Below are 116,724 nucleotides of genomic sequence, written 5' to 3' on the forward strand. Positions count from 1 at the left end.
GTTATATCGAACTTTGCAAAGATATGTAATAACTAATAACCTTATTGATAAAAGTGTGAAAATGTTCGATTTAGATTTATGATGATGAGTTTGACAAATATTAATGGGTTAGGAAATTGCTTACTGCGCCTTTCCCCTATTTAGGAAACAATGACAAGTTGCTTGTTCAATCCAAACGTCATCTTCTCGTTTCTAATTATGAAGAATAAGTCCACAGCAAAAGCATTCGACGATATCTTCTACTATGACATTTTTAAAAAAAATTTAAAAGTAAAAATTTTTTATAGGTCTATAAATTTACCGATTGTTCAATGAGAATGAAAATTACAATAATTATTTTAAAAACATCATTGTAAAGAAACCATCAAATTTCTAGCTTTGCGTGACTTCTGTATACAAAATATTATTTTAAATTGTAATTTGTGCCTGTTGATATGCCTCGTGCCTCTGTATGTTAAAATCTATTGACTATAATTTATAATCAAAAAGTACACAATCAACAGCCGTGAAGGTTGTGGTCATTAAATATAGACCTTTCGAAGCAAATACGCCGAAAGTGGTGAAATGTTATGGATGTGAGTGCAAATAAATAAAATATATAGGTATCAGATATTATCTACATATATTATTATATAATAATGTTTCAACTCTTAAGACAACATGCCATATGCGTGGAAAATACAAGTCAAATATGTTTTTGAAACAACTTGGTGAAAATTTTCGATCCATAACGTTAGGTTAGGACTAAAAAGTCAATTTAAGATAGATCCTTTTACATGACGTGTTTACAAACGTCAAACTCAAATTATTAAATACATCATTAACGAACATCAAAAGATTATTTGAATTATATGTTATGTATTCAATGGCCATTGAACAATGTGCACGTAATCAGTTTAATGAATTCACCACCATGCTGTAAAATATAAAATATGCCCTGCTTCCTTTTAAATAGACATTAGATAATAATATGTATGAGATAAATGATGTTATTTAACAGCGTTTTAATGTATCCGAATAAAAATAAAATAAAATACTTGTTTTAAATATTTGTATAGTTATATTATATTGTATCTATAGATAATAATTTAGAATCTGAGAGGAGTAAAGAACACACTGATTTTACAATGATGTATTTGATGTATATTGTATTGTTTCTTTTTATTTTGATCTATCGTAACGTTTTATAATTAAAAATTTACTTCAACATTAAACTTTGAATGTGAATTTTGGAAAAAAATATCTTCTTAAGTAGTTTATTTATCAGTTAAAAAATATCTAAAATAGAATTGAGCAGTTGAATTAAATTTGAAGTCATAGCAATTTGAAATGTTTGGATTTTGTACATTTGTTTTCTATTATGACCGTTGTTCAGTTACAGGGGAATACTCAAGGGGGGGGGGAGGTCGTGGGGTTTGAACCTCCCCCATGACCTCACTAACCTATGTAGTCTTGTGCGTGCGTGCTTATTTATAATAATATAACTCACAGGAGCAATTTTCTAAAAAAATAAATTTTTTTAAGGGAAAAAATAAACAAAATATATCTATTTTAAATTATATGTCAACGTGCAATATACAACGATTGCATGCATTAACTGTTAAGAACTGTAAGATTAGATAGGTAAGTAAGATAAGTAAGATTAGATCTCTATCAAACATCAATGTTGATAATCTATGAAAATTTTTAAAAAGAAGGTGACAAAGTCCCAGTGATAAAAACAAAATGTTCAACAACCCCCAATGAAAACTCCTGAGTACGCCTATGTTCAGTTGTTGTAATAATACTCAATAATCTCGTTCATTACTAATTATTAAGAATTAAAATAATATGCGATATGATTCCGTATAAAGTATGACTTGAATCTTAGAAAAATCTGCATAGAAAAATCACATCAGAAATCAAAAGTGATATCAAAAATAATATCAAAATCAAATACTTTTTAATGATTTTTAAAATTTATATTGTGAAGTTGTTAATTTATAATAAAATAATAATCGTTGAATAATTAATTTTTATAAGATTTGATTTAAAGTTCGACAATAGCTGATAGTTCGATAATTTTGTTCATATAACATTATGTAGGTAATAATAAATAACTAATATATCGTTTTATTAGGCTTGTTAGACCAGTGGTGGTTTTTCCGGGAAGTAAGGGAGTCACTACCTCCCTTAAAATTAAAAGAAACTTTAGAATTATTTAAATTATAAAATATTTTTTGTTTATAATTTCAAGTATAGACACTTTAATAAAAGGGAAATTAATAAAATATAAATTTAAATTATGTATTGAACAGACTATGAACCGTGCCCAGTTTCGATCTTTCAAGACCGTGGTGCACTGGTGCTCATGGATAAGATACTGCCCAGTGCCCGCGAGACGTACTGCACAGCCACCTGCGAAATAACCAAATATAATATTGTATATAATTATAGTAATATACTAATAATATGATAATATACTGTATTTCTGTAATTGTCGACGGTCTCCCACATTCTCAAGAGGCAACCGCTGCCACAGTTATCGATATGTTACAATATGTGCACACAAATTTACACAAACAAACGCACATAAAATATACTAAAAGCGCATACGCGATTCTCCGTGGAGATTGCACAATAGGGTTGCCTCCGTCCGAAAACGTCATAAGCTGTGACTCACAGAAGCTGACCGATAATTATTATTCTAATTTTTAGGTACAAAGTTTAGGCGCTCTACATGCACAAGTTATATTATTCTTTAAATCATATTATTATTGTTTAATCCCTACTTAATTGCACGTTATCACTAAATAAGTTATTACCAATAGCAAAATTGAATAATTGAAATAATTCATAATAGATAATACTTTATTATTTTAAATTATAACGTTTTATAATATAAAAGATTATAATCTTTAAATTGTATTGTTATAAAAATTGTATTAAAGCAAAATTAATTAATTTAATTCTTAAGTGTTGTGTGATTCTAGTTTATCTAAATAATAAAATAACTAGACATATGTCATGTAGTATAAACTTGTGAGTTTGTGACTTTGTAATATTGTAGTAAGCGACTTATAAGCAGTCACTTATATGCCAAATTCACCTTCGTAATAAAATGATTGTACATGAAATTTACGTTATTTGAAAATGTGCATTATTTTGAACATGAACCAATCATAATTATTTGTATGGATTTTAAATACCTTCGTACTCGTGTATAAATAACTACATTTTAGTACACGTGTATAAGTAAGTACTTTATAAATGTTCACAATTAAACAAATTTGAGAAAATGATACTCATGGGTAAAAATGATAGCTAAAGAAAAAAAAATAATTTACCAAACTGTGAATATTAAGATAGGTACCTATTTAAACATTATAACAATAAGTAGATACCCATATTATTTTTACAGTTCACACTATAATTGTTACCAAGTGTTTTAATGTCAAAATAAGAACATTATATAAGATATAACACAATGACGTTTATTTATATTGGCTATATTGGCTTATTCTAAATTTTAAGCATATAATTTCTGTTATTCAATGATGCACATTACTTCTGTAATTTTTTTTTTCGTTATGTCCAGGAGTAAGCACAAAGGCCTAGTTCGGACGCCTATTTGGCAGAGTTTCTATTGTATAAATAGGTACTACCTCTGTAATATGTCTGTAGATTGTTTTATTGGCAGAAAGTATTATTAAGTAGACAAGAAATTATACAAACTATATAGTTGTACCAATTTCTTATTAAATATGCGTCATACACGACATCTAGAAAAAGTCTCTAGTTATGTCCTAAATCCTAATGGGTATAAATTTATAATTAAATAAAGTACCTACCTATGTAAGACTATATTTAATTATATTTGCGCATTGTGTATTATTACTTTTATTGCAATAATCATATCCATCATCGGGTTTTGTCCAGCTCCGGAGTTGAAAAAACATTTTCTATTGCCTCCAGTAAATTAAAACTCACTTAAAAAAGATAATGATCTACTCAAAACTAACAAATATTGCAATACTTTCAGTCGAAAAATAAATTCAAAAAACTTCAAATGACATTGTGAATACAGATTTTTTGCCTCACATAGTAATCGCAAAATTGTATTGATTTAAAAAATAAATACATCATTTATATAAACTTATATATTATTATAATTTCCAATGTCTGTTTCATACAAACTACAAGTTATAAAAATAAGCATTTAAAAATTTGGTTTGCTCTCCCGAAGTACCTATAAATTTTCTTTAAAACACGCCGCACCTTACGGAAAATATTTTGCACAATGCTAAAATAAAACATACATTAATAATCATTTTTGATTAGTTATAATTTATTATTAAATTTACTTAGTATAGATGGTATAATTTCGTTAAAACGTATTGTTGGTATATTCGCTATACATAATATAAATAAAATGTCTTGTAGCGTATTGGCAACTATATAGGTATACACGAGTATCACATTTGTGTATATTATACCTATAAAATCGTACGTGCCAGTAAATCGTTTTGTGTTTTTTCGCTACCCGAAATCCAATATATATTTTTAAGAGCTCGCACGACGGATGTTTTACGCAAAAATTGAATTTATATGTTCTCCGTCGCATATTTTATGAACATTGATTGAACATTTTAACGTGTTTTCTTGGCTCGTAGGGCGTCCCATTTAAATTTATAAACTTACCTAAATGAACATGTAACACTTTTGGGTTCTTTTTATTTATTTACAAGCAACGTACAAAGGTGAAACTACCACGTAAGTACTACAACATTATTCAGTACCTATTGTCGTATTTACACGTTTTACGTCTGAAGCTAAATGTTTTTGAATTTCAAACGTAGGTTATTTACAATGAAATATATTCATTTTGAAGTTTTTAAACAAGCAACTACCACAGTACAGTAGAACATCGATTAACCGTCACTGTCGGGACCGGGGCTATGGCGGTTAATCGAATAGACGGTTAACGGAAATTTTTAAATGCACGTGGTTTTTTAGATTTTCCAATCACCAGCAAAGGTAGCCTATGATTGCCGGTTACATTTGCACAAACCATTACAGTGATCCGATCTTTTTGGAAGTTAAAACCTGGAGCTGTTTTTTCCGAAAATGATGTGAGTGTTTTTTGTGGTAAGGCTTTCCAATTGAGTCCAGTTTCATCACAATTATAAACTTGTTCTCTAACGAGTTTAAGATCACATTGTATTTTCAATTTAAATTGTTCCTTGAATTCAGCAATGATTGCACTATTCGCACTAAGTTTCTCTCCTCTTATGTCTAGTTGACGAATTCCGTGACGAAATTTAAACTTATCAAGCCATCCCGTGCTTGCTTATTGAAGATTGGATCGCCATCTAGTTTTTTATTAATTTCACCTGCCTTGGTCGTAATAATAGGATCAGAAAGTGGAATTCCTTGACTTCGGGCTTGAATAAACCACTGATACATAACGTTGTCAAGTTGTTCATATTTTGCCGATTTCATGGTTTTACGACTTCTGACATCTCCATCGTTGCTTTGCATTTGCGACACATGATGCTCAATTTTTTCAACATCCCGTTTTATATCATTCACTGTTGTTCTCCCCACACCATAAATCTGAGCAATATTTGTAACAGTTTCACCTTTCTTCAAACGTTTATTAATTTCAAGTTTTTGATTGAATCCTAATACAACACGTTTCCTCTTTTCTGCCATTTTCGAAAGACGACACATAAACTACGAAAACACTAATACACACGGTACACACTTACACGTAGGCTGTTCGTCGTCGGTCACTGATTAAATTACAATACATACATTGTAACGGAGTTCCTATCTCTACATAAATCGGTCCTTTTCAGGACCACCAATCGAGCAAACACACAAGAGTGTCAATATAATGTAACACATTTACCCAACGTGACACACGGAAAAAGATAGGTTTTCATCGAGTAGGTTTCACCAATATGACGGGTGAAAACCACATGGATGGAATAGAAACCAACGGATCGAGGTGTGGTTGTTGCTTGGTGAAACAACCATCCTCGACCAATCAGAGAAGAGAATAACACAATATAGAGTATATATACCGGTGCATTTTACCGGATTATCATCAGTCTTCAATTCATCTTCCACCAGTCAACAACTAAAACAGTTTGGAAGAATAGAAGACCCCGAAGACCACCGCCAACGAATCAGCCGACTGCGACAATCCTCGACGACAACAGAACTCGACGAAGCCGATCTAGACTTACCAGACGGTAGTCACGAACAGATTGACGTTAGCGAATCAAACTAATCGGCCGGGACCTACGAGCACATAAACGTAGTCAACCGTGCAACAACAACGGTATCAAGATAAATCAACGGCCGACCTCTCAGCGCGGTCAAATAAATCGGTTCTTTTCAGAACCAAACACCACGTCCCACCCTTGGTGCACCTGCTTAGGTGTCACTGCGAGAAAGTACCGCGCAGAGGCACGACTTGCTTGAGTCCGTGAACGAGCGAACTTAACTCAATCCATTTATTATCATATAATTATTCACAATAATCAATAAACCCAATACCTGTAAGTATTTCGCACCTCTACAGGTTAGGTTGCGACCCGCTTCCATAAGCCAGCCGCGCGACCTTGGGGTACTCTGTCCCATTTATATATAATATAATTATTTGTACTGTATATAATTATACAATAAAAGGCATTATTAGTATACCAATCGTACATTCATTTACGGTTACGATACGTCGAGTAATGACGGTCCGTAACAGCTTGCGCCCAACTCGAGTCTCGAGTCTCGACAAACGACCAACCAGAAGAGGATAGAGACAGATAACAGATTATTCAGACGATACGGTAGAAACATATATTCATTAGCAATCAATACGATTATTCAATCGTTTACTAGTCGGTACTGTGGAGTTGTATACCCGTCAATAGCTAAACCATTATTCAAACTTTTTACTAGTCGGTACGACGGAACTATATCAGAACAAAACATCTACTATTAGGTACGGTGGGAACATATACCCGTCAATACTCAACAATATCAGAAATACTATCAATCAGCGCAAGACAGAAACGGTACCAGGTCACGTCTGGAGGAGACACACAACTCTTGGAAAAAAAATCGACCATTAGAGGAGAAAAAATAGGAACACTAGAAGATACCATGCAACAACTAAGCTGAAAACCAGAGTCTATAGAAAATCAATATGAAGCGCTAAGACAACTTATTAATGATACAGATACCAAAATATTAGTAACAGCAGCACGACAAGACAAAGATATACAGAAACTACAGATCGATATGAACACACTACAAAACACAAAAAATGACGGTATATTTGTAAACACCAATGCTAGGTCAACGGTGGATATTACAGCCCCAACTTTTAGCGGAGAGAGCAAGACGGAACATCCAAATCAATTTCTGAAGGAAATACATACATACTTAGAACACAAACAAATTACCACCAGAAAAGAAAAAATGATAGTCATAGAAGATAACCTTCGCGGAAAAGCAGCAAAATGGTACACAATGATCAAAGACGCAGCACTAGATGAAGTAACTTTCAATGAATTGTTCATCAAGCATTTTTTCTCCGAAAATCATCAATGGGATATTTTCATCAAATGCACGGAAGCGGGGAAAAAACCGATCAAAAAGGACTTTCAAGAACACTTTCACCATTGGATGGCGGAATTGAAACACCTTGATTCACCTAAAATGAATGAAGAACAAGCAATTAATTTGATTACAAAACATTTTCCAATAGCCATTCAGGCGTACATACAAACGACAAAAAAAAAAAATTTCTACCAATATGGGAAAAGTTAGGTGAGTTGGAAAATAACATAAAGCAAGAAGAGGATCCAGTTAAATTTAATGAAAACACTACAAAACAAATAAATACCAGACAAAGAAATTCATACAACAGTACGACATACCCGACAAACAACCAAAATTATAAATATACTTCAGACGTACGAAAACCATACACACAGAGACAAGTACAACACTATGGAGGTAACCAAAATCCCAACATCAGACAATTGACTATGTATCAACCAGAACTTGATGCTGACCCAATAATCATCGATAGGGAAGAAACGATTGAAATCGATGATAGGACAAAAAACTGGGAACAGGGGACTGTGGAGATAGATCAACTTCAGTCATAAACACCCTTGATCTAAAGCACATTACAAAGACAACGATTAAGAAAAAGCACCCACCAGACAAATCATTAAATTTATTAAAATCCGAAGATCTCACAAAAGATGAAGACTTCGACGTTACATTTACTAAAACACAACAATTGGGTTGTCCATACATACAAACATTTATAAACAATCGAGGATATGACATGTTAGTAGATTCAGGAGCCGAAATATGTGCAAAATCGAGGAATATTACGACAACATAATACAAGATGATTCAAAGATACCAATAATACCATTAACCGGACTTAGCATACATAACGCGATGGGCAACAAACCAACAAAAGTAACCAAGCAAATTTTGTTACCGATAGAAATAGAAAAAGAGCAAATACATACACCATTCATTGTAATAAACAATTTGAATGAAAAAGGGATGATAGGCAGTGAACTTATGTTTTTGTAATACTTTGGTTATTATTATTATTATTATATCTGATAACGTTAAATGTTTTCGTTTTTCATTATTCTTTTAGTTTGTTCAATTATTGTCAATGCTATTATTTATTTTATGAAAGTAGCTATTTTATTTTAGGAATATGTCAATTACACCAGAAATCACAGGTAAAGAAAAAAAAGTTGGGATTCAAAAAGGTAATACATCAACTGTGCCGGATGATATTGAGGTCCAAATATGTAATGTATAATATCCGGTGATAATGGGCTGCAGTACGAATAATCGTTATGATATCTATATTGATATTTTATAATTGTTAACATATTATTCTATAATGATATGTATTATAATATTTTACGATTTTGTATTCTATATTTTGATTAGTATTTTTACAGTTTTTGCTAGTGATTTATAATGTCAACGTATACACGTCTTATTAAACTTTATGAAAATAATATATCTAATATTTCTGTATTCCTGGTTTAATCGATGTACACCTAATTAATTTGTGATCAATTTACTGGTGCAAAATATAAATACCTTTATAGGTTGGGATAAATCCACCGGTGCACATAATTTATATATTTCAGGTAGTCTATAAAAATCGGCTCAATTGACAAATACCGTTTATTTTTCCATTCTTTATAACAGATACAGTGAAATTGCATACCAATATGTTAAACAAACACTGATCATATCATATCAGGTTCCAATATTAATTAATTTTCAATGTTTTATATCATTCCCTAACCGTTTTCTTATTTTCATACTATTGATACCTGCAGTGTTGTAACTGAACTTCTGGAGTACTGTATGCAAACAAATATCTATTGTGATCCTTTATTTTTGAAAATTCAAAATCTAAGTCTGACCACCAAAATAATATTGATTTAAATGTGAATTTGATCATCAAAAACATACAAGTTTCAATAAAATTTATATTACCTAATTATAATAATCAATATTCAAATACAAACTTTATATTATTAATAATATACGGTTAGGTATACCATACCCATTTGCAGCCCGGCTCAAGGACTAGAGACCGGTTTTCAGGGGCGCCGCCTAAGTTTTAACATATTCGATATAGTATTAGGGGCGCAAACTAATTGCCTCCCGAAGAAAAAATGTCAATAATTTTTATACGAATTGCCTCCCGATCTTATACGAGTTGCTTCCAGATATACCCTAAATATTATCGTGAACGTAAAAGGTATAGTAGTATAGTACTAGTTGCCTCCCAATAGGTAGGTAATAAATTTATAAGTGGTTCCAAACATTTTCAAATAGCATGTATCAAAATAAGTTAGTAATTTCAAAGTCGTAATTTATGACTTTGTGCATTGATATTTGATACGATTCTCTCTCTCTCTCTCTCTCTCTCTCGGCCCATTACCGCAACACAAATTTGCTTCCACCTGTCTCTATCTTGAGCTACTGCTTCCATATCTTGTATTCCAAATTCTTCCAAAGTCTTTTTTACTTTCTCTATCCATCTTTGTTTTGATCTGCCTAGTGATCTTTTCCCAAGGGGTTTCCATTTTAATACCGCTTTCATTAGGCTATTTATATAAAAGAACTGGTCTGATAATTACTTTGTATAGTGTAATTTTTTATTTAATTGATACTTGTTTTAATTTAAATATGCTCGTTAACCCATAATAGCATTTTTGCTGCAGTAGTTCTTATATTAATTTCTTCGTTATTATTATTTTTGATATTTATTGTAACACCCAGATATTTAAAACTATGTACCCTTCCAAACTTAAAATTCTCAACTTCTATAATATATTCTCCATGATTTTCTCGTCTTGATATTACCATATATTTAGTCTTCGATTCGTTGATTTGTAGTCCGATGTATTTACTGTTTTTTATTAGTTCCTTAGTGCCCATTATTATTTCTTGTTTATTTGATCCTAATATGATAATATCATCTGAGTGCGCTAAAATTCCACATTTTCTTATGTTTTCTTCCGAGTTTAACCCATCATACTTGCTTTTCGTTTTCTTTACTTCCGTTTCTAGAGCTATATTAAAGAGTACTGGGGATAATGTATCTCTCCCTGTCGGAGTCCATTCTTAAATTCATATCCATCTGACATATTATGTTGGTTGAATTTAATTTTACATTTTTATTTTTATTTTACTCGTTTAATCCATGAATAGTTTAATCATTTTCATTGTTTTGGACAGTATTCCGAAAGTTATGAGTGCATTCCATAACACTTCTCTATTGACTGAGTCGTATGCTTGTTTATAGTCAACAAACAATAAATGTAAGTCCATGTCATAATGTTTCTCAACTAGTTGTTTAACCGTGAAAATGTGGTCTATGGTGGATTTTCCTCTCATAAAACCACTCTTGTAGTCCCCAATGATGTCTTTTGTATACGGCGTAATCCTGTTTAATATGATACCTGATAATATTTTATACGTTGTGGTCAACAGTGATATGATACGATTATATCTGTATAACTTAACATTAAGATAATCAAATGTAAAATAAAAATAAAAATCTGATTTATCTTGATTATCTTATTGATTAATTATTGTGTTAACACCAGTTTTTTTTTATAGACTTATTAGAATAGGTATTATTTTTAAAAGTTATATATTATTTGTATAAATGTAAATGTATAATATTTATAATATATATGCCTATTAATGTATATTCTTTCATTATAAATAATTAAATTAAATTTACATATTTACGAGATGTTTCATAATGAAGTTTATGAACCACTACTTGATTCAATACAGAAGCAACTAGTGTGAAAATTTTGGGGGCAACTCGTATATAATTATAAACTACCTGGTCATCGGAGGCAACTATAGTGTATAATAACCTTTTTATTTACGATAAGGCTGGGAGGAAATTCGTATATTTTGGGAGGCAACTAGTATGCCCTAGCTGAGTATTAGAATATAAAAGGTGCGTGGCAAAAATTAAGTTTCCTTAATAAAATATAATAGGTATTTAACGGTGATAATTTTAGCGGAAAGGCCTATAATAAAATTGTTTTTGACGATAACTTTTCGATCTGTCTAATTTATTATTCGTATCATCGGCAGTTTGTCGAAAGTTTCTTATTAATCAGGGTCGTAGCCAAGCACTGGCAAGAGGGCATTTGCCAAGGGAGCAATTTTACGATCATCGCGAGTGGCACAAATTTGGTTTTCTGTCAGGAATGCTACTGGTTCTTGCTGCGGTCCTATTGTTAATTGCAACAATTTTCGTTCATTTTAAGTAGAAATTGTGAAAATGCTCAAAAACCTTAAAAAAATTCACTAAAATTGTCTTTAATCCCTTAAAAATGCATTCAAAGTAAATTTTGTCAAAAAATACAAACAAAAAAAATCACTTTAAAATAATTAATATCACCCAAAACACATTTAATAATTACAGCCTAGCGTTAGGTTCCTTGGATAGTGATAGTTATCACTATCCAGTTTATCATTCTGCTACGCTTGACATGTAGATTATTATGTATTAAAATGTTAAGTTATATATTGTATGTATATATATATATATATATATATTTATACTAGCTGACCCCGTGCACTTAGTTTCCCTTAAAAAATGGCAATATGTGACAATCAGATTTGATGTATGCTTGGAAAACAGTTGTTTTAATAATTTCAAATAAAAAACAAATAAATTACATTACTAAATCGTTTATTATTGTAAATATACATGAGTTTACGACAATATAGCCATATTTATAATTTTTATGAGTATACAATTATTTACATAAACATTTATTATGGTTCTGCTTGCTGTCCCGCCCGGCGTTGCTCATACAGTAGGTAAATACTTACTAAGTAACAGTTATGTGATATATTATAATGTTCAACACTTAAAAAATTTGATCGGCTTTCTTGATATTATATTCATTTCAATTGTTTAAAACTTCTCTGTATACTATATAGCTGACTCGGCAAACGTTTTATTGCCATATTAATTATAGCATCCGCCCGTAACTTCGTTTGCGTAGAATTTGAATTGTATATCATAAATATCATTAAATCATATTGAAAATAATCATTGTTTGTGTCCCGATTAATTGTAACCGCCTTGTTAGCTCAGTAAAATGCAGTGTTGGTTAAACTGGGCTATGACGTTTCCTCCACTTCCTCTTGATCTAGCTGGGACGGCGGCCCAGTGGCCGCGATGCGTGTGGTGTGTGTGTGTGTGTGTGTGTGTGTGTGTGTGTGTGTGTGTGTGTGTGTGTGTGTGTGTGTGTGTGTGTGTGTGTGTGTGTGTGTGTGTGTGTGTGTGTGTGTGTGTGTGTGTGTGTGTGTGTGTGTGTGTGTGTGTGTGTGTGTGTGTGTGTGTGTGTGTGTGTGTGTGTGTGTGTGTGTGTGTGTGTGTGTGTTTACATATTATATCTAACGAGGTCAAAGTACGCATAATATGAAATTAACAGCTCGTTAGCATTTTTCGTGATATTTAATAAAATAACAGCTCGTTAACGTTAGAGCTTCTAACACCCGTTCTCCTTTTGAAAATCTATCGTTTTTCATCATCGTTGGTGAATAAATGTTTATGTGCAGTTCGCCTTCAACGACATCCAACTCGGACAAGACCTCGTGGTTCCTCTTCTGTTCAATATCAGCAGCTCAGCGTCTCCAGTTTTCCCTCCTAGATTATTAATTGTATTGAGCAATTGCGCATTTATTAATATTATCGAATATTGATACTTTGTTTTTTTATTATAATTCATATATTAATATTGTTTGATTCTTGTACCTATAATACTTGTGTTTAAAATATATGTTCAACACTGTAATATACTTTTATATGAAAAAATTTATATTATCACTGTCATTGGTTAGTTAATCCTCCAATTTAGGTACAAGTCGCAGGGGCCCACCTCTCAGTAGGAGCGGTTGCGGCGTAAACATTCATATTGAAAATAAATAAACATTAAATTTAATTGGGTTAGAGCTTTTCTGTAAACGATGTTTGATGTTGTTTATTTTGTGGCATCAAAATAAATGGCTTATCAGCAGATCCAACTCGTGATAGGCCCACCCTACAGTTGGCCATGAGTAAAACATTCCTTTCGTTGGTCGATCCCTAATAATTCGAAGGTTTGGCCATGGGACTAGTCATCGCGAAAAATATAACCACCGAATATTGAAGCTGTTTAAACGGGATTGGTTGATCAGTTGGGATCATCGGTATCCTCGGAATATGAGCTTGCTGACTAGCTGCTGGGCCGGTAATAATGGTTGCTATATCCTTTAATTCTTTAATAAGCAGTATTGTTCCATTGCACATACTCGAGGGCTTAAATTTCTCAGAAGTATGATTGGAATTCCGATTTTTAATGTCAATTCATGTGGTGGTAATCCAGAAGGATTCAGCGAATTAAAAAATTCCTGTGGATAATGCACTGCGTTTTCGATGTTCGTGTCAGTGTCGATCGATTTGTAGTTTTTATTTGGTCAGGAACTTTTTGTAAAATTAAATTGTTTGTTTCGTTGACGTATTGCTATCTTCCCTGATTGTCTTATCTTCGCAACTATCAAATTTGGAAAGGAATGTTTTTCCAGTGCCATCCGAGGCATCCAAGAACAAAATTTTTCCCTTGTTAGTATTCACGCTATCGACTATAGTCTCAAAAGTATGTTTTTGGTCTGGAATTAATTTTGTCAGGTTTTCATTGACAAAAAAGGTCAAATTATTTGTATTATATTGATGTGCTATTGTATATGTTGCATTGTTTTTTGTATGAACTAGGGAAGGTAATCCAAAATGACTTAGACTTTTATCATTCAATTGCAATAATTTTCGTTAATTTAATTTTATTGCAATTATGTTTGACCGCAACGATAGCTGATTTGCGTCTAAAATGAAATAAATCTGCGAGATTTGTGGATTTTGGCCTAATGGTGGCAAAAGACTACCGATAAAATGATAAATTTCGCCCTCTATTTTAAAAATGGGGATAAAATGTTATTCTCTAATTTCTTTCGTACCAAACGAAGTCATTTGAAATAGGCTATTGTACCTAGTGGTATGTTGGTTAGAAAATGTCTAAATAATGAATGATTATTTGTCAAAAGACTTTTTATTGGCTGGGCGGCTCCTGAATATTAGGAGACTGACTTTTCTTGAAGCACAGCTCAAACCATTAGGTTAATCGGCCCATTTTTTGGCAGATAATTAAGAGTAGATCTTATTCATGGCTCCGATTTTTACGGGAGACTGTTGAGCATAATCAATCTGTGGATCGTTTCTGAAAGCCGATCTGTTACTGTGAGCTAAAACTCGATTGCGAACTTTACTCGTGTACGTCTATTGTCTTTCTCTATGATTCTGAAGGCGTTCGGAACGCTCAGAGCTCGATTCTCTAGCGCGAGCTTGTACATTTCTAATATTTTGTGCTTCAAGTCGCTGCGAACGCTCGATACTTGACTCTTTTGCACGCGATTGCGATGCGTATTCTCTCTGACTTTTAAAACGATTTTCTGTTTTTGATGGAGAGATAACGTGAGATTCTCCATCACGACGTATTTTTATAACCCTAGCCTGTGAACTATTAATAGAAATTTGAGATCTTGATCTTTTGGGCATTTTAAAATAATAAAAAAAGTAGAAAAATATTCGTAGTCACACACAACCTCTGCATAAAGGTCGCCACACACTGCAGCATTAGCTTCGGCGGTGGATGTGGTGGTGGTGGTGGTGGTGGTGGTGGTGGTGATGGTGGTGGTGGCGGTGACGGTGGCGGTTACGGCAAAATGAAGCCAGACTCAATTTTACCGCCACCGCTACAGTGTGTGGCGACTGGCGACCTTAACGAGCCGACCGCGCAAGTGAGCCATGGTTTTAATTTCTTGACATTGACCTGACCAAAACGACGTTTGTTGGAAATTCCAAGTGTAAGGTATTGTTTGTGTGTGTGCGCCGACACTAATAATAAATATAAATTGTCGCCACGACGCCGATAACAGTCGTACAATCAATTGTATATATATATATTTATTATTACATAGTTTCAGCGCACCCATGGCAACGCTGTGTGGGTACTATCCACTATTTCAGCCCATTACAGCCCCTTACAGCCTTTTTTAGTATTAAAAAGTATCCTATATTTTTTCTCAGTGTCTAAGCTATTTATGTACCAAATTTCATTTAAATCGGTTAAGTAGTTTCGGAGCCTATTAAATACAAACAATAAAAAATCATTTTGAAATTAGCAGGCTCAAGACGTATTTCATGCAATCAGTCGAAATTAAAACTAAAATATACTTTGATGAGATGATCTGAAATATTCCTAAAATAGTCTAAAAAAAAATTGCACCTAACGTTATCAGCTTACTGCTATATTACTATTTAATGCATCATTTGTTGAGAGTAGTCATTGTATACGTGGCACAGCAATAAATATAAAATATAACATGTAAATTATGATCATATATTTTGATATTTAAACCATGGATTATGGATATCGAATATATAAAGAATCTAATGTATATAGAATATTGATGTTGAATTTCATGCTTTATATTTAAAAATGAGGATAAATAAATGATTTAAACAGCTGCAGCTACTCACAAACTGGAAAATTAAAATGATATTAAAAAACATTTTCATTATTACTTAGATACTTAGATAATCCAACATAACATAGCATTCGATAATAATTTTCAATTAACTGAAATTCTACATATTATGTGTAATATGTAAAAATAAATTGTATTATACATTGAAACTTTATGCTAACCTAACTTTAATTACGATTCGTGAATAAAAATCATTAAATCAATTTTAACTATTTATGGAACAATTTATCAAATTAAATTTAAATGTTCCCAAATTTTAATCGAATCGTATAAATATTGTCAATTGAAATGATAAATAAAATATTAAGTTAATAAATATGAGTATAATATGTTTAAAACACTCATAGTACCTACCTACATTATTTTAAATATGGTCATTACATAATACACAAATAATAGAATAGAATAGAATAGAATAATGGAATAAAAAATTTTAATTATCTAATTACCATCAAAAATGATTATTTAGGTAGTATTTATTATTATTTTTTTTTTACAATACAAACAAGAGCTACTATGATTATGTTATGAATAACAACAATGACTGTTTAGACAGTATGCCGAAACCGTTGTTGCATAAAAGAGGGTAAACCGCCCAGAAGTGTCTTCTTTTGTTATACCAGTAGGGGTGGTGGTAAAATATTATAGGCACATACACTAGATGGATAATAGGCGTTTAAATTATCATCATTGTATGTTGTTATTGGCTGTTTCAGACTTTAAGGCCCTAAAAACATCTATCACAAATACTAGGGTTGACTGTTATTTTTTTAGCTTAACGATGAATGAAATAGATGCAACTTATTATTTTTTTATGGTAAAGAGCAGTGGATGACACTCTGCTGTACATTGGGGAACCTACCTAAGTCCTAAAGAGTCACTGCAATGGATGCGTTATATTTGATTTTAATGTTACACAATTATTAGCCTATATCATTTTATTTCAAAGTATATTTTTTGCTATTATTGTGATCAAATTAATTAATATAATAATAAGTAATTTTTTTTCATCTTTATTATAAATCAGCAACCAAGAACCATTATAGCCACAGTGTCTTAATTACTAATCACAATTATATAAAAGTATATATTATACAAATATTAAAATTATAAATATAAAAATATTTGTGTATACAATATATTATATATTGTCAATTATATTTGTTATCTTTAAAAATGTATGGATTTTATTGTTTTGTTCAAGGTTGGGTCCAAGAGAGACGTTGAATGTTCCGAACATGTCGAGGTTTAATCACTCATATTCAATGTACGTTGTTCATGTCATATTTCATTGGATATGTTTTACTGCGAGTTTTGTACTCACAAGCTTTACATATTATAGCAAGTTCTTTATTTAGCATAAGAAATTTACGAGTTAACCTGAAGTGACCGATTCTTAGTCTATTTATAATATTTTCATCCTTTCAAGTGAGATTACTGAGATTTGAGTTTTCCCATCTGAAGGCTGTTCTCTTAATTTCTTAATTTCTAATACGATTTTGTGTTCAGTAGTTATTCTAGAATATTTTTCATTTTTTCTTATGTGTTAATAAATTTTTGAATTCGTCATAAGCTATTAGGTTTAGGTCCAGACATAAGTGAATATTAGAGTTGGGATATTATCCTGGTATACATATGAATAATATTATTTTTATTTTTTTATTTTTTTTTTATTTTAGCTTTATCTAGTTTATTTTGAATGAAGACTACGATTTCACTTGAATTAGTTGTTAATTTATTCAATGGTATAAAGCCGATGATTTACAATATATTTATATGTTATATGAGGTAACGACCGCTGGTATACGTACCTATATTACTATATTAGTCAATAGTATCATTGATATTCTTATTTCCTAGATAAAAGATGGAGCGTTTGTTATCGGAAGCTATAAATATTAAATACAGAACTCGTGATACGCAATACTCGTAACTCGTAAGATACTCCTTGTACCTATGAGCGGTGTCTAGATGAATACTGTACAATTTGGTCAATATTTATTGTAAACTATGAATACTTATCGATAATATTTGTAATTTGTCTAACCATCGACAAAGTTATGTCAATCAAATTCATTTTTTTCTTTAGTGTCTTACAAAATCTTATTATAAATAAAATAGCGGGTAAGTCGTGGATGTCGCTCTGCTGTACAGTAGGTTACTGTAATGGATGGGATTAAATTTGAATGCAATGATAGGTATCATTGTATACGAAAAACGATTCTGAACGGAGATGATTTGTCAGTCTAGGATATATTATATTTAAATATTGTCATATATTCTATTTTGAAACAAATATTTTATTTTTCAATTAAGTCGCATTTTGCATAAGGCACGGTTAATCAATTAGTGTAGTTATCATATAGTTATCATAATTCATAATACCTTATATTATCATAGATATACGAATACCTGGTTTGAGGATAAATCGTTATCATTACGCGATTTCATAAAAATTTAAAACTCAAACGCTCAAAACATTTTTCCTATAATGACACTTCAAATTTTCTCTATAGCTATTTGAAGCAAAACTTATGGAAAACTTGGTGTTGAATTGTATAACCTTAGATATAAATACAAACAATATTATGCATTTTGAACTACAAAATAATTTGCAAATATTCATGGTTTTGACGAATTTTTGTCAATATTTGAAATTCAAATGCTAATAAAAATTTAATTTGAATTTCCGGTGGATATTTTTTTTGTGATAAAGATTGAAAAACTTGTAAGGAGCCTTGTATTAAATTTTCAAATCTTAGGTATAAAAAGAAAATTTTTTATGAATTTCTAGAATAAAATAATTTACGAATTTTTGTGATTTTTACATATGTTGTCAAAATTAAAATTTGAATACATGTAAAAAAAACATTGTGGCTCTACGTTTATTTTATTTTTCAACTGCTATTGTAAAAATATATTATGAGCCTTGTATTAAATTCTCAAATCTTAGAATTAAAAAGAAAAACTTTTATGAATTTCGATCTAAGATAATTTGAAAATTGCCGTAATTTTTACGTATTAAGCCAATATTTGAACTTCAAATACTAATAAAAAAAAATTGTGCCTATGTATTCTTATAATTTTTTAATCACTATAATAATAACTTATGAGGAACTTTGTATTAAATTTTCAAGTATTTTGATAGGGCCAAAAAAATTTTATCGACACTTCAAAAAAAAATTTTCAGACAAATTGAAAATTTCAGTCGTCTATAAATATCTCTAAAAAAGTCAAAATATTTTGAAAATTAAATCATGTAAAGAAAATGCCAATCACAATAACTGGTAAAATTTTCAAGTATCTAGGACTTATACTTTTTGAATAATAACAAATATTTAAAATCGTTTCAGGTTAAATCGTAATCGTTACGCTATTGCGTAAAAATTTAAAATTCAAACGCACTTAAAATTTTTCCTACAATGATGCTTCGAGTTTTCTCTATAACTACTTGAAGGAAAACTTAGTGTTGTATTTTTAATCCTTAGTTATAAACGCAAAAAATTTTATGATTTTTCAACTTCAAAATTACTTGCAAATTTTCGCATTTCGACAGATTTCGTAAAAATTTGAACTATAAACGCTTATTAAAAAAATCGTGACTTACGATTTTTAATTTTTTTTAGCTACAATAAGAACAACTCATAAGGAACCTTGTATTAAATTTTCAAGTTTTTTTGGTCGTCCAACTTTTTTTTACCGACACTTCAAAAAAAAATTCTCAAAAAAGTCGAAAATTTCAATGGTCTATAAATAACTCAAAAAAAGTCACATCGGAAACCACCCCCAAAGTTTGAAATCGAAGCATTATTTTGACTAGTTATGCTGTACACAGACACAAAAAAAAAAAACACACATCATTGTAAAATCAATACATTCATCACTTCGTTCAGAATCTAAAAGGACTACTAAATTTAAATCTATCCAATCTTTCTTAGTATACAACTTACAGTGGGTACATTTGGAACTTAATGATAATCTTACATAATAAACATAAATACCTGAATAATAAATTAAATAAAAAATATACGTGTATATCGTAGGTACAATATGTATACTTTGCGGTGTCCCAGTCACCATCAAATACATCCTCGCCAAGTATAGAATATTTCACGCCAGAACTAATCATACTCTACCCGAATCACTTGCAGAAATTCTTCCAATCACCCCCACTTATTAGCCAACATCATCCGATTAATCACAGCCACCAACCTTGAGACTAAAATTTAAAGTTAATTTTTAGAATAAGCTTAATTTATATTATGTAATAATATAAATTTTTATGTAAGCCCCTTGACCCATGTTGCCAAGATCCTAATATATTTAAATATATGTAATTCATTACTTGAGTTTTATTTTGTATTTATTTTTTTATTATTATTTACTGGTGTCTTTAATAGTATGTTATACAATATACATATACCTGTAGGAATAGAATAATAATATATAATATGATTACCTACAACTAGAGATGTTACGAACTGTTCGATTTTCGAACCGAACCGAACCGAACCTGGGTGTTCGGTTCCGTTCGAAAACCGAACTGGAAATTCCAAATAATCGAACCGAACCAAATATCTAATAGTTCGGTTCGGTAATCGAACCAGAGAAATAAAAATAGAAGTCGATGGAGTAACGGCTAAAATTATAAATTATTATTAAATAATTAATAATTAATATTTATTAGGTATTTATAAGTTATTACTATTGTTATTGTTAGTTGCGTGTTTCAACCGGCTGCCTCACACCTTTCCTACCACCCATAGCCAATGACCATTCAGCGCATTATCCGAGACTGTCTAGATAGTTGATACTCCGTGCGGTGGGGAAGGGGGACCTCGTTATGAAAACCCTCGATACAAAAATAGATTGTTATTAGTTCTTTAATATATTTTGCTTGTTTTAAATATTGATGTTTTTCGCTTTTTCCCATCAGTTATCATCAAATTAATAATTAAAAATTAAAAATCTCATGCATAATTATTAACTATTAATGTATTTAAGTAAATAGTAGTAAAATCTTTATTCAATAATTCTGAGGTATGGTGGCTAAATGATAAATAAATAAATATTAAATATTAAATAAAATAATATCAAATTTAACTTTTAATGTTCGGTTCGAGTTCGATAAAATATTTGAAGAGTTCGGTTCGGTTCGGGTTCGATTAAAAGTGTGTAGGTTCGGATCTGTTCGAGTTCGTTAATTTCAATAAAAGTTCGGTTCGGGTTCGGTTCGACCTTAAATATTATGGTTCGTAACATCTCTACCTATAACAATTGTTTGTGTATAGAATTTTACATATTATTATTGTTGCAATAGGCCGATTTTAGTAATATCATATGAAGAAATTGAATAATTAAAAACTGTTAATTAATAATTTACAATAATAAAATAAAAAGAGTTTAAAAAGTCTGAGAAGTAAATGAGTGTAACCCAGGGGTTAAAGTGGGGGGGACGCAGGAGGACTCAGTCCCCTTAACTCTGACGGCGGTTAAAAAGCGTCCCCTTTAACAAATTAGGATTTTATACATTAGACATTATACATAAAATTATATATGGAACGCTTAAAACTTTTTGGAAACATTAGTCCCCTCTGGAATTTTTTCCCACATTAACCTCTGGTGTAACCTAATGAGTCTAAAAAAGTAGGTCAACATTTCGGAGGTGGATTTTTGTCCATCGTCCCTTCGGTCCTCGGACAGGATAGTATAATTTTACTATATTTGATTTGAATTTAATGATTGCATTCCATAAAAAACGATTCTGAGCGAACGAGAGAATCTTTTTTATTTAATTTTATTCGTTTCTATGATAATAAACAAAGCGTTTTAAGAACAGTTTAAGAATGATTTATATAAATATGTAATTTATATAATATTGATTATAATTTATAATTAGGAAATATCGAAAAATGAAAAAGAAAAAGCTCAAAAGTCGCTCAAATGTTTTGAAAATTTTAATTAGGTAACAACCCAAATTTCAAGTTTTTATGAATGTTTTTAACCGAATTAAAACAAATAAACTCCCAAAATTAAAATGTCTATAAATAACTAAAAAATGGCTAAATTTTTCCGAACTTTAAACCGCAAGGAACAAATTCCAAAATACAAAAAAAAATGATCTCTTGTAATTTTTCATTTGAAGCAAAATATTTCTGGTAGAAAACGTCGTCCGTAATTATATTTAATATTATAAAATCGTGAAATCGTGAAATCGTACGTTTTTTCTCCTTTAACCGCTTTTATTTCGAATACTGTTTCGAAAATTGAAAAATAAGTGATTTAGGGTACCAGCTCAAGAACATTACCTTTCAGAAAAGATGCTACACTTGATACTTTTGAGAAAGTTTAGAGGGAGAAAAGTGTTTACAGAATAAAAAAGAAAAAGAAATAAACATCATTGTAAAACCAATACATTCCTCGCACCACTCAGAATCTAAAATTAGGTACTCTTTGTAAAAAAAGGTATATTTTTGAAACTGATTTATAGGTACTATGTATACTACTAGAGGTACAGGTACTTATGGAATAAATACTATTAAATATTCACGTTTATTGTACATCGAATGGTACAGAAATTAAATGTATAAATATTAAATGTGTGATAAAAATAGGTACGTACGTATATTTTATGAGCATAATATGATTATGACATGTTTGTACGTCAAAACATACGATTTTACCATTTTACAATTCATAATCAATAAAATGGATGCTACTAATATTTTAAATTTAACATATTATTGAACACTCAACTGAAAATAAGCAAAAATTAAAAGATTTTCATTGGTTAAAATTAGTTACAATCTGTATCAGTAGGTACTTATAATACCTATATATATGATATATGGCTTATATTTTATATCATAACGTAAGTAGGTATCGATTTCGTAATACTTATTTAACGTTTAATAATCATATACAATTATTACCGGTTATTTGAGATCCATCTCGGTATTTACACAAACTTAAAAACTTTCTAGTTTCTTTGAAATGGTAAATATAAATATCTATATATATATATATATATATATATATATAACAAAAAAAGTTCTTTCATATCTGAAATTGTTGATTCCCTCGAGTATTGGTCAAGGTAAGTTATCCCATGGGACTTCACGGATATAATAGGCAAAAGGGGTAAAAACAGAGAATTTAATATCTTAGAGTAAGTTTTCCGATCGTGATACTGATGGCGTAGCTTTCAAACTAAATATTACCCACCCTTTAGCTGTACCTTGTCTGGCACTTTTTGTTTTCATCATAAAGAAACGTTTTTATTTCGTGATTGTGAATTTCTATATAGAATGTTGCTATTATTTGTCGGATTTAAGTAATAAACTGAGGACAATTCTCAAGACAGGTACTCTATATTTATTCAATTTGAGATTTTCAGGGAAAAAGATAAATAAAATATAAGTGGACAAGCCACTGACTGCGAAATTTAGTATGCCTCTGCAAATACTCATATTATTTAAGCACATGTCAACATCATTTTATATCATCATTGTTGTATTTAATAACTTAAAAAGTTATAATGAATTATATAAACCCTGACAGCTACAAAACGTTTTAATAGTAATGTAATAACTAACATTTAAACTGTATAAAATATTTGTAAAATTATAAATGGAGTTTTAGTAATTATTACAATTTATTAACAGTTATGGTTTTTTTTTTTTTATTTATTGAAATTAAATCAAGAATCAATTTTCATTACAATTTGAAACATAGAAATTACTAACTTATATTCTAATTTCGCCTAATCCCAAGCCAATTAAAATATATTTTTATAGAAATTGTTTTAATTATGATAAGGTGCATTTCATCATTTTATACATTTACACATGTGAATTGAAATAAGCAACAGAACCATTAACACATTACTTCATCCCTCCCACCATCGTTTGTTGTTTAAAATAAAAACAATACTTAGTAAGTATTGAATACTACAACCACAAGAATTAACACTATACAAGTTATAGAAACAAAATAATAGATACCTTCACGTCATATTTAATTATATATATATATTATATGTTTTAATTATAAAAATAGGTATACAAAATAATATGAGTTATGGCCGTTATGGGTGAAGGTTTATTGTATCTCTAATCTCTATTTACTAATATAAAAATACAAGTGAATTTTTTTAAACTTTTTTCATTATGTTACAGAATATAAATAAATAAATTGTAAATTGCGTGTTTTTGTCAAATTATAGGTTTGAGAGTAGCGAATAAATATAGTGTATTTAAAATTAAATACATTTTTTACTGACATCAACATTAGGGATAATAAAAATGCTTTGATTTTGAACATCAGTATCTTCAATATATTTTCTGACTGAAAAGTGAATGAAGTTGGTGTATTCAAAATTGAAAATTCCCAGTTAAAATAAAAAGAGTATAAAATATTCTTATTTTAATTTTGAAAGCTTTAAAAATATGGTGTCTATTTTACTGCTTCCAAAAATTATAAATATTCCTAGCATAGGATAATAAAGTATATTGCGGGGGGAGGGGGGTAAGGGCTGGAGCCTCATTGTAAATGAAATTACAGTGTCACTTTATTTAAAAATTTCAATGTTTCACGTGACTCTTTTACTAAATGAATTTTAAATTTCAAAGATTTTATTTTTCCATTTATATTTGGAATTTCTAATTTTTAAGAATGTATGCGATGGTCAAATTAAAAAATATAACTTTTTTCATATTTTAAATTTTAAAGATGTATTATATTATTAATATTTGAATGAGCCATCACCATAGTGTAGATCAAACTGTAAAAGGGGGAATTTTACGTAATTAAAAATATATTAACCCAAAAAATATTATAGCTTAGTTATATATATTTTTTAAATAATTAAAAAAAAATAATTGTTTATGGCATTTTGTATTTAATAAACTAAATTAAATCACAAAATAAACATTTTACAACGGCACGTATACCACGCGTATGTACGAATCGTACGATTAATACCTATATTTTTTTAATTTTAAATAAAAAATATTATACATAATAACGTATTGACATTATACAATAAATTTAAATTGACTTTTCGATTGCAAGACTGTCGTCGTCGTTGGAATGAAGATGAAAATTTATTGTATATCGAAAATTATATTACATTTATATATTATTGGTGCATACCTAGGTAGTAGGTATGCTGTTATATTCATCTAAAAAATATTAAACACATACAACACAATTACAATTTATGATGTTTTTAGTTAAAAATAACGTGAAGTTAGATTATCAGTTAAATATTATATTTTAGTTAAACGATAAACATCAACATAATATTCAATAGTTTTTAAATAGTTTTTATTAATACAGGAGGTATAATCACAACATCTTGGAGCTTAATTTAAAGTATAAGTGTGCAAGTTATTAAAAAATATTGATTCAAGCTAGTTAAGTACAATTTTAAAAATGTTACTTAATTGAAATCTAATAAAATTATAAGTTGACTACTAAAAACAATTCATTCAACAATAAAATTGTAACTTTTATAATGGGTTAAAGTTCAGCTAAGTTAAAAATAAGTTATTTAAGTTGATTAATGATTATTTTACTTATTAACAACTAGGTTACATTTGATTATAGTGATTGTTAAACTACGTTGTTTTTTTATATTTTGTAAAAACATCTATATTATTTGATCGAGGAATACAATCATTATCATTATACATAATCAACGTGACCAAACAAATAATTGGCTACCTCTCAATTTACGATCTTTTTACGTTTTTTGAATACCTTTATCTAAAATAAAATGACTGGATATAATACAATTATTAATTTGTGTTGTAGATATTTTAATACCTATTTAAAAAGTAGACCACAATATTTATTGGAAAACCACATTTTTTTTTTTTTTGCTATTCTGTATATTGAGAGTATCAAGAGATCCTAATTTAAAAATATTAAACATCTGCAATTAATTAATGAGTTTGTAACAGTTCAGCATTTGACGAACTCTGACCTCTTAAACGTTTGATCAGTGTTAGGTACTCGTGTTACTGTATTAGAAATATTAAATGAAATCAATTGAATTAAAAACAATTGTTTATAAAGTACGATCGAGACCTATGTTTACACATTACACTTTTATACTAACAGTTAACCTGCATTTTTGGTAGTTTCTTACGTTTAGAAAACTATAAGTACCTATTAATGAACACATACATACTTTAATGCACTACCTCTATAAATAAGATCCATAACGATGCCTTGTGGAAATATTTAGAACAATTTTTATTTAATCCAAAAAAGTGTCCACGGAAGAAGATAATAAAAAAAATCATATTCCAAAATCAATTCATTTCTCGCTAATTTGGCATATAAAATTGATAGCGAAAATAAAAAATAATAAAAATCATACCCAGGGTAGTAATTAAACCAGGATGAGGGAGATAAGAAGGATATATCCCCCTAAACCTTTATAATATATATAATATATTATGTATTTTGGTTAATTATTTGTAACTTGTGAGTTGTGGGGTTTTGTGCTAACATCGTGACAAAATAAATTAAATAGAATTCCTTAATAATATATTGAATACAATGAAAAAATAGGTATGCACATGTTAAAAAAATATCTATCTCCCCCCAGAAAAAATTCCTAATTGCACCACTGATCACATTGTCATCGATACATGCAGTTGCACAAACAGAAGCTCTTGGTTCTCAAGGTAGTAACCGTTGAACTATACTCAATACGTATATAATATTTATACAAAATTTATATTCTTTGCTTTAAACGTCATTCTAAGTGCCTTTAATCTGCTAAAAATAAGATAACGGATGCACATATAATATATATTATTTTACATAATATATTATAACGCGTCCTCTGAATAACAGTACCTAATTGATTTACGTGAGTTCGAAACTTTATTTTTAAACTTCTTTCCTTTTCTTTTTTTCTGAGAAAATTTTAAAAGAAAAAAAAATAATTGAGAATAGTAAATATTTTGCTATAATCTTTTTATTCGTCTAGTATTCCGTTATCATTATAATAGTCCACGGAAGCAATTTTGTATAAAACGGATCTCATTTAAAATGTACGAAGAGTTAAATTACGTTAACAGACATAAATTTCCTACTGAGTCGCTGTCAAGGATGGTGAATTTATGGAGTTAAAAAACCAATGTTTTTTTTAAACCGAATTACAGTCCTCTCCCGTTCCAGAATGGCACGGTGGCAGGTTAAGGGTGTCGGTAGATTATTCTCCGCTTGACTCGGGAGATGGTTATACAATCTACCTATCTGGTATATACCTGTCGGTCGGTTGACTTCCCTCCTCGTTTTATTTTCCGTTGTTGCAGCTATTGCTGCTGCTGTTGTTTTATTTATTATTATTTTTTTTTTAAACACGTTCTTTTTTCCTGTCTTTTTACCTTTCCCCCGATGGTTTGTCATGAGTGACTAATTTATTCACGTGGTTAAAAAGAAGTTCATTTGTTCATCTTCCTCCTTCTTCTCCGCTTCTTCCTACTTCTTCCACTCTCAATCTCGCTGTACACCGTTTATACCCGATAACCTTCCACAATTTAAAAGACAAATCCCTCAGGCTACATTAATTGTTCAAGTACAATTTTTTCTCTCCAAAAGGCCCCATAATTCTTTATTTCCTGGTCTGTAAATTATGTGTTTGACCTTAATAATTTTCTCCTCTGCTTACGTATATATATATATATATATACTTTCTATATCAAACAAAATACCTTTTTCTTCATCCTCTTAAAGGTGGTGAACGCTATTTTCTATTATTTTCCATCGAGTCTGAAGTACAGAAGTAACTAATAAACTGAAAGAAACAATAAAAATCTAAAAATATGGAAAATCATAAATACATTATAAAATTTGTAAAAGTAAATGGTAGGTATATGTGGTATACTTACAGCGAAATCTTATTTTTTTTGTATTTTTTTATTATTTCGAAATTGTGTTTATTAAAAATATAATATAATATAGGTATAATATTTTTAACATTTTTATTTAGTTAAAAAATAGAATGTCATAGATTTTATTGACTATTTAATACATCTTATATTTGTATAAACTAGTACAGATAAGGAGTAGATTATATATAGGTGTGCCGTGTATCTATTCATATTATACATTTATGCCCATTAAATTGGCACTATAACATATATGGCTAAAACTTTACAATACTAATATCAAAACATTCGTAGAAATGTAGTAGATTCTGATAGGTAATTTTTGGAATTTAATATATTTTGGTTTTTAAATAAACCCAGAAAATAAAATATGGCTCAGCATCTACACATTTTCAAATTGGCTCAACAATGGTACTTATAGAAAAATTTTAATTATAAAATTTCAATAAATATAATAAAATCCACCTATAGATAAGTTCAATTTAATATAATTATTTTATTTTTGTTTTAGATTCTGATTAATGCAATGAATGACATGATAGTTATAAATGTATACTGCAATTTTTAATTTTTATTGCCTAAGATGGACAATTTAAAACAAGGTTTTTTTAATCTTTTTATATAAATACAATTTTTTATATATAAGTGTGTGTGTGTGTGTGTGTGTGTTCATCATTATTTTGTTATATATGTATATATATATTTTATTTTGTCAAAACTTAAACATTAAATATTATAAAATAAAATTGGGTGTATTTATTTTTGATAAATTGAAATAAAGTATAACTTGATGGGAAACTTTGATTACATTTTCTAATGTTAGGTATGAAAAGAAAAACTTTGATGAATTTCCAACTAAAAAATTATATTTAAATTTCTCATAGCTATTGATAGTTAATAATAGTCAAAACATTTCTATTAGAAAAAATGCTGATATCGAAAATCGGATAATTATTACTACCTACCCAAGATATTGATGACGAAAAAATAATACACAATATCATTGTAAATACAATACATTCATCCCTACACACAGAATCTAAAATTTGAAATATCTATAAGTACAAAGCTCAAAAAAGCCAAATTATATAATGTCTAAAAAATTATTATTTAAATATTTTCCAAAGATATCTACTCCCTATTGTTATTAATTTTGAATTACAACAGTAAAATACAATTGATTTTGTCAAAAAATGCGGATTTGAGGAATTGACCCTCAAAGTAACAATAATAGATCCAATTTGTTAACAGAAAACACTCCTAATTTATGTAAACGATTGGAGTTTTTTCTGCTCTTAAACGTGGTGATGAATAACAAAACCAATACTACATTGATTGCTCCATTTAGGGTCCAAAATATTATATTGAACATAATTTTTTTTTTTGATAACTCGCGTTGAACATTCTTCAATCGAATACCAAGAATTCGAACATTAATTTTATGTTTTTAGTGAGTACATTACTGATACTTGATTGATCAGAATACAGAATAAAACATTCTGTCTTCATGATTTAAATTTAATATTAAAAGCTATAGACATTGCAAGAAACGCAATTAAGGCCAGATTAAGAGGGACACTAGCTAACAGCAAGTTCCTTTGTGGTGGTGGCCCAATTGAGTCTATCTCTTAACACTGTTCATTAAATTATGCTAAGTGAATTAATAATACTCAGTAAAATCGTTTCCTAAGCTTTATTGTCTTCCGTATCGATATCACATATCAATCTCATATAATTACATGTCTATAAGCTACTTAACTATCCGAGCGTCACAACATCACTTTTATAAAATTGTCGCTTTATTTGGGATTTAATCAATGAAACAATTGATGCTCCCAACTTATTAGAATAACTCAGCATCCGTGTCTTTGGTAATACCTCATTAAAATTATTTCAATTCAAAATATCGTAGGTACCTACCTATCTATAGAGGCTAACTATTATTCTTTATTTAGGTATATCACATTTTACTATCACCATCATATTATTTAATTATAATATTTTATATACATTTTGATTGGCATAAATTATTCAAAGTAAATAAAAAATATATTTGGTCACGTAGGTATAGGTATTTTTATTAAAAATTTGTACTTAGTAGTTGTATCCTAGTGAGTTTAAGCATAGTGCCAAAGCTTAAGCATACTTAATACAAAAAATATGCTTTGAAAATGAATGTACACATTTTTATTCATCAATATGTAAATTTTTTTATTCACATCAATTGGAATTTTCACAAGTCTGTGATAAGTGCCCACCGCCCGAAGCGCGTATCTCAGAACCGACAGACCTCCTCGGCCCCTCATACTAGATCTGGTGCTATATATTTTTGTACCCTGCAGATCGATTGTCATACTAGGTTGTAAAAAATTTTTTTCTTGTTACAAAATTAAATTACATCATTTAAATGTAATATGGTACAAGAATAAATAAGTACAAATACAGCACTTAAAAGTTAATAAAATAAAATGAATTATTTTAAACATTTATTATTTATATCAAAAAACAAAATACAATATATAACTACTTTAAGTTAGAATACGTCTTATTACTCTAATTAGTCACTATCTACAATAGATGCCACTAAGACATATACAGTCATAGTGAGTCATACTCGATTCATACTCGATTCATATGGATACAGATTAAACATCATCGTCATAGTATTATAATTATTAGAGTTATTTTATACATAATAGATTATATTGCTGAATTGTGCAATTTATAATACTAACTACCTTGACAGATGACGTCCCAATTGAGTATTGGCCCTATATTGATCCAACATAATATTATTATTTATTATTATATCGTCTATGCGTGTCTCATTGTATTGCGTTCTGACCACAGCAACATATAGCTAGCACACTCTAGCGTTAAACATAGAAAAACGAAACTCGTTAAAGTTACTCTATTTATAGTTTTCGTTGGCGTTATGGTTATAGGCTTATAACAGTAGTTATAGCCTCCCATGCCTGGTTTCACCATTGACTGTTCTATAGATTTCGGATAAATAATTCCACTGAATGGTGTTAAATTTGAATTCAATCATACAATATCAAAAAGACAAAAACAATTATGTACAAGGTACGAGTATGTTAGCCTATATTTATTTATTAACCTTAATTAATCTTACTATTTAGACATAAAAAGGTTGGATTAATTTTGCAGTAAAAAATTAGCATTTAAGAGAGTCATTGATTGTAAAGAAATGCTTTTGTTTTTGTATATTATTGTAGGTACGTACATATGGGCTATTTCAACAAACTTGGAATATTGTAATAGTAACGATATTATACTCGTACTCGTAGTTGTTATATTGAATGGTTAAATCGGCCTTAATTGGTTTAGATAGTGTTTAGTTAGATATACATTGGTCTATAATAACATTTAAAATGAACTTTACGAATAATTGTGTGTTGTACTTTGCACCGATAGCTTGAAAATGTTATCATAATAAATTAGTTTCCTACCTATCTATTTTTGTTTTCTAAATATTTAACAAAGATTGTTATACTACACATAAAATATTAACATATTATAATACATGTATTAATAATGGTGATTTTAACGTAACGTTTCGCGGCTATGCATTATTTGATATAACATTATATGATTGTATGGATCATTATTTATATCTGTACTCCATTTAACATATACGTACATATATATGTATACGTAAATAAAATAAAATAACAGCTTAATCGACAAATTAAAATTAATTATCGACCAAGCACTTAAACGTATTTTATATTTTTAAACTTGTATATAAAGATAATTCATTACATAATAATTAATAACAGCAATATTACAATACTATATCTACATTCATGTATGAATTTTGTATACAGAAAGATGCATAAACTATACATGATTTGCCAAACAGCAATTGTTTATACATTTATCATAACATAACTATTAATAAGTTATATATTATTATAACTTATAAGTTTATTGCACATCATTTAAATAGATAGGTTATTTTTATTTTTATTTTTCAATGCCTTTTTAAGTGTAATTATTTTAATATACTTATACATTATATTGTATTTACCTTAATTTGATGTTCAAGTGATTCAAGTTAAGAGTGTTTAATATATAAATGCTATAGGTAATACCAAAAGTGGGAGTCCATCAAAATAGTTTATAGGAGGTTAACATTTTCAACATCAATGTGAGCATTTGGGCTTCATTATTGCTTCGATCCTGAACGACCTGAACAACTAATAGATAAGTTATAAGATTTTTGGTTTTCTCTCCCCTACCCAATATCCATCTAAGTATAATACTATAAATGCATACACTTTGTTTTTCTTAAATATTATTGGTAATAATTACACAGAAATTTAGAAACGAATAAAAATCGCTTACCTGGTCTTTCAATGTTCAGATATGAGAAATAGGGATGAAGATTATGCTATTCTTAAATTATTACAATCGCCATAATCTAATTAATTTAAGCCCAGCATATTCAAAAACATGCACATCAAAAGATTCTTTATGTCAAATACACTAAAAAGTAAACTATGTAGTCGTATAACTATGAAATTTATAGATTTAAGCGATGAGCGATCGTTTAAAACATATATTAATATATTATTATTTATTATATAAGCCATACGTACCTACGTACTTTAGGTACTGATACGATCAGCTTGTATTCATGTGCGTGCAGTTCATACGTGTAGCTACTAGATAGTATATAAAATTTATTTCTAATCTGAAAATTGATTTTAAAGTGTTTCTCGTCTAACATTCAGAAATAAAACAATATAATATACCTAATGACGTACAATGCGTTTGTTCGGTCTAAGTCTAAATACCTATAAATAAATATTTTAACAATTATAAAACACAATCCCTACCAAACATGTTACAAAAACTAGTCAAAAAGATTAGTTGCCACATATTGTATCTATTACCTTTATTACTATTAATAATATGTGTATATTTTTTTGGTGGTTCTTGAAACTGTCTAATATGCTGTAGCCTGTAGATATGATGACTTTCAAATATCTTGTCGTGAAAGAGCACCAAATTGTAGGGTAATTTCATAAATGTTATCTAAAGAGAGAGGTTCATATTTTATTGTTTGGTAATTATTAAAGTTGAGATGAATATATTGAATACATTTTCATTAGTCAAATGGTAGCTTGGCTATTTCATTATTCACATTAAGAGGACGCCACACCCGTATGTGTTGTCTCCGTCTTACAAGCGGGACAACTTTACTGTTCTCCCTCAATATTTATAATAGAATTTTCAAAATTTCACAACGCATAGGTAAGAACTTTATCTATGTCGTAGCGTCGTTGTTTTTTTGATAGCACAAACCAATAATTTTAAGTAATTTAATGAAAAAATAAAAGTATTTTCTTAAGCTTATAACTTTAATTATATTTATGTTATCAAAAAAACAACGACGCTACGACACAGATAAAGTTCTTACCTATGCGTTGTGAAATTTTGAAAATTCTATTATAAATATTGAGGGAGAACAGTTGTCCAGCGCTAAACAGATTTTGTTATGTTATACCTACGTTTGTAAGACGTAGACAACACTTGCGGGTGTGGCGTCCTCTTATTAAGTACTACGTTTACCGCCGTTTCGTCTAGCTAGTTTAATATCTGAACTAAAATCTAATGTGTACAAAAATCTACCTATATCACCTGTATTAGAATATTATAGGTAGGTACCTAAAACTTATTATAGTATTGTTTTTCACTGAAAAATACTGCGATAACGATAATATATAATACAAAATATGTACATGTAAGTAATTATAATAAGTCATAGGTATAAAATAATAGCAGATATAGAAAGTTAGCAGTTATACATACTGCGTATGACGAATGAGGATTGAAAAACGACACCTAACGAGAAAGTCGATCCTGATGTGTCATAATTATACCTGTAATAACAATATAATATACATAAAAATATTTTCCCCCCAACCAAGTGTAAAGAATCACGTACGGTTTAGATTTACGAGTGAAAAAATATAATGCATATACCTTAATATATATTATTATAGTGTATTGTATTGTACATAGGCAGGTACGTATTATAATAATAAATTATTGTTTACAGTCGGCTTTGGGTGTTATCTACGATTATACTCCGACGATGACGACAACGTAAAACAACAAGTGGTTCTCGGGCAGCAGCAGGTCGTCGCGGCTAAAGGTTATAATAATATAACACATTTAAATATTTAATACGTACCTTTCTGGCTTCACTATAGGTGATTTTATTATAAATATGTCCGACCAGCTATATAATAATATTATTACCGTAATAAATTTTGAGTACCTACTAAACATTTTTATATTATAAATGATATATGATATTAAACGTAATAATTAATAATTATTGTAGCCTGTAGATTCATTATAACGACCGCGATTGAGGCTTATCTGCTAAATGATAATTGTACGTATTTATTTTATTTTTAAGCATTATACAACTTGTTTTCTACGTTCGGGTTATTATAAACCACGCCGGACGCTTATCTGAATGCCATTTCCCACGTACTAGCAAGTATTAGTCGCTGTTGAGGCGTTGAACCCTTGAACCGCTGCCAAAAGTAACCATTCGTGAGACACGCGTCTGTTTACGAGGGCCAACGTCAAACGAAAACAAAAGTCGGGAAAGTTTCCAAAAACTATTTATTTTTTTTTCAATTTATTTTCGTTGTTGATTCGGTGCCAATTAATTCCTCGTCCCGACTACTATGGGTGGCAAACACTCTAAAATGGATCCCATGGACGTCGAAGTGCCCGAACTTCAAAAACAGCTGGATCGCGATTCCTATTTAAAGCCCTACGAAAGGGAATTCAAACGCAGGTAAATGATATTACTGCAATTGTATTTTAGCCTCATTACCTTTTATGATGATTAAATTAATATAATAACATTTATTTTATTTTTTATTTCAATTTTTGTTTGAGAAAAATATTTTAAGTGTTGGGTGACTATAACATTTATTTACTTACATTGATAAATATATCTATTTCTACTTATGATTACTTTTTTATAGGTATGCGTGCTTTTTGGATTATTTAGATAGAGTAAAAGATGAGTCAAATTTAGAAACGTTTACAACGGGTTACAAAACGTATGGTCTTCATTTCAATAATGATGGGTCTGTGTATTGTTTGGAATGGGCTCCAGGAGCTAAACAGCTCTATCTCACTGGTGACTTCAGTGAGTATCCATTATTTGTATACATATTTACAATGTCATTTTCAATAAAATATAGATTGTAGGCTGTGACTGTAGCCTATGGCCTTTGGCCAGATAGCCTAACAAGGGGGCTCTAATAAAATAATTTCTAGTGTCCTAAAATTAACACCAAAACATTATCATAAATTATTTATAATTGTACAACCTTTGCTCAATGATTTCTTTCAATCTTCATTCTATTTTTTCTATTAATTAAAAATATATATTTAATAGGTACTTTAGTATGAAAATAATTTGTACCCATATGTTTTGAAATTAAATATTTTAAAAATCTTAGTTTTTATTTTTCAATATAATTTAAAATATTAATATTTAATCCAAATTTATTATACCTACAAATATTATATTATAATGAAAGAAAGTTTAAATTTTTACACTAAAATTAAAAATGTTTAGTATGTGATTTTCAGTAGTTTTTTGTGCCTAAGTAGTAAGCACTTAATAAGAGATTTATAATTTTTACATATTTCTCATCATAATTATTATTAATAGATATTCTAATATTCAATTATTGTAATAAACTAATAAAATGTACCTAAATAATCTCAATTAAATAATGTAGGTATAAAAATACAAAATAAATAATTTTTTTTGTATACATGGATTTTTTATTAATATTGTTTGAACTTGAATCTATAGATATATGCCATATACTCCCTAATATACTATTAGTCTTATATTTTCATTGTAAACATACTTTACAAGTTTTTTCCGTTGCCTTTAAACTGTAATTTTATCATAAAGTAGGTCCAACTTAATCTAGGTAATTTGTTCTATACAAATAAATAAGAAATTTTAATTAAAATTTTAAAATGATTATTTGATACTATAAAGATAGCATGTTGTTAGATGTATCAATATATATTGATATAAATTGGACTTTATTATTAACAATCAGATAGTTTAAAAACCAAGGCCATAACAAATAATATTTTTACGTTTTTTAGTTATTACAATATTAATATTGTATTTTATATTTTTATCTACAAATTTCATTATTGATATTATCATTACTTTGAAGAATGCATAAGACATAAGGCTCTTTGAGCTAAAGCCCTGATGTTAGGCATTGTCTTCCGCCCTGGATGTTGCATTAAATGTTAAAATCTAGGTATATTGGTTCTTATTACCTCCAAATTATTATTATTTTTTTTTTAACTAATGGTACATAAATATTCCTATTTTCTAGAATATATTTTTATTTTTCCCAATTATTTTGAAAAGTATTTGATATCTTTTACTTTTGACCCCTACAGCAAGTACTAACTATAGTCTATATTCAGCTTACTACTAGGAGTCCATGAACCATCTTCAAAGTAAAGTAGTTTCTTACAACTCCTCAAATGTGATGTGATTTAAAAGTACACATTATTGTACAACTAATACATTCATTGCTCTACTCGGAGTCTAAGAGCCTTCTAAAGTTAAAAATTATATTATGCCTGTTAAGTACCTACTACCTAGTACCTAGTGTCCTTGTATAATAAATAATTTAGTGAATCATATTTTTTAGAATTAAAATTTCTAGTAATATAGTAAAAAAAATATGAATTTTAATAAATGAACACTAATTTATAATAATATAATTATAGATAATTGGAATAGAGAAAATTATCCCTACAAGAAACTTGAATATGGAAAATGGGAATTAACTATACCACCAAACAGTGATGGAACACCAGTTATTAAACACTTATCAGAAATAAAGGTAGTTTAATGATAATTTATAAAATTTTATTGATTATCTTAATTATTAAACATTTAGTTATCATGATCCTAACCAAACCTATTGCAGATTGTGGTTGAATCTTATCATGGTGAAAAAATGGATCGTCTATCACCCTGGGCAACTTATGTAGTCCAACCGCCCCGTGAAGAAGGAGTGACATTTAAACAAAAAGTTTGGAATCCATCAGATCATGTAAGTGGTTCTAAAGCTTTCAATGTATATTTTAAAAAAATTATAATTATATTTTTATGTAAAATAAAAACAATTTTAAAATAAAATTAACAAATTAAGTACAAAAAGCTTATTGTAAAATTATCAACCTTTAAATTTAAATCAGAATAAAATATTAGTTTTTAAATTGCTTGAAAAGAAAAGTAAAAAATACATAATATATTTACAGATGGACAAGTCTTAAAATAATCAAAATATTTAAGTTATATTATTTTATTATATATATATATATGTAAAATGTACAGCAATAATTAAAAATTTTTTTTATTTACCAGTATAAAACATAATAAACCTATTTTGAATTTTATTATCAATATTATCATGAGTAGGGCTTGGACTTAAATGTTCTTTCAAAAAATGCAATACTAAATAAATTCAAATTATTATTAAAAAGTGAAATTATATTTGCATGATACTGTACAAAAAATATATTAAAAAAATTAATTTAAAATTAAATTTACAATAAAATCGGCTAGTTGGATAAGATCAAAATATTTAAAAATTAAAATAATTTATTTTACGTAGTACTTATATTTCAATAAAGTCAAATTATTTAGTCATAATACGAAAAATAGGTTGTGTCATAAATGATTAAAAATTCCATTAAAAATGTCAAAAATGCCTTAAACAGTATAAAATCTGCTAAAAATGCAAAAAATGTCCCAAAAAATTTTGTGGTTAAAACACAGAGTACTAGAAACATATTTGTAGCTTGGAAAACAACACGTATATTAAGTATATATTAATATGAATGGCATAATACATTACTGATCGAGAGAAATTAAATATGTAATAGGAATATAAGATGGGTTACTAATTAGTAATCAGTAATTATCAATAGATAACATACAAAATTTATTTTGAAAATAATGTTTTTTCTTTTCTAAAATTAGTATACTACATTTTTTTTATTAGCGAGTAATTCAAACAGGCAACAATTTATACACACAAAAAAGTTATGAGCCAAATAGTAAAATATCATTATTATTGTAGTTAATTGATAATTATCGGTTATTGGCATTCAATATACAAATATAAATAACTAAGATTATTTGTTTGTAGTTATTATTTACTAATTTATTAAACATATGTCTCAAGGTATATCAATTTAAATATCCTAAAGTACAAAAACCATCTAGTTTACGAATATATGAATGTCATATTGGGATTGCCACATCAGAATATAAAGTCGGAACTTACCAAGAATTTAAAGATAAGATGTTGGATCGTATTATAGACTTAGGTAAAAACAATTGTATATACTAAATATAATAGCATTTAGAAAACGTTTTTTTGAACTATTAAAGGATATAATGCAATTCAAATAATGGCCATCATGGAACACGCATATTATGCTTCTTTTGGATACCAAGTGACAAGTTTTTATGCAGCTTCAAGGTAATTAAAATAGCGATATATTATTTACCGTAATGCTAATAATCTGGGCTCGTAAGTTCATGCATTAAAAAATGCTCATAAACTTAGTAGAATTAAAAATGTTGTAATTTGATAGATTTTCATACACACATTGTATGGTGAAGAATAGTAGTAGTAACAATAACATTGTTTCCGTGGTAATGTATAAAACTCATAAAAGCAATATAGTCGTACAAAAATAAAAATAAATTGAAACCAATACTATAATTTTGAAAATGAAAAAGTAAATGAGAAATAAAAAGAATTCAAATATTAATTTGTTTAAACATTTTATTTTATGAGATAATATAAGCGCTAATAACTCTAAAAAATCAACTATATGCCAAATATGCTTTAACATCCAAAATATGCAAAAACGTGCACTATTAAACTTCATATTTTTATTACTATTGTTATGAAATGGTTTTGTATCTCAATTAGCATGTGTTTCTGTATTGCAAGAAAAATATGCAAATGCATGAACTTACGAGCCCTGATCATAAGATACTAATTTAGTATCATTGTATTGAAAAATTATGTTATTTTCTATTTAACAAATATTTTATTCCCATTTATAAATTTATTTTAATTTCAGTCGCTTTGGAACACCAGAAGATCTTAAAGAATTGGTTGATGTTGCACATAGTAAAGGTCTATATGTGATGTTAGATGTTGTACACTCCCATGCATCAAAAAATGTATTAGATGGTTTAAATCAGTTCGATGGTACAGATGCTGGTTACTTTCACAGCGGACCTAAGGGAAGTCATCCCCTATGGGATAGCAGACTTTTCAATTATGCTGAGTAAATAAACTTCTATATTTTATCTAGTTCAAGTTAAATAAATGATTATCATTTAAATATAGGTATGAAGTACTCCGATTTCTACTGTCAAATTTGCGATGGTACATTGAAGAATATAATTTTGATGGCTATAGGTAAAAAAATGGTATTCAGTAAATAGCACATAACTGTATAATATTGTATTTCATTTTAGATTTGACGGTGTTACCTCTATGTTATACCATTCTCGAGGTGCTGGTGAAGGGTTCAGTGGACATTATGATGAATATTTTGGTCTTAATGTTGATTCTGACGCATTAGTTTATTTAATGTTGGCAAACTACATTCTCCATAAATTTTACCCCAATTGCATAACTATAGCTGAAGTAAGTCAAATATTTAACATTTTTTAAAGGTATTTATTTTTATTTGTACAAAAATATTTTAAATATAGGATGTGTCTGGAATGCCTTCATCATGCCGACCCGTAAGCGAAGGAGGGCTTGGATTTGATTATCGTTTAGGAATGGCTATACCTGATATGTGGATTAAATTGCTGAAGGAGGTTAAAGATGATGATTGGAATATGGGGAATATTGTTCATACTTTAACAAATCGTAGGTGGATGGAAAAAACAGTTTCCTACGCCGAATCCCATGACCAGGTTAATATCAGATTAGCTATATGTTTTAGATCATTTTAATAAAATAATTTATCATCTTAGATAATTCCTATTAAACTTTTAAGAATTCAATGTAAAGCCATAAAGTGTAGTAGATAAAGTTTAAATATGTTAAATATAACATAATATTAATACGTATTAGTATATATTTTATATATATTATCATAATATTTATCTATTGACTGGGTTTTATTATTTGATTGGATTATATGATTCAAAATTGATAGTTGTTTTTAAATATATTGACTTTTATACAACAGGCGCTTGTTGGAGATAAAACAATAGCATTTTGGTTAATGGATAAAGAAATGTATACACACATGTCAGTCTCTAGTGATCCGTCATTAATTATTGATCGTGGAATAGCATTACACAAAATGATTCGGTTGATCACCAATAGTCTTGGTGGTGAAGCATATTTAAATTTTATTGGTAAGTCTTGTTTAATTGTTGCCGTTAAAATGTTAGTAATAACTTTTTCTGATACAATAGGCAATGAATTTGGTCATCCTGAATGGTTAGATTTCCCTCGTGACGGCAATCAAAGTTCATATCACTATGCCAGACGACAATGGAATTTAGTTGATGATGAATCATTAAAATATAAGTTTTTAAACAATTTTGATAAAAGTATGAATCATTTAGAAAATAAATATGGATGGTTAAACGACAATCCAGTAAGTATTTTATATTATTGTTGTAGTTAGGTGAATACTATTTCAAAATTAAATATTAAATTATTATTTTTTTAACAAGGGGTTTGTGAGTTTAAAGCATGAAGATGATAAAATAATTGCATTTGAAAGAGCTGGTTTATTATTTGTATTCAATTTCCATCCCACCAAGAGTTTTACAGAATACAAAATTGGTTTGAATTTGTCAGGCTCGTTAAAAATAGTTTTAAATAGTGATAATTCAGAATATGGAGGACACAATCGTATTGATAACAATATTACATATCCAACTATCAATGGTGATTGGAATGGTAGACAAAATCACATTTTCGTAAGTAAAAACATTTCAAAGGTTTAATTTGATGATTTACAATAGTACTACCAGCTTAAGAATTTTATTTAATAATTCTAATCTTCCTTCAAAACCTAATATTTTGTTTAATAAATATGCTTGGTAATATTGTTTGTAAGGTTAGGTAAATTATCTCACCTAAGCATCTATTTAAAATAATAAAGGAAAATAATCAATATTTCCAAGTGTAAACAAGTTGTTTTTAATAATAGATTAAAAACTATTACACATTGTTTAATAAACAGTTAAATATTTAAATTATAATACAATAGAAAAAAAAAATTGATATATCATAAACTCACACTATTTTCTAAATGTTACGGAATATCAAAAAATGTATAAGTTTTTATATTGGCAAATGTGTAACTATCATAATATCTACTATTATATTTAACATTAAACTTCCTAAAAAAATGTTTACGTTGATTCATTTATGATTTAGAATAATATATATTTATCTTTTATGGGACGTTATGTTCCTTAAATATATAATTATTCTATTTTAATGTTTAATTGGCACAGGTTTTTAAGGAATATTAAAGTTTTTTTTCAATATTATAAAAGTTCAATAAATATGACGTAATAAATTCTTTTATATATATATATATATATATATATATATTTTAAATCTTTTTACATAACTGTTAGATTATATTAAATAAAAAGAAAAATTTTAAAGCAATAACTATAGATTTATCATAAAAGAATCAAATGTTATTTTTGTACTATTAAAAACAGAAATTCAGTATTCTAAATTCTTAATATTATTTATATGGATTTGATAAGATCAAGTTGATTATTATTTCAATAACTAGATAATTACTTATTATATTTGATTTGCACCTACTTTTAAAAAAGCATCAGTAGTTGATTAATTTTATATTAGATATTTAAACAAATTGGATGTGCCGAATTTTCTATTTAAAATTCAAAAAAAAAAATAAAATAAAATAAATTCTAATAATTTAATATCTAGTAGTTATTAATGTCCATGTTTCTTTCCGTTATTTTAAAAGATATATAAATCACAACACTAGTATATTAATTATTGCTATTTTTATGACAATTAACAATTAACAATTAATTGTTTTATCAAACCTTTTTTATTTTTATTTTACAGCTATATTTACCGACAAGAACTGCACTAGTTTTTTCTTTGTCAAACTGAATCGTTGGAACTATACTTGCCTGATTTATCTTAGAGCAAGTTATGATAAAGTGCTACTCAATTTTTACTGCAACGAATATTAGTTCATATATTTTACATTTTTATTTTGAAAAATTAAATTAAGTCTGATTTTGTTTTAAAGAAAAATTTGTATCAAATCTATATTTGTTTGAAATTATATTTAAAATTCATTTATCATTTTTTGTACTATTTATGTAATAACTAGTAATAAAAAGAAATATCTACTAGATAGTTTCCCAATATTTAGCAATTGTGAATAGTAGTATTTTACTTAAAAGTGGTTATAAAATTACTTATTTTTAAATGAGTATTTATGTCAGAGTAACAACATGATTAAATAATTAACATTATTATTAGATAATTTGGTATGTTTTAAATTAAACTACAACTATTTCTGTTTAAAACAATTTTTTTATAAGTTATATTAATAATAACAAACTTCTAAGTGTCAAATGGTTATTTTATAAAATTATACATAAGTTATTTAGTCTGTCCAGCAAGAGCCAAAGAAAAAATGTTTATTCTACACTTTCACTCATGAAACACTAACACCAAGACCATTTCTACTAAAGTAAGATGTTGGGGATGAGCAGAAGAACCAATTTTCAGTAGACTATAGAGCGTTCTGTTGCTGGACAGAGTATGGTTTAATTTAATTTTGTCAATACAAACAGCTAAACAAGCATTAACAAAAAATGAATTTTAAACAACACTAGAGAATTATTTATCACTATACAATGCATTTATATTGATGAACTATTTAAAATAATAGTACCTAAATATATATATATATATAGACATATAATACAACTATGTAGTAATAATATTTGGAAGATATTAATTTGGAGATTTAATTTTTAATTCATTTTTATGGTAACTTTTCCAAGATATTTGAGTTAAACCCCTTAATACAATAACAGTGATGTTATTTGATAAGCTTAAGGTTTATTATGATATTAGAATGTTAAACATAAAGTGTATAACATTTCATTTTTAAAAAAACATGCCTTAAAATGTAAGACTAACATAAAATCAAATTAACAGAATATGAGCGGTGTACTATATATTTTGATAACAACTATAAAATGCAAGTTGTTATTCTTACATTACATTATCAACCATAATTTTTAGAATATCATTTAGTTTTAAAGCTTGCCTTGAATACCAAGTTATATTAGATGCACAGTCTAGGAACTTTTTGATATTTAATATGCTAAGAAATTATTTTGTTATATTAAATTAATTAAGTACAATTAAAATAAAACTATCATAATAAATAAATTATGAAATAAAATCAATTTCAAATGATTATTTGTTACATTCAATACGAAATATGTAACAGTAAAATATGTGTAAGTTTGAACTTACTATTATTCACTAAAATTTACTACTTATCTATTTTGAGAATACAATTAGTCTTATCAAGCGAACGCATATATAAAAATATAATTTTTATATGAAGTTTATTTCGCTGGGCTGACATTATTATAAATTTTTAAAGTCTAATTTTTTAACATTTCATCTGGCTTATCTATAGGACCAATCTCATTAGATAAAAAACTATTATGCCTAAGTTGAGAGTCTTTTTGATCTTTTTCAGCAGTAGAAGCAGCATTGTCAGCAACTGATGTCTTTTTTATGAATGATATTAGATCCTTTTTTGGTGGTATAATAGGCTTATTAGGTGGTACAGGAGGTGGTGTTCCACGTCCCATAGTTGTTATTTGTTTCTTAATTAATCCAGGAATATTACTTTCAGTTGCATTGGGAACAGACATGTTACGTTGAATACCAAACAATGATTTTTTGACAGTGCTTGTTGGACCGGACTCAGACTGCATGCGATGACCAAATGAAATAGGTTGTTTTTTAATGGTGTCTAAAGGTGTAGAACAATCTTCATCGTATTGAGATTTATCAACCTAAAATATACAGTTTTAATGTTTTAAAATGTATAAAATGTCGCATTCAACAAATTAAATGTGTATCTAGTAACCTGTGTATCATTAGTTTTACCACTAATTGGTTTCAAACAACGCAAACTTTGACCAGGATTTACTGATCGAGCAATTCCAGTCACTAAAAACATACATAAAAAAAGAAATCAAATATTATTACTTAACTACAAAATGTAAGTAGGTACATAGGTACATTCAATAATAGTATTAATTAAAAATAAATATGGCATTAAATAGAGATATTTATATTTTAAACTGCCTGAAATAATTCAGTCATATTCTAATAAAAATTAAAGTTAAGAGGACATAATACCCATATGAGTTATCTTCGGATTTAAAGTGCATAACGTACCAAATTTTACGCTCGGAAGATCGCGTTTAGCTTTGTTAGTTTAAAAAATAGAGTGAATTGACCTACTATAAAATTTGAAGGTAAGAATTTTATTTAGATGACACATCATGGGATTTTTACTATATTTTAATTTTGAAGCGAGTTATAAGTATTTTAAGATGTACAAAAAAATTTACAATATAATATAATATTTGAAAATTAAAATTTTGACTGTTGTTTAATTAACACATTTACATATTTTCTACTTAAAATGTTTATAAATAAAAATTTCTTCAACGAACAATTTTCAAAATATTTTTAAAGATCATTTAAAATGATATAAATAAATAACTAGCCAAATATTTAGGTTTCTACTAATGCATAAATATACTGGGCTTAGATTTCTTAATAGAATATTAGTAGTAATAGTATATTATTTATTTTATTGTATTTCATGTATATTTTATTAACATGAATAATTACTAAATTAAATCAAATTAATATACCATATTATTTATCTTTAAGTTAAGCCACAATACAAATGTTATTTCATAATATGTAAAAATTATTTCCTTTTTTTAATGACCCTTGGCAACATAGGCCATTTAATGTGATGAGGGATTACGGTTAGATGAAGAATACATATTCATGTGGGATAAAGACTCATTGTTATAAATCCTTATAAGTCTCTCATCTTTCATCTCGCAAAGCTGGGCAATACTTGGCAGCAGCAGACATGAGAGACTGCAGCCAACCTTTTATTTAATTCTTATTACAATATATGATGATCAAAAAAATTTACTTGGACCAGAAACTCGAACGCTAGATGCAGTTGCTGTAGGTTGAACCACTTTGGCAACACTACTTGTTATTGGATCACTAGGAATCACAGCTGTAACTATAAAATTACCAAATATGCAATTAAAATTGTAAAATATTCACTACTATTAGACATAAAACATCGAAATCAGCATCAACAATATGTTTTAGGCACCCAAGACACCTAAAAATTGTATTTTGGTTAAATTCCAACCATTGTTATTCCACAAGAGGTCTGAGATGCATTCTTGGGTATTAAATTACAAGTCCAAATTGCATTATACAATTAAGTTTTATATTTTCCTTTTAAATTTTATAAACCAAGAGCTGTCATTTATATAAATAAGATTTACATGTACGTTAGTCTACGTTCTAGTTTATCTAGTGTGTATTGAAAACTGGCTTTTTTACATACTATTATTAAGTAAGAGCACATAATATAATTAATATAATTAATAAAAGGCCCCATAGTTCCGAAACAGACAATTTCCATGGAATCAAACATTTATAAATCATGTTAAGCTTTTGTTTTTCACTTAATATTTCTAGTAGAAAAATAGAAATGTTTTGGTAAATGATAAAATAATCAAGTTTATAATTTGGTCATCTAAATAAATCTATTTTTAAATTATTTTCTTGGCAAGGCAATTATTGATGAATATGGTTCTTGTTTTTCTGCTCACAATGATAATTTTTTCCCCACTAATTCATAATTTTGTTGGTTACTCATCCCCATTTGTAACATTGAGTTAGTGTAATGCTTAAAAATGTCCTAGAGAGTTGGCTATTGTGACTTGTGAGTAGTATTCTCATTGTAAAAAATATTTTTTTAGAACTGTTAATGACATACTATTTTTCCCATAAAAATTATACAATATAATATTTATCTCAGTTAAAAAAAATTAAATATGGCAAGCTTAACATAGCTATAATGAGTGTACAATTAGTAAACTACTGATTACTTTTCCTGTCTGTATTTCAAATACTTATACCTATATCGAATTCTCATTTGTCAAGATTATTTCATTTACAAAATTGATATGGTTATAAAATAAATATCAGATTATAAAAATAATTTTAGCACTCATAAAATTAAATTTAACTTTTAAGTTTTTGTCTTCATATTTGTAGTTTACGGTATAACAATCATATGTAACATGAAAGTTGTTAGAAGTTTTTTATATATTATGTTATATTGTTTAATTTAGTGTTCAGTAAGTAAAGTTTGTCTTATGTTTAAATTGAATTCAAATGAAGCACAATATTTTAAAATATTTAAAATAATATTAAATAAAAAGTAAATAATACACAATTTGACTAAAACTAAGAATTATGAAATTCAATTTAGTCCATGCAATGAATAATTTGGACTATGACCATCCAAATTGAGTAGTACCACTTTTCTTGTAACATATCATACATATAGCAAACATTTTTTTTCAATATAGCTATGAAAATTAAACACTAGAAAACCATCATAACAATGTCTAAATCTTAAATCCAAAAATATTTAGATAACAATTGGAAATAAATGGGTAAATGTAATAATTTATTTATATTTTTATTATTTGGATTTTGAATTCAAATTACATTTAAGAAAGAAATAATATTTGGGAAATAAAATGTAAAATCCTGTATCTAAGCTGCATGGATGTTGCAGAGAATTGATATGTTGAACTAGGTAAATACAAAAAAACATGTAATTTCATAAACAATCAAGCCCTAATTTTAACTTTTATGGTAATTTTTTTATTATTTAAATAAAAAGTATTAAATTTATAATTATACATTTACAGAAACTTACTTGCATTTCAAATTCAAATATTTTAAAACTAGTACTCAACTGATAAATTAAATACATAAAATGGTAAAAAACTGAAGTTAAGTATGATTAAATCAATATGATTACCTGAAGACCTATTGAAAGGTTCAATCAAATTATTTTGAAATGCTTCACTTAGTTCTTTTTCTAGTGCAACAATTTCACTTCGACATTTTGCTAATTCAGCTTCTAAAGCATTTGTTCTAGAACGTCAAACAATATTATTAATAAAAGTCTATATAAATCTATTCACAAATTAGATAAGGCTCCCTTTTGCATTTATGTTAGATACCAATAGACTACAGAGGTGGTTTTGAAATTTACTCTTACATGAGATAACCAAATATTAAGAAGGTACAATATTACTCCAATATAGTTACACATGTTTAATATGCTAATGTATTATTTAAATGGTATGTGATAATGTTGGAAAGAGACTAACCAGTGCCCAGTCATAAATAGATTATTAAATGACATTAAGACCATGTAACAGTTACAACAGCTCCCAGCTCTGTGAGTGCAGTCCCCCACCTATTGATTAACGTGGCTGTATACATTGTATCTAAATGAACTAAGTTAAGATACAGTATGTTTTGACTGCCTCAGCTGGCATTTTGTGTATGCACTCTTCACATAAGTTAACATATTTACCAATGTGTTAGTAGACATACCTAACATGTGTAAATAAAGGCAACAGCAGCTACCACCACTGAAAAATAGCAAGCCACTAGTGGTGGTGGCTCTGGATGCAATATTAAATAGCAACAGCTTATAACGTAAGAGTGATCCATTCTCATGTTTCGTAAAGTATGAATAAAAATACTCCACATTTTTTTTTTACCTACAGCATCAAATGTCTAATTATTAGACTCTAATACATACAGTGGAACTTTAATAAGTCAAAATTCAATGGAAATGAAATTGTTTCAACTAATCAAGGTCTCACTCCATGAATTAAATTTTTTAAACTCAACTATACAAATAAAATTCAAAGTGTTAACAAATATCTTTTGATTTCTGAAAATTACAAGTGAAGTGGCGCCCACTCCCAAAACCACCACTGATAGACCATAATTTAATGCAATACTCATCAGTCATTTAATCATAAATCAATAGCAGTACTAAAACCAATACTCTCCAAGTTTTTAAAAACATTAAAACAATTTACTTTTTTTCTTCTAAACTAAGAGCTGCCATCATCTTTTTGCTTTCAGTATCAAATAAAGCCATTTGCTTTTCTAATTCTGCTTCCATCTGTAATGACTTTTTACTTTCTTCTTCCAGCCCTTCAGCCATTGAATCAATTTTGCTTTTTTCTTCACTTAATATCTGAATTAAGAATACACTTACTATAGATTTTACCAAAGGTTTATTGCTTATCAATTTATTATTTTAGTTTTAAAAATTAACTTGTCAATTGATATAAGCAAAATAATTGAATTTAAAAATTTAAAAATGTTCTCAAATAGTTTTAGATTCTGAGCGGAGCGAGGAATGTATAATGATTTTACTATGACGTGTGGTTTTTTTGTTTTGTGTCTATCATTATGCTTTGGGGCAGTAATACTGCTTCAATTTTCAACTTTAGTACCTCGTTCAATCAGAAAGTGAATCTAGTTGGTACTTTTTTTGGGGGGGGAGGGGAGGGGGGTCAAAAGTAAAAAAATTCCCAATATTTTTCTTAATAATTGGGATAAACAAACTAAAAATTAAGGAAAAGACGGGCATTTTTACACACAATAAATTTTTGATAAAATCGATTTTGGTTTTTGATGTAACTTTAAATCAAATGACCATAAATACATGACATTTTCACTGAATGTTTATATGAGTATATTCTATCTAACATGCCATTTTCAAAAAAATGTTCGATCATTATTAGTTTTTTTCAAAATAATATTGATAAAAATGTATTTGTTGAGTAGAAAAGCTTCAAATTTAATACAAGGCTCTTAACATATTGTTACAATAGCAGTTGAAAAATAAAAGAAATTCAGTCACGAAAAAATTTTTTTATAAGCATTCAAATTTGAATTTTGCCAAAATATGTAAAAATCACAAAACTTCGCAAAATATTTTAAGCTAGAAATTCATAAAAGTTTTTCTTTTTAAATCTAAGATTTGAAAATTTAATACAAGGCTAACATATTTTTACAATAGCACTTGAAAAATAAAATAAATATATAGTCACAATTTATTTTTTATGAGTATTCAAAATTTGAATTTTGACAACATACGTAAAAATCACAAAAATTCGCAAATTATTATAAGCTAGAAATTAATAAAAAATGTTTTTTTTAAATCTAAGATTTGAAAATTTTTAATAATCTATAACATATCCTAAACAGATAAACTGTCTCCGCTCAGAATCGTTTTTCGTATACAAAGATATAATATCATTGGATTCAAATTTAATTCCATCCATTACAGTAACATACATCTTGTAACCTACTGTACAGCAGAGCGAAATCCCCAACTTATCCGCTTTTTTTTTTTTAATTTCATTTTGAAATTTGGATTTTACACTAGTTTAAATAAACTTTTATGAAATAAAATATTATGGAATATGACATTTGCAAGGGATATATTTTGCTAACATTCAAAGCATAACAAATTAGAGTTTGATAAAATTGATCTTAAATTACGTGAACTAACAACTCAAAGTGAAATCTATTGAATAAATATTTGCTGCAAGACAGATACAACATATACGGATATTATATTGTCTTAATATCATAGGAGAACTATAGATATTTTAGATTGTATTTATACCAAATTTTTACATATTTGCCAATAATTATTAATACATTTTTTAGTATTAAAACCAATTAAAACAATATTATAAAAACAGAAAATTAATATTTATAATTGTAATGAGAAAAAGGTACATTACTTGTCCGAGATCTTCAGAACGTTTTCTTTCTTCAATATATTTCATTACAATTTTTTTTCTCTCAGCTAGTAAAAAAAATACGATTTGTTTGTGTTTTAATCGTTCTTCTTCAAAAGCATTGTGCAACTTTTTGTATTCATACTGAAGCTGTTGTTTCTTTAATCGCTCCAGATCTAATATCTAAACCAAATACAAAAAAAAAAAAAAAGATTAAATATAAATCATGGACTGGCCCTGTTAATTCAAATCACATCTATGATACAGGGATCTGGTGACAGCACAAACTATAATTACATATATACTGTTACATATAAGAGCACTCTAAGCAGCGAACAAAAGTCTCTCATAACTCACACATGTCTTCAACCACAAGCAGTCTCAGCTACTAGTTGTTCAGGTCCCATGACCAGTCAACAAAAACAACTGCAGTCAAATTGTAGTGACCAACCAAAGAACAATTTGACACTACTAGGTGGGTCTAAATATTGCTCCAAAATTCATTTGTATGCACCAAAGAGGTGTGTTCTTATTTAGAACAGAGTATAAATAATTAAGAAATGTTTGCATTATACAATCAGGCTTTATTAGAGCCTTTATTTTGATTTTATAATGTATGCTGTTTTTAATGTAGAGGGGGTTGGGGAATAAATAATAAAATAGACCTATAATATGGTAAATGTTGATAGTAAAACTTTGTTAATTGAAAATCTAACACATGATTGTTTGTCTTAAATATAAACAAATCAAGATGATGAAATTACAGCAACAATATTAATCAATATACATATAATATATTATAATGTCTTAATTCAACACAAAAAAGTGATAAAAATGATAAGGTTTAATTTTACTTTACCTTTCGATGCATAACTTGATTATCTTTTAAGACATTAGCTATCCTTAAATGAGTTCTTCTTTGTTGTAATACAAGGTTTTCAAGCGATCCTAATTGTTGATATGAAAGACTATCATTATTAGTTTCAAAAGTGGCAAAACAATCACGCTGTAAAGCTGCCAATGGGTCCTTAACAACACGATCACTGCCTCTGTTTCTTAACATACATTTTACTTTTTCACACTATAAAGAAATAGAAACACAATTTATAAGTAAAGGACTTATCATATTTTATGCAACAAATGTATTACCTTTAACGTTGCAATAACAATATCTCTTGCTTGGAGTTCACCCTCTAAATAGCTTAAAAGCTTTAATAAATCAGACTTATTTAAATCCATTTTTGGTATTTTCTAAAAAACATTAATCAGTCATATATATTTTGAGTCATGGGTTTAAATTAAAAATTTAAAGTGTTGGTAGTACCTTTACAGTATTTCTATCACTAATCTGACGTCCTTTGGCTTCATTTTGAGAACTATTACAGTTTGATGAATTTTCATTCTTGGTAGTCATAATGCGGATAAAATATATTGAACATTATCCTAACAAAGATTCAAAAGAAGTTAAAGCTTTTACATTTTAAGTTAAAATATATTAATATAGTAAGTAAATAAAAAGTTATTTATAACATTATCTTTTTCATAATTAATAATATTACGGCATAACAGTACCTTCTAATGACTTTTAAAAATATTAAACAATAATTGAATAAATTACTCTAAATGATAAGCACAGGGGTATGATTCGCACTATTAGAACCAGATCCACGCAATAAAGCGGTGTGCTCTGTGAACACCTATATTATATGAAGGTAATCAAATGTTGTAAACTGGTTACCTACATATTCAACGCAGTGTAGCGTGAACCTGTGGCTTTAAACATTAAAGACTATTTAAATAACCGAACATTAACCAGAACAGTGATCAAAACTTAGAATTAGTAATATAATCGTTGAGCAATAGTGACTTAAAGATTGAACAATGTCTATGTTTGAACTAACGGTTCGGGTGGACCGCACCTCAAGAAACACTGTGCAAACAACCGGTGCAATGATAACACCGGTCTGGTGAAGACTACAGTGTGCAAACTATGTAAACATTAACATTAAAGCAGACGAACAGGCCATCGTACCAGTCGTGTCGGCAGCTATGCAGGCCAGTCGAGACGCCCGGCGTCCCAACAATGCCGGAAGACGATGGACAGAAAATTCGTCGGGATAGCGTACCTGGTGGCGACGCGACGCATGACTACTACGACGGGGCGGAGTACATGTCGCTGCTGAGTGGTCGACGACAGAACGGCAAAACGGCGAGACCGAGCAGAAACGCAATTAACAGGATGAAATAATAAAGAGAACGGATCGGCTAGAACGACCGGATGACTTGTCGCTGGATCCACCGCGGTCCGTGATCTATAAGATCATTAAGATCGTCATTCGTCATTAGCAGTTTTCACATATCTATCTCGCGGTATCAGTATCTAAGGTCGTGGCTCTGACGGGGTGGGGCGGTGGGCTAGCATGGAATTGATTAGACGGCTGTGATATTCGGCTGGCGGACGGCGATGCACAGCGGTGCGGGTCCAAAAAAAAAAAAAACGTAGCAGACGGCCTAGGAGTCTGGGACGAGCGGCTAGTCGGGCTGTCCGTGCCTGGATGGGACGAGATTTTCTAGTTTTCTACGCCTCAAAAACCGAGCAAAATCTGGTGGCGGCACAACGGCCCTGTGTTAGGGGCGAGCTACGGTTGAGTATATTTTGTGAGTTGTGATACTTGTGTCGTCGACGATGCGTGAACGGTTGGCCGCCGCCGACAGGTGTGCCGATCACACGGACCGCGTTTCACCTTGGCGACACACAATGCACGTACAATATTTTATTTATGTATAATATTGGCCCAAAATATTGTACCGTGTCAATACATTATTATTTACGTACACATGTTGTACCTATATTATTTACGTATCGCATGATTATCGAATGGCAAAACGCAAGTACAATGCGCGCTTGTGCGTGCGTACGACATGTAGTACACACAAGCGCACGCAGACGGGCCGCACACTATCGGCACGGCCAACCCGCCCACCACCCACCAACCCGTCTAACCAACCGAGTCTGCCTCTGCCGGTTACGATGTCGCGTCGGTACATAATCTTTACGGTCAGGGTCAACGGAACGAAGCATGTGTTGTGTTGTGTACACTGTACGCGGGCTTTGTGTTAACCGGCCATATTGGAATTGTTGTAGTGATTGCACCACGACTACGGTGGTGACGATGGTGATGTGATTGGTGAAGAACGTTTTAAATCTTCTATCTTTATTGATTAGATTTTCTTCGTGTCGGTTAGAAAAACATAATAAAAGATTAATGAATAATGATAAAGTCTACGGAAAGAAAAAAAATATCCATATAATTGACATATTTGACGATAAATACCAATAAGGAATATCGCAATTAGGAAATAATATTGAAAATTACAATAGGGATTTTCGTTTTTATGAACGGGGCACCGGACGTGATGACGACCGGGGCGGCGGGGCACCGGAAACCAACCACCAACGTGTCGTATCACGCACGATAAAATATAATCGTGAAAATTATTGTACGCGCGCACGTACGGTTTTTTTTTTCTCTCCCCCGGCATCAACGAGCGCGCCATTTACGCACCGAGATATTACATTATTATTATTATTCCATAGTACCGTACTCGGGCCGCCGGATCGTGTAAACACAACGTAACTCGCGTACTACGCACGCCGCCGGTCAGCCGGACAAAACGTCAGGTAATCATAGACACCCTTGTCCGTATACAGTGGATCACAGCAGTACGCCGATTGATAATTATTGTCATTAATGTGCTGCCTATCTCGTGGCGGCATTGGATTACGTCAACGACGACAACAACAACAATAACAACAACAACAACAACAAAGCCGCACTGATAATGATAATGCGACCGCCACTGTCGTTTCAGCCGTCCGAACCGGATTCGACGATTCAGAGTATTCGTAGTTGGTTGTTTTAAACGATCGAAGGACATGTCCCATGCAGTTCGGATTGGATGGTAACTGTACCCACTCTGTGACATGTACCCAGATCCGTCAGGTAATTAACAAATCCATTACACCTATAATAATAGTTATTAATCCTTAACAATAATAAAATTACTATTATCCGTGTCTTTCTATAATTGACGACTGGTGAAATCGATCTAACGTATATCTCTTCTGTCTTGAGTTCTTTTGGCGCTCCAGCTCTTGCAACGCTACTGTCGTGTGCGACACCATCTGCGCAATCAAGTATTGTGTCGTATTACGTAAAATTTAATCCTAAGACGAGTATGTGATGCCAACAATACTTGTTCATGGTGTAGTTGTAGGTTTGATCTCCAGTGTATACCTATGTCATTTGACATATATTTTCTTTAAATCCAAATGATAAATCCGTTTTTAACACTTTCATTACTTACACCATTAAATTTCGGTTTTAAAAATTTGAAATCTACTTGTATAAAGAATTTTTTTGCTTAAGGTCAAGGTCTAACATTATTAACTCAAACTAAACACAACTACCATTGGCACTCATTATTATACTCGTTAATCAAAAATGTTGATAGTAAGCTATACTCAAATTAAGTCTTGAATTAAGTAAATACAAAATTAGGTTAATTAGTACTTAGCTCTTACTTATACGATAAGTACATAGTTTTTTAAACCTCATATCAACACAAAGATAGTGAACTATCTCTAAACCTCTAATTTTACTAATTCTGTACATAGGACACGGATTATGAGTATGTTTCAACATTTTACTAATTGTCTTAGTTTTGGTTTTTTATTTTATATTATTTTAAATTGTAGTAAGTGTTATTAATATTTTGAATTTTTATATTTCATCTCTAATTGATCAAATTTATTGTAATTCATTGAAGTTCCTTATAAATGCTTAAAACTAGATACTGATGAGGTTGATTTTATTGATTTTGTAAACAAGTGTACAGATTTATTTTAATGTAACATACATTTTCTCTAAGTACATACAATTTTTACTCAAATTTGTATGATGCAAATAATTTTCTGGCTGAATGAAAGTCATATTAGTATATAGATATAAAAAAAATCAAAATCTAAAAAATGTAGATAAATCTCTTTGATTGGACTTAAATAAATGCAAAAGGCAAAAATAATCTCTCAATTGTAACATTATTACTAGATATGTTATTAGTGTTAAAAATTACATTTCAATCATGAATAGTTCCAGTTAGCCTTATATGTCTACTTACAGATCTACAGGTCTACTTACCTATCATACTGACTCACTATTTACCATTATACACGCCATTATATTATGTTGGTTTAAACAAATACTCTATCAATAAAAATATCTTTTATATCGGGCTATATTTTTGTATATTAGGGATAAATAATTATTACTTGTGCTATTTAATTAGAATCCTAATGAAGTTTTTGTGAAGTGCTTAAATTTCTTTTAGAATCTAATATTATGTGATTAAATCACCTTTAATACCTATAAATCATTTAAATTTAATGTTGTACACATTTTAATTTGTTTGGTGTTGATAATCTCATAAATAATTTAGTACGTATTTAGAATGATTGTTATAGGTAGATTATTGATTAAAACTTAAGTCATTACTCATTAGTATCCCATATGTTTCCTAAGTAAATTTAAAAGCAATTATCTAGCCATAAAAATGTGATATAAATTTTCTATTAAGTAACTATTTTAATTTTTAACCAGTTAAATCTATGAATTATAATATTAATTTAGATTTAAGTTAATATAGTTGGTTTATTTTGTTATTCTAAATAGGTAATTAATTTTTATTCTTTTCTATTCATTTCAAATAGATTTGAATTAGGTCATCCAGTTCTCTAAGATTTTTGCATAGATTTTTAAACTTAAGGTTCTTGTTTATTATTGTGACTACCAAATAATATGTTAATATTAATTGATTTATCTATTGTATACCTGCCTAAAATATATTTTTTATTTCTTTTATGATGAAACTAAATCCACATATTATATTATTCTTGCAGTTATTTTTTGATGAAGCAATTAATCAATAAATACCAAGACTATTATTTTTTGATTGTTAAAATAGTGAATAAAAAAATTACAAAATAATTAAATGTAATTTACAATAGGTAAATTATTCATTAAATAAATAATTTTGATGTTATTAATAATTAATATAATCAGAAAAATGTATGCCTATTGCTTAGTATTTGTCTACTACTGAAATAAAAGAGTACTTATTAATTTAACAAATATTTCTATTAAAGCTGGTATATTTTGTAAGTACTAATATATTATAGTACTATGGAAAATTTAATATGTGTGTAACAGTATTATAATTTAGTTCACTTAATAGTGTAAAACGTTGAAAACCAATATTTAGTGTTAAATATCCTGTCCACTTATACATCATAATGTAACATAAAATCTAAAATTGTAGTTTGAAAATATCAGTACTCTACTAACTTTTTTTTGTGAATAGTGGATATGTGATAAATAATTTGTAATTTGTATATATTTAATATATACTTAGGTATTAAAGTTTTTTTTTTTTTTTATAACATCACAAAAACTTTTCAATAAAGCACAAATTATTTATATGTACATAAACATAATACAAATGTTTAATATATTATCAATTACTTTTTAAAAGTATTTTGAATACTTTTTTCTAGTGGATTAACTGATTTTTTATTTGATTTCAATAACAAATTTTTTAATTGTTTATAAATGAACATTATAATGATCTTAATAATACCCACCTATCTGGCTATAGTTAAAAATTATATTCAAATTCAGCAGTGGATCTAGGTTCTTTTTTTGGGGGGTTATACATTTATATATAACAGGCATATAGGCCATTATTTTATTACTTACAATAGGGAAATTTTGAAGTCATACAATACCTTATTGTAATCTTTAGTTTGTTGCTATAAAATTGAAAAATAACATTACTGTCCCACTAAAAATAGTAGAAAACAAAATAATATATTACTATAAAATATTTTGTATAGAAATATACAATATTTACAAAAGCAATTTCTCTGGTGGAAAAAGAATGAAATTATTTTTTAAATGTAATTGGACGTTAAAAAAGTTTTCCAAATACTGCGTTCAGAATACTCATAAAAAGTATTCAATATACCGCATTGAATACTTGAAAAAAAGTATTTAAAAAGTAATCTGAATACTTGAAAAAAAGTATTTAAAAAGTAATCTGAATACTTTCCATGTCTGCAATTTATCATCTAAGATTGTAGCACTATTGAAGATAAATTGATAAATGATAAATTTCAAATATTCATACAACTGTAATAGTGAATGTGTCATAATACTATAGATAATACTTTAATTGAAATATTAATACATTGTAAGAAATGTTGATAATTTTATATAGCTGGAGACAATAAACAATTGGACTTAACCTAAAATTAGGTTTATTAAATATGATTTTTAAATTGTCAACCAACATATTGATATAAGATTGAACAGCCTAAATATATATATATATCTGCTACTACAATCATTAATCTATCAGATAGTGTTAGCGTCAAGTTCTAAGTTTATATAATATAGGTATTACCTACATTCATACCAACTAAATAGAACATAACTAATACTATAACATCTTTCAACATGAATTATGTTCAAAATTCAAATTGATACTATTTTAATGATTTATACCACTATTTTGCAATATCATGTACACAAAATAGTATCCATGGCAACATATGTCACAATGGATAAATAAGATACTCTATACTGTATATAGAAACCTAAGACTTGGTACCTAATGGCTAATTGCATGTGGCTATCCACAACTATATAAAATTTGAAATTAGCTTTATATCACCTAGCAAATTTTAGTCTTAATGGTACCTCATAACTTTTAAGTTATGAAAACTTCTCCAAGGTAAACTAATCAATACACTTCACTGTATAGCTTACTATTATTGATTTACTTAATAAAAAATAATATATAAAGGATTCTAACTATATTTAGTAACAAATGACAATGTTATTTTGGTTAAAATGGTTTTTTTTAAATTTATTTGAGTATGGAATTTATTTCTAAAAGCACATTAAGCACCTTGTTAATTATTACGGTTGACAGATTTTAAAAACACCAAACCAGGACATCATATTGAATAACCTTTTTTCCCCGTTTAATTTGTTTATTATCATGTTCTATTGTAATATTGAGGTATCATAGTTTAATACTAGAAGCTAATAAAAATATTAAAAACCTTTTTTTGTATAATTATACAAGAATTAATAATATCCTATATTTTAATTGAAAAATGTATTAATCAATACAATTTTTTACATAAACTACATTTACTGCATTTACATTTATTAATTGTTAGTAATAACCTAATGTTCATACTTTTCAGTTGAATGAATGGTTTTCAATATAGCTGTATTACTTTTAATTTTTAAATAAAATTCATTGCAAATTAAACCCAAATTCTATGTATAATGCTATTCTATGTTTTATTATTAAACAAAATAATATTAATGTTATTTTCTCTTGTCTTCTATAAACCGGGACATGTTGTTAAAACCGAGACTGTCCTGGTCAAACTGGGACGAATGGCAAGCCTATTAATTATTATAATAAATTTAACTGTACCTATTTAATTAAATTATAAAATGTCTGATAGTTTTAACTTATTTGGTCATTATTTATTAATGTATTGTTAATATTTTTATTAAACTGATTTTCTATTCTATAATATTATACATTTTATAGAAAAATTTTTAGTTTCAGTTGTTTATAAAAAAATATATTAATGCCATTTTAGATTCTTATATTATTTCAAATAAGTTACATGAATATGCGTATTGATGTATAAATTCTAAATATCTAAATAAAAGGTTTATGACTTATAGGATTTACATTTTAGTTTGTACTACATGAAAAGCCGGTAAAGTAAACCAGTGGCATATTTTGGGTGATTTCTCGGGGGGTGTCAACATTTATTGAACCTCACAAACAAAATTTTTAGTATTATTTACTAATGTAAAAAGACATTGAATTAATTTTTTAACAAATTAATATGTTAGGAATTGACAAGAAGTTTTACATTTGATAAAAATAGTATACTATAAAATAAGTGACAACACTAATGTCCAATATATTAGGACTTTTTTTTAAATGTCGGGGGGTGTCAAGACATGGAGGACACACCCCCCCCCCCCCCCCCCCCCCAAATACACCACTGAAGTAAACTATACATTTGTTTCATAATTAAAAGAAATTTTATACTAAAATTTGTCAGTGCGTATTTTAGGATGTTAGTATTTCTTTTTCTAATATTTTAACTATTTTGCTATTTATTGTTGATTAATGTATAAATCATTACTAAATCAAAATTATGTTATGAAAAAAAAATACCATTTGCTTGGCAATGATTGTCAAATTTGTAGATAGTCTACACTCCAGAAAAAAATATTCAGGTATTATTCTTTAATTTAATAATCTTTTATCTTAATTGTTTTTTATGGATATCAACAATATCTGTGTATAAGCGGTTCCAACCTTTAATACAAATAATTAAGTTAATATTATTCAACAGTAAGTCCTTGTTCATTTTTATTAGTATTAAAAAATGTATTATTATTTTCTTTGTTCTTTTTTTTATTATTATAGAATAGTATAAAATAATAATTTTTACAAATTTTCCTGTTTGGAAAAAAATGCAAGTAGTAAATTTTTTGTTTTAATTTAATAACTTCAAAGACTTTATTTTATATTATTAATGAGAAAGGGCAATCCCAAAATAGAAACCTAAAACATTAAAATTAACACTTATTTTATACTTGCATATTAAATTGTTAAGTTAAAAACAATAATACTGTTACCAATACTATGTGGACACTGTTAATAATGGCTTTATTTTTGTTATTTATTATTGATCAAATGCAATTTGAACTAGGTACCTAGTTAGTAAATATAAGGTAGGTGTATTTATAATCAGTTAAACTTAATGATTAAATTACTGGAACTAATATTTATTCCATTTTACCTACTGTAAAACCTATTAGTTCTTACTTTCTTATAAATTCAATATTTTTAATTTGTTTTATCAATTCATTTTTTGGCAAATTAAAGTACCCTTCAAAATTAGTTTTTAAACGCTTAACAAATAAAAATAAATAAAGATTCAACAGAAATAAGACTAATAATTTATTGAGAAGATCTCTTTTTGTATATGGTATCTTAAATTGTACATTTAAACATTTAACCTATAAATTCTATTCTATAGTATGTATCTAACTTGTTTGATCGAAAAAAATATATAATATGTCCCTACCTTCTTAGGTAAATATTTTTTTTTTTTTTTTAAATGTGCTAGTAAAACACATCATTTTACATTACTTCTGATATAATTTTTGAAATTTAAAATAAATAATGGCGATTAGATTAACGGATGTATTTATATTATATTCTTCCATACTCTCAAGTTAAAGGCTTTGTTGTCATAAATTGTTGCACTGGGATGAAACGTAAACACCGTTCAATAGGTAACTAAAGGAAGGGACTCATAAAATAAATTGTATACATAATCTAAATGTTAGTATAATATAATACAATTAAAAGTATTTTAAAGTTCGGTATATTTCAAATTATCTTAGTGTTTTCTCTAGAAGCTTAAAAAACTATGCACACTAACTCGTTAACCACAGAGGTATCAACAATATTTTAATCGCCCTGTTCATATAAAAATACGCATATAAGAATAATTTACAATTAAATTTTGGTGTGAAATTTAGTTGAATTGGGTTATTGGTATAAAATATATATTTAAATGTATTTGCATTTTTATATATTAACACTCCTCCACGTAATTAAATACTAATAAGTAATAGAATTTTGATAAAATTGCACTTATTATTAGAAATAAACAAAATATGTCAATCATTTTTTTATAACTATATTTTCTCATGAAATTGTTTTAAACTCGATTTAAAAATAATAAATATTTGTGCACTTATCCTTGTGTTTGAAAGACAAATATTATTACTTTAATAGAAATATTCAAAACTAGATTTGTATTTAAAATTGTTCTTCAAATGTTTTTCTCAATAAATTAAATAAAAATATTTTTATTAGTATTTCATTTATAATAAAATTGAGTGAAATCAGTTTTATATAGGTACGTAGTTATAATTAATTTCATTAAATTTAGAAATCCAAGTATAATTTATTTGTATTATTCATTTAACTGTTTTTGAGTGATTAAAGTATTTGTAAAAAATTTGAAGAAATGATTAATATATAATAATAACATACCTAATTCTAATTTCTATTATTCAAAATAAAATCTAATTAAACGTGAAAAATAATATTTTTTATAGTTACTTAAAGTGTAAGTATAATAATTATAATTTCGAATTTATTTTAAAATGGTTGATCCTACAATAATCTATCGAAAATAATTTATTTTAATTTAAATATACTCCTCGACGTCGAGATCATATCGAGACGTCTGACATTTTACAAAACAATATGTTATAGAACATAAACTTTAATAGTTTAACATTTTTGAATTATATATGAGAATATATAATTCAAATAATATGTTAGGTTAAATACATACAAATCCGTTGTATTGTATTTGAATTTGTTGTGACTTTACCATCACTATGAATGGAACCGCGTGTTTTCGTATTCTCATAAAATATATATTAAAGATTTATTGTTGAGATATTTTAAATTTTAACAAAGCGGCCTAATGGTTGTGTTAATATGTGCCAGATGGTAAGTCTACTGTGTGAATATTCATCCAGGTGGACCAAGATTTACCTGCCTCCTAGGGTGTATGCAGCAACCCTTGTGTGCCTATTCAGTTTTTTTAACAAGACATTCTCCATTTATTATATTTTACACACGCAGTAAAATCTAGTTATTTTTTATTCATTCAACTCTACCCTCTTTTTGGAAGTCGCATCTGCATTCTGAAGGTTATATTTCTTACCGACAAATTATTTAAAAAAATATTTTTTTTTTCTAACGATTAGTTGGCGACAGAAAGATAAAAATAACACGTGTCTATTATCAAAAATTATCACGTAATTACTATAATTACTTAAAAAAATATTTTATTAACTCTATAATATGATAATAAGAAAATATGAATTATACCTATATATTGTATCATAAATATATTAAGTTGTGTATTGTCTATACAACTAATTAATGATTTTGATTATTCTTATTTAGTACAAACTTAAATGTAAGTTTAAAATAAACATATATTTTATTTATTGTTCTCTTGGAACGTTATAAAAATAAATTTTGACTTCTGAATATTTTTTTATATTCCAGAATGACAAGTAACATAAAATCGTTGTTATTACACGGTTCAATTGTATTTTACAATGTTATAATAAAAATAAATGATCATTTTCTAAATAAGAAGGTTTATAACATAAAATGTTAATGTCATTTTATTAAGTAGATGAAAACTAAAAATAAAATATATGTAATTTCAATATTATTATGATATTCTAGATTTTAATAAAATTGTTACGTATATTTATTTACGTAATAGTTACGTAATATTATCATCAAGATTTTTATATTCTTATTAATTGAATATAATAGCTAGGCATGTACTGGCAATTTCAATTAAAATAAACGATAAATTTTTTTTCTTAAAATACATCACACAATCAGATCAAAATTAGACTAATTGATCTCATGTTTTAAGCTTTTACTTAATATCTGTGGGAATACTGTTAATATAATTGATTTACGTCTTAAAATAATAAGTTTGAAAGATGTGGTGTGTTTAAGTGATATAGTTTTAATGTATTGTTAATTTATGATACGTCAAAAATATACCATTATTTACTGTACTAAATCATATATTTTATTATTTTTTTTTCTTATATTTTTTTGTTTGGCTAGTAATATGCTTTATTAAAAACGTGATATTATATTTGTTGAAGCAAATCATTTTATTTGTTCTTTAACTTATCATTGCATTTTTAACATTAGAACAGTGGATTTAATAAAAGTATAATGTGAAAATATTTTCACTATTAATTTTTACGTTTTATTTACATACTATTATATTTACTGTGAATTTATTTTTTCAAAATACCTGAAATATGTTTTGTCATATTTATCTTCATACTATATTTATTATTATTATTAACGTTTATTAAAACAAAATCCTTATCATCAATTTAAAAATAAATATATAGTTACGCGTCAAAATGTGCATATATTTATGTAAAATTAAATTGGAACTTATAGTTTCCTTTAAATCATACCGATTCTTAAACATTTTGTATCCCATTGATGCGTATAGGCACCACTCAGATAAATAATACCTGCATATCGTATACATGTATAAATCCATGCCTACTTAAATTAATTGTTTTACTTTTAAATTAAAAAAAAATCATTTTCATGGAAGGTATACGTATGATTTGTTAAATATATTATGAATATAATATATATGTTGATTTAAACAGCCATTAAAAATAACACTTTAATGGGCTCAATTATTATTATTTCCTAAAATAGGAGGTTAGTTACCTTTATGCTTTATGATAGATAAAACGTTAAATTCTATTAAGACCCGATTATTATTTATTTATAAAATTGAATTCGATAAAATATTATTATTTATCTCTTTTGATTGTTTAATTTTTGTTTTTTCGTCCCATCAAAAATAAAATACGACGTCGTGCATTGCAAAATGACATGTTGTAGAACAATATAATTCATGAAATGTATTGAATACAGTATATAAAGTACTCAATATATGTATAATTTTATTCTACCGTTACCATGGTTACTGTAATACTGCAGAATAATGATATGAAACGTTTCGGGGATGGAATATCGTTAGCTTGAAACCTTTATATATCATGTATTTAGATAAAGTGTGTTATTCAACAGTATATTATGTACCGTACAGTAATCATGCATATACTTACATCATTGGCTGTTAGGAGTGTGAAGTGTGGGCAAGACGAAGATTATGGTGTCGTCAGCGACCACCAATATGCCCATGTTGTGGTATAGTGTGTTTGCGGTAGTGCGTGCGCAACATTGCGCTTGGCCTACTGACCTGTTTGCTCAGGACCTGCCGAGTGCCGACTTCGGTAGTTCAGTCTGATTCTAGTCGCCGAATGTGACACGCGATTTGCGCGTTTTATGTTGTATTGTACTTCTCACCTCCCAGTGATCTAATATCGTATTTAGTTTTTATATTCATAAAATATTATTTATTTTATTTTGATCATTGATAAATTCGCATTTTGATGTAACAATGAGCAGTGAAAAATAATGTCCTCTATAAAACTGCACAGCAGCCTGTCATCGAGTCCGTATAATTTCGAAAATGATGCCGATGAGCTATTCGAACTGTCTTCTCCTGATTCAGTGTGCAGCGTGTACTTAGACACGAACAATACTCGGTACGTTATATTATTCAAATATCATCCGGTACGTAACTTATATCAACTTATACGAATTTTGTTTTTTATAATCTCAATTATAAATAAATATACTACGGATATATTAATAACTGTGTAGTATGATTTAAATTAATAGTGACGTATAACCTCGAAAACAGTATTTGATAACATTCTTTATTTATTTTTATTTTAAAATTATAAAATTAGATGATTTTATGTATACCCAATACCTATACACTATACAGTTCAATCTGTTTACAATTTTGCTACTATATTTTTTATGTATTATTCACAAAATATTATTTATTGTATTATTTATTGTAATATTATTTATTTTTTTAATTTTTTTTATTTTTTATTGATCATTTACGACTTCGGCAACAAAGGCCATTAGTTATTTTATTTTTTACATTACGTTTGCTTACATGTTTAGATTTGGTTATAAATATTGGTTTGCTTGAGGAAGTTAATTAAATCTGCGTTGAGTTGGTGATTGGTTCCAAGGGCTGCATCGAGGTTGTGTGATATCCGGCTGTGTTTGATCCTTTCTTGATTATACTTTATGCAGTCCGATATGATGTGCTTGACAGTGAGATTTGTTCCGTAGGTTGTGCAGATGGGGGGTTCCTCTTTGGCCATGAGGAAACCGCGTGTGATTCTTGTGTGCCCTATCCGTAGTCTATTTATTACTGTTTCTTCTTTTCTTTTGAGTGAAGGGTTATACCATTGGGTAGTGTCACCTTTGATTTCGTTGAGTTTGATATTTTGTTTGGACCAGATGTTTTGCCATTTGTCGTTGATGATTATTTTAATGTATTTTTTTGTGTCATCGTATGATATTTGTTCTATCAAAGAAGTATCTGTATTATTTATTGCGAGTGAAGCTTGTTCGTCTGCTATTTCGTTTCCTCTTATTCCTGCATGTCCGGGTATCCTCATAATGGTTATTTTTTTCCGTGTTCATATGCTTCATTTAGTTTGTTTTGAATTTTTGTTGCAATGTCCCCAGAATTGAAATGGTTTTGGATGCTTTTTATGGTGCTTAGTGAGTCACTAAGGATGCTACAATATTTTGTTGGTATAATAATGTGACATAAGTAAAATAAATAGTTATCTATTTTATCTACAATAAATTTAATATACTATTAATATGCATTAGTATATTGCTATAATGTACACTAACTGCAAGTTGTATAAAATATAAATAGTTTTCGCATTTTATACTCAGTCTCTCAATATAAGTATTAAGTATGTACCTATTTGTATTTATTTTATAATATGGTAATTGCATTTTGAATTCAGAATTAAGATTATTAATTAAACTAGTCCAAATTAAGGTTTATATTATTTATTGTGAAATATAACGTCAGAGTTTTGTTAGCGTTTTTCAGATAAATTATAATAATTATTAGGTACTTATTAAAAAGTAATTGTGAACATTAGATTCACTAACTAATACTATCAATATAGTGAAAAAGGCTTATAATATTTTTAAAAATAGTCGAATATATTGTTTTTCTGCCTAGCCAGCTGCAACGTATCAATACAATACAATATTGTATAATATAACATCTTTAAATGCTTTCTATAAGATCGTTGTCATTTTTCTTATCAATATGGTTTTGTTGTCTTTTTTGGCCATATGATTATGTACTTTGTTTTCAATAGAATTTATTATTGTCAAAATTTTTTCCATGTGTTTGTTTTAAAACTGAAAAAATTGCGTGTGTTGGAGGGTGGGGGTTTTAAAACTGACCTAAAATAAATAATATAAAATCTTTTTTATAATATAAATAAAATTTACTAACAACGAATCTATCAACGCTGTACGGAGAGGCAGGTAAAAACGTTCTCAATCGTGATACGAAAAAAGGTGCGTTCGCAATCGTATATCATCCTTGTTTTATATTGTTAAATATAATTTTAACGGTACAAATGTATTTATTTTTTTTTTACCCATAAGTGATTTTATTAATTTATATTTCAGTGAAATATAACAATGGAATTTTTTTAAACGTTTATTTTTTTAAATATGATGTTTATATATTATATTATTTGATAATTACAGCAAATAATTATATTAACACTATGTACCTACCTACTAGCTTGCAAAATACAAAAAACCCTAATTAAAGCATAATTCTGTATGATATGATTTATTTATTTTGTATACTTTCATAAATTTGTTTGATTCAGTGATATTAAAATTGATGAGAGTAAAATATGTGATGAGTAGTTTGTTAATGACTATTATATTATGTGTGAATTGAACAGAAATGTGAGATTTATGTTACATTAGCGTCTTCTTTTTACATTTCAGTAATTTAACATAAAATAATGTATATTTTACATATTTTATACATTTTTTATTCTTGGAATTTGGTGAGCAAAATTAAAATATAGGTATGCATGTTATATTTACACATCATCATATTTGATATTATTTATTTCATTGATAACACTGTTCAAATACGGTTATAGTGATTAATCTTGTATATTATTATTATTATTTTTTAATTCTCTTATACAAAATAAAACAGAATAAACAATATAAAAATGTTTCAACAATTTAGTGTTGCTAGTTTAGACTACTTAAAAACACGTACATAGGTTTAGAGACTCATAGAATTTATTTAAAAGAGGGTAATTTATTTTGTCATGTAAACAATACGTGTGTTCTTTAAGCTTGTAAATTATTATTTGAATTTTACACTTTTACATTTTTTAAATGTACGTGATCAAAGTGTAAAAATTAAATAGGTAGATACTATTATGCCAACAGTATTGTATTCTGTTTATTTAAACAAAATGTATTGGTTCACCCACAGGTCATTTAGTCATTACTACGAACATTATTATTTATGATCATTAATTGTGTGTTACAAAATAACATTATTGCTTATTTTTTGTTGTATATTGTGGTATAATTGAATATATTTTATATTATGTTGTTCTACCAATATTAAATTATTATATTATTGTTTTTAATATTAAATACAATACGTAATATCTATATTGGAAGATGGTATACTATTATGAATAGGTGGTATCATTGATTATAAATTGAATTAATTATCAATGATAATGTATAATATTTTACGAGGGTACTATATGCCTATAGAATATTCAGAAAAAATCTTTATTTTAATTTAAATTTTATTTTATTCTTGTTACTTGGTATTAATATTTTTTTTTTTTTTTTTGTAGAGTATGAGTATATTGAGTATATATACAGGGTGATTCTTTTAAGTGGGTACACTAATTATCTCGAAAAGAATTTACTTTTTTCAAAATATTTTTAAATATTTTTTTATCCTTATCATTTTTTAAGTTTTTTACTTATTTGAATGACAACATAGAGTTTAATTTCATATTCCAAAGCAGAATATTTTTCTAAGTATTTTGATTCATAAAAATCGAATTTAGGGCTAGTAGTTTTCGAGTTTAAGTATTTAAAGTTTAGATCGACAGAGTGGAGTGGTACGGGGTTACCCCTCAAAATGTTTGTCCACTACTCCGCTTGTCTAAACTTTAAATACATATAACTCATAAACTACTCGTCCTAAATTCGATTTTTATGAATCAAAATACTTAGAAAAATATTCTGCTTTGGAATATGAAATTAAAAATTGATGTTTTCATTCAAAAAAGTAAAATAAATTACAGAATTATAAGGATAAAAAATATTCAAAAATATGATTTTTTAATAAAAATTTTGGTTTTTAACAACTTGAAACCATGTAAAAAAATATTTTGAAAAAAGTAAATACTTTTCGAGATAATTAGTGTAACCACTTGAAAGAATCACCCTGTATATATACTATATATATAACTGTATATACATATATATGAAATTTAATTTTACTTTCAAATAATAAGATAGAACAGTCCCAACGGTTCAAAACTATCTTAAAATCCAATAATCATATTGCCCCAATCGCTGAAAAATTAAAATGATTGATACTAAATCAACATTCATCACATTTTCATTAGGACCAAGTGAACCCTGCCAAACTTTCTAACATAGAAATATATTTTCATAATTTCCCTTCATAAAATTTTCACTGCTTCTTAGTTCATTATAAATAATAATCTCTACAATAATGACTTAAAATTCCAATGCGGCTTACTTAATCAACCAAATCATTTTCCTTTTCATTTCATTCAAAGTTAACCCACATTCTCCCACAATCCCCGATAACCCACAAAAACGCGTCAAACGAACCTGTCCTAGACATTTACTAAGAGTTCGTTTCGAATTCAGTTATTCCCGTCACTTTAAACATTTAATCAAAATTGCTTTTGTACCTTCTTGTTATGTATAGATTTTAATTTTGTATTTTTAATAAAAATAAATAGAATATGGAATTGAAATTGAAATTGAATTTTGTATTGAAATCTTACAAGTGCTTTTAAATTTAGATATGTATATGTTATTTGATTACATTATATACTCGTTACCGTTTTGAATACATTAATCATTCTTCGTTAACTATTTGCAGTTTCAAAAATACGAATTCATAGCATTTTAAATTTATATATGTGTATACAATTATTGAAATATTTAATTATACCTATACGTACCTCTATCACAACAATTTATGAAGATATACTGAAACATTTTCTTTTCGTTTCGGTAGCAAAATGTAATTACGCCAAGAAATTAATGAAATAAAAGTTTTTTCCAATTCCATGATACATTTCTTTGTGAGGTGTTCAAATACCGAAATACTCAATTAAAATTAAAATATACACATAATGATTTTACTTTTTTGTAAAAAATTCACGAAAGACCTGTGATTTTACATTTTTAATAATTTCCAAGAGTATAAAATAATCCCTAAATGAAAACAGTTTTACCGTTATTTTTGCATCATTATTTCGTTAGTAAATATTCTTGTTAACATTATTGCCTCGTTTTTAATATTTGCCGAAATAAGTTAATGTAACCAATTGGAATATTTCTTATAAAAGCTCCTCGTCCAGGTTATTTTAATTGCAGGTAAAGATAATTTGTATTTTTATGGAAATACGAAATTATACTTGTTGTTAAATATTGTATTTACAAAATAAAACATAGTATTTTCAATTTATTAGCGTTTTTGATTTAAAATATTCATTGGCCCAAAATGTTTCTGGAAAATTGTATTCATAATAATTGTAAGACTATCGTTAAAAAAAATAATAATTTAGGTAGGTAGATGGTGGTTACCTATTATAGGTCATGAGGTAATTTATAAAACAAAATGCAGATGTTAGTAAATTAAAAACTAGAACATTTTCGTTAACTTTACTCTATGTGTGTTTCACAATATTGTCCCCTCATATGCGGGTGTGCAAAACGTAGTAAAAAATAAATACAACAAATAATAATGACATGATGTTTAAAAAAAAATTTTAAAATTACTTACAATAAAAAACGTGATTTTGACTTTGGGCGTTAAGCAAAAAACCGGTAGTAGGTACTAAAAAAGAAAACCTCATCTGGAGTGTATATGATTTTATTTTCGAACTTCTGCAATATTTATTATTAGATAGCGTGTTTCATTCGAAATGCCGACATGGCCAAAAATGATTTGATAATTATTAATTAGTAAGCATGGAACAGTATAGGCGCGTTGCAGACATACTTATTATAAATTACACAACGTAAACTGTACGCAGTTGGAAAAAGGGAGAAAAAGAGAGAGAGTAGGTAGACGAGAGACGATTGTAGTGCAAATTGCACGGGGACGTGATATATTTTATTTATCGTTTACGTCGTCAGCCGACCCCGTGTACGGTGCAGAGTTATTATTACCGAAAACAAAAAATGAGCGTTATCAACATTGACACTGACTGTGGACAGTACCGGCCTAAAACGACTGTGGCCGCCTCGAATTTCTGATGAGCGGGATGAGGTGCGACGCGGAGGTCGTGTGCGAATATATTATGTATAGAGCGTTGTGCAGTGCGCACGTTATGCGCTGGCGGCACCGGTCGACCGATGTTCGCGCTCCCGCTACGTCGCGCAGTGGTGATGGTGATGTACCTATACACGTACGTCATATTGTAACGTAATCACAAAGTATGGCCATGTGGTGTGACGGCGGTCGTCGTCGCTCGTCGTTTACACCAACAATGATCATTAATTACATGACCGAAGCGGTGGTGGTGCACGCGCACGCCTTGGATTTCGGGCAAAACCGAAACATGTCGCCGCGTATAATGTAGTTCAAGAGTACATAACACTCACACTCAGTCGCAAATTATGTGCTATCATATCGAACGCGCGCGCGCAGACTTGTTCTGCGATGGCGGATTCCGCGGCTCAGAGTTTTTAATATTTGTATCGTGGTATCTGGCAGGCGGGGAGTAGAACCATATACGTTTAGACTGAACGTGAAGGGCGCAGTGAGCCGGGACCTAGGGTGGGGGGGAGACTCGCGCGCGATAGTGTCATGGACAAATGCTGGGGGGCCCGCCCGCCCCTCTTTTCTCGTTTGCTAGTCGTGTGATGGTACGCGGTGTCTGCAACGTGAACGAATTATGGTGGGGGAGGGGGGGGGGGGGGGGGGTGACAGTGGACGCGAGAAAAAAATTGCGCGATAGAGGGGTGTTGTCGGGCGTAGAAGGGTTGGAAGGTTGGGTTCGTCTCGTACCACTTTTTCCACTCTTGTCCGGTGTGTGATGTGCGTATAAACCACAAGCCATCACCACCACCACGATTGTCTCGGTAGCGTCTAGGTTTTGCGAAAAAAAAAATGCCACTATTGTAATTGTTGAGCTAGATTTATAATAAAAAGCTAATTGAAAAAAAAAAAAAATGCCACTCGTTTGTTGCCTACAGGGTTAACGCGCACGCCCAGACGCGTTGATCGTTCGCATGTTATATTATTATTTTTATTGTGTGCTCCATCATCAAGCACACACACGCGTACACATACTCCAGCCGCGTAATCAATTATCAAAATATCATATAGGTATAAATTATGGTTTTATAATATCCTCACTAATCCACTTGCCTTGGTGACGCGCACCCGCGTAACGTCACGTCGATATTGTATTATATTTATTAGGTCGGATACAATCGTCGTAGTCTATTGATGTGTGTAGCGAGTGTGTGAGTATATCCGAATAAATGTATAATTACGTTTTGTCTTTTCGTTTTCAATCAACCTGTATAAAAACGATCCGCTCTCCCGCATCCTCACGTATGTTAGCCGAGTACGAAGAGAAAATATCGTTCATTGTGTAACGGACGATGCGAGGGGAAAAAATAAAACATTTATTTGCTGATCGTTTTGTACCTACCCATCATATTTTATTACAAATTAATAATTTAGATACCGAATTTTTAAATCATAATTAAGGTTAAGATTGAATATTTTTATGCAGTTCAAATTCACAGAATTATTTTGTACTCTTATTTTTTTTTACCCTATAATATGTTTTTACAAAAAGATTAAAATTTTTCGATATTCAACAATACCTATCTTTTGAAAATTGTTAATTTTTCTTTGATTTATTATTATCTTCAGTATGTTATAGTTTATGTATTAAAACAATAACAACTTAACTAACTTTTTGACGAGTTCTACAAGCCCAAAGTTCTGCCATTCACATTCGTTTTTCAAACTAATAAACTTAATTAACATGTGACATGTTTACTATACAAATGAAAATGTGTGTAATAATTCAAAACAAAATGTGTAATTATATTATTTACTGAATAGTTTTTAATGTGTTCTGGATCCCCTCAGTTCTATATTCAACCTTCTGAATAATTTACCAATTATCTTTGATTCAATATAATATTTTATTTATGTGTACGCGTGATAAAAAAAATGTATCACACTAATATTATAGTTACCATAAATAATGTAGTCTGTAAAATGACTAAAATGTTGGTCATATTTTTGTTACAATTTCATTATATAAGATTTAAATTTCTTTTTTAATATAAATATATACAAACATAAACTTTTTGTTAGTTTTATTGTTCGAGCGATACAAATATTCACAAAAATATATCGTTACGTATGAAATGTTCACATTTAACATTTAAATATGCATTTCATGCAAAATAACATTTCATAATATAATACACATTTGTTGTGAAATGAAATGTCGGGAAACCTTTTACCCAAATCATACTGCACAGCCTCAATAAAAAAAATCATATTTCTGATAAAAATCCCGTCTCTGCCCGATAATATTATTATTATTATCATATAATATTACAAGTTTTGTGTTGTTATGTGAGTTCAGTCTGCCGACGTTTCATCACTGTAATGCGTGTGCCGTTTTGCTTTGCGTTCAATTCCCGGCAGATAGGAGAATAATAGGACTTGTGTCCGCCGCCTAAGATTGAAAAAGATATACTACCTTTTGACTATTGCAAGCCAGCTGCCGCGTGTATTTAACGTTTGCATTTTCCATCGACAATAATCTTCATTATATGATTTGAAGATACAGTGTTTTCAAACACATAGTATGTTTATGCAGTCTCCGCGTGCGTTATTTGCACTATTCTGAGATATTGAATTTTGCTCGAACCAGATTTTTGTATGCATAATGGATGGGGTTGTATTAAAAAGTAGAACATGCTTATATTTTACACATTTGTATTTTAATGTATTGTAAATGATACAAACTATTCCACAATGCCACTCATTCATATTTTTTTGCCTTCAAAACGAATTGAAGTAGTTTTTCTGACTATCGCTACAATACATTGTAATTTATATAATATATATTATGATAATAAACGTTAATATTTTACACATTTTTGGTATCATTAATAATTATGCCATACATTTTCGAATTCTCTCACATAACTAATCTTTATTTAGATTATGAATATGAAAGAAATACTGACATACTGTATAGAATAACGATGAGAGATCTGCGCTGATTATATAATCTGACAATCGTGACTAGTCAAAGTGAAATTTTCGGGTGATGTAAACAAATCAACTCACAGTAATATTGTTTAAAATTGTTGGCTTGTAAGAAATTTATCAGTGTTATTATCGGTAATTTGTAAAGGTACCTACTACGACAAGTCCAATGTTTATTTAATTATTTTAGAAGCAGTGGCCACTATAATATATATAGCTAGTATATTATGTACATTTATCGTTCTATTTTAATAATATTGTGATTATATTAATTGGTAATCATTATTATTTATTTTTACTTATTTGTCCGTTGTATATAGTCATTATTTTTAATCGGTTTAAATTAATAACTTAAATACAAAGTGATTATCTTATCATTGCAATGGTACCATGTTATAAAATAAATTCGATAACCTACAATAATCATGTTTCTATTTTATCAGCTGTATTCATTAAATCTACTATTTTCCTCACAGTTAATAAGACAATATATTTTAGTACTGTTAAACAGAATCATAAATATTTCAAACGAACGTAATTTGTTTTAGAAATGTTCTTTAATGAACTCGAACAAAACATAAATATCAGTATTTAGTTAATTGTTTTTTGGAGTGTTAGTGACCCTTCACCACACAAATTACTCAAAATCGTTATTCTAATCTTAAGTAATATGTTGCGCTCTAACTTTTATGTATAATTTTATTTCTTATTAATATTATAGCAATTAAAAAATCATTTTAGAAAAATTAACTACACAAAGTTAAAAATAATTTCTATACGTCATATTGATACATCGCATATAATATACATGAGCAATTGTACAAAAACGACAATTTAGTTTTATATTTTATTTTACGAATTGCTGAAAAATAAAAACGTTATTGTAAAAAAAAAATCGCTTGTTATATGTGTTATTCGGTTCTTGAAATTAAACCGGAAAACGAACCGAACCGTTGTAAATTTGTTTGAATCCCAGTTCGTAACGGTATCATTTTAAAACACGTATTAATTTAGGACGGAGCCAAGACATTCTCTAGAAACGTGTAATAATTTTTGTCGGAAGAAACAAAATGCATTTACAACACTTTATCTTCTCTCGGTACGCTATTTTCCAGATAACTCTTATCCTGTACTGTGGGTTGTTGACCACACGCACGCATTGGTAAAAACCAAACGTCACTGTAATATTGAACACACACGTATAAAACAGAAATTTATAAACCTTGCAACACAAGTAGCTACCATGTATACGTCGATATTTTGTTATCGGTTATAAATGTATAATGTTCTTTTAATGGTAAAAAATTAAATAATTTCACTTAAACAAACAAGGGCCTGTGTGCTTGATAGCAATTATATTATATTACACTGCACATATGACATACCACTGCTGTTCTTTATATACTAACGATATGCTTATGTAATATTATTTTATTGAATAATGCGTTGGACAGCGGAATATTACACATGTGGATTAAATGTAAAAATTTTATTTCTAAGTACTACAGAAACAGTGGCCCTTTATTTTGAAACAATTTCTTAAAAGTAATAGTATTATGCTGTTTTAATTCTTCTCTTAGAAAATAATTATTGTAACATCGAATAGGGTATTGCCGTATTTGGTACAGGGTTCAAAAAAGTTCAGCGATCCACGTGTAGAAATATATACATTTATAAACATAATATGCATTATTGTGACATTTATGTTCTGTCTTCTTTATTTTAATCTCATACAATGAAATATCCTGTTTACAAAATTTGTCTGCGATGTTAATATTCTGAAATGTTAGATCGCCGTCGTGTTTACCCGTTACCATAGCGTATTTATTCATTTTTCATAGTAATTCGCTTTTAATTCAAAACAAAAATACGTTGTTTTATATTCAGCTATTTAAGTAAAACATGGGTTGATATTGTTGCATGTATATAAATTTGGTGATAAAAAAGTGAACGAATCGCCTGATAATATTATTTGATATAATGATATATTGCCTACTAGTAACAGTATAATTCAAGATCAACATGAATAAATATTAAACATAAAAAAAAATATGAATTTCAAATATCTAATAAAAATGTGTACATAATTTAATTTTCAACCAATGTCATTCGTTCTGATTTTCATTTGTATTTATTTCTTGTTTACGAATAAAACTACCTACACAAAATATGTATTATATTATTATATCATAGTAAACTTTAATATATAGATTAGGATACGTGCTTATAATTTCTGTACTGTTGTATATTTTTTAGCTTACACGTTAAAAAAATATTTTCCTAACGTAAAATTTTTCACAGCTTATACTTTCATTTTATATATTAATGAAGTAGGTATACTAGAACAAAGGTACAATAAAATTAACCATATAATGTCCTAAGCTAAATTATCTTACCAAAGAGGCCATTTAAAATCGATACTACCAAAAAAAATGAACTTTACATAAATTTTATAGTAGTTGGGTAGTAGAAACAAGTTTAAAGGTTGCCTTCATAATAAAGATAATCGATTTATTTCCGAATTTTTGTTATACCTATATATTATAAACGCAAACGATTTTTAATCAGATTTAATATATATATAATGAATATATTCATACATTCATGTGATGTCTCCGCATTACAAAACGTATAACATATAATAGATTTGTGTTTCATTTTGTAGCGTTCATTTTAATATAAGGGTGAATTGACAAATGTATTATCAATTTTAAAAGTAATAATTTTATCTCAGATATCTGGTAGGTTTTTATTGATATTTAAATTTTAAAACGAATTATGAGTATTTCAAGATTATAATGTCTTAGATAGTTATAACTTATAACCCAAGCTTACATATAGTTTAATGTTTAATGGTTACAATTGAGCCTACATTTTCATTACATAAGTGTTTAACAATATAGTTTCATAATATGATAAGATTTCAAGTTTATAAAAACCAGTATATTTTTATGTTTATTTAGTGCAAATATAACTTATAGTCAGGTAACTGACAATTAATATTATAAAAAATAAAATAGATACTAAATAATAGATAACAGAAGGGAGATAGTTTTTTATGGATCGTGGCCAATTTATGTGTAAATTAAATATATTGTGGTCTAAGAATAAAATGGTATTAGCAACATTTTTTTTAAAGTTTGGCATTCGATATGAATTATACTTTGTATTTCTGTGATGCATGACGTGTATAGTAGTAGTCTAGACGTTTGGTTTTAACTTTTAAGGTACTAAGGTGGAGGTGTAACTGCGTATTATATGGTCTTGTGGTATAGATGCAATGTTTTTGTATATGATATTCGGAGGATGTTTCTGCAGGTAGTATGTCACAAGGGAATCATTATAAATCATACATATCTAAAAAAAAACCACCCTCCGTGTCACGTGTCTTTGTCCTCATGGATTATGATTGATTATTAAAATTATGCCGAGACGGCATTGTATAAAAATGCCAACACAACTGATAACATTGTTAAGTGCTACATTGTATAACTTCCCTTTTCTCTGTTGTTTAAATGTTAATTTATTTATCGATCTGCAGACGATTCTGAGCGAGTGACGACCATCGTTACTCTCGCCTTTATGTGTTGGCCTTTATGTAGTGGATGTTCAGTTGAGATAGGAATGTAGTATCCATATGTTTAATATCAACTGTCTGGGGTTTATAAAAAGTGTATATTGTGCGTATATGAATTATAATAATATCTGATCGGTTTGGTGTATATAAAAACCACTGCTAGTGGGGGCATTATTAGAACGCCATGCACACAATAATAATATGTCACATTCTCGTCTACACCGCGCCTATATAGTGCAACGTCGTCGTTGTCAGTTGACTTAGGTCAAGTTCAAACGAGAGAGACCATCTTCCAGCAGCAGTTTCATGTCATATTATATTATGTGTATACTGTATAGTGTTCAACAATAATTATAATAAATATGTAATGTACACGCATGTTATAATATTATATACCTATACTTACAACCGATCGACCCAATCGATACAGCGTTGCGTCTTGCGTTTTGTTTTTTAAATTCGTACTTATTAGTACATAGTCTGGTACCGTGTATTATAGTGCTTGTGGCTAATACTTTACAAACCGGTTTTGAGTCTAAGTTTTTTATTTCAATCGATTTGATTTAATTTTTTTCGTATCACGACTACGACGATAATCCTAGGTCGTGTTTTTGTTTTATATGCATAATAATAAAATATTATTTACGTCACAGACGTAATAGTAGCCAGTCTACTTATTAAATAATAATAATTCTACGTCTGCGTCATGTGCATCCGTATAATGTACTTATCCGCAAAAGTGTACACCTGCTAATGTTGCATATTATTATTATTATTTATTATTGTTATTATTATTACATAATATTATACTGTTATGGTTTATCTCGGCTTATGTTTTGGTCTAGACGTTTTATGATTATCAAAACCGTTCAGCGACGTCGTCTCTATTTATTTATTGAATTATTCTCACGTCGGCGATTTAGTATTTTGAATATCGATGGTAGTACGATCATTACGCATTTCAACGCGTGTACCTACCTATTATTAGTGTTATTGGTTTATTGCGCAACGTACGCGCGTTTTACGTGAGCGCCTTATGCCATGCGTGTGTCATCCTCCGAGGGGAACTCAAAACGCGTTGCGCCGTCCGTTCGAAGCGAGAATCCCAATAAAAAAATATATGACAATCTGCTGTAGCCTAGGAGCTTATCTCTGAATTTCGATTATACGGATTTATCGTCCACTCGCAATGTTTACGTGCTGAGCACTTGAACTACTGACCTAAATTAAACGCACATACGTTATGCGTGGAATTTGAATCGATGATGATGATAATAATTATAATATGATTTTCGGTTTTTAATAACAGTAATTACCGTTTTGTTTGCGTTATATTATATTGTTACTTTTTAATAATAATATTATAAAGAATGGGACAATAACACAACGTTGGCAACTACGGCGTCGGTCGGCGGTTACGGCGGTGGCGGTGTCACAATATAAACAGATAGTAATGTATAATGTCAATTGCCAATGGCGGCGTATTATTGCATAATGTTTTCTCTTAGTGTCTGTCTGTCCCTCTCTTTAAAAAGAACTAAAATATACTTGGCCGCTCTGCGCACTAGGTAGGAGAAACTGTTGCATCGACGTCTACTTTCTTTATTATACAGGGTGATTCGGTTAAATATAGTTTATTATATTTCATAATTATACTATAGTATGTTAACCACCCCCCTCCACCTAGACGTGATTCTTTTCAATGAATAATAATTGTAGAGTAATTTTTAACGAAAACGTACAGTTAAAAATTTGTATCACTCTTCGTCCATGTATACATTAGTTTTTAAATCACGATTCAAAACTTGATTTTTTAACAATTAAACGGTTATCTGTAACAGATACTATACCGTAGATATTTTTACAAAGACGACAATGATAACCGTGTATACCTAGTAATGCATGATAAAATATAATTATTAATATGATGTATATGAATATTTCCCAGTAGACAATTTAAAACAATATATACACGCATAGTGTAATGTATAAAACTGTACATTTTGACTCCTTAGATAATAAATCGCCAGCCAACAAAATAAGAAATCAATGAACTGTATAGTCATGAAACTAATAAAAAATATTTATGTACCACGTAGATATTTGACGTGTAATGTTACCATAAATTATTGGATAGATTCGTAGATATGATACCTTTCATACCGATGACGTTGAAAAATAATTTATTAAAAACCTGTGTTGTATTGGTCTAGGATAAATTTATTTGCTCTAAATATTTCGCCAAAGACTAAATCCAATAATAATAATAATTTTGCGTTATTTAGCTAATTTTATATTATAAAGTCATTGTCACTAACCAAAGTGCAAACCGTTGTGTGTCGAACGTTATCGAAGTAGTGATAGATGATAGATACCTATATTTAATCAATTAAAATATATTTTTGATATCGTTTTTTACATTCGCCATTATCGTGTAATGTAATACTACATCGGATACGCTGTGATTTGGCAACATGGGGTATAGAGGGGGCATTTTTCCTCTCGTTTCCTACGTCAATTTACACATGCCTTTATAATATATTTATATATGTATTTATTATATTTATTGATAAACTGATATTATCGTTCCGCAATGAAACTCGCGTATAGTAAAATATCGGTTTTGGCGAAAATCGGGGGGTGGCTGCGGTATCACTTTTCTCTTCCAACACAATCGTGTCGACGATGGATGATTAATAATAAATAAAATAACACCGCCGAGACGCATCGTGCTCGAGAGTTCGTCACTCGCACAAAAAAATAACCATTACATTATTTAAAACTTGGCAACACTGAATTTAGCGAAACGTTTTTTTTCTGTCTCATCTCACACTACGTATTATCATATTATATATTATATAAGTATATTATATTCATATTATTACGTTCAATATTGACCCCTCCACCACCTCCTCCACTTTATACTATCCCTCCCCGCTTTCCTCTCCACCCGTCGCAACCACCGACGTTGCTGCTCGACGGTCTACCCACATGTCGTCGCCGTTTAAATATTATATTATCATAATAAATTATACGTAATATCATTATTATTACGCACACACTGTTTTATGTTTTATCAGTTGGTCTGCTTGCTGTTTGGTAGCCGAGTGGTGGCGTTTCATATTATAATATATTATATTATTTTCACATCATAATAGTATTATATTCGATGGCTATTATTTCTCTCGCCGTTATAACATTGATAATAATAATATAATAGTATTCCATTTGTGCGTACACGCGTGCGTGTGTGTGTGTGTGACGACCAACGTTTGCGTGTTCTCATCGTGTGCGAGCGACCACGTTTGTTACGCGCTGTCGCTAGAGTGAGAGAGGATCGCGGCCGGTCCGCTGGTAGACGGTAGCGAGCGAGACAGAATGACGGACGGCATAGGCCCCGGTGATCCGCATTGTGTAAACGTATGTGCGGCGGTGCTGGCGTCGATAGTCGGGTGGAGGTGGTGGCGGTGGTCGTGGTCGTCGTCGTCGTCGGGGCCGCCGTCGTAGGAAGTGGGAAAGTAATACGCTGTATACACCGTGCGTGCTGCGCGAGCGTTCGCGAACCTATACGGGAATGACCATGAATCGCCCGTGGCCTCTACGCACCACACCGCGGCGGCGGCGGTGTAACTACGCCAATAATATACTTATAATAACAATATAATATTGTGTAGTTGCTATACCCTCCACCATCATCACCGCCATCACCACCGACTCACCTACGATATTATGATATTTGTGCGTGTGCTGTTGCCACGGTCCGCAACGATTCCACGACGCGTAAAACTGACCCGGCTCTGGCGAATTGTTCGCAGTAATTATATTATGTTCATAAACAATGAAAGAGTTAGAGCTGCGCCGTTAACACGCGTCGCAATAATGAAAAACCGTTTCGAAATGTCGCCGTTGCCATTTCTGTGTCATCGCATTTCACACGCATTTTTTTGACCGCTTGCAATGACTGCCGCGAGAATTCATAGCGGCACCGGCGATACCATTATGATTGGGTTTAAGGATTACACTGTGGCATTTGCACGTTTTCTTGGATATGCAGTTGAATAAATAATACTGCAGTCCCTAAAATATCCAAATGTTCGTACTACACACATACCTAGTCCCAAATCAGTCAAATCTAAATTATACATAGTTCCTATCAATTAATATTAATATGTATTTACAATAAATTATTTTATTTAAATAAAGTAGAACTTCTATTTAATAAATTTAAAGGTTCTTTAAAAAAAAATTTGTAAAATAGAATTTTTGTTGAAAAAAAAATTTTTATGTAAATTATAGTTTATTTTTTATTCTTTGTGGTCGAAGAACTTTCTGATCTCCTGTATTAATATTGTTATTTTAAAATTTTATAGAATATTATTATAAAGGTTTAATGTGAATAACACACTTTTAAATTTCGTACCGCACACTGCGTTTTTCGTACTACACAATGTGTGTCCTACTACATACAATTTTAGGGATTGAATAATAGTATCGAATGGAAATCCTGTTTGATGTGGGGTACAGAGAGAATCTAAAATTTCGTTTTGAAAGCCTATTTCTCTTACTGTACTCTGCAAAAATACCATAGTTCTATAATTGTAATTTAAAACTTTAAACGCTCTTAATTTTATTAGTATTATAGGTCGTAGGTACCAGCATTATGTAAATAATATTTTTGTGTACTTTTCTCTACGATAAACTAAGCTGTATTGAGCGCTCATCACTACCGACGACATGCTGTATTAAATTATATAATCATTTTACCTACTATATTAAACGATCGCAAAAGTAATTTGGAAAATCTGTGTGAATCATGCATAAAATTTAGGTCTATATTTATGTAATTTATTAAATATTCTTGTTATGTGCATTTTTCGTGTAGATGGCTTATCTCAATAAAAAAATAATAATAATATTATGCTATTATAATTTACATGTATAATATCTAACCGTATGCCAGTCAGTCACTAGATTCATTTTATAGAATTTCATTTAAAATAATAAATTAAAATAACGCCACCATTACATACATATTGTCGGCTGACAACAATCCGGGTTCAAAATGTATCGGTTAACGACGAAATTTTCGATAAAAATACGTTCGCCATCTTGTCCCAGATACCATATTCCTGTGTCCGGATGGAAGGATAATAATGAACGGCACAGACGACAGTCGGCGCATTCAGTTTATCGTTTGCAATCGTCGTAGTATAGACAGTAGACAAAAAACCACGTCAACTGAACCGTGTACCGCTGCCGCAACGTTATTATCATTTCGGCAAAACGCGCGCGACCCCATGGACGGGCCCCCTCGACAATGAAATTAATCGCATAGACAGTATGCTTCCCGCGTACACTACTCATTTTTACTTTTTTGTTGTAATGATATATTATAATAGTGTTATAATATTATTATATCATAAACAGTGCCTGATAAACGGATAAACCGCCTGCGCAAACCGGGTGGTGGTGGGGGGAGGGGTCCCTTTGCTTTGAAATATATAGTTGTGGCTTCTGATATTATGGATATCAAATATTCAAATTATCAGAAATGGCGATAAACAAAATACTAGCCAGGATTTTGCTTGTGAGAGTGATGATGATAATTTGTTATATACATATAGGAGAATCTTATGTAACGAATATATTTCATAAATTTGGTTCCACCTATTTCATTTTTAACTTTTGCAGCAATCTTAACAATACAACAGTTGAACAGAGAAACATAATGTATCGCTCACACACAACAACCATGTCCGCATCGTCTATACATAATTTAGACTGATAAAGACGTATTTTTATTGTATATACTATATATTATTATATTGTAATTAGTAATGAGTATGTTTTATGAATTATTACTTTAATGGGGTTTTTCTCAAAGTACATTTAGTCTTAAAGTCTCTGTTGGCTAATAGATACGCACAGATATTTGCGATAATTAATAAGTATTGGGATTAATGTATAATACATCTTCGATGTTTCAGTGTGTCACCTAAATAGTTCGCAATTCTCTTGTCGATGGAAATTTTATTTTGTACCCAAAACCTAGTGAACAAACGTTGATTGTCTTATATTCGGTTTATTCGGAATTCCTAATCGGTAGTATAGAAATCTGCCTATCTAATATTTTATCATCATAATATTACATAGCTTTATCGTTTTTTAATTTCTCTCCATGAACATCGTTTATATCTGACACACGTGTCCGCATAGTTGTTTGGGTGTTATAAATTTTTACCAACAGACATGATAATTGTTTTTTTTTTTTTTTTTTGCCGTCGTGTATACGGTATACACCGGTGCCAACCGACATGAGTTTAGAATTTCGTTTTACTCTTGTAATCAGGAAATTTAAATAATGCACGTGTAGGTAAAAATACGGGTACATTGGTATGTAATAGCCAAAAGCTACTTTTTTCATTCTCGATTGTATCTAATCATAACTTTCATACATAGATAATACAATTCTTGAACCAAAAACCATTACACGATGCTAGTATTTTAATTAAAATAATTTGAACGTCGGAACTGAATTTATGAAATCTATTAAATCTTATTTATTTCACACCCCAGTACTCCACAACAATGTTTATATAATTCTCTTAGATATGTGTTGGATGAATATTATTATATTTCAGAGCCTAATTCTAACTAAAAAATTAATTTACTGTTTTATTTTTCTCTAATATTTTAGCAGTGGTATAAACTGCCAGTCGTTTAGTTTAGACCCTATCACGACCCCTAAAAAATCCCAGAGATGCAAAATAATAATTTTGGGTCCTTAGAAATGTTTTAAAGTTCACGTTTTATTTTCATTACATAATGATTCTTAAATGGCATACACTTTTCTTCATAGTACTTTATCAGTTTTCAACCTCATTGTCATTGATTTACTTTATATAATATATATTCTTATCGTGACTGAAACAACTATTAATATACACTCGCTATATTATTTTATAATTACTGAGTATTTAAAATAAGACAATTAATACTTCCATAACTGAGCATTCGAGGTCTCGTTGTGAGGTAATTGTATTTAGCTGCAAAATGTAAAAATAGTTAAAAGTAAATATTTAAAATCTAATTAATTCTCACTGTATCATTGTTCAATACTGAATACATCTTAAATATATATACTATATTTTATTAAATTAAGGTTAAACAATGATTAGTTTGATAAAAGTTTCATTATTCTTATGACACTGAGTTATCTCGATTATGTACTATAGTAATGCTGATATTTATCATACCGATACATTTAATTAATAATTTAACACAAACTACCCCCTAAACAGTCAGAACCTATTTAAGAAACATTTATTCAGTAAAAAGAGCCAATAGCTGCGTCAATGACCGATTGTGTTTAAATAATATTAGTAGGTAACATCATGTCACAAGTATTTATAGCGTAAATTATACTGATAATGAGAAGTTTTTTTTCTTAACTAGGAAAACTAGTCTGAGACGATGCACATAGAACTTGTTTAGTGACATGAATTGTAATATAGTATTTTCGTTTTATGGCTATGTTTACCGGTACAAGAAATGCTTGAATAGCTCTCAATGTAATCGACATAAATGAACAGTTATATTATAGCATTCCCTGAAAATAATACTGGGGATTAAAATTAATTTTTTTACTGAAAGTAGTAGGTATAATTTACAATTTAAAAGATTGTTTGTAAATCTCAAATTAATACATTTATAATATTTATCCGTTCAGTCTGCTAGCCTATATAACGATAAAAGTATTTATTTTTTTTTAGCTTCCTACGTATTTAATTTAAATTGTATAGTGAATGCAGTATTCACGTGTGATGATTAAGTAATTTTATCAAATTTATAGTGTTTACTATAGACAACATTATATTTTATGATTGTAATAAATATTATCATTTAAAATTAGTCGTATGTTAAATAACTAATTGTTTCATATTAAATGTATTCCACAATTCTCATTTTCCGAGTCGAGGTTTTTATACCACATATACTTCAGGAATAATAATTACGAAGCCCTGGGTAAGGTGATAATAAAAACCGCATAATCCTTCTTTATCCATATATTTTTCTGCCATACGTAGACCTCTATAAAGTTTGTTCCAATTCGTAAGTTATAATTGTCTTCCGTTTTCCAACGCACATTCTATTATTAGTTATTACCATCCAATCCCTCGTCACAAAGGTTCCATGTATTTAATAATTATTTAAAATTATTTTTGTATAATGTGGTTTGATGTAATATTAGTGTGAAAGTAAAATTCTATCAAATCGAGATATTATTTTCATTTATTAAAAAACAATTGTGATGATAAAAAAACCGGTGAATGAATATTAATTTACTTTTAGCCATTCCCGGTTTATTGTCTTTCCCCTTGATGTCCCGTGGTGGATTACTAATTTCAAGCATTGTGGGGTATTATTGTGGATTTATGTCAAACACTCTAGACACTCTAGTACTTCAAATCTCGATAAATCTGTAATCGTTACGAAACCCTGTAGTGTATATAAACTCTAGCAATGCCTACAACAGTCATCAGCGATAATATTGTGACTATTTTTAATAATTTTACCTAAGGTAATCTTATACTGATAAAAAAATGTCTATCTTACCAAATGTTAAAAAAAAATTCGTATTTTGTATTTATTGTATTGTATTTAAAAAATGATATACTTATTTTAGTAGAGTACCTATGAAAATTTAAATATTGTTTTACATGTTTAAATTCGTATACTACACATCATTCAATATGCACAGATAATTTTTCTCATCGTTATTTTGCAGTGGTTGTACCTATATCACGTAGTGTTTACGCTAGATATAGCAAATGTAAACATTACCCGTGTTGAATAAATCTTACAACATACATACATAATCTTATATTTACGTGTCGCGTTTTAATTTTCATTTAATTGTATATTTTATCACAAGGATGTATTAACGAAGAAAAACTACCAGTAAAACAAATAAAAAATAAATTCATACACTATCACGTCTGTATAATAAATCCCATATGACTCAACCTCGATGTATAGTCTGAGTATGGTCTCTAAATTAGTTCAAGGTCAATCGCTGTTATGGCTGTACAAAACTCTTGCTTAGGATATTGGAGACGAACACCCACGAAAATTCACTTTTTAACCAGAATTCTTTTTTTTTTTTTTTAATCTACAAAATCCCACGATATTCATAAGTATTATAATTCATTCTGGCCGGTGTTGTTTTCGTGAAAATCAAATAAGAATAGACTCTAAAGAAAACATTTACATGGCGAGTTATTTTTATGAAATCAGGGTTTAATTATTATTTATTCTACTATAATATAGTTCTGTTGTGATTTTTTTCTTTTAATAATCTGGCATACAAAAAAACACAATTATGAATGGGCTAGTTGATTGCTCAAGTGTTCCTTTGTACTGAACACAAAAAAAAAATATTATCGATTACTCTAAAAACCCTATTGAATACTAATTTCCCACGTATAAAATATTATATTATATCACCAGTGGGTATAAATTATAATTTTTTATTATGACGTAAATGAAAGTCATTTAAACTTCCCTCTCACGTGTTGTCGTTAACGGACAACGGTTTACGTTTATTATTTTTAATTTGTTATAAAAGACTCCATAATTGTATTTCTCCTTATTATCATAATTATTATTTTTAATTTATATATATATACAAGTACATTGTGTAAAAAAATTAAATCCTAACCTTCTTTACAACTGGCTGTTGATAAATTATATTTTCACACGACACGCGTTCAAAACACAGCACATGTAATTTAGGTACCGCAATATTTTTAACTAATGATGAACCTACAAAATGTACGAATTTGTGTACTTTTTCGACCAAATTAAACCTGTTATATATCTTATTGGTTGTATAGTTAGGGAGCCAATATCATTTGATTCCTTTTCCATAGATACAACCCTTTCAATCTTAAATCTATCTACAGTGTATGTAATTTATATAACTAAGTCAATAAATCAATAGAGGTGATTAGGTCACATGTAAGAAATCACATCCTTACTATAAATATAACTTTACAATAAAATAAATAGTGAAATGCGAGACATCATACACATATTATTTATAAGTTTTATTATAGGGATCTATGTCATTCATTGAAATATATGTTTACTCGTGTATCAAAAATCATCAAATAAACGTGAATGACGCACTTATAACCCATCTCTTTTGTCAATTTTGAATTGACACATAAATATTGTTGTCCACCAAAGGCATCAGTTCAGTTCATATATATTATATAGTTACCTCAGAATCTTTCAATATATTACTTTTTTTGTAATTCAACACTCATAATTTTACTCGTGATCTTATTCCATTATTAAATTATTTAGAATGATGCCATTATTTTTATATTTAGACTCAACCTTTGACCTATCTTTAACGATCGACTAAAAATAACGTCTCTATTTTACTTAAAAGATTCAACTTATACCAATTATTTGTTTAACAATCAGCATAATGTAATAACTAATAAGTAATAATAATGCTGTATTATTAAATATTTCCAAAATAATTACTGTAATATAATAACGTAAATAGGATTAATTAATTTAAAAAAACATTTTTTTTTTTTTTTTGTAGTAATAATTCCAATTTATTATGATTTTCAATGTGTCAAAGATAATGACACTGATTTAAATCATATTATTATGTATGTAGAAAATTAATTAATTTCTTTATTACCGTTATAGCATTATGAAATCATCTTTTCTCATGTTGAAGAAATATTTACTTATAGTTTTATCATTTAACCTCTTGATCGTAATTTAATAATTTGTTCTTATGAGTTTTATAATTTATATTGTTTATTATTTAATTAATTACATTGTATTTAATCAACTTTATATAAATTTAAATATATGGTCAATTTTTCAAAGTAGTTAGATGCCCTATAATAATTTGAATAACCTATACTGTATTTAAATAGTTTTAACTATCTACTTTTAAATTAATTTAATACAAAATTCAAACTAAATTTGAAGAGCGATAGTAATTTCGTTTATTTATTATTCATACATTTTTAACTACCATTCCAATGAGTTATCGTTATAATACATTATAAAAACCTAATGCATATTAATTAAAAATGTCTTATAAAATACCTATCTTAAACAGTATGACATTTTGTCTGTGAAATAATTAAATCAATTAGGAGAGGAAACTCAAAATGTCGATCGAATAAATTAATTAATTGCATGGGTAACTTAGATAGTTATTTTTAAACATCAAGAGAATTGCTCGAATGAGTTAATATTTATGTATTTAGAATGAATTGTTTATACGATGGAATTTAAATAACGTAGATAGTTAGTTCAATAGTTTACAATATTGTATTTAATTATTTTGTTTATCTTACAGACTGGGTCCATATGATCTCCAAGAGTCTAGGACTAAGATGAGCGGCGGCGCAAGCCCAAGCTCTGCGTTGCCCAAAAAGAAGAAAAAAAGCGACGCCAAGGGTCAATCTCAAATGTAAGTATAATATTATTTTTTTAACTAGTCTATATCTATATATCATTGTATTCATAATTTTAGAAACTATATTTTGTACAAAACAAGTTGTTTATTATTTAGTACTCAAAAATATTGTTAATATTATAAGTTGTTGGCTCATTTCTACAATATAATATAACATATATGCGTATCAACCATGAATTTTTAAATTAACTGTTTCATAAATTATAACATACTTTTACTCCTCAAAAGATTTTTTATCCAATAATGAAGTATAGAATATTAAATAGGTATGAACTTATTAACAAACAAATAAAAATAATATAAAACAAAACAGGATTGTCTTATTTTATCGAACTCCATCTATTATACATTTTGATAATTTTATTATTTCCTTGGCCTACTTTTTTAGTATTTTTTATAATAATTTGATCATTTCTTAAATTCTAAAAAAAAGTATTTTCTGTATATAAGATGCGTTTAATATAATTTGTGGTATGAAATAAATTTACTATTAATTAATTTTCTAATACATTTTGACATTCAACAAAACTTATAGTATTTTACGACATTAGATATTGATTGCAAGTAGTGCAAAGACCTCTAAAACTGTGATAACCTTACAACAAAATATCAAACTTCTTTTTATTATAGTTCTATACAAATATCCTGGTTATTTTTTTATTTTAGATTCGGTTATCAAAAATTGATTAATTTTAGGGTACCTATATAAAATATAAAAGAACATTGTCATACCAACATAGATAAACTATTAATCTCCTATTTAAATTTTCAATTGAATACATTTGTTTTTTATTCTTTTTATTTTATGATTGAACTGGAGAAGTATAATTAATTTTAAAAATGTCTTATAAAATTATGAATTAACAAAATATTTTTAAGTAATCAATTAAAAATTAAAAACTATTTCGAAAGATTAAAAAAATCAACTTGTTTTTCTCCGATTATAATTTATTATTTTATTAATTACAAAATAACTATTTATTTGTTTACATTATCTGTTATTGTTCACCAATAATTGTAAATTAGGTATCAAATATAAGTTGTTGAATGGTGGATACATCGTGATAAAATACTTTATTATAATATTATATTGTTTGTACCTACTGTCCATTAGATCTTCGCTACTACATATTTTATAGTAGCAAAATTACAGTAACAATACCATGCTGACTTTTAGGCACATTGTGTTCCTATATAATTATTATTAATATTTGAAGAGTTTCGATTACTTTTTCGATTTCCTTCAGCATTATTATTATTTTATAAACGTTCCTTTAAAATAAGAATAATACATGTATATAAATGTATAACAATGAAGAATACTACCAGAAGTCAGGCACTGGAGGTATAGTGGCTGTGGCTGTGGCGGTTTGGTGGTTATGGCGGTGGGGGTGTTCATCGTTCTTTAGCGAATCACCTTGTACGCCAGTTAGTGAATTTGACGGGGAGATTTAATTATCGTTTTGGCGTAACACAACTTATTTTAGCAGCTGAGTCGCTTTCTGCCGCTACTGCTGCCACCGTCAAGGACACGCGTTTTCCCTCTTTGGTGGCGGCGCACACACCGGCACATGCTGCAGCACAAAGGAACAACGACCAAATAATAATAATATAACATAATACAATTTCTATTTTCTGTTACAACCGATTCGAATGCTGTGTACCCGAGCTGTGTATAATATATATTTTATATGTATATATTGTACACAATACACATATTATATACGTATAAAATACAATACATATATTATATTGTTCTCTCATTAATATCATATATATATTTATTATTTAGTCGTCGTCTTTTGCGGGGTGTGTGCATTGCGGCTTATAAAGGACCTAATTAATTCCCTCCCCTCTGAGTTATTTATACACAACGCCTGCCGCCCTCGCAGCAGCACAACTTCTTTTGCCGGAATCCATACTATGTTCACAAAAGCGTGGGTTTACCTTTTACGATTTCATACATTATTATTATAATGTAATGTATATTAATTAACACTGTAATATTACGTTTGTGCATATAATATTGTCATATAAATATATATTGCACAGCAATTATTATTAATTTACATATTATATATATACATATATCTTCAGTATATATAAGTATATACTCATATATAATATATACCTAACCCCCTTTTGATTGTTGACAGATATTAACGGAGAAGTGAGAGAAGGGTTGTTTTTTAAACATTATTATATTTTTCCGAGGTAATTTGTATCGACAAAAGCAACCGACTGCAACTCCTCAAAAAGTACTCGAATATCTGGAGGAGCCGTGCCGTATAATAATGTACGACAATAATTAGGCGCCGCACAATATTTACGTTCGAATAATTAATCTCATTAAACTTCAAGTATCGTGACAATTATTACCGTGTTATTGTATACCTCGGTCGTTAAAAAGTACTTAAAAGTGATTTTATTACACACTCAGAATCATAATATATTATTATGAATACGAGTAAAACGATTTGTTATGCACTGCACTGTTCTTAATTTGGTGTAGGTAATGCATGATTTATTTCAAAAACAATATCAATTATAGAATAACGGTGTGTGCTGCTATTAATTACTGGGGCTTGAATCTAGTTGTAAATACATATTCGTTCTCAAATTGTAAAGAAAATAAGTCAATTTCTCATCTTATATAAAAAATTATGCAACTCCCATAATATTGTAAATTGTATAAACGTTTCATTTTTCTCGTGTAAATAATTATATCATGTAACAAATTCATATGAAAATATTGTGCAATCTAAAGCTGATTTTCCATTTACATGAATATTAATGTATATACAATTGACATAGTCAATGTAGTCAATATTTTATGTTTATCAATAGATATTCCAATTCCATGTACCTACGAAATATTAATAAATTGCTATAATAAAAACTGGGAGATAACTGGCGTTATCATTTTAAGCTGACAGCAAAAATTACATAATGATAATTGCACCTATTAACTATTAGTTGACATAAAATAATGTACGTACCCTCGTAATATATGATTTTATTTTGACTAATTGTATTAGTTTCAACTTAATTCTATATTGGTTTTAACTAATGCAATTACATCAATAAGACTCGCCCTGCAAATTGTTTTTCAATATAATTTGTAATGTAAAAACTAACCTAATAATATGGTATTACAGAAATGCTGTCAAAAATTGGAATCTTATTTTATTATTTTTATGCCTTCTTACAATGTCAATGTTTAAACCAACACCTTTCGTTTAAACTAAATATTGCCGATCATCATTGTTGGTATTAATTAATCCATTGAATTTTTATAATTTATTAATATGTAAAATTTATAATACGTTTAATGAAATTAAAAAAAAAAAAACTTGTAGTCAATTAAATTTAATGGTTTTCTACTGTCTGAAAAGTATCCAGTTATTTCCAAACAGTCAAATTATTATCTAGGTATTTACTTTTTCTTAGATTTAAAAAAAAAATATTACATATAGTATATGCTATAGTAAATAATATATAAAATACTTTAGAGTAGGTACCTATATAACTTAAAAATAATTATTTCCCTAGAAAAATAATTTACATTACACTTGAGATGAGCAATAGGTATTTTACCAGATTTAATTATTTTATTAAACTATCACTTTAATTACTTGTTTTGTTATTAATGCGATGACAGCATTGTGCATATTGGCACGTTAACTATGAGTACCTAGTAGAAAAATCAGAGGATTAAAATTGAAAATATGTTTTAATTATTCAAGATTGTGTTTACATATTTACATAATTTTACAAAATTGTCTTTTTCGAGTTAATATATAATCCTTATAATTACTATCTAACGGTCCAAAGTTGATCTTAAAATATACCTGTGGTTTCTGTAGGTAATATATTGATTTGTAGTTTCCTTGAAATATTCATATAGAAAAATCTTATAGTTTGATTGTTATGTGATTAGTAATGGGCATACATACTTGTTATATGTTTATGTATATGGGCGAAAATGTAATGACATAATAATTTGAAAGAATAAACTTGGATATTTTTTTAAACATGTTTTGAACTAAAAAATTTTTTTATTTAAAAAAATTACTGGGACTGCACAATTTTAAATCTCTTAATGGATTTCTAATCTAAATAAATTATTCTTACTTAAGAGGATATCAGTGCACTATTTGTTTTCTCTCGAGCCCACACTCAACTTAGACAAAACGCATTTATGCAGAATCGTTTTTTCTATACATATTTTTAAATAATATTAGAATAAAATCACCCATTACAAAAAATATAAATAATTATTATTTTGAGGAAATGACATATTATCGATATTATATTTTATTTTGTATTCGACTTTCAATATTAACAAAAAAAAAAATGTTTAAATTGTTTTGAGACACTATATTTAAACAAATCTATATGCCATTCCCTCAAAAATATTATTCTCTATCTTTTTTGTATGAGTGATTTTACTCTATAATTACTTAAAAACATAGAAAAATGATTCTGCATTTGTGCGTTTTGTCTATGTTGAACGTGGGCCAGAGAGAAATAACAATTAACAGTGTCCTGACATCCTCTTAATTTTCTGTTGTTGATCATAATTTTGATTTTTATGACGTACTGATCCGTTGGAAAAATAACATTTATAAATTTTGATTATACAAAAACCTTTTACATCATACAAAAGTTATTTTTATGTGTAAGAATATAAAATTTTAATTTGAAAAAAAAAACTTTAAAGATAAATAACCTAAAAACCCTAAATTACTAAAGAAAATCAAAATAAGCTTTAAATTGAAATTTAATTAAAATTTCAAAATAAAAATGTCTAATTCAAACTATATGAAACATATATAACGTTATACAACGAGCATATTGTGTAGCTAGCTCGAGCTAGCTTTCGAAAATAACGCAGTGTATCAAAATCCCGTTTCTAAATTTACATATTACTTTACGAGTAAGTTATTTTTAATAATAATCTATAATTTCAATTGCCATATGTAGTAAAACGCTCAATTAAACAATTAGTGTCTTGTATTTTTCTGTAGAATTCAAACGATATCTAAAATAAAAATCTCTTAATTCTGCCCCAAAAAAGTGACTTATCAAATGCGAGAAGAATACTGTATTTACTCTTTACCTATAAATAATCTTCCTAAAAAGTCTTAACAACTGTTGCAAAGTTTGCGAATTAATTAATATTACTTATAAAAATCGTATCTCAATATTTGGCCGCTTTATGGACAGCAACTAATGTTGCCGTCCCTTAAATCTGCAATTTTTAACACTATTAACTTTTAACATTATTAAATCATTTATTTTCAGAAACAAGTGCCGTAATGAAAAACGTCGTCGAGAACAGGAAAACATTTACATCGAGGAGCTGGCCGAGTTAATCTCAGCTAGTTTGGCGGAAATGAATTCCTTGTCTGTAAAACCTGATAAGTGCGCCATTTTACAGGAAACTGTGAAACAGGTGCGTGCCGGGGTAAGACGATCTTTTTCTTTTTTTCCCATTTTACTCATTTCATATATTTTCTTATAATTATTTTATTATTTCTAAATAACTAAATAATCATCCCTTAAACATTTTTCATGCTTCAGAGGTTTAGAAATATGATGATCCATATATCGAGACATATCTTTATTTATATTGTTATCACTTACTAATCGGTGCATAATAAAATAGGTAATAAAATGTTAATTTCAACATTATTTTTCATCTATAATTCTTGAAGTTTAGAAATAATTACAAAAATCTTTACTTTTTACACCCCTTGTTTTAATTTTATCAATTATTTTATTAATTTGTTTGTTTTAATTGTATTTTCCAAAGTTTTTCTCTATTGTAAGTTATGCTTCAGATTTTATCATTCAAGTTTATTTTTTACTCTCCCCAACTGTTTACTGAGCCCTATATTGTGAATAGACCGGCGATTCTATAGTAATATTAGTAAATATTTATAATTATATACATAGAAAATAATATGAATTACAATTTACAAGTCATAACTTTTGATCATTACTAAAATTTTAAGTATAATTTAGTGTTGTACCTATTTCATTCATTCGCTTTTATATAAAATGAAAACAGTGAATTTCATTAGTCCTAAAGTAAGATTGGTTTTATAAGAAAACACTCCATAAATCATATGTTTAAGAAAAACACTTATAAACTAAATTCTCAATACAAATAACCATCCTCTAATAATATTCCTTTATTATAAATAACTATAAGAAAATAATTTGAAATACCTAATTTATTATTTCCTTCCCATGAAACTTTAAAATAATTCAACATCTTAACAATTTTATGTATACCTACTTAAAGTAAAAAAATACAAAATTTTCACTTTAATATTTTTGCCATATTTCAAATTGTTGATGCATGTAATTCATGTTTTTTGTATTTATACAAGTCCAAAGTTGAGTGATAATACTATTATATTTTAGAGTGTTTTTATGCGACAATAAAAACAATAATGAAAGCTATAGATTTATCTTATCATGGTGGTAATCCAACCGGTTAGCATTAGTAATAATCAATTACATTTGACTACACTTTTTGAGCAAACGATATTTGTAATGCTTGTTGTATTATATTCAACTTACAAATATAATTTAGACTAATAGACTACACATTATCATACATTTTTAATAACTACAATTTTTATAGTGACATTTGATAATATAACAATTTTTAACCAATTATTTTTAAACATCGTTTGGTATTGTTGCTTATAGACTCATAGACTTTCATCTGAACAAACAGAAAGTTTAATTAGTACAGAAGCCGCAGTTCAACAAGGTGAAGTATCTTCATCAAAACCAACTAGAATATCAAATACAGAGTTGGCGCCTTTGTTACTTTCGGTATGTCACACTAGAAATAAATTGTAATGTCCTAAATATTGAATTATTAAAATAATATTTTTATAGGCATTAGACGGGTTTTTATTCGTTGTAAATTCAGATGGTCAAATAGAATTTGTGACAGAAAATATACAACAATTTCTACATTATAACAAAGAAGAATTACTTAATAAGAGTGTTTATAATATTATTCACCACGGTGATCACACCAAATTTGGTGTTCTTTTAAATAACCCATTGTTAATCTACGACTCGTCAATCAATTCTTTGGGCTCAAACGTAACCACTCCTCTTATGGAGCAATCGCCCTCTGGTTCTAAAGGAAACAATTGGAATCAGAGGTTTACTAAAAAATTTAATTGTCGGCTATTAATCAAACCTCCATCAGATCAAGATCAAACTATAGAAGAAAAACAGACAAGAGTTAGCCAGTACGAAACATTACAGGTAATTATAATACATTATAATAGGTTCTATACAATATTTAAGCATTTTATACTAACTGTTTAATTATTTAGATATCGTCTACAAAAATTAATGGTGGTATGGTCGATGACGAAGATAGTGCAGATGGCGTTAGCCAGAACTTATTATGCATAGCACGACGAGTGCCATTTAATGAAAAACATTTAAGTCCCCCTTTGGAGCAGTTTACAATTAAACTTGATCAAAACGGGAAGATTTTAGCTTTGGATACCAAAGATGTATCTGATATTTATGCTCAACACATAAACAAGGTAAAATCAAAATGTCAAAAATGTATTTATTTATTTAATGAATTGACGCCAGTCGGCATTTACATATTGGTGATATAACAGTTAATGGAGAAAAAATTTTTTAATTGTATAAATGTGAAAATTATAGATAACATAGATAGTATATTAAATTTAACATAATAATAACTTAATAATTAACATAATTAAAAAATAGCTATGAAGTTAACAACATCCTAATTCTGGACGTGGCAATAAAACTAAGATACGAAGAAATATAATTTTGTACAAAATGAAATGCAGTTTTAGGTTGTGTTAAGGAGGGGGAGCATTCAATTTAAAGGATGGTTGTGGTTGTAGTTTGTACGGTGAGAGGAGACGTAATATAGGGATTGGTTTCTGGATAGACAGGAATACAAAAAAAAAATGGAAGAAAGTAGATCGGAGGCATCAATAGAGCCGTTTGGTAAAGATGAGATAAAGTGGATGTCTGCATCAAAATGACGAGAGGAAAGAGTAAAAACATTTAAGGATGAACTAATAAAAGTATACAGGGTGATTCTTTTATCAAACAACACTTATATGGTGTTTGTGTGTAAATACCACCTAACATACACCTATAACACACAAACACCACCCAGCTTTGGGAGGCTATATCTTGTAAATGTAAATGGATTAACGAAAAATGAAAATTTAAACGTGAAAATTCATTGAAAAAATAGCCTTTTTTAGTTTATGAAATTTCAAGTATAGGTTTTCATTTAAAAATCAAAAGTTGATGATGGCTTTCTTGATAAATATAAGGATGAAAATATTTTAAAAAGTCAATAGTTTTTGAAATAATGAGTGTTGTTTGATAAAAGAATCACCCTGTAGTCATGAAAAGGGTGAGAAATATTTAGAACACAAGCAGCATAGGCAAGAAATCGGTTTTGTGAACCCGTTCAATACGTAACTGGTCTTTTGCTAATTATGGTTGCCACACAACTATGCCATATTCTAGAATGGAGCGTACTTGGGAGAAGTAGAGGGAACGAAAGACAAGGGATGAACGTAAATAGTCTAGTGTTGCGGTTTATAAAACCAAGTACTTTTAGAGCTCTACCAATAGTTGTATTAATGTGATTTTCAAAAGAAAGGGTAGGAGTTAGGTAGAAACCTAGATCTTTAACCTCGAAAACGCTTTTGAGTGGAAAGCCATTTAGATAGTAAGGATGGATAAGAGGAACACACTTCCTACTGAACCTCATAAAGTGACATTTATTAAGATTTAGTGTAAGCCCAAGACGTTGGTCCACTTGCAGAAGGAGTCAAGATCAGATTGTAATTGGAAGCAGTCAGAGAAAGAGGAAATATTAAGATAAATTTTGATATCATCAACAAATAACAGGGCTTTAGATGAAATTATTATATATATAATATGACAGGAATAGTATAGCCAATATGTTATCCAACATCCGGAACGGATAGGAACTCACAGAAGAAGATTATATATATATGTGTGTGTATTAATTTTCAAAATGTTTACTATACATAAATATTATTCACAGGATTGTTTAGTGGGTAGATTATTGCACGATAAATGTCATAAGAATGATGTAATTAAAGTGGCCAACCATCTACAAGAAACACGTCGAGCAGGTTTTGGTACAAGTCCAGTTTATAAGTTACACTTAGTTGAAGATAAATATGTTAAAGTTCAAACTAAGTCTAAATATTTCAAAAGTAATGAAAATCAAGAAATGGACTTTATAATGGCAGCACATTCAATCATTGTGTAAGCAAAAAATTGACATTTTTAACTTGTAACTTTTTTCTTATATAAATTTGAATAATGCATGTCAAATCAATATTTAATATTTATATCAAATAGTTTTAAATTTTAACTCATTTTTTTTTTTTAAAGATTTTACTAGAAAATGTATTATCATAAATATTAACAATTAAATTTTTTATGTTCAGCAATAAGATTAATTAAGCATTTTAAAATGATAATTTATTACTATTTGATAGTACAACATATTATAAAACAATATTTCATAAATCGCTTAATATTACTCTATTTTATTATATTTTTTATTTTGTTAGTGATAGTGAAATGTGTGCTATGATCGAGAGTAATAGTGCTCGTGCAGCAGCAGATCCGTTAAATGCCTCATTAAATGGAACAGATCCATTATTATTAATGGCCAATAATCAGTCTACGTCAATCTTGCAAACTGAATCTAAATTCGGTAATGACTATAACATGACTCCATCAACTGATCTCAATTTTTCCGATTTCGGATTATTTCCAAGCACAACATTTGGTGATATGTTGCAAGAAAATAAATGGTCTGAACCATCTACAAACTCGGTTGAAGCCCTATCTAAAACTACACCTGTGCCTAGTCCTGCTACAGTATCGTCCAATCCACACACTCCTGTGGCACAGACACAATACACTTCATTTCCTTTCAGTCCACTCATACCATCACCTAAAGACTCTTATGATTCTTGTGGTAGTGTGGATAGAATGGAATCAGCTCGGCTACGAACATTGTTGATGAAACGAACTGATGGATCATCTGAAGACAACAATGTGTCAAAGAACAAACATAATATATTGAAAGGATTGTTGAATCCAGATGATATGGCTTCCCAAAGTGCAGATGATGAGTCAACTAATCATAGCACTCCACCAAGTCCTGCTAATGTACGGCAAGCACCTCGTAGTAATTCTAACATGAATGATGCCCCATCAACTCCATCAACCAATAATGCTACTACTAGCAATAATAATAACAATATGTTGCTTAAGGTGTGTATAATTACTATATTGTATGAAAATTAACATTTTGAGAATTCTTTTTTTTTTTTTATATGATTTTGGAAATAATTTTAAAAATATTTACGATAATTTCTGCAAAATATTCAAACTTTTATTTTTATTTTATCAACTGAAATCGGTTATATTGGGCTACAATAAATTTTTCATAAAACCTTGCAGTTATTAAGTGACAAAAGCGAAGATGAAGATGTTGAAGCTCGAGCAGGGCTTAAAAAACAAAATGATCTTCTTCAACAATTACTAAAAGATGATGATAATGTTAGGCAGCATGGAATCATGCTTGAGGTAATTTATTGCAAAAAAATAATTTGTGTGTGCACGTTTTTGATTAATTTTTCATATTATTTCCAAAGTCTAAAATAAATGTTTATTTGAATGTATAATTTTATAAAATAATTCATAATGCTATATTGACTTTATTTGCTTTTGTAGCAAAATGATCAACACTCAAATGAGGACTTAATACTGAATAGCATGGGTTTTCGTATTCTGTCCCCAACATCACCTGACAGTCATAACCATGGCCGTAAACGTAATAGTATAAGCGCTGACGATGAAAATGATCATCCTCCATTAAAGCGTACCAATAGTTCTGGCGGCAATTCAGGCCCTTCAGTTCTTGAATCTATGCCTAGCCCTAGTGGCTCTCAGGCTCAAGTTACCAATAGTAAATTACGTGAGCGAAATAAAATGCTTGCTTCATTGTTAGCCAAAGACCCTCCTCCTACTGCTATACCATCTATACCAGCTTCTGTTATATCAGCTACACCACAAGACAAATTAGTTACTATTATAAAACATCAGCAACAACAGCAGCAGCAACAATCTGGTTTGTATTTTTAACTAACCTCTTTAAGTAAATTAGTAATAACAGACAGTAAATTAATTTGTTTTTCAAAGCTGGTGGCTGGAACATGAACAGTGGACAACATTCAATGACTTCATCAAGTGTGCAAACTCAACTTAGTCACCAACGGATTTTACTCCAAAAAAGTAATCATTGCTTTAATTATAAATTTAATTAAAGTAACATTTATAAATTTGATACGCGTTTGTGTATGTTAACTTACAAAAACTTATTTTTCATGTATAAAATAACTAATTCAAGCATGAACACTTCTTTTTTAGTTAAACTAATTAATTTTCTTGTACTAGGTGGTAATAACTTATACCTAAATCATATGCTGGATCAACCTCAGTCTCTCCAAAGTCAAAACCAAATTCAAATTCAACAAATGCGACAAGTTACCTCCTCAGCTATTAGTGGCTATAGTTCTTTATTGAGTAATATAGCTGAATCAAATAGTAACTCATTACCATTTAATTCAGATCCAGAATTGTCAGAACTATTAGAAGAAGTTATGGACATCATGAATGTTACTTCAGGTAAGATATTTTTAAGCTCATAATTTTATTGAAATACTAAAATTTTTAACAAATATTGCAGATAATTCAACATTATTAAACTTGTTCAACGTTTTAGAAACACCAAATGTTCCCAATCCTGTTGGACAAAACACTACCAACCAAAATTCTTACAATTCTTTAATGAATGAAAAAATGGCTGTTAACGCAATTCAAAAATCTTTGATGCAAGTTGAATCTACAGTCAAATCACCTTCACCAGTAAATATTTGTGACAGACTATTTTTATTTAATATACTTAAACTATAGAATTGAATATTAAAATTTTAGTTAAACTATGGTTCCCCAACTGGAAACAACCATCATGCACAAAACCAACAATTTATTCCGCCTCCAGCATATCAACCACAACAAAAAAATACTGTCAGGTTTAATCCACAGCAATCACCTAGGTCACCATATCCTAAGAATGTTCAAACTCCTCCTTTGGTTAGTTATATAAACAGTATAATATACCATTATAACATAATTATTACTTTAAATAATTTTAAACCATATGTTCTAAAATTTCAATTTTATCATAAATAACTGTTTACTTTTTAAAACAGCAACAACAGCAGTTACTATTGCAGCAGCAACAGCAACAAAAACAAAGGTTGATTCAGCAACAACAACAGAAACAAAGACTTTTGCAACAACAACAGCAACAAAAAATAATGGTAGTTACTACAAATGCTGCAACTTTACCAACTCCAGATCCTACTACTGCTTTACAAACTATAGATTCATTGTTAAATAATACTGGTCCACCTAATGTTGCATTACAAGTAATAAAAAAAACTTAATATTTTAGGATAAATATTTTATAACATTATATTGTGTTTTTAGCGTTCCTCTAGTGTACCTGATTCACAATCTCAACTAAGTCCAGTTTATGCTGCTCCTTGCAGTGTGTTGCTCAATTCATCTCAGATCTCACCTTCATCTAACCGACAACCCCCATATTCTACTCTTACACAACAGTCTTTCCCTATGTTAAAGTGAGTAGTAATTTCTAATATAGGTGTTGAGTAAAATAAATAGTCTTAAATTATAGAAAGCTTTTCTTACACTAAAGTTAAACACTCGTTTTATGAAGAAGATCATTGTGTACGGTATTAAATGTTTATAGTTTAAAAATTATGTTTACTATTGCAAGGTTTGTTTAATTAAGTCTTCAAAGTTATATTGTCACCAACATCAGTTTAATATAATAAAAACAAATAAAAGTATATCCAGTTAGTCAGCTACAAATATATGGTATAATCCTCACTTAAAGAATATATTTTAAAAAAATAACATGAATATTGGTTGGGATATGTAATTTTAAAACTCTATAAGCTTATGTTATACATTTTTTTTCTAGTTATGGAACTACTACACAAACTCAAACCACTACACAAGCGCAACAAATCGTTCAACAAACTACATCAAGAATGTCTCCATCACCACATTCACAATATCAAAACCCTAACAACCCTTGTGTTAGCCAAGTAAATTATTACTTATTTTTAATTTTTATAATAATTAATACTTTGTATAATACAACAATATTTAAATGATTTATTGTTATTATAGCAACAACAAACACAAAATATTTATATTAGCCAAACACAACAACCTGGGGTTTGGACTCAACAGAGATTGACATTACACCAACAACAGAATCCTATGCTTAACGCTCAATTGCAGGTATAAAATCATTTTTAATTATTTTTAGTCTGCACAAATTAAAGTGATTTTAATGATAAATTATTTTGATTTTAGATCACGGGTGGTTTCAATAACAGTTCTGTGAGACAAAATTTTATAAATCAACAGCAGCAGCAAAATCATGGAAATGCCACTCGTGTATTAACAAGTCCTGTAGGTTATAATACCGAAGTACCACCAAATGCCAATTGTCAGCCACAGCAGCAACAGCAACAACAACAGCAACAGCAATTCCGGTTACCTAGAAATATAAATATGACAACTAGTAATTCACAAATTCAAGGTAAAAATGAAGCCATTTAATATGTTGCAAATAATATCTAATTAATAATCACATTATGATTAAGATTAATATTTATAATATTACAGGTGGGAATAATGGTGTCACAGAGTTCACTAGAAATGAGCTACGGGCATTTGTAGGTGTTCGTAGTCAACAGCAGGGAGTTACTCGGTTATCTAACCAATTATTACCTGGACAAAATGTTAATCCTGCAGAACTTGATTCATTGGGTTTAAATTTTGACATGTCTCCTACAAGTATAAAAGAAATATAATGTTAATAAATACTTATGTTAGTGCTAATTACTAATATTATTGCAAATTCTAGGTGGTAATGAAAGTCCCAAGTGGTCTAGTTTAAATTCAGAATTAAGTTCGTCTTCACCTCAGCCTCAAGGAATGCCTACAAGGGTAAGTTAATAGTAGTTGCGATGTGATGATGCTTATGTTTATATAGTTCTAACATATTTTATAACTCAAGTGATACGTAGACCTCAATGAATTAAAATAATTTATACCATTTCATAGCTATAGAATGTTTATACTCAAAACAACTATAATTAATTTACTATTCATTGGTACATACTTATTCTGTTAATATATTGGAAAGATAAGCAAATATTGAACTTAAATTTCAGAATATTGAATTCTACATATGGAAGATAATAATTAAAATTAATGTAGATACATGAATTGGGTAGAAATAGAAAAATTATATTGTTTAGTTTTTGTTACCACAAGCCAAGAGTGGCCTGTTAATAAATACACTTTAAATGAACAAATAATTATTTTTATTTAAATTTTATTTTTTAGAATCCAGTCAATGACTCTCCAAGAACTAGTAGTGCAAATTCAACCACTAATGTAACAGACCAAAAATCATCTTCTCTTCTGAAAAAATTGCTTTCAGATTAAATACTTCTTTTTACCTTATGTATGGTAAAAGTGGAAAATATTTTGGGAGTGAATTGTTTAAGTTATTTTTTTTGTTTATATTGTATATTTAATTTTTTGATTACTTATTTAATTTAGCAGTAAAAAAAACTTGATGTTTTAACAATTAAACTATGTACAAACCTACCTACTTTACTCAAATAGGTGTATATAATATTTTTAGAAGATAGGCTTTAATGTTATATGTTGTTTTATTTATTAATAAGGATAAATTATTAATCATTGTTTTGTTTTACTTGCCAATGTAATGTTGTAAATTAGTTTTTTATTGTAGTTTTTATAACAATTTTACCTTGCTTATTATTATTATTTTTTTTTTTTTTAATATTTGATGAAAATCAGTATTTAAGAGCAATTATTTTCAATGGAGTCCAGTCATAGTTAGCATTTGTTCATGATTTGTGTTCAATGTTCATTTATGTGCTCTTGTTATTTGTGTTATCAAAATATAACATTCATCATATGCGTATAATATTATATTATACAGTATTCAAACAGTAATTAGAAAAAACTTCAACAAAATATATTCCCAATTATTTTAATTTTATTGGCGCACTTAATATATTTATTTTTTTATTATTATTACAAACACCATTTTTTTTCTTTTTCTTTTTTTTTTTTTGTTAATTTGTCAATCATTTTGTTAATATTTATTGATATGGTTGATCGTTAGTACGTTTTTTACAATAATAACTACAATGATCAGTTTAATGTCATTGCGTTTCATACGGTGACTACATATCGACAAAATGTCTTCCTACTAATATTATTGATATATTGTAAATTTAATTATTATTGATTATTATTTTTAATTATGTTTTTCTTTTTCTCTTTCCCTTTCTCTTTCATTATTGTTTTGATTTAATTATTTTCTTTTGTCTTCCTACAGTTTTACTTTTGACATATATAGTAATGTTACAATCCAAGGTTTTTAAATTCATAGGTATGTCTTTTTCTAAGTTGCATAGTTGTCATTAAGTGAATAGTATTAAAATTTATTTGAAAACAAACTTTTTGAGTCAAAATAAACACATTCAAAACACATATCTAAACAACATGCTCTTACTCTTATGATTTTAAATAACCTCGTTATGAATTGAATATTATTTTTTGTTAAATTAATTTTCTTCTTCTTGTTCCTCTTAGTAAAAGATACTGGATTCCATTATACAATTCACTTTATCAATTTAATTATTTTTATCACATGCTTATTTCTGAATTAAATTACAGTGGCAAGCAATTATGTTTTTAAGTCCTAATTGTGTTCAGCAATTTTGCTTGTTCATTTAATAACATTATGTCTTTAAAATTATAAAATAATTGTAATACTTGAAACAGTTTTCATATTTTAATTTAAAATTAATGAAAAACATTTACGTTTGTGAAAAAAAATTTTAACCAAGTATCTTTTAACACATTTTAATAATAATAAGTCGTTATTTTGCTTACTATTATTATATTTTTATTATTATATATTATTATTTTTACTGTTGTTGTTGCGAGTTTTCTTTTTTAAGTTCCTTTTGTTATTATTTACAAATAATTTTTTCTGTCTTAAAACCTAAATTTTTAGGTAGTCATGTATCATTCAGTTTTATTCCTAGGTGTACATTAATATTATTATTATTATTACTATTATTACTGTCCATTTTATTAATACAGTTAACTACAATTAGTTAAAATTTCTACAACAGTAAGCACCAAAAGCTGAAATTGAATTAATCTAGGTTATTTGGTTGATATTGTTTAATGTTGAAATTAGTATAAATAAATACACATTTGGTGTTATTTTTGAAAAATATATATGTAGGGTATTATTTGCCAATTAATATTCTTATAATATTATATTATAGTTACCTATGAAATACACTCAGGTTATTGCAAAATATATATGTAATATAGGGGTGTTTGTATGTGGTTTATTATTATTATATATATATTTTTTTTATGTATAATTACAAGTCTAATGTGTAATGTTACACAACAATAGCCTTAGAATAATTTAGATTTATTTAATGCCTAGTAATATCTCTTAAATTTTTAAGCAACAATGTAAATTGACCAATTTGGGTTATTATTAATTTTCAATTAATTATTATTCATTAAGTGTTCTTAACGCAGGGAGATATGCATTTTTGATGTGAAAATGTGTGTGTTGAGATAGTGATTTAATCTATACACTTGTTTTGTATATATACAATTTAAAAGTTGATACTAAATGTGAAGGTTATATGAAATTATCTCGTATGTGATAATGAGAAAAAAATTTTGCAATTTTTTATTCCATTATTTTTGTAACAGTTCTTATTAATTTAATTTAAAAAGATATATTTGCACGTTTTTCATTTAAGTGAATTAACAGTGTTATTTTTTTTTGAAATATAATTTTAATTTAACGTAAAGAATAAATATTTTTATTTATTTATTTATATTTTTTCTAGTAACAAAACATGACTCAAACATTTCTCAATTCTCATGAATTTAAATTTTAAATGCAAAAAATTTATTAACTAAAAATATATTTTTAAACCTAATAATATTTACTATTTTTAATATGAACGAAAGTAAATTTTACAATTTTATAAATAGTTTATATTTTTTTCTGAGTGTTTTGAAAAATAAGAAAATTTAATTATGGTAACTTACATATTTAAGTAGCATTAAAATTTTATTTTTGAAAAATATGTTATCAAGTCAGCATCTTGTTTTATAATTGTATAAATATATAATTTCTGATGAACTAAATTACATTTATTGTGAATTATATATATTTATGCATATATATTATACACAAATTTATAAATTATACATACAGATATATTATAATATATATATATATATATACATTGTTTAAAATATATTTATTTATGTATTACATATTAAATGTGAATAATTTTTTAATGTAGAACTGTATACCACAAGAATTTAATAGTTATTTTTATGGATGTAATTTTTTAATTTATATTATATGATTATTATTATTATTACTATGTTGCAATTTAATTTTGGTTATGTAAAGTTTTATTTTGTGGATTTATGAATGTAATAATGCAATTTTTTAATATTTTATTAAAGAAAAGTTAATACTATATTATATTTAAGTATATATGTGTATATATATATTTTTACAATTAAGATAGTAAGGATAATTAATTCCTTAACTGTATGGATAATTAGGTGTATTACTGGATATTTTTTATGATTTGAAAATTGATGTTTATGTCTAAATAGACTTTCTTTATACTACACGGGTTATTTAAATACAGTTAATATTATTTTTAATTTATGGCGTAGAATCTTGTTTTAACAACTTTTATAAAAATAACACAATTATAAAAGAATTTGCAAAAAAAAAAAAAATTGGAAATTGTTACTCAATATTGATATTTGATGTATGATCAAGACTAAAAGCCTTTAAGTACATCTACTTAGACTAACATAGTCATTGGAAAGTTATACACTATAGTTAATTATAATAGTTATGCTTATGCACTTGCACTTTTACCTATTTAGACCTGAGTGGCTTAATTATAAATGTTTTATGTGAGGGGATATGAATATTTTATGACTACAGACTCGTGGGGATGGCTTTCCCCCATCTCACCATAGGCCATACGCCCATACCCCCTTTTGGTCTTACCACTTATTTGTTTTCAACATAATGAATTTTAAAATAAGCTGGTAACTCTGTGCTATATAAGAGTCAATGTACAATGGATGTATTAAATTTGAATTCAATGATATAAAATCATTGTAAACGAAAAATGACTAAGCAAATACGGTTTATCAGCCTATAATGTCATTTGTTTTCTATGGTCATAACTAAGTAAAAGTATATTTTACACTAAAAGTTTCAAATACTCACGAATAATATTTTTAAATTACAATAATAAAATCGGTAACTAAAATTGAAAAACCTTATTTAAACATGTAATTTCACCCAAATTTGGATTTTAAAATACTCATAGCAAGAATGTGTACATAATATGTATATGAACTATATTATAGTTTTATACACTTATGATTATAAAGACCGGGTTTTTCTTAAAATGCATGTTGTTATTTACAAAATCATGTACATATAGTAAATGAGTGTCAACAAATCATTAGGTACCTACTTGATTGATTAAATATCAAAATGTTATACCTACTGCATATTTTTTCATATTATGACGTAAGTACATTTTTTGCATATGTTAACAAATATATCCAACGATCCAAAAAGATGTTGAGCAAATGATCTTGCTTACATTAGAGTAAATTTATTTATGTAGATATTTATTTATTTTTAGCTTTTTATTATAAATCTAGATCAACAATTACAATACCTTAGAGTATTAACAATCAATATAATAAGTAGAAAAAAAAGAAAACAGTAGAATAATAGTAAAAACGTATGTAGGTATCGTTGTAAGTATCAAAAAGCTTGAAACCTCTAATCTATCCCTTGTAGAATCGTTAAAAATCTTAGAACAAGTGGAAAATTCTGTGAATGAACTTATTACTAGTACAATTTGCAATTAGTTTAATAATTAAAACAAAATGTAAAAACATTTTGAAAAAAAATAATGGATTAATGGTTTTAAAAGAATTTCGAAAATACTTTAAGGTGCTAATTTCAACGATTTATGTGTTCCAAATTATTCATCCACTAAATCAGCCAATTTTAAATATGCTCCAATAACCAGTGTTGATGTTGAACACAGTTTTTCATCCTACAAGTAGGCACATTCTTACAGATCGCCGTCATATAATTTCACAGAAATAAACATGGAACATACTTTAATAACTTACTATAATTGCTTTTCCAAATTTCCAATTAATATACTACATTAAATTGTACTTTTTTCCTATTTATATCACCAATGTATCTATATACTATTTAATTTTGATAAAATATTTTTTACAATGTATTAATGATTAAAAACTAAATTACTATTTAAGGGGATTGGAAGCGATGATTTTCTGTCTTTGACTAACACACGTGAAACATACAATACGCCTGATAAAAATTAAAGTACTTCTAGTTGCTCGATTTAAAATATATAAAGATTTTTGAATTGGTATACAAATTTACTTTGCATCGGTCGAAGCATATTTTTAATATATTTAATAAAAAAAATTTGACAAATTTAAAATATTTATTCTTATCTAAATATTGCTACAATTGAAAAAGTGCTTCGGCCGATGCAAAGTAAACATGTATATAAATTAACATATCATTACATATTTTAAATCGAATAACTAGAAGTACCTTAATTTTTGTCAGGCGTATTGTATGTTCCTCGTGTGTTAGACAAAGACAGAAAATCACCGCTTCCAATCCCCTTAACACATTTGTGTATTACATATATTTACTATATTATACATTTATACCTACATCATCCTTTTTTTTATGAAAATTTTAATAAAATGAATAAATAATTATCACTGCAAAATTAAAATCAAATATAAAATGTAATAAAAATAAAAATTTATTTTTGTATGTTTTGACTTCTTTAAATCTTTTAGTGCATGTTTACATGCATATTTTACAATTTTAAATGCATTTAAATCCGATCTTTACCTATAACACTTCTCAACTGCTATTACATTAAGTAATAACTTATGAGGAACATAGAATTAAATTTTCAAGTTTTTAGAACCAACACAAAAATTTTAATTTAAAATTTCTATATACTATATGTATAGAACTGAAGATATTTTGAATTTTTTTTTTATCATGTTAAAAAAAAAATAAAACAAACATTTAGTGAAAATGTTTCATTAGAATAAGTTGGTAGGCGATAGAAAAAAATTTGTTATCAATTTGACTTTGTTTATGTGTATTTTCTACAACAGATGAATTAAAATGTATGATTTGTTGAATGATAATTACACCCCTTAAAGATGAAACTGTAAAATATTCATAGGTAACCAGGTATTTGAAAATTCTATAGAAAGCATATAGGTACCTATTAAACTATGAACTATGAAGTATAATTATATTAAGGTTATCTATCAACTATTATACACATGATTCAATAAAATTGTAGTTTTATATTTATTTCGAATTTCGATTACCATAAAAAAATCACGATGATAATTTTATATGTTTAAACAGAATGTTTTATATGCCAAGTATATATATATTATTTCGTATACCTACGGCACAATACACATATAATCGATGGCACATTTTTTTGTTTTTTTTTTTTTTTTGTTCTATATATATTTGCGATTATTCTACCGCATTATAAAAGCGTAATATTTAGAAGAACGTTTATATAATATATAAATATAATTTAATAGTAATTGAAATATAAGGGCAGGCTGCAGTTATGATGGCTGCCTACAGCGCGCGGGCTCACGCCTCTGCGTCCTCGTCGTCGTCATCTCCCTCGCCGTCCTCGTCGACGGTCGCGTCTTGATACTGTTGGTATTCGGACACCAGATCGTTCATATTGGATTCTGCCTCGGTGAACTCCATCTCGTCCATGCCTTCGCCGGTGTACCAATGCAAGAAAGCCTTGCGCCGGAACATGGACGTGAACTGCTCGGACACGCGCTTGAACATCTCCTGTATGGCTGTGGTGTTGCCAATGAACGTGGCCGACATCTTTAGGCCCCTGGGTGGTATGTCGCACACCGCCGTTTTCGTGTTGTTGGGTATCCATTCGACGAAGTAGCTGGAGTTCTTCGTCTGCACGTTGAGCATCTGCTCGTCCACCTCTTTCATGGACATGCGGCCGCGGAATATGCTGGCGGCCGTCAGGTACCGGCCGTGGCGTGGGTCGCACGCTGCCATCATGTTTTTGGCGTCAAACATCTGCTGTACCAGCTCAGGGACGGTAAGTGCGCGGTACTGTTGGCTGCCGCGGGATGTGAGCGGCGCGAACCCGGTGATGAAGAAATGTAGGCGCGGGAACGGCACCATGTTGACGGCCAGCTTTCGGAGATCGGAGTTGAGCTGACCGGGGAACCGGAAGCACGTGGTTACGCCGCACATGGCCGCCGACACCAAGTGGTTCAAGTCACCGTACGTGGGCGTGGTGAGCTTTAGAGTCCGGAAACAAATGTCATACAGCGCTTCGTTGTCGATACAAAACGTTTTGTCGGTGTTCTCCACCAGCTGGTGCACGGATAATGTGGAGTTGTACGGTTCCACTACGGTATCCGATACCTGCCACAAAAATATCGTGTAGATATAGAGACCATAAAATTATAATTACAGCGGTTAGGTTAGATTAAAGTGTACCTATTTGTTTTTACATTGTTCACCTTTCACCTATATATTATTGATTTACTAATATGATAATAATGTGAAAATACCTAAAAATTATTTTTATGTTAAGATTGTCCTTTTTTTTTTTTTCTAAGTATTAATGAAAATACTTTTAATTTTTAACTCCCAAAATTGATGTTAAAAATCAAAATATTTTTTCTATTATATGAAAGCATAAAAAAAAAACACCTTGTAAATTCAATATGTTCATCGCTCGGATCAAAATCTAAAATATAATATAACAAAATGTGTTTGCCTAAAGTTTTAATGGGTAAAATAAAGTATTGAATGAAACGTCGTTATAGAAACATAATATATTGATATATTTTCAATTTTCAAACATTAATAAATAAATGGTATACAAATTATAAACTCGACGCGTACGAAGTAAAAAATAAAACATGTTAATTATTATTTAACACGTAGTTAGTAAAATTAAATTGGTATTTAAATAGGTGGTACAACTTCTATCCAAACAGTACAAGGACAAATCTATATACAACTTATAAATGTATATTTATTAATTACTATAATTAGTCATTTTTACATGTATATTGCAATTATGCAATCCCTTACACTTGTCCATAATAATGTGGTAAAATAACCAATAAATGTCTTAAAAATATTCGTAACAGTGGATCTATTCTATAAATAATTTAGATTCACATACGTTATAATAAACCCGAAATATTAATCTAAACTTAACGAATCTACATCTGTAGATATTTAATATTCATTATTTAATACACCTACGTCTCAAATTAAAATTTAATTAAGTTTAATATTACTATAGGCATAGGTACTTAATTATGTTTTTTTCTTAAAAATAAATTACGATCATAACTATTTTTATTTCAAAAATTTGATTATAATTACACGTATTTTTATACCTTGGGTGAAGGAACAATACTGTATGTTGTCATAATACGATCCGGATATTCCTCACGAATTTTAGATATTAAAAGTGTGCCCATTCCGGATCCAGTTCCGCCGCCTAACGAGTGGGTCAGTTGGAACCCTTGCAAGCAGTCGCAACTTTCTGCTTCTTTCCTGAAACACGACATTTTTATCGAGTGGTTAAACATTATGATCGGATGAGTAGGAAAAACTCTTTATTTTTAAGTACCTGACTACGTCTAAAACTGAATCCACTAACTCCGCACCTTCCGTATAATGTCCTTTGGCCCAATTATTGCCCGCCCCAGATTGTCCGAACACAAAGTTATCTGGGCGGAAAATTTGACCGAAAGGACCCGATCTTACAGAATCCATGGTACCGGGTTCCAAATCCACCAGAATGGCTCGAGGTACATACTTACCCCCTAACATTTCGAAAATAGTATTTGTAATATTAATTGTTTTAACTATTTTTACGCAATATACACATTTCATTACAATAGTATTTATAATAAGTATAACGACGTTACAGAATAATGCTGTGTACCTAACAACGGAACTTTAGGTTAATTAATTTAAATTTACCGAGCGCTTCAGTATAATAGACATTGATTCGTTCAAGTTGTAGATCAGAATCTCCATGATATGATCCGGTTGGATCAATGCCGTGTTCATCGGATATGACTTCCCAAAACTAAACAATTTATAATACACATATTATTATGTAATATATAATTACATAGCTACATCGGAGATGTATAAAGGTAGTAAGCACCTATATTTATAAATATTTTTAAAAAAATGTTACTTTACAATGATCAAACCTTAAATTATAAGTACCTATATGTGGTAATAAAACTATCGTTATTCTAATTAATAGGTAATCGGATAATAAACACTAAAACCGACCAACAATGTCTTCATTTATATTACCTTTGCACCGATTTGATTTCCACATTGGCCAGCTTGTAAATGACAAATTTCACGCATGATTATTATACACACCGGTAATAAACGAGTAAAGTTTAAAAGTGAAAATATGTTGTACGGAACACTGTGCAAAATATAACTGAGTTCAATTAACGTTTGTACTAGTACGCTAGCGAAAAATACATAGATACCCCGAATAGAATAGCAATATTCTCATACATCAAAATGGCCAGCTAATATATAAGTGACAGAAAATCATCGATGATGCTTGTTTCCAAAGACGCTAATTAAAACATATTTTATATTGTAATTGGGGGGAAGAGTGTTCAGTATTTGAATTAATTGTCTGTTGAGTAGGCGCCTATTATACTACTTTAATACTCACCTTCAGTGTACCTACCAAGCTATTTGTGTGTGTTAATGTGTTATAGGCTTATAGCCTGTGAATATTAAGATTTTTATTTTTTATTTATACTGTCATTGAGACTTTGGGCAAGTATATTGAATAATATGTTATTATACCTAGGTATATCTTATTATTTTTGTATATTTATTGTATCAATAGTAAATATACGATATCTGTGATCAATGATCATTGGATTAACGCATAAGTATATATTATAGAAACATTCCAACCGATATTTTATATGAATTTCTAACTAAAAAATAATTTGCAAATCGTCGATATTTTAATGTTTTTGAGCAGCTATCAAAAAACACTTATAGGTAGCCTTACAAAAAATTTTCCATTTTTTTTAACGGGTACAAAGTTTTGTTGAAAATTTCAAGTATCTGCAGTTTTAAGTTTTTTAAATTACACCAAAAAAAATAAAATCAATTTTAAAACAAATTTGTCCTAATAAATATTGAATTTAAATTGGTAAGATTAAAAAAAAAAAATGTATTCCAAAAACTTAGTGTTTATTATTTTAATAATCTTATAATATGATACATAACATTCTTTGTTTTATTTTCTTGCACGTATATAAACAATTTTGTTGGTATTCATTATTCTGACACGGAAACATTTTAAATAAATGATTTATTTTATTTTGTTTATTTATTTAAATGGTTGCCATTAATTACAAAAAAATTGTATTACCTATTATTGTTATTATTGAACTTATTTTTTGCTTGAACGACGGTGCTACTCTAATTGCATCGCCACATCGTCATATTTCTATAACATTCTCATTTTTTTTCTTACATAAGAACCGTCTCCTGACAATAACGAACACAACAAAAAATAATTAACGAAATAGGTCCAGCCGATCACGTGTAATGCGATGATCAAGGGAAACGTTTTTATATAATTATGGAGAATTAAAGATTAATATAATAATTTAATAATTAATATTACCACACAAACACATAATAACATTTTTAAATACAATATCATTAGATTACCAACTGCTTAATTATTGCTTAATACATTAATTTGTGTCTAATAGTAAAACAATCACTTTTTATTATATGAATATTATAGGATGAGATAATGTCATCGCTCATTATTGTTTAGAATCGATTTTCGTAAACCTATATACCAATATACCAGCTACATACAATGGTTTTATATTATTGAATTCAAATTTCACACATCCATTACAGCGACCCAACTATATAGACTCTAAGCACCTACAACGGGCTACAACTGTACTTCAGAGTGTTACTCAAATATTTGCCCACCTTTTTTTTTATAATATCACAGTCAATGGTGCACGGCTGCATTCACCGGCGTCCGCATCACACAAATATTTTTATGTTCGTGAAACAGAGACATACACCTTTTTTTCTATTGATTTAAGAATAAAAATGATTTGAATAAAATAAACATGTACAGTGTTTTTGTTCTGATTAAATTATTATTTATTATAGTCTTTGTATTATAGATAATCATCGTTTTCGGGAACGCGAAGGGGCGCGATTAACCGATTTTAATAAATGGTTCGCTGGTGGCGCGGTGGACAAGGAATAAGTATTTTCGTTGGCGCTTGATTCGCCATCACTCTCTTCCCCGAGACTTCTCCTCCGCCTGCGCGACGACCGTCCGACCGATGACCGCCTCCTTCTCCTCCGGCTGCTTCTACGACGACGACGGCCCCTCGCGGCCTCCGTAAATTCAACGCCGTCCGACGACAAACCGTCATCCAAATTTTGCCTTTGTTCGGTCACGTTTTCATCATCGTCATCCGTAACGCTCAGAGCACGACGACGAGGCCGGCCGCGGCCACTACTCCTTCGACGTCTTCTACTCCGCGACGACGACCGTCTGCCCTTTCGGCTTCTACTCCTCCTACCCCTTCTCCGACGACCCGACGCGTCACTGGTTTCTTCGTCGTCGTCGTCATCGTCCTGTTCCTGGCTGGTATAATCAGAATCCTCCACGCTGTCCTGCTCGTCTTCGTCCCCGCTCGCCCGCCTGCGCCCTGATCGTGACCGCCTGGATGACCGTCTCCTACGCCTGCGGCTATTGGACATCCGCTTTGATCGGCGACCGCGTCTCATTTCGGTGATGACGCCGCTGGACGACGAACCGCCGGCGAACGCATCATTCGGATTGTCAACGGCGTTGTGGCGGTCTTCTTCGCGATCATTACCATCAGTTACCGACGCATTAGTCTTGTTTCTCGTCATGGTAGTCGTAAAAGATAACTGAATTATTCTTCAAAATATTTAAAATCGGTAGGATAATTGTATTAGAAAATTATTTTATTTCTGAGTCCACCGAATAACACGTACCTATTGAATCTGCCAAATGCAAAGTTAAAATAAACAATGTACATATCCGTATCGACGCGTTTATTAGAACCTAATTATAATAGTGTTGTGTTTTACTTTTGGCTAGCAACATTAAAATTACTTATGAAGTAAAAATATCTAGGTAGGTATTCGGAATATTACTATATGTATCTATTTGGATTGATTTAATATAATACACTATAAATGAAACTTAAATTTAAAACTCTCTACAATATACAATATAAACACAATTGTATGATTTTTTATTCAATTTAATATCTTGGTACCTTCGTCAAATGCGACTATATACGAGTGAGGTGAATGTTGTCCACACGAATAAGGCGTAAGCTGTGTAAATCGTAAATGTATACACATATCAGTGTACCTAACAGAAATAACTGACTGATGACTTTTTTTTAATGTATTAACACTTGTACTATGTTTAAAATATACACAATACATTTTAGATTCTGAATGAAATTAATGAATGTATAGTATTTACAATGATGTGTGTTAATTTTTTTTTTCGTCAACATTTAGGCCAGAAAAATGATCCAATTTTCGACATCACAATCTTTTCTGTTAGGAAAATGAATGTAGTTGGTGCGTTCTAGGGATCACAATGGGAAATTCACAATAATTTTTTAAAGCGTTGGGAAAAAAAAAATTAAGAGGACGTGATACCCGCATGTGTTGTCTCTGTCTTACAAGTGCATTATATAGTAAATTTTACGTTCAGCAGAACACGTGTAGCTCCGTTTGCTTAAAAATTAGAGTGAATTGACCTCTTATAAAATTTAAAGGTATGATTGTTATCTAGACAACCTCATATGCTTTTTATTTTATTTAAATTTTAAAGGAAGTTATGAGTATTTTAAGATGCACAAAAAATTTACAATTTTAAAATACTCATTACTCGCTTTAAATTTAATATAAAATAAAAAGCATATGAGGTTGTCTAGATAATAATCTTATCTTTAAATTTTATAAGAGGTCAATTCACTCTAATTTTTAAGCAAACGGAGCTACACGTGTTCTGCTGAGCGAAAAATGTACCATGTTACGCATTTGTAAGACGGAGACAACACATGCGGGTATCACGTCCTCTTAAGGAATAATGGGAATTTTTACACAAAACCAATTTTTGAGAAATTTTATTTTTTCATAAATGATAACTTTTTTAAAAAATATTTTGATTCATTTAAAGCTAAGTTAATTCATAAACCAAGAGGTTTTTATTCAATGCCAGTGCTATGATTCGCGAGGCCCTGTGCAATTTATAAGAAACAAGGCCCCCTTCCCACCTCATGGACAAGTGACAACGAAAACGCATTTCGTGCACACCTCTCGCGCCGGCAATGTTTTTATTAAATAATTACTGTCGATAAAATAACTTTTTCATTTAGTAATATAACTTGAAAGTTTAATAATACTAATTCGGGAGTCCTCATAAGATTCTCAGAAGAAATACAAAAATATTGAAGATAAATAGACATAATCATTATTGCATTTTAAGTTAAAATCTTTAAATAACCTGCAAATTTGTAAATTTTATTATAAGAACAGTTTTAATGATGAAA

At 28.6% G+C, this 116,724-nt stretch overlaps 5 protein-coding genes, 1 long non-coding RNA gene and 1 pseudogene across 16 annotated transcripts; 4 read left to right on the plus strand and 3 right to left on the minus strand.

Annotated features, from left to right (window-relative positions):
• The first annotated feature begins 5,945 nt into the window (after positions 1-5,945).
• On the plus strand, positions 5,946-8,162 carry LOC149060751 (uncharacterized; annotated as a pseudogene).
• Positions 8,163-30,978: 22,816 nt separating this feature from the next.
• On the plus strand, positions 30,979-34,677 carry LOC149060752 (uncharacterized). Its single transcript, XR_016189558.1, has 3 exons — positions 30,979-31,172; positions 34,177-34,272; positions 34,543-34,677. It is a non-coding gene; the product is annotated as an uncharacterized LOC149060752 (long non-coding RNA).
• Positions 34,652-42,565, plus strand: AGBE (1,4-alpha-glucan-branching enzyme). Its single transcript, XM_015520080.2, has 14 exons — positions 34,652-34,932; positions 35,126-35,292; positions 36,924-37,039; positions 37,127-37,252; positions 38,390-38,534; positions 38,599-38,689; positions 39,303-39,512; positions 39,575-39,646; positions 39,706-39,877; positions 39,946-40,155; positions 40,434-40,605; positions 40,666-40,850; positions 40,930-41,178; positions 42,320-42,565. The coding sequence occupies exons 1-14, from the start codon at positions 34,820-34,822 to the stop codon at positions 42,365-42,367; spliced, it is 2,076 nt and encodes a 691-aa protein (XP_015375566.1). The 5' UTR covers positions 34,652-34,819; the 3' UTR covers positions 42,368-42,565.
• Positions 42,566-43,434: 869 nt separating this feature from the next.
• Naus (cortactin binding protein N-terminal like nausicaa) lies at positions 43,435-52,885 on the minus strand. 3 transcript variants are annotated; one of them, XM_015520082.2, is made up of 10 exons: positions 52,335-52,873; positions 51,533-51,651; positions 51,358-51,459; positions 51,068-51,289; positions 50,212-50,391; positions 48,487-48,647; positions 47,406-47,521; positions 45,480-45,575; positions 44,385-44,467; positions 43,435-44,310 (listed from the first exon to the last, which is right to left on the minus strand). In XM_015520082.2, exons 2-10 carry the CDS (start codon positions 51,620-51,622, stop codon positions 43,891-43,893), a joined length of 1,470 nt encoding a protein of 489 aa, XP_015375568.2. In that variant the 5' UTR covers positions 51,623-51,651; positions 52,335-52,873; the 3' UTR covers positions 43,435-43,890. The 3 variants fall into 3 exon arrangements, with proteins under 3 accessions (XP_015375568.2, XP_015375567.2, XP_089072737.1); XM_015520081.2 differs by having other exon boundaries at positions 52,241-52,873; XM_089216611.1 differs by lacking the exon at positions 45,480-45,575 and having other exon boundaries at positions 52,241-52,885.
• Positions 52,886-53,798: 913 nt separating this feature from the next.
• Positions 53,799-103,293, plus strand: tai (basic helix-loop-helix family member taiman). 9 transcript variants are annotated; one of them, XM_015513330.2, is made up of 22 exons: positions 53,799-54,212; positions 88,444-88,557; positions 93,871-94,033; positions 95,290-95,418; positions 95,485-95,865; positions 95,937-96,155; positions 97,682-97,908; positions 98,220-98,931; positions 99,121-99,246; positions 99,394-99,790; positions 99,862-99,954; positions 100,117-100,347; positions 100,409-100,587; positions 100,657-100,815; positions 100,935-101,153; positions 101,215-101,366; positions 101,732-101,858; positions 101,944-102,057; positions 102,133-102,361; positions 102,448-102,618; positions 102,689-102,771; positions 103,174-103,293. In XM_015513330.2, exons 2-22 carry the CDS (start codon positions 88,481-88,483, stop codon positions 103,273-103,275), a joined length of 4,290 nt encoding a protein of 1,429 aa, XP_015368816.2. In that variant the 5' UTR covers positions 53,799-54,212; positions 88,444-88,480; the 3' UTR covers positions 103,276-103,293. The 9 variants fall into 9 exon arrangements, with proteins under 9 accessions (XP_015368816.2, XP_089072731.1, XP_089072730.1 ...); XM_089216605.1 differs by lacking the exon at positions 53,799-54,212 and adding an exon at positions 64,285-64,586 and having other exon boundaries at positions 93,871-94,021; XM_089216604.1 differs by lacking the exon at positions 53,799-54,212 and adding an exon at positions 64,286-64,586.
• A 6,286-nt stretch (positions 103,294-109,579) lies between these two features.
• Positions 109,580-112,531, minus strand: LOC107165194 (tubulin beta-4B chain-like). Its single transcript, XM_015513318.2, has 5 exons — positions 112,409-112,531; positions 112,061-112,169; positions 111,705-111,900; positions 111,469-111,628; positions 109,580-110,476 (listed from the first exon to the last, which is right to left on the minus strand). Exons 1-5 carry the CDS (start codon positions 112,463-112,465, stop codon positions 109,661-109,663), a joined length of 1,338 nt encoding a protein of 445 aa, XP_015368804.2. The 5' UTR covers positions 112,466-112,531; the 3' UTR covers positions 109,580-109,660.
• Positions 112,532-114,291: 1,760 nt separating this feature from the next.
• Positions 114,292-115,274, minus strand: LOC107165193 (uncharacterized). Its single transcript, XM_015513317.2, has one exon. It carries the CDS (start codon positions 115,037-115,039, stop codon positions 114,299-114,301), a length of 741 nt encoding a protein of 246 aa, XP_015368803.2. The 5' UTR covers positions 115,040-115,274; the 3' UTR covers positions 114,292-114,298.
• Positions 115,275-116,724: the final 1,450 nt, after the last annotated feature.

Source organism: Diuraphis noxia, unplaced genomic scaffold (assembly GCF_037042655.1).
Source record: "Diuraphis noxia isolate RWA-SAM2 unplaced genomic scaffold, SU_Dnox_SAM2 contig0001, whole genome shotgun sequence".
NCBI classification, from domain to species: Eukaryota; Metazoa; Arthropoda; class Insecta; order Hemiptera; family Aphididae; genus Diuraphis; species Diuraphis noxia.

Bases quoted from the DNA above. Each gene is read 5' to 3' on its own strand.
- LOC107165193 (XM_015513317.2), bottom strand. From the start codon at position 115,039: ATGACGAGAAACAAGACTAATGCGTCGGTAACTGATGGTAATGATCGC.
- LOC107165194 (XM_015513318.2), bottom strand. From the start codon at position 112,465: ATGCGTGAAATTTGTCATTTACAAGCTGGCCAATGTGGAAATCAAATC. The intron at 112,170-112,408 runs GTAATATAAATG...TAAATTGTTTAG, and splicing joins GAAATCAAATCGGTGCAAAG to TTTTGGGAAGTCATATCCGA. The intron at 111,629-111,704 runs GTACTTAAAAAT...GTCGTGTTTCAG, and splicing joins TCAGTTTTAGACGTAGTCAG to GAAAGAAGCAGAAAGTTGCG.
- tai (XM_089216604.1), top strand. From the start codon at position 64,456: ATGTCCTCTATAAAACTGCACAGCAGCCTGTCATCGAGTCCGTATAAT. The intron at 97,909-98,219 runs GTAAGCAAAAAA...TTATTTTGTTAG, and splicing joins GCAGCACATTCAATCATTGT to TGATAGTGAAATGTGTGCTA. The intron at 102,362-102,447 runs GTAAAAATGAAG...ATAATATTACAG, and splicing joins TAGTAATTCACAAATTCAAG to GTGGGAATAATGGTGTCACA.
- Naus (XM_015520082.2), bottom strand. From the start codon at position 51,622: ATGACTACCAAGAATGAAAATTCATCAAACTGTAATAGTTCTCAAAAT. The intron at 45,576-47,405 runs GTAATCATATTG...GTAATTTTATAG, and splicing joins ACCTTTCAATAGGTCTTCAG to TTACAGCTGTGATTCCTAGT. The intron at 44,311-44,384 runs GTTACTAGATAC...TGTATATTTTAG, and splicing joins GTAAAACTAATGATACACAG to GTTGATAAATCTCAATACGA.
- AGBE (XM_015520080.2), top strand. From the start codon at position 34,820: ATGGGTGGCAAACACTCTAAAATGGATCCCATGGACGTCGAAGTGCCC. The intron at 34,933-35,125 runs GTAAATGATATT...ACTTTTTTATAG, and splicing joins GAAAGGGAATTCAAACGCAG to GTATGCGTGCTTTTTGGATT. The intron at 38,535-38,598 runs GTAAAAACAATT...GAACTATTAAAG, and splicing joins GGATCGTATTATAGACTTAG to GATATAATGCAATTCAAATA.